The 127,430-nt window shown below is 36.6% G+C and overlaps 9 protein-coding genes across 29 annotated transcripts; 4 read left to right on the top strand and 5 right to left on the bottom strand.

Moving 5' to 3' along the window:
* Positions 1–10,282: 10,282 nt before the first annotated feature.
* Positions 10,283–27,314, bottom strand: arap1a (ArfGAP with RhoGAP domain, ankyrin repeat and PH domain 1a). 2 transcript variants are annotated; one of them, XM_077241144.1, is made up of 29 exons: positions 26,919–27,314; positions 25,717–25,752; positions 25,285–25,370; positions 25,055–25,156; positions 23,296–23,365; positions 21,509–21,629; positions 21,187–21,383; positions 20,995–21,104; positions 20,548–20,747; positions 20,376–20,461; positions 20,061–20,243; positions 19,790–19,964; positions 19,580–19,687; positions 19,133–19,268; positions 18,932–19,034; positions 17,680–17,854; positions 17,335–17,544; positions 16,415–16,630; positions 16,202–16,307; positions 15,791–15,938; positions 15,104–15,166; positions 14,824–14,907; positions 14,593–14,710; positions 14,063–14,176; positions 13,439–13,569; positions 13,189–13,271; positions 13,022–13,057; positions 11,263–11,326; positions 10,283–11,117 (listed from the first exon to the last, which is right to left on the bottom strand). In XM_077241144.1, the coding sequence occupies exons 2-29, from the start codon at positions 25,726–25,728 to the stop codon at positions 11,088–11,090; spliced, it is 3,267 nt and encodes a 1,088-aa protein (XP_077097259.1). In that variant the 5' UTR covers positions 25,729–25,752; positions 26,919–27,314; the 3' UTR covers positions 10,283–11,087. The 2 variants fall into 2 exon arrangements, with proteins under 2 accessions (XP_077097259.1, XP_077097260.1); XM_077241145.1 differs by lacking the exons at positions 10,283–11,117; positions 11,263–11,326; positions 13,022–13,057; positions 13,189–13,271 and having other exon boundaries at positions 13,451–13,569; positions 14,071–14,176.
* A 494-nt stretch (positions 27,315–27,808) lies between these two features.
* On the top strand, positions 27,809–34,960 carry ercc6l (excision repair cross-complementation group 6-like). Its single transcript, XM_077241143.1, has 4 exons — positions 27,809–27,935; positions 28,086–28,127; positions 29,534–31,286; positions 32,220–34,960. Exons 1-4 carry the CDS (start codon positions 27,892–27,894, stop codon positions 34,662–34,664), a joined length of 4,284 nt encoding a protein of 1,427 aa, XP_077097258.1. The 5' UTR covers positions 27,809–27,891; the 3' UTR covers positions 34,665–34,960.
* A 725-nt stretch (positions 34,961–35,685) lies between these two features.
* On the bottom strand, positions 35,686–57,880 carry map7d2a (MAP7 domain containing 2a). Of its 11 annotated transcripts, XM_077241141.1 has the most exons (19): positions 57,572–57,779; positions 53,715–53,825; positions 53,024–53,128; positions 52,817–52,894; positions 50,496–50,659; positions 48,852–48,951; positions 47,576–47,665; positions 45,182–45,294; positions 43,952–44,067; positions 43,464–43,816; positions 42,530–42,680; positions 41,493–41,664; positions 41,209–41,313; positions 40,898–40,948; positions 40,585–40,639; positions 38,995–39,206; positions 38,351–38,751; positions 37,591–37,850; positions 35,686–36,947 (listed from the first exon to the last, which is right to left on the bottom strand). In XM_077241141.1, exons 2-18 carry the CDS (start codon positions 53,812–53,814, stop codon positions 37,592–37,594), a joined length of 2,625 nt encoding a protein of 874 aa, XP_077097256.1. In that variant the 5' UTR covers positions 53,815–53,825; positions 57,572–57,779; the 3' UTR covers positions 35,686–36,947; position 37,591. The 11 variants fall into 11 exon arrangements, 10 of the variants coding, with proteins under 10 accessions (XP_077097256.1, XP_077097251.1, XP_077097250.1 ...); XM_077241136.1 differs by having other exon boundaries at positions 38,351–39,206; positions 53,033–53,128; positions 57,572–57,829; XM_077241135.1 differs by having other exon boundaries at positions 38,351–39,206; positions 57,572–57,825.
* Positions 57,881–59,093: 1,213 nt separating this feature from the next.
* Positions 59,094–66,815, bottom strand: eif1axa (eukaryotic translation initiation factor 1A X-linked a). Its single transcript, XM_077241132.1, has 7 exons — positions 66,657–66,815; positions 65,568–65,651; positions 62,976–63,079; positions 60,761–60,811; positions 60,561–60,642; positions 60,225–60,316; positions 59,094–59,607 (listed from the first exon to the last, which is right to left on the bottom strand). The coding sequence occupies exons 1-7, from the start codon at positions 66,670–66,672 to the stop codon at positions 59,602–59,604; spliced, it is 435 nt and encodes a 144-aa protein (XP_077097247.1). The 5' UTR covers positions 66,673–66,815; the 3' UTR covers positions 59,094–59,601.
* A 146-nt stretch (positions 66,816–66,961) lies between these two features.
* Positions 66,962–90,093, bottom strand: rps6ka3a (ribosomal protein S6 kinase a, polypeptide 3a). Of its 2 annotated transcripts, XM_077241131.1 has the most exons (23): positions 89,700–89,928; positions 80,287–80,322; positions 77,714–77,783; positions 77,353–77,602; positions 77,163–77,244; positions 76,971–77,051; positions 76,646–76,725; positions 75,691–75,797; positions 74,854–74,891; positions 74,552–74,694; positions 74,353–74,423; positions 74,192–74,280; positions 74,020–74,084; positions 73,252–73,354; positions 73,028–73,158; positions 72,815–72,940; positions 72,107–72,196; positions 71,850–72,008; positions 71,060–71,221; positions 69,972–70,048; positions 69,734–69,851; positions 69,500–69,640; positions 66,962–68,442 (listed from the first exon to the last, which is right to left on the bottom strand). In XM_077241131.1, the coding sequence occupies exons 5-23, from the start codon at positions 77,218–77,220 to the stop codon at positions 68,320–68,322; spliced, it is 1,962 nt and encodes a 653-aa protein (XP_077097246.1). In that variant the 5' UTR covers positions 77,221–77,244; positions 77,353–77,602; positions 77,714–77,783; positions 80,287–80,322; positions 89,700–89,928; the 3' UTR covers positions 66,962–68,319. The 2 variants fall into 2 exon arrangements, with proteins under 2 accessions (XP_077097246.1, XP_077097245.1); XM_077241130.1 differs by lacking the exon at positions 77,714–77,783 and having other exon boundaries at positions 77,353–77,469; positions 89,700–90,093.
* A 1,006-nt stretch (positions 90,094–91,099) lies between these two features.
* Positions 91,100–102,602, bottom strand: pdha1a (pyruvate dehydrogenase E1 subunit alpha 1a). 4 transcript variants are annotated; one of them, XM_077241126.1, is made up of 13 exons: positions 102,383–102,530; positions 100,739–100,759; positions 99,115–99,723; positions 98,090–98,158; positions 96,350–96,523; positions 96,049–96,175; positions 95,703–95,794; positions 94,967–95,059; positions 94,739–94,894; positions 94,559–94,630; positions 94,238–94,305; positions 92,593–92,701; positions 91,100–92,393 (listed from the first exon to the last, which is right to left on the bottom strand). In XM_077241126.1, the coding sequence occupies exons 1-13, from the start codon at positions 102,437–102,439 to the stop codon at positions 92,229–92,231; spliced, it is 1,812 nt and encodes a 603-aa protein (XP_077097241.1). In that variant the 5' UTR covers positions 102,440–102,530; the 3' UTR covers positions 91,100–92,228. The 4 variants fall into 4 exon arrangements, with proteins under 4 accessions (XP_077097241.1, XP_077097243.1, XP_077097242.1 ...); XM_077241128.1 differs by lacking the exon at positions 99,115–99,723 and having other exon boundaries at positions 102,383–102,602; XM_077241127.1 differs by lacking the exons at positions 100,739–100,759; positions 102,383–102,530 and adding an exon at positions 99,906–99,982.
* Positions 102,603–103,696: 1,094 nt separating this feature from the next.
* Positions 103,697–110,491, top strand: ctdnep1a (CTD nuclear envelope phosphatase 1a). Its single transcript, XM_077241124.1, has 8 exons — positions 103,697–104,322; positions 106,170–106,236; positions 106,720–106,838; positions 107,694–107,765; positions 107,862–107,978; positions 108,136–108,247; positions 108,442–108,526; positions 109,321–110,491. Exons 1-8 carry the CDS (start codon positions 104,218–104,220, stop codon positions 109,379–109,381), a joined length of 738 nt encoding a protein of 245 aa, XP_077097239.1. The 5' UTR covers positions 103,697–104,217; the 3' UTR covers positions 109,382–110,491.
* A 1,771-nt stretch (positions 110,492–112,262) lies between these two features.
* On the top strand, positions 112,263–114,977 carry gabarapa (GABA(A) receptor-associated protein a). Its single transcript, XM_077241125.1, has 4 exons — positions 112,263–112,551; positions 113,249–113,327; positions 113,427–113,545; positions 113,708–114,977. The coding sequence occupies exons 1-4, from the start codon at positions 112,462–112,464 to the stop codon at positions 113,786–113,788; spliced, it is 369 nt and encodes a 122-aa protein (XP_077097240.1). The 5' UTR covers positions 112,263–112,461; the 3' UTR covers positions 113,789–114,977.
* Positions 114,978–115,197: 220 nt separating this feature from the next.
* On the top strand, positions 115,198–123,783 carry gps2 (G protein pathway suppressor 2). Of its 6 annotated transcripts, XM_077241119.1 has the most exons (13): positions 115,268–115,357; positions 115,711–115,758; positions 116,076–116,193; positions 116,371–116,480; positions 119,482–119,606; positions 120,001–120,080; positions 120,223–120,302; positions 120,463–120,637; positions 121,163–121,246; positions 121,951–122,027; positions 122,117–122,212; positions 122,340–122,423; positions 123,069–123,783. In XM_077241119.1, the coding sequence occupies exons 2-13, from the start codon at positions 115,756–115,758 to the stop codon at positions 123,159–123,161; spliced, it is 1,125 nt and encodes a 374-aa protein (XP_077097234.1). In that variant the 5' UTR covers positions 115,268–115,357; positions 115,711–115,755; the 3' UTR covers positions 123,162–123,783. The 6 variants fall into 6 exon arrangements, with proteins under 6 accessions (XP_077097238.1, XP_077097236.1, XP_077097234.1 ...); XM_077241123.1 differs by lacking the exon at positions 115,711–115,758 and having other exon boundaries at positions 115,198–115,357; positions 119,482–119,594; XM_077241121.1 differs by lacking the exon at positions 115,711–115,758 and having other exon boundaries at positions 115,198–115,357.
* Positions 123,784–127,430: the final 3,647 nt, after the last annotated feature.

Here is a 127,430-nt window from a genome sequence, read left to right as displayed (position 1 = left end):
CATCCATTTACGCTTCTTTCCAAATAGTGATGTGAATCTCCTTCTGTCTGGTGTGAATATTCAACGGCTGCAACCACAGTGCGGTCCCCTCATGACAACCGTCTGGATTGAGCAGAGTAGGGGACATCTCTAGGGTCTTCAGGTGGGCACCTTCCGTCCTCAGTGTTTCGTCGACTAACCCACGACACCTCAAGAGGGCTTGACAGTGACTCTGGCGTCCCAGAGTCACCCCCCTCCGTCCCCCACTCAACTCAGCCCAGCTTACCTTTACCTCCCTCCTGCTGCTGAGGTTGCTCCTTCCTCGTAGTTCACATGTGACCTAACCACAATCTCTCAACCTCTCCACAACCCGACCATACGTGCCAACCCGTTTGACTGCGGATGTTAAAGCGGTCAGTGGCAACGGTTCCGTATGGCATACTACCACAAAACACAAACACCAATCCTCATTCACACAAAATACACAGGAATGTAATAACTGTAATTAATATGCAAACTATACATATAAACCAACAGACTCTTCAAATTTTCAAGAATTTTTCGAAACCGTAGCGTGGCGGCCTGTACAGAGCCAGCCAGACTCTTTCCGTCTCAACCACAGCCAGTTGCTGCTCCTCTCTGCTGCTTCAGATAAGTTCTTTACTGTGCGATGCAACTCTTTGCCACTGAATCCGACGTCTCTAAGGAACCGGGTTGTGGAGTGTGCCACAAATCCTCGACAACCCACTTCCACTGGATAAACCCAGACTCTCCATCCACGCTGTTCTGCTTCAGTGGCCAGCTGAGCATACCACAGTTTCTTCCTCTCATATGCCTCATCTACAGCATCCTCCCATGGCACTGTTAACTCTATCAGTTGAACAATGCTTGCTGATCCAGATCACAAAACAATATCTGGTCGGAGGTTAGTGGTGGCAATCTCAGGTGGAAAAATAAGCCGTTGATCAAGATCAGCCAGCATTTTCCAGTCCCTAGTAGCTTCCAGTTGTCCTGGTAGAGAATTGGTTTTAACACCTTTTCTTGGGCAACTTATTGGTCATGTTACGCTTGTCTTCCAATGCTAAAGCCAAACATCGGGGTACTTGGTCATGGCGCCAAGTAAACCGACCTTGGCTAAGAGCCACCTTACATCCTGTCAAAATGTGCCTTAATGTGGCAGGTGATGAACACAAAGGACAAGAGGGATCCTCTCCTACCCAGAGGTTTAGGTTCTGTGGTGATGGGAGAACATCATATGTTGACCTGATAAGGAAACTGATCCTACTCTCTTCCATTGACCAAAGGTCTTGCCAGCCCATCTTGCATTGTTCCACACTCTCCCATCTCATCAACTCTCCCTGCTTGGCCTGGGAAATGGTCTTTATACACCTCATCCTCTCATCCTGCTTTCGAACCTCGTTGACTACGAGATTCCTCCTTTGAGCTGGGGCTGCCTTGTGCCATTTAGGAGGAGCTAAACTGAGCCCAAAACCCCCTCTTCCATGCTGTACCTGCCCCACGATATCACCAATTTGAAGGGCAGGCTTTGCCTCTTCCACAGATTTCTTTGCTGACCACTTTCTACCAGTTTTTAACACAGGTGCTGCCTCCCTTACACATTTGTCACGTGACTCTACTAAGGTCATTTCCAGTCTGACCTTGGCGCACTTAAACTCCTCGGTTAAAGCAGAGACTGGCAGCTGCAATATTCCTTTACTATAAAGTCCCACTCTGCTGAGGCAGCGTGGAACTCCCAACCATTTCCTGATATATGAACTTATTAACGCTTCCAGCTTATCCACTGTTGTCAAAGAAATCTCGTACACAGTCAGTGGCCACAGCAACCTCGGCAGTAGACCAAACTGAAAGCACCAGAGTTTTAGTTTCCCTGGTAGAGCGCAGCTGTTTATGCTCTTCAACCCTTCCACTGCTTGTCGTCTAACTTCTCCCACTCGAACTGTGTCCTTTAGATCCCCATCGTACCATCTCCCAAGACTCTTCACTGGCTTCTCAGAAACGTTTGGTATTGCCTCACCATTAATGAAGAATGTTTTATCTACCACCTTGCCTTTAATTATCGAGATGCTCCTTGATTTAGAGGGCTTAAATTGCATTCGTCCCCATTCAATGTTATCGGTGAACTTACCCAATAACCGATTAGTGCAGGCTACTGTTGTAGTCATGGTTGTCATGTCATCCATGTATGCTCTGATTGGTGGTAGTTCCATCCCAGAAGCCAAGCGCTCTCCTCCTACTAACCATTTTGATGCCCTAATGAATACTTCCATTGCCATGGTAAAAGCCAGTGGAGAAATTGTGCATCCTGTCATTATTCCAACCTCTAAGCATTGCCATGTAGTGCTGAATTCTGGAGTTGAGAAACTAAATAGCAAATCTCCAAAATAGGCTTTCCCTAAATTTGTTATCGACATTGGTCCCCTGAAAAAATCAAATGCTGCCCAAAGAAGCTCATGTGGCACTGAACCATATGCATTAGCCAAATCCAGGAATGTCACGTGGAGCTCCTTCCTCTCCTTTTTAGCTGATGGAATTCGTTGCCAGATAACATTGATGTGTTCTAAGCATCCTGAGAACCCTGGAATGCCCGCTTTTTGAACTGAAGTGTCAATGAAGCCATTTTTAATAGGTAGGTTGACAATCTCTGAGCAATAATAATGAAGAAAATCTTACCTTCGATGTTTAATAGTGAAATAGGACGAAACTGACTGTAGGGCTGAAACGATTCCTCGAGTTACTCGAGTTACTCGATTACAAAAATTCCTCGAGGCAAAAACTCTGCCTCGAAGCCTCGTTAAATTCCTATGACGCGCACTATACGCGCGGCGCAGGGATTTGATTGTTTCACACGGACCGTTTATTCACACGGACCTGTTCAGGAAGCATATATTTTGAATTTAGTTGGCGCGATGGCGGAGAATAAATATGTAAATAAACGGCAGGGATTGTCTAAAGTGTGGGATCATTACACACTTAATTCACTTAATACACTTAACTCGCTGAAACAAGGTAACGTAGTCTAAGCCTATTGATGTTCGCTGATTTTAATCCCATACTGTATTTGTAGCGATGTCGTGATGCGGTTTGACTAGATATGATTTTTAGCTTTGATGACATTATTAAGTAGTTAACGTAACTATCACGTTCAATTGCAAGAGAGTATAGCCTAAAAAAAGAACCCCTTCACACACACACGCCAGTCAGACCAATTGCAGCAATGCATCACATATGCTTAAACTTTTATGTAGCCTCGCAACAATAATTTCAGCATTCACTGTACACACCGGGACGTGATGGAGGAACAAATATTGTATTGCAGTCTTTGCGAGACCTTGTTTGTATTTCACGTCTGCCAAATAGTTACAGACAACAACAAAAAATTAAAGTCCCCAGCCTGTTGGTTTTTAATAAAGATTCGGAGTACTCATTTTTCAGTTAAAACGCACGGAACAAAAAGTGCGTCAGCTTTTACTGCGTGTTCAACAAGTCACGTTACAGCTCTTCTTCAGCGTTAAACTACCAGAATACACAAATATGCTTAGATGCTTAGAGTGGTGGTTATATTATAACATCTTAAAGGAAAATTCACATATGAGATAGCTTTATAACTTACATACTAGCTTGTATATAACTTATAACAGCTTTAACTGAAATAGACACAAGTTTAATATAACTATTCTGTTAATAAAACACACACACACACACACACACACAAAAATATCTTATTACTCGATTAATCGATCAATTAAGTGCTAGATTAATCGATTACAAAAAGAATCGATAGCTGCAGCCCTAAAGTCATCCTTAAAAACATTAATTAAAGCGTTTCTCAACTAGCCATCTATTCAGTCAGCATATTTGTGTTTGATCTGTGTGCATTACAAAAATATAGACTTGCTAGACCTACTTTTTTTCTATACTTCTTTGCACAAAACCCTCCAGAAAGTGCCATTTAATGGTTATTTTTCAAAAAAAAATCCCGGGGGTGCATCCTCCCGGACCCCCCTAATGGGAGAGTACCCCACACAATCATATATATATATGTCAAATAAAATTCCTTTTTTTAAAAAAGGGTCGCAGCTTAATGTCCATGGGGGGATGTGGGTCCAATGGCCTAACCATTATAGCACAATTCTTTACACAACACCCCGGACCTCACTAATTTTCAAACGCTGGTTAGGGCCTTGTGCGCCTCGACGCTTTGCGCGAATTATGGGTGTAACTTCCTGTAAACAATTAGTGAAAGACTAGCTCTGGACGCAATAATATATTTTTAAACATGTACGATGACATTACATTATTCTACTTACCCTTCAACCATTGAACATTAAAAGGACATTTAAAAGTGTAAAAGCATAAACAAGGTACTTTCAACAGACCATGAATAATCTATGAAAAATTATATTTCCACAGCAAAATCGGTGGTAATCTGTATTATGTAACATACGTTGCCTTAATAATAAAAAAATGTTTTACTTCAGCATTGCGCGATACTATTTTAAAGTAATTTCAGTCATTTTGACAGATAATAAATTGTATTTACCTGTGTAACCAAACCTGGAAAGAGACGTGAGGATTTGGGGAGTATTCCAGTGATAGGCTATACATCGTAAATTAAATCGGGAGAACAGACCACAAATGTGCAGTAGCCTATATGTTGACCTTTATCATACTATTACAGCGAAATTCAAAAGTAAAAAAGAAAATAATCATGAGGAAAAGAATGCAGAGCTCTTACTATAGATATTCTTGAGTGGGGTAAAACGCCCCCAACCTGTTTTTCCCAAAATAACAACTAGAGGTAGTTAAGATACATTTTTACTGTTGCTATGCACTACGTTGATAACGGGGATATACAAATCTCTATGGAGAAGCTGACACCAGCGACATATTTGAAGAGAAGAGGATTACATGGTAAATGCTATAATTTTCAGATATTAGTAAAGTGTTTAAGAGAATATTGTTCTGCAGGATATCTCAGTGATGTATGATAGATGAATAGTGAAGTCTGTATTTTGAGATCATATGTTATTTATAAGGAATATAATTATATTTGATTTTTTTTTTTTTAAATGTAAAAGTCATAGCTTGTGGGGTAAAACGCCCCCTACGCTGCGGGGTAAAACGCCCCCCAGGGGGCATAGTTTATCTCTATCATAATTACTATAATAACATATTTTTGTCTATCAAATCCTTTGTTTTACACTAAATGCAGTATAACTAGGTGGTAAAATCAAAATATTTGAACAAAACATGAAAAAATTACCTCAAGTGAGCATAGCTAGCTAGCTTGCTAGCACAGTTAGTTAACTGATTGAAGGTAGTTAAACCTAAGCTATTTTGGACATTCCTGAAATAAATATTAACATATATACATGTTGATACATTACTTGCCTTTTACTTTTAGAGATTAAAAGATTAAAACTATTTCTTGTTAATTTTGCTGTTGATCTGAAGCAAACTGGTTGGTAAGAAAGGGGGCATTTTACCCCACCTTGGGGGGCGTTTTACCCCACCGCTGGGGCAAAACGCCCCCTTTGTACAAAAATATTTTCAGTCAAAATACTAATTAATTATATAAGGCTGAGCAATTTTAATATTTGGTGAATAACTCCTGCCATAGTCACTCAAAACCGGGATGGCAATTCTAGTCACATCTATGTTTTGTTTCACTGTAATGTCACATTTTCCTTAAGGGGGGCGTTTTCCCCCACTCTACCCTAACCTGTCACGTTAAAATACCAAGTGTTACGTTATTCCGATGTTATTCTTAGATAAAACATGAAAGAAATCTGATGGCTCATTAAGTCAAACTGACGGATCTGCTTTATTTGTAGGGCAACTGTATGATTTGAAATGATTTGTTTAAGTCTTTTTGAATGGGAGTTCCCCAAACCGGAAGTGTGCCACCCATAATTCAAAACGCAGTAAGCTCGTCAGGAATAAGGTGCATACGGACTTTGGCCCTACCCAGAGTCAAAGGCTCTGGCCCTACCCAGGGTACCCGCGGGTCTTAAAATCATTTTTTTTTTAAAGTCTTAAATTTGATCATCTCAAATTAAGGCCGTAATTTGGTATTAAAAGTCTTGGATTTTGTTACAAAGGTCTTAAATATTATTTTGCCTTTCCTGGGATTAAGTTCATACTGTAGCAAAATTAATTGTTACTAATGAAGGATAATTCAAAATTCATGCAGCGCTGAATGCACCTCGCGCACGCGCGTTACTATGGTTACCACCAGTGCCATTCTCTCTATGGCACTGGTTACTACTAGGCAAGTGAGGTACAGAACAAGATAGCAACCTAGCCTAGTTTGTCGTCTGAAATGGGAAAGTGTCGGTTTAAGCCGCTGTGGCCACCAATGACAGAATTCAATAATTTAAACCCCAAATCAGAGGTTTTCTGTTAAAAGAACATATTTTCTACCCGGTCTTTTCAATAGTCTTTGGCAACCATGCACGCGCTGAGCGCTCTCTCTACACTGCTGAAGAAGCGCGGATGATCTGAAAACACAGACAAGCTGGAGTTCATTTGAGATTTTCTACTTAAATTAAAGTGTCATTCAGTCGGTCTGTGTTCTGTCACGAGCCGCTTTGTGCTGTTTGTGCGTATAAATCTGCGATCAAAATGCAGGCTGATGTTCCAGCAGTGTTTTTAATATTGATAGGCCTATTTTACGAGCAATAATGCAATGTTCCTCGAATATCCACACGATTTCAATGTGACATTGATTTTATACAACAGTAAACAAAACAAAAAGGGTAACATTAAGTGATGTACATTTAAAACAGCATTGTCAGGCTTATTGCTCTATTTTGCAACGAAGTAGGCCTATGTGGCTTTGGAGTAATTGTGAGATTAAATGAATGACTCACAGACTCAATCATAAAGATAGCGAGTTACCGCCACCTACTGGCGATTTTAATGTTTTCAACATTGCATATTTAATATACATTGTTTTATTTAAAGCATTATTTCTTTTTTTAAAGGTATTATAAAGGTAAACGTTTAAATGGAAAAAATGATTAAAGGGGGCAAATATTGTACCTTAATGGAAAAAGTGTGACTGCAATCTAAGTAAAAGAAAGGGGGTTCCAGGGGGTACAGCACTCTAAAAAATGGGAGAACCACGGAACTTAGGAAAATGGATATATGTAGAACTGCACAAGTGCTACTGTTAAAGAGTGCAATGTCAATCATTTCTCATATGCTTAATTGAATTGATCTAGAGAGAATAATTATGACATTTTCTGTCTAAAGACTACATATAAAATAACTAACAAAAGTAAAGTAACTCAGCTAAAACTATAAAAAACAGAATGACTCAAATGTGATTAAGACCAATAAGCATTTTCGTATGAAGATGAAGACTAAGACTAAATAAAAAAATGGCTGCCAAAATTAACACTGGCCTACACACACGTGCGCGCTACAACGCTGATGTGTATTAAATATGACTGATAATTTAAGTAAAATGTTTTATTTAATTCAAGTAGCCTACTTGTACATAATTATTTTCTAGGGTTTAAAATGTATACAGATTTGACATTTTCCCCTCATACTTCTGTCTGAATGGGTACAAAGTTGGCATTGAATTTCATTTGAAATGGTATTAAAAAGGTCTTAAAGGGGTGGTAAATCAAATTTTTCCGAAGGCTTGATTGTGTATATAGGGTGCACTGTAACATGTGTTCATGCTTTGTTTTTTAAAAATTGCATTATTTTTCACATATTTTACCTTTATTCTACACTGCTCTGCCCCGCCTTGTAAAAACGGTCTGATGGTTTCCGGGCTCTATGAAGCCCGTCCCTCAAAACTACACAATGGGCTTAGATTGGTTAGCTGGCCCATTGTGTTGTGATTCACTAACCGACTAGTGCACATTTTCCGGAAACCAGGGTACTCCCCAGGATCGTGCACATACAGAATGAGGCCTGGCATTGTCTTGCTTCCAAGGAAAAATGTCATCTTGATGGCAGTTTATGTCTCTGTACAATCCAAATACATGCCTCCATGTCAATGGTACCTTCACAATAATGCAAGTTACCCATACCGTTCGCAATGATGCACCTCAATACCAGCACAGATGTTTACTTTTGCACCTGTCGCTGGTGAAAGTCGGGTTGGTCCCTTTCGTCTTTGGGACTGAGAACTCAGTGTCTATTTTTTCCAAAAACAAGCTGAAACATGGACTCATCTGACCACAGCACACATTTCCACTTTCTTCTAGACCATCTGAGATGAGCTCAGGCCCAGAGAACTCGCCGGCATCTCCACATAGAACTGATGTAAAGCTTTCTCCTTGCGTAACAGAGATTCAAGTGGCATTTCTTGATGCAGCGTCAGACTGTGTTCAGTGAAAATGTTTTTTTCAAATTACTCCTGAGCACATGTGGCTGTATTTAACGGATTAGCATGATGGTATCTTGTGCAATGCCATCTGAGGGCTCAAAGGTCACGCACATTCAACAGAGGTCTACTGCCTTACCCAACACAGACTGAGATTTCTCTGGATTCCCTTAATCTTGTGACAATATTATGTATGGAAGATGATAAAAGACATAAATTATTGGCAATCTTGCATTGAGAAATGTGATTTTTTAATTGTTTGACGATCCTCTCATGATATTTCGCACAAAGTGATGAGCCATGACCCATCTTTGCTTAAAAAGAATGAGAAGCTCTTTTACACCCAAACACGATACCCTCAACTATTACCAATTCACCTGCTCATTGTGGACTGTTTCAAAAGAGTTGGATAATCCAATTTGGATAATCTTTTCAAATTTGGTCTCTGTCCCAACTTTTTTGGGGTGTGTTGCAGCCATTAAAATTTGTTCATATTTAGAAAATTACAATTATGTTGGTCAGTGAAAACATTGGAAAAATTTCTTTGTACTTTTGTCAGTTAAAAAAAAGTTTAAATATAATTAACAAATCACAGATTCTTGATTTTAATGCACTTTACAAAATGTCCCAACTTTTTCTGATTTGGGGTTGTAGTTAAATGGCCTTGGGATAATGGCAGTTTTAATGGGTTTCAATGCGGACATTTTTGTCCAAAGGCGCTGAGTACCTAGTGCAAAATAGATTTTTTTAAAGGAAATGGCGCTGAAATTCCAATAAAAATACACACCTGTGCCAAATTTTATGCAGTTAGCATTAACACAGGCAAAGTGAAAAAAAATGACAAATGTCCATATAAGGATGCACAAGGGTTAAGCTGGACTATGACACTATTTTCTTCCAGATCTGCTGAACAGCAGAAACAAACTTTGTTGCATTATTTTCCTGTATTCACTGTAAAGCTGCTTTGAAACAATCTGTATTGTAAAAAGCGCTATATAGCTAAATAAAGATGACTTGACTACAATAAGCAATATTGCTGTTTTGAATAATTTCGCCTGGTGGAAGCATATACAGTACAAATCAGACAGTATAGCGCAATGATTCAACCTTGTGGAAATCCATTTGTCATGGCAGTTTGTGAGAATTATAATCGCTTATGTTCACAAAGTCACAAAGTAACCCCTGCCTTGTAAATGATCTGAACGCACCATCACAGAGAGTCAATTTTTCCATTCTGTCAAGGAGTATATTGTGGTTGCAGTATCTAAAAATATCATATAAAATACAAGAATCAGTATTTCAGACAAATAGCATTTAATATCTTAATCAGAACTGTGAAGCTGTCCAATTTGTAATTTAAGTTTTAACTTTACATCACCAGTGAAAGAGAAATTTAAAACCACAATAGTTGTTCAAAACGGAGTTATTAAAAATGCTAGAGGCTTAAGAACTCACTGGAAGGAAATTATACAATGTCAGATTCTGCCCGCTAAACAGTTTTAAGGATGAGGTTTGAGCAACAAAACAGCAGGTGCATTTTAAGATGGTGCACTGCATCTATTCTCATATAAACCATTAACTGAGATTAATCCACAATGGCACTGATCCCTTTCTGTCGAGTTTCTTTACAAACCTATTTTGCCTACATGGCTTTGTTTTGGACTGTGTTGCCCAAAGCAAAACTGTGTTTGTACAAGTGAACTTATTTTTAAATTTAAAAAAAAAAAAAACTCTAAATCCAGTTATTAATATTTTAATCCAAGATTTGCCCTTTTAACTTACATCTTTCAAGAAAACAACTTATCATTGGATTCGGTTGAATCAAACCACACTACTGTAGTGTAAACTCATAAAATGTGTACTCGGAGTAAAAAAAAGTGTTTAAAAAATAAAATACTAATATAAATATTTTATCTCACCTCAAAATGACATTACTCCAGATATGCTTTAGTTTATTGCGATCAAAAAAACAAAATCACATTTCAAAAGAGTAATTACATACCTAGTTGGCAAGAATTCAGTCAACACAAGAAGAAATTGAAAAAAAAAACAACTTTTAGTTTCATTAGTCCTGCCATTGGTCTTGTTTCTCTGGGGAGCTGAATTTCAGATACCAGATCAAATATGTATATGCATATCAAAGTAGGAGTGAGTTCCTGTGGTGACAAAAGTAGGATGTTGAGCACACCAACTTCAGCTATACTTACCTAAGGTGTTTCCTGTAGCTCACTTTGAAGGAATGCTAAATATATAGTTTAAATGCAATGTCTTTCAGATAAAAGTTCCTGGCAAATGCATGAATGTAGCCGACACACAATTTTTAACACCAAAATGGTCACAACACTTCCTCTCAGAAACAGCAAAGTTTGGAGGTTTAGTTCCCCCAAAATCCGCATCAAAATGTACTCATCCTCATGTTGTTCCAAACCAAAAGGACTTTTGTTTATATTTCTAATATTTTTTTAATCTACACTGGAAATTTTGTTTAAAACATTATGTATTTAACTCAGCATACATACGATTCAGAAATGAGGTACAGTATTTTTTTGGCAATTGATGCCAAAAATACAGAAATCAAAGATACAGGAATTTTATCATTGTCACATTACATATAATGCAAGAGGTCAGTGTGCGGCTAGTAATAATTTTAGAAACACTTTTATATGTGATGTTTCATTTTTAGTTTCTTCCATCAGAATAAATTGCTGTTATCCAACCCATCAACTGTATTGAAGTTATTTCACCAGGAGGGCCAGATGTCACCATTGTACTATGAATAAGAAATTAAAAACCTTTTAGTTGGTTCTATAAAAATGTGTCACATTTTTAAATGCATATTGTTCTGCACTTTTCTTTTTTTATGTATATTTAACTAGATTTCAAACAAATAAGACTTTGTGTGCCAGATACTATACCTGGATGCTGTAAAATGTGGCTGTCCACTCAGTCAACTCATCTTCATTATCACAGCACAGATACCTTAAAGAAAAAAGATCCAGAGACAAAATAAGGTGAGCAGGGACAAGGGGATGTGGTAGAATTTAAATGTTCAAGGATGTAGCCAACTAATAAAATAAATTGTCTAACTGGTCAACTAGTAACTAGTCATTGTTTATTATAACAAAACAGGTCAGAACAAGGATCTCCCAAAAAAATCCTATCAAAACTATATTTTATAAATTATTATATGATGTTCTTACTGAGAATGAGTACTTTGTTACAAGGCTGTAAGCTTTGGAACATTGGGGAAAACATTTTTGTAGGGTCTTGTCACAAATATACTAGTGATAATAATTGAAAGCAATTACAGAGTTAAAGGGATTTGATGGATTTAATAAGAAAAATAGCAAAACAACTAGAATTTATTAACAAAGTAATGCATTTGAACTATTTGTAAATATATTTTTTACTGAAAGACTTTCCACATTCATTTAGTTCATTCACAATATGAACACATTCACACTTCATTTTCTAATACTACCTAACACTTCATAAAACAGTCAAATATTTAATGTTTAGCTAATTTCATCTTTCATCACACAACTAAAGCGTCACACTGTACATGCTTGGCTTCTGTAGTACAGTAAAGCCCACCTTCTTTGATTTGATTGGTCATTTTAAACATTTTGACATTGACGAGCACTGTTTTATAGAGCGGTGCATAATGGAGTGGAGCAGAGCAGCATTGTGCTTTTAAGAACAAAAAAACATCTAATATTTACGAATCCCCTAAAAGGACATGGTGGTGGAAAAAATATTGGATGGGAGGAAAAAATATTTTTCAAAGCTTTAGCGTTCTCTCGCAAAGATATTTGCATTCTCTCGCAATACCTAATTCATTTTAATTTCATGATAAATAATCATAAATTATGCAAAAAGACATTTTATCAAACTAAGTGTAGTTGACCAGTAAGAGACCATTGATGTTCAAACTGAATTTGGTGACACTACAGTGTGTAACATTGAAGTTAATGACAATTTTTGTAGTAACGCTTTTTGGGTTTTGAACTTTGCAGACGGTCCCTTTGGACAAGCCACCTGCTCAGAGATCAGTTTATATTATAATGCTCGTTTTAAGGAAAATTAGGTTGTAGCTCATTGTCTACATTACTATGATTTTCTTTTTTTTTAAATCACCTTTTTTTAGGAATAAAATGTTATATGAAAATTATATATGTTCAAACCCCTTTGTAAAAACCTTCAGAATATAAATGAGAATAAAACTGTAAAGTTTGGTGCTACTGAAGTGGAGATATCCGTCTCAATGTAGGAGGAAAAACTCATTTTGAGAAAACAGCCTTTAAAGATTCTGTAATTGAAATCTACAGACGCAAATAGATAAAGTTCTCTAAAAGATTCAGTTAAAAGTGTATTTTGGATGTTTTCTTTCCACTAGTCTGAAAAAACACTTTATGAAAAGCCAAAAATCTCAAAATTGACAGATGCGTGAAAAACAAAAGTTTTGCGAGAGAATGCAAAAGCTCTGAAAAGTATTTTTTCCTCCCATCCCATATTTTTTGTCCACCATGTCCCTTTAGGGGCTCCATAAATATTAGATTGTTGCATGTTGCTTCATATGTCAGCTAAATACTTTTGATGGAAATGTTTGAGGTCCATATTCAACTGAATGTTCAATATTGAGGAAGACTAAATAAAAATCTGCTACATACTCACCACTGCTGCTTGTCATGAATCAGCATTAGTCCCCATCTGTAAATAAAATAAAATAAAATAAATTACTACACAACACAAACTGTATCTCAGAACATGAGTTTATGCTTATGAGATAAGTGAGAAAGCTCTGGAGTAGATGTTGTGTTTAGGTGCTCTCAGTTCATTACGGGGTGGGTGGATGCAGTTTGCTTCGGCAACCATGATAGAGCTTGAGCTCTTTGGCAGGATATTCCCTCACGCACTGAGAACCCTGAAAGAGCAGAAGACTTCAGAGATTAAAGATCGATTCATTCTCTTTAGTTTTTCACTCATGCAGTCTGACAGTTTTTATTGCTTCAGATACGTTTATGAATTTCTTATGCTTAATGCAGCTGGTGTGTAACCATACAGTATGAATGTTTACACTTTTACACACACCTGTAGTTCCTTGTGCAGTCTGAAGGTGTTGCCAGACAGCTCACAATGACGAAGGTGGAAGTTTCTGCTACTTTCACTTTTAACCTCACAGACACGCAATGGCCCACTCTTACATAGATTCACCTTATCCTCTGCACGTACACACACACACACACACACACACACACACACACACACACACACACACACACACACACACACACACACACACACACACACACACACACACACACACACACACACACACACACACACACACACACGCATATTAACAAACAACTAATGCACTGCTCCTAAAACAACTTTAAGCAATGTTAAAGCACAAGACTATTACTCACGATGTAGTTTCTTATTCACTTAATTGTTGTGCATTCTATATTGCACCATATTATGTACATTACACTACCAGTAAAAAAGTTAGGATATTAAAAAAGTTAAAACTATTTCTGAATGCAAACAGATAAATTAAGATTGTAAACAAGAATTTAAATGTGTATTTTTCAATATTTTTGGAATATCTTGTGATGTATCACATTGATTTTTTTTCACCCTTCTCATCATCTGTGATGAATTAAATTGATTTTCAAAGACATTATGCATTGGTGTTTGTGTGACAAGACATACCCAGGTACCTCATGATGCTGAAGATGTATTGATTCCTCTTAATCAACAGGTAGCAGTCACTACTATGTGAGAAATAGAGTGGCAAGACTCTTTCCTGGTAATGCAGTGTTCTCTCTATTATAAAATAAAGTAAAATCCCACTCATCAAAATATTAGATTAAAAATTAAACAACAACTATGATGTTAAAATGCACTTTTAATTTAAACCAAGAATGTTAGAAGAATTAAAGCCTTTGTCATTGTTCCCTATTGCACAGGACCAAAAGCAGACAATTGTTTAGTGGCTGTTTCATGGCCAAGTTAGTATGATCTAAAATTATTTAGGTGTCATATTTGAATTTGAAACCAGTATTTTTTGCCTCTTAACCTAGAACTAAAGCAGTAAACTTAAGCAAATGAAGCACATCAACATGACACTAAAATGAATGAATCAATCAGAAAAACAACTAAAATATTAAAAAACAGAAAGGTCATTCTTATTTTCATGTGTCATTGATCAGTGACACTTTCAGAACAGGATCAAATCTTACCCATGTCCTCTTTCTCTAGAATCTCATAGCAGCTCCAGAACTCTTCATTGGCTTGCTGAATTCCTTTAAGCTCCAGAACCACAGAAACCAACTTGAATACGGTCATATCCGCCGCAACCTAACACAGTACACACAAAGAAAACTTCTACAATGATCTGGAACAAACAGAGGTGTAGTAAAAACAGGTAAAGTAGATAATTACATAAATTTAAGTTAGGATTAAATGTCCACCTGAACGAGAACCACTGCATCCTTCTCTTTCTTTTCCAGGTAAACAGCACAAATGGTGCTGGATGGAGTTCGACTCAAGGTCCTCTGAAATATAATCAAGTCAGCAATTAATGTCAAATATATCAGAAATACAATAATACAACAAATACTTTATTCAGTATTGCCATCAAATCAACATGAGGAGTTCTTTACACAGACACACAGATTTTACAACTCATTATTAACAGCATTTAAAAATGCCCTTAACATAATAATGCCCATGTGTCTTGTGAACTCTGACCTGGGACTTTTTCAGGATGACAGACGTCATGTTTAGCTGCCTCTGAAGGTCAGAGTCTGAGACCTGTGAAAGAAGCTTCATCTCAGTCATCATTCTTCAGGTTATCAACACCATATTCAAAATATTCCTAATTAATATTTAATTGATAAGTGCATCAGTTGATCTCTATGTCAGTGTGTATCAAATGTCAATATACATTTAAAGCCACACTGTAGTTTTCGGACCTCTAGCAGTTGAAAAAGTAAAACTGCACGCATTTTGTGATACAGGACATCTTATCAGATTGGTAAATAAGTAAATAATGTCTTTTTTATTTGTTTTATAATGGTTGATTCACTGGAGGTTTGCCATTTTCAATAACCCATAATCTCATTTTCTTGTTTGTTGTGACAAGAAACTTTCAGCTTCATGCTACCCGCAACTGGAGCTTCTTTTCTGTGTACAGATATGATGTGACATGCATGGGTGAAGACGCATGTATGCAATTTCCTGCAAAATCTGTGCCGACAACTCTAACATTTTAATAAGTATTATAAGTTTATCAAAGTATATTAGGGTAAAGACGTAATGTTTGGATTTGAAAAAAGTTACATAATGTAGCTTTAACTTAATACAATAATAAATGATTTATCACATTAGTTAGTTACATTGATGATTGTTAAGTACCAACATTAAAGACAGACTCACATTAAAAATGCTGCAGTAGTTTTGGATCAATTCCTCCACCACCTGAGATGCTGTGACATCTATTCCGTCAATCTTAAAAAGTGTTGGACCGAATACGATACCAAGGTTTCGTACAGTCATATGATTCTCATCAGACAGGTGCTGAACACTGACAAAGCAGAAATTTCAGGTTAAGGTCTTGGATGTACTACTAACAATAACTAGATATCCAACTACATTCCTTATGATCAATTCAAATCAACGTCGTAGTCACAGAAATATTTTTAAAGCATATTATTAATTAACTATCTATCCTATCTAGTCTTAGGGATGCTTAGAAGTTATCAGAAAGTAAACTATTGTTTTATAGTGATTTGGTTAGTACTTTGTAGCTTTTAGACAGCTGAGCAGGTCACATGTCATATAATATACCAAACCAGATGGTGTATGAGGACTCTGAGTGTTTCTCTGTTAACATCTTGGAGGTTTGAGAGGAGAATCTTGTATCTATTAATCTTCTCACTTCTGTTCTCCAGACCTGCAGAGTGTTAAAAAAAAGTTACTTCCTTACAGTAGTGTTGGGCTACTCCCACTTTCTAAGCAGTTTTAAATATCTCATCATACATTACTCCAATTTTTATTCACCTGCAGCTCTAAGCCAGCCGTCGCTGTTCTCTTGTCCGTCAAACACTCCGTCTTTGACCTCCCTGAGAAATCGTTTTAGCGTGTCGGCCACATCTTCCACAGAATACTCAGACTCACACCACGTTACACTCCGTGCATCATTTTGAAATCTCTCCAGCAGTTTGGTCACATGAGAATTAACGCCACTCTTTCGGTAGATTCCTGGTGACAACAGTCCTAAAAAAAAAAAAAAGTGACATTATGTTTGTGTATACCAAATATTGCCATTTATTTTATACAATTCTATTTCCCTACTTTTAGGAGTCTGATTTACTTGGTGGCAGCATGAAGAAAAATAATTTTATCTAGTTGAGTACGGTTTAATTAGAATTTAAAGTCACCATGAATTCAAAATGGACAATTCTTATATTTTATGGAATATTCCAGTATTTTGTATAAATTATTTATCCCCGCACATCATTTTTTATTTATTTTTAAATTCATGTGCCCTTGTAATCTTCCCTTCTTTCTTGCAGCTAGATCTCTTCTCTTCTCTTCCCTCTTACTCATATGAGATTGCAGATACCCCAAACCACAATGGTGGTCCGATGGACAAAATCAAGTCCCACCATTCATTTTTCTTGTTTAAGAAGCCATTCCACTCTAATATACATCACAATAGGGAAGAAAAGACTAGCACAACTTCTGTCTTATGTCGACTTTAATAGACAAAGAACAATAGACAAGTGTATCTCAACCTTTTTGACTTTAAGGCTCACCTACTCACAATTTCTACACAATTAAATACTTTAGAGCTTAGCATAACTAAAAATATGTTTTAGCTTATTTTAATGCTTGTTTTGTCATATTTTAAATACATTTTCATGTCTATAACAGAATGTTTGTTCTTTCTTCTGTAATGTGAATGTGTGTTTGTATACCATAACGTGTTACATGGTCCAGGCAGCGGTCAATAGTCACAGGGACACCCAGCTCAGTGAGTTGCTGCTGGGATAGCGGCTGATCTCCAGCACCGGATTTCTGCTGAATGAAGGTCTGCCAGCCCACAAAATGAGGCCTGCGGTCAGCCAGCAAATGCAGGGGTCCACCCCGCCACACCATCACCAAGGAGCCAGAACTGTCAGAGAGAGCTACATACACACACGCATTCATATATATATATATATATATATATATATATATATATAAGCGTACAGTAAATATACATTTCATATTGTCTCAGATCGGCACATGATTGTGTGCTTTAACTGTGTGGTGTAACTCACTGAATGTGATCAGCTTGCGCAGATCGATTGTTTGTACGTTGTCTTCCAGTAACACATGCAGTTTGAAGCCGCTCAGGCAAAACCAACCAATGCCATGGCTGCCCTCGGTGCAGCGCAGGCGACCCAGACGATCACAGCTTCCACACACATCAAACAGTGCAGGAGGCAGCACAGCCTAAATAAGGAAGTGGGTCCGTTTATTTGTCTCCTTTGCTTAGAATATAAGATATATAGAATATAATATAGAATATAGAATATAATATTAGAATATAAGATAACCATTTTATTTCATAATGATATTTGCATAATATAAAGCAGCTTTACAGAACAATGCATGGAAGGCTGCAAGGAAGTAGAGATGAACATTTAGAAATAATAAACTATTAGATATTATGTTTTTAAAGAAGTCTCTTATGCACACAAAGGCTGCATTTATTTGATAATACAGTAAAACAGCATTAATATTGTGTAATATAATAGCATAATATATAACAGTATAATCTTGTGAAATATTATTGCAATTTGAAATGACTGTTTTCTACTAAACATATTTAAAAATGTAATTTATTTCTGTGATGGAAAAGAAACTTGTCTTATTATTACTTAATGATGAAAACATTTGTTCTGCTTAATATTTTTGTGGAAACTGTAATACTTTTTTCAGGTTTTTTGATAAATGGGAAATATAATTATTTTGTAACAGTATTAATGTCTTTACGGCTTAAAGGGTTAGTTCACCCAAAAATGAAAATGATGTCATCATTTACTCATCCTCAAGTTGTTCCAACCCAGTAGTATGAATTTCTTTTTTCTGCTGAACACAAAAGAAGATATTTTGAAGAATGTTTGGTTACCCATATTCAATGGGCCCCACTGACTTCCATAGTATGAAAAAATATAATTATGGAAGTCAATGGGGCCCATCAATTGGTCGTTTGGTTACAGTCCGACATATCTTCTTTTGTGTTTAGCAGAAGAAAGAAGTTCAATCAGGCTTGGAACAACTTCAGGGTGAGTAAATGATGACAGGTTTTTCGATTTTGGGTGAACCATCCTTTTAAATGTTAATTTATTGTGTCCATGCTTAAGAAAAGTATTAATATCTTTTAAATAAAAAAGCACCCCCTTTTGTTCCAGTTTGAAAACCCCTAGTCTACAGCTTGTTTGTCCTCACAATGTGGTATTTTCAAACGAGTGGTCAAAATTGTGTTTATAGTAAAAAAAAAACTAAATAAATAAATAATTTGCTCACCATGGCAATAGCCCGAATCCAGTTCTTGGCAATGCTGCCATCATCGGTTCCAAACAGGTAGACTTTCCCCTCCTCAGAGTACAACTCAAAGGTGTGCTCATAGCTGCCAGCCAATTAGAGAGGACATGATAAATATAGCGCACAAATGGATTCATGTGGTAAAAGTAAACTTAATTAAGGTTGAAGGTAACGGTTTATTACCTATGTTTCCCTGGGCTGTTGACAGAGAGGCAGATGATTTCACTGGTCTTCATACCACCACACTTGGCGTGGCTCTGTTCATTCTTAAAGTAGTTAAACATTCCATCACCAAGACAACACCAACGCTGAGCGAAATCTACAATAGTCACACAAAAGGTTCATACACACCCACACACACACACACCATGAAACCTTATAGATTACTAAAACCTAAAGTAAGCTATTACATTTGAAAATGTCCTAAAACAATATATAGGTTAATATGATTAAAATGTAATTATAAATGTTTATTCATGACTTTTCATGATATGAAAGTTTAACTTTAGTCTAATTTTGGAAGACAAACACATCCTTACCAGCACACAAGGCTTAGTATCCTTGAGATTCACTGGCCAGTCATCATAGAGCAATTTATTAAACCAATGAAACTATGAGGGGTCCACACACCTGCTTTGGTTTTGTGGTCTGTGATTGGCCGAGTTGATGAGCCAGTCTTAAAAAGGCAGCCAGAATGGGATCGAATGGACACATCTTTAACCACTGGCGTAAAAGACTCTGATGAAGAACAAAACAAGATGAGTTTAGACATAAAAGCTGAACCCATGGAACTTCTAAACACATATACTGTGCATTAGAGTTTTGTATGTATTTGTGCACCTGAGTTCAAATTCTGCATAAGTAGCTCCGCTTGAACCGTTTGGCCACTATGTTTTGCAAGAGACAGTGGAGAAGGGAACTCTGAGATACCAGTGTTGCACTTGATATCCGCCCCACAATTCAGCAGCGAGAGAGTATCCAACAAATCAGAAAACTGCACCGCTGAACACAGAGCCTAAGAAACCCAGAAAAACCAGACATGAGAGAGCAGAACATTCATTCGATGTGCATTTAGTGTAATTTATTTGCCATTTAGATAGAATTGACTTACTCTGTTGAGCGCCTCCTGTTGACCAAAGAGTATGTGGTATTTGCGATATTTTCCATTCTTGTATTTTGCTGTTATGTGTTTGAGACGTTGCTCGCTGTTAGCATTCGCACTGAGACTTTCACTCGGGGGAATATTCGCTCCCCAGAACTGATTAGCTTTGCCGTTACCCAACAGCAGAAAAACCTGGCAACGCAAAATGAGATTATCAGACATCATCCAGAAATAGAACAGCACAACTGTAACTGCAAAGCATCAATATAACTCTTAGATGTAACTGAGGAAGCATATAGACTGGATGCATCATATTCATTGTACCCTGATGAGGTCATCAGTCCACACTCGCTCATCCAATTTCAGACTGCGAACTTTTGACACGTTCTGGCCCAGGCTTCTGTGTACACCTGTTATCACACAAATGTGTACGCATTAATGAGCGGACATATACAGTACATAGCTGCTGCTGTCATTTTTTAATAGTTGTGTGTACCTGCACATTTTTCACACAGCAGAACACACAGGTTGATTGACGCCCACTCTGGCATCGAAGAGCTGCAGTCTGCACACAAACGGTTTGATGGCACACGCCAAATGCTCTCACACACTCCATCACATGACAGAGAGCGACTCACACACTCTTTAAGTAACTCGCACCATTTCTGCTTCTCACTCACTGATTTCACCACAAAACTACAAACGGAGAGAGAAAAGCATACAAATGAAGTTAAAGCAATCCTCGGTTCAAATCATGGTCCGTGGCGCTGGGCCTGATACAAATATATATATATATATATATATATTTTTTTTTTTACTGAAAATATAAAAATTAAAGCAGCTAATTCAAAATATTAATAAATACTATAGTAGTATATAAATAATACAAAAATAACTGAACAAATACTTTTCAGTTTTGTGTGTGAAAAGTTGCAGCGTTTACCTGAATGCTCTGTACGGAGTGGTGAGCGTGAAAGAGTGCTTGTTTTCTCCATCTCTCACATTGGCCATTCGCATGTCTATGTCAGTGATGCCTACACCCTGAAAATATTCCTATATACAAAACATAAACACAACTAATCTATGAAATGAACCCCCCAAAACATTTAGAAATTATTCACATTCAGACTCACACCTCGTGGCTTCTGAAGAGGAACAGTTTGTCCCTGCTGATAAGTGTGTAGACTTTGGTGCGTGGTGACAACATCTCCAGGTTGCCCTCGAAACAAATATTTACACTACCGTTCTTAAAGAACCGATTCCGGGGCTCCAGACTATTTTTGTGATCAATAAGAATCTTTTCAATGCAACCCACCCAGTCATTTCTTTCCTCTGTGAAAATACACACAAAATATAAATGTATGAAAATCATTCACAGCCTGAATTTAAGAACAAAGATGTGTCAGAGACATTCTGCAAGGTGGTCAGAAGAAAACATTGACAGATAGGCTACACACGAGTGCTTTCTGCCCGAAACAGGAAAGTCCGGCTCTGACTGTTTAGCTCAAATCGTAAATCTCCAACACTGACCACCTTATCAACAGATTCCAGAGACACCATCCTTTTAGAGTACACCTCCTGTCACACAAAGAGAAAGAGAAATTCTTTAACACCCTGTATTAAACTTGAGGCAAGTTTATTGAAATTCCATTCAAATGTTGTTTCATAGGGTCTGCAAACAGGACAATAAAGGCACACAATGAACAATGCTATACTGTAAACAATAAACGCTATACTCAATAAATAAATATAAAAACAAAAAGAATCAGGGATACATATAGCATATTTGGGAATTGAATTGTTCCCCTTATTTTATTTTTTACTATTAATTTGCCTTTAGGGCCATCTATTGCTCATTAAGTATAGTATTGTACATTATAATGTGGTGGTGCCTAAATTCAGCTGTAGTATTTAAAATTATATTTTTAGTTTATAGTGTGTTTTTTATATTTAAACAAAACATTATCAGATAATCAGTACCGGCCAAAACTTACAGAGTTATTGAGTAATGATACAATAGTAGTAAAAGTTATAATAATAAATCAAAGTTGGAGTGCAGAGGACTGGCAGTGGAGAAAAATGTCATTCTTGATAATTATTATTTGATTATTACTATCTCAGAGCGAGTGTACAACTTTCAATATATGCCTCTTTTCTTTTTTACAGTCTGACTCTGAACACTGTAAGTGCTGTTAGGCTGCTTAAACTAAATCAGCCAGAACCAGGAACAATTCCTAATTCTTATAACACCCGATGCACTCGTTACATCATAAGAAGTATGGCATCTACGCGAATGCTTGTCTTTCTGTTTATCCGAGGTTTACTGTAGTCAGACGGATATGGGCCGCATCCAGATCAGATGGAGGACCTGCACCTAGACACGTCCACAACATCCCTAAAGTGTCAGCAGAGATTGTGTCAATAGTCTCTCCCCTGTGAAGTCCTCATCGACACGACAGCCATCGGCGCTGATCCTCAACAAACCCCCAATCCAAACTGACTTCTGACCTGTAATGCTGCCTGAATCATAATCATACACTGTTTGTTCGTTTGCCAGAGGAGAACTGGCCCCCGAATGAGCCTGGTTTCTCCCAAGGTTTTTTTCTCTCCATTCTGTCACCTGATGGAGTTTTAGTTCCTTGCTACTTATATGAGAACTGAACTGAGCTGGACGATGACATCACTGTTTTCTCCAGAGCGGCTATATATATTAATAAATTAACAAAATTAATAACTTTTTTACTGCTTTGAAACAATCTGTATTGTAAAAAGCGCTATATAAATAAAGGTGACTTGACTAAGGTTTCTAAAAACATCAGGCAATTGATAAACTTTCGAAATTACCGAAACTTTAAGTCTAGATTTAATCATTATAACCAAAACCAGAAAAAAACATTCCAGCTTTCATATCCTCTCGTTTTTAATGTGTATCATCATTTAGGAATTATCATCATCCCCTCTCTCTTCATTCCGACCATTTTCTAGTTTGTTTGTACAAGAAATACTTAACTTCCTTAAATAAAACAAGACTGGACTTTTAATAGTCATTCTAGAAGGAAAGGAATGGTGAACGAGAAAGACTCTGGTGAAAGAGGAAATCTATATATTAATTCTGATTGGAAGGATCTTATTCAAGATTTTAATTACCAGGAGGATATTGCAAAATATTTACTCACAAGATTACAGAATGGATGTATGGATAGAGAAGAAAAAACTGAATGATTGATTTATTCATCTATTTTACCTTGATGTATTGAAAATATCTCAAATATTCTGAATCCAGCTGCACCCATCGACGCTGATAAATCTTGCCACTGAAATTTACAAACACAAATATTATAAAATAAATATAATAATTATAAATATAAATTAAAGGGGTGGTAAAATGCCCTTTTCACAAGATGTAAAATAAATCTCTGATGTCCCCAGAGTCTGTGTGTGAAGTTTTAGCACAAAATACCCCAAGGTTAGCAAAAACACACCGTTTTGTGCCTGGCCCTTTACCCCTTTCACACGTACGATCACACCGGTGTGATCAGTCTTGGCTGGTCCCTGGAGCGTACGATCACACCGGTGTGATTAGAACGGTCAGTGCATCACGTGATCAACTGCTAAATTCAAACGTGCTTTCGCGCGTTTGCTGGCGCTGAGCCAGAGAAGGACCCAGTCAGTGCTGTCATATATCACAACTATTGTGTGTTTTCAACCACATAATGTTTATTTTAGGTTTCAGACATTTAAATACAAGTACTAGCAAAACAATGATTTTGAGTTTGTAAAATACACACTGATGTCTATGGAAGCGGCAATAATAATCCTTTACATTATAATAAGACGACACGTTTTATTCATATCAGATACACATTGTGTAAGTAGCTTTACATTTGACCCTATTCTTCTCCCAGTTCACCGGCCACTTACTTTCATGCATTTCGTGAGAAGTGGAGGAATTGACGTGTAAATCCAACAGATCCGATTCTCTGAACTGTGAAACAAACTAACATGGCGCTGCCCATCGCGCATACAGCTCAACTAACAAAACACATCCACTTGCACATATTTGACAATCGGAATATCAGTGTTTCATGCTATGGCTAATACATTTGTGAATATTTTTAATAAAAAAGGGGAAATGACATAAAAGCAGATCATCATTCATTCAGCGCTGTGTTGTGGTTGCGCTGTGTCACGTGACAAGCAATGACGCGTCACCATGGAAACATTAAAGTGACAAGTTCTAAATAACGGTCGCCTTGAAAAACTCACGCTGGGGGGTAAATTAGAATATTTTAAACTTACGTGTGAAAGGGTTAAATGCAAATGAGCTGCCTCAGAGGGCGGGGTTTCAAGAGCTCTTGTGTGTTAGCAGCTGCGAGTACCTCACGCAGACACACTAAAATGACAGAAACTGCCTTTAATGTTAAAACAGAGTCAGACAAAGATGGAGAGACTCAAGAAGAAGTGACAACATGTAGAATGCAAAAGGATGTCTCTGAATGGTTAGTTTATGAATTTATGTTGCTGATGTGGAGTTAACTATCTTCAATTAGCATATTTTGTCGTGATAATTATAAATCGCTCTATAGGAACTGTTGTGAGATGCACACAGAGTGACTTTTTATTGCATGTGAAAAGAAGGATGCTAAAGTTTGAGCTGACTCACAAATGTACTCTTATACAACAACTTTCCCTCTTCTCAACATGGACTGCGTGTCCCGGGCGCGGGGTTTTAGGGTTGCTGGTGTCACTAACCTGGGAGGAATGTCGTGATGTCCCTACCAGCCGTTTGTTGTAGTCCTTTTCTTTAAAAACAAATATCTCCCTTTGCTTTGAACTTTGAGCATTGTAACTTTGCAGATGTTGTTTATGCTCAAACAGCAACATTTCACACTAGCTAAAGTTAGTAAAGTGAAATCGTGTTTTACCACCCCTTTAAACCACAGCTTTCAGAAAAGAGGCTTAGTTATAAAGTCGTAAAAAACAGTAAAGTCACAACTCTTTACCCTTTTGGAGGAGTTTTCTCCAGCCAGCCAGCTTTAACAATCTGACGGCACTCCTCTGAGAAATCAGGAAACTCTGTACATCGGATATCAATACTGTCCTCACTAAGATAAACAAACGCTGTATTAATACAACAGAATAATTCTCATTTCTCTTCCACTGCAGGCTCAAGTAAACACACAAAACTAAATAAAATTATCCACACAACAGAATTAAAAAATCATGCACACACCGCTCTCTTTGAGGGACTGTCTCTTTTTTGTCCTCTTCAACTTTCAGGTTGATGAAACACTTCTGCATGTCTCGCAATAGATCCTCCTGTTGGAAGACAAACAACCGTTCATGAAAATGATAAATAAAAACACCATTGTTTAAAATGTTGGGGTCATTAAGAATAGAACAATTCAATAATAGAAAACTATTTTTAGCAAAAGTGACATGAAAGACTTTAATAATTTTACAAATAAATTCTTTATAAAAATGCTGTTCTTTTGACGATTTTTATTATACAAAAACTAAAGATGTACTATGATGAACTTGATAGCACAGTTGTGAGTGTGAATGGTACATTCTCTCTAACATACAGGCCCAATAGAATGGCTATTTAACCAACTGTCACATAGACAGAACAATATACACACTCATTCACAGACACAAAATTTACCTTTGAAGCCATGTTCTGGGATTGTGGTGTGTGTACCTTTGAAGGACGCAGAACACATTAATCAATTAACTATCAAAACAAGTCCATAAACCAACAAAAAAACAATGAAGAACATATGAGTAACATGTGGCTTCTTAAACATATTGGAAATATCTATAGAATACAGGATGATCAGGTTTTTCCTGGCACAGTTTCAAGCCATCTTGAGTCTTGACATAATAAAAAAAAGAAGGATCTCAAAAAAAAAAAAAGTTGTCTGGTTGTCTTCATTATATGATTCAGGATAATACTTTTTATCATTAGTTTTAAGTTGTTATAAGGAATATTTCCAGCCCAATTTACATAAATGCTCCGAAAAAACAACAACAATCTGGACAACGCTTAGCATACTGTATAACCTATAACCCTGATCCCATCAACCCTGATGTAAGGCTATGATATTTATTACAGAAATAGAAAAAAATCTCTTCCGCCTCACCCAAATTTACTGTAACACACACAATGAAGCCACCAAACCTGATGCACAGCCTTTCTAAAAGTTCCCCAGCTCAGACATTAAGAAACATACAACCTTTGACAGATATCAGAAGTAACAATAGTCCTTTCAGTGCACACAATAATGCTATTCTTCACTGTGGTAAAGAATGGGAAGTAAGCTCAGATTGGTGTTCTTCATGAAACCAAGATAATAGCTAAAATTTTCCGCTTGTGTGCAAGAACACACACGATAAAAAGCACACACAATAAAAAGCACTCTCTCTCTCTCTCTCACACACACACACACACACACACACACACACACAAATACACAAATCTGAGGTCATAACAGAAACATTCTACCTACTGTTTACAAACTGTAACTGTTTACAAAAATGCACATGTGCAGAAATAGACACTCATACTTTAATGTGAATTTCAGAGGAATAAAGATTAGTTTAATATCAGATATTGGTCACAACCAGATCACAACCAGAGTAAAAAACTTAATAGATTTAAACTAGTGAATGGTTTACTCAAGAGCTAGTGTTTAAGAAACATTTTATGTAAAACACATCCAATTTCAAAACAACACATTCTTATTGAAAAATCTAGGATTATGATATATAATCATCCTTACTACTATCATTACTTATAGTGATATTTGATAAAATTGTGCTACAGTTTATGGTGTTAGTAACAGATAAAAGAAGAGAATAAGTTACCTGTGAGCAGTCAAATCTGCGCCAAGCCCATCATTACAAGGCATTTATAAATGTAGCCTACACGCGCGCGCCCACAGAGCTCTATTTGGAAAATGAGGAAGTTTATGACTCGGTTACAGAACCATACCTGCAATTCTTCAGATAACTTTATAAAAACTATTATTTTCGCATCAAAAGCACTGCTTTCAATCCTCTGAGTTCAACTAATCTAAACATTTATTGGCCAAACGTATTGCTTTTTGAAACTAGAGGAAGCTTATAAATGTTGAATTTCTAAAATTGAACATTTTTGAAATCTTTGAAACACAGTAAGGGCACAATGTTGGATAAGCTACTTCTGAAGACAGAGGATAGATCCAGACTGTTGCTTTCGGTCTCATGCTCCCTACTGACTGCTACACGTCTCGAACAACTACTGAGAAACTATGCACATTTAGACAATTTGTTGACGTTAACGATCGTGTATGTGTGCATACTGCCCTCTAATGGCTGGAGCAGGGGTTGTTATAAGAGTTCTGATTGAGGTTGTCATATATGATCAGTATCAGTTGCGGTCACCACGAAGTTCAAATTGTACCACAATTCTTCTGTCAACTATTTACGATGGAAGATGTGTTTTTGCAAGAAATGTAGGCTAACTAGATTTTTATATTTGCATTGAAAAAAAAAAGTGGTATTCTAAGTTTTTTATTGCGGTTTTAGACAAAGGAGGAAAGCTAGACTTGTAAGTACGAACGCTACAATTTGAAAATCTAGTGCCACAGTCCCCTGTCTATAGCCACAGTTGCCAACGTAGACAAAATGTGTAAACACTCTGCGCATGCGCCGTAGTGCAGCAAGCGATTGGAGGAGAGCTGCGCGCGAACATCAAAACCTTTGTTCAAACTCAAAGCCACTTCCGCAGTCGAGGTGGTAAGGTGGTGAGACATACATGCCGTTTTTCAATGAACATCCATAAAAAATAAATACAAATATGCAAAGCAATAAAGTTGAAGAACTCACGAACAAGTTAGAAGGGTGAGTCATAAAATATCAATCATATGTACCTCTTGCGTTTTTTATCAATACATTAGAACTTTGATTACGACGTAAAATTGTTGTTGCATGTAAGTTAGCTTGTAAGTTAGAACAAGCTTTGATTGTGTGTTTTTTTCTCTCTTATTGCAGATATCTGTCTTTAGACACGGAAAAGATGGACAAATTCGACAGGTACTCAAACACCATGCTAATGTAATTTTCCATCACTGCTGTTAAAGTTCTAATCTCGGGTGACAGTGTTACCAGCCAGAATATGTATTTTACTGCCCAGCTTGATTTGATGTCATGTGAAATGATACCTTAAAACCACAGAATTTGTTACTTTGTATATTTTTTGTTTTGTTTTATCATACAAAAAATGTCAGATGTAGATATGTATTTAATATACCCTCCCACACAAACTTAATACCTATTGGGAGACCCAGCTAGCTGTCACCTTTTTGGTGAATACACCAAAGAGTACTAAAATATTCTACTCAAGTAAAAGTACTATTACTTCAATGAAATTTTACTTAAGTACAAGTCAAATTAAAGGTCTAAAAATCTACGTAAAAAGTAGCTCATTTAAAATTTACTCAGAGTAAAAGTTATTGAGTTTCTTTTTTAACCGCAGGTGAGGGACTCTCCCGGGTTATAGATTTTCACTTTATGATAACCATCTCAGAAAATATCACGGCTTACAGTATTAATCAATTATTAAAAAATAAATAAATGAACGGTATTATTAAATTATGGTGGTGATTATTATTCTTGTTATTATTATCATCAGATAAAATGACAGTTAAGTTAATGAAAATTTTATATTTAGAAATCAAAACAGATTTACTAAATTAAATCATGGACAAAAAATATTCCCTAAATAATAAATAATATTCAATAAATTGTCTTATTATTATTCTGAGAAGTGCGTTCTATTGTAGGCTTAAGTCATATAAGCTATTTCTTTCATAATTTCTCCTAGTTAAACCGATCTTTTATTTTGACAGGTTGTAGAGAAGACCTGTTCCCAGAGTGTCTTTGACAATGTTATTTTCTCAAATAAAATGATGCTTATCAGCCGTTCTCTCAGAGCAGCTCTGGAAATGTTCATATACTCATGTCCTTGTATTGTTTGTGAGACGCTGAAAACACCATGAGTTTGAGTATGAAGTAGACGAAGCGGCACAGCTCATTCCCGCAGATTATATTTATATAGGAGTCTTAACATACAAACAAATTGTTTTGGCCAATAAATTTTGTATATAGTTAGTAGGGCAAATTTAATTTAAAACTAATCTGACTACTTGCTCTGACCTGATATAAAAAAAAAAATTCAACTGTTAACGGACAACTTCACTTGTACAGTCACCTCTGGCTCTGACTGACTAGGGTATTAACAAATTTGTAAATAATATTTAAAAAGAAATGTTCAGCTTGCAGAAATGTCTATTTTTTTCTCAGTCAGAATAAAAACTGTTGAATTTATGCCACCTACAAACTTTGCGTTTGACAAAAAGCATATTTTAGTGTGCTTGATATTAGTATTTAAGTGTATTTTTTGTTGTTCCTGTGTAACAGTTATTGTATTATTTTTGCAGGTACCGGCAGGAGGGGAAGGAAGCTGCCATGTGTGGTGAGCTGCCTCGTGCCCTGGAACTGTTTCAGCTAGCTTACCAGCTACAGCCGAGTGACAAGCTTAAGAAACGGGTCCAGGCCATACAGGATCTCATTCAGAGAGATGCAGAGGAAGATGAAGAGGAGGAAGAATTTGTGGATGTGAATGATTGTGGATTGAAACTTTATAAAGGGCTCTACGACAAATTGTATGACCATCAGAAAGAGGGTGTGGCGTTCCTGTACAGTCTCCACCGAGATGGAAGAAAAGGGGGAATCTTGGCCGACGACATGGGGCTCGGAAAGACCATTCAGGTCATTTCATTTTTGTCAGGGATGTATGATGCAGAGCTGGCCAATCATACCCTGTTAGTCATGCCAACCTCGCTCATAAAGAACTGGGTGCGTGAGTTTGCCAAGTGGACCCCCGGAATGAGGGTGAAAGAGTTTCACGGCTCAAGCAAAGCTGAGCGGAACAGGAATCTGGAACGAATCCAACGCAAAGGAGGAGTTATCATTACCACCTACCAGATGCTCATCAACAACTATGAGCACCTTGCATCATATGACCAGCGTGAGTTCAAATGGGACTATGTCATCCTGGACGAGGCCCACAAAATCAAAACCTCATCCACTAAAACTGCTAAAAGTGCTCACGCCATACCTGCTAGACACCGTGTGCTACTTACGGGCACTCCTGTACAGAATAACCTACGAGAGATGTGGGCACTGTTTGACTTCGCTTGCCAGGGGTCGCTGCTGGGAACCTCTAAAACATTCAAAACCGAGTATGAGAATCCAATCACGCGTGCAAGGGAGAAAGACGCCACGCCTGGGGAGAAAGCTCTTGGGTTGAAGATTTCTCAGAACTTGATGGACATCATCAAACCTTACTTTCACAGGCGGACCAAGGCAGATGTTCAACACAAAAAGCAAAAACATAAAGAAGGCTATAGAGACGAGGAAGATCAAGAGAACAAATGTCCAAACGCCAGGGAAGGTGTAGAGATGCCATCGCTGACACGAAAAAACGACCTCATTGTGTGGACGTACCTCAGTTCAGTCCAGGAGGACATTTATAACCAGTTCATCTCGCTGGAGCATATTAAGGAGTTGATGATGACTACCAGGTCGCCACTGGCAGAGCTCACAGTTTTGAAGAAGCTCTGTGACCATCCCAGACTCCTCTCGAATCGAGCCGTGACTCAACTAGGCCTGGAACAAGGTTCCTCCTTTGACTCCACCCATCCAGACATTGAAAGCGAGTCAGCTGTGAGTCAGATCGACTACATTTCAGATGAAACTTTGGTTAGAGAGTCAGGAAAGCTGCAGTTTCTTGTGTCTCTAATGGAATGTCTCCGTGAAGAGGGGCATCGGACCCTAATCTTCTCACAGTCAAGGAAGATGTTAGACATCATGGAGCGTGTCCTGCGTAACAAAAACTTTCGCCTGCTGCGCTTGGATGGCACAGTGACACAACTGGCAGAAAGGGAGAAGCGTATCATGCTGTTCCAGACAGACAAACGCTACACAATCTTCCTCCTCACCACTCAGGTGGGTGGAGTCGGGATCACGTTAACAGCAGCAAACCGTGTTGTGATCTTTGACCCCAGCTGGAACCCTGCAACAGATGCTCAAGCTGTGGATCGTGCCTATCGAATTGGCCAAACTGAAAATGTCCTCATCTACCGACTCATCACCTGTGGCACTGTGGAGGAGAAGATCTACCGCAGACAGGTAAATTAAAAATCTTAACTTTAGGACCTTCACTTCACTCTGTAGTTTTCAGGGTTAAAAAAAGATTCAGGGCTACAGTACATGATTTGGCCAAGAAATGCTTTTGTAATTATTTCATCATCATATATTGTGATTGTAATTTGGAATGAGATATGATAATTTTTTCATATTGCTGCTGCTTGGATATCCAGACAAAAGGTAGAAGAACAGTTTGAATCACACTAAAACGGATGCACAAAAACTACAAACTAACAAGCATTGCCTAATGTCTCTAAATAAATGTTTTGCCAATATTCACTTTTTAAAGTTGTTAGGTTGGTAGACATTTTTTTTTTAAAGGAAATATGAACCAAGTAAAAAAAAAAGTACTCTCTGCATTTGTATTGTACCGGTTAGTAAAACAATTGTATTTGTTTCTTTTTAGTCCACTTCAATTGTGTTAGCTTTTTACATTCACTTAATTAGACTTTAAAATTCATGATGCTGTTTTTTTAATTTAATACAATCACTTTCAATTATATTAAGTAATATGTGTATGTTAATTAAAAAAATTAAGGCAGAAATATATTAACATTGTAATTTTACAATTGAATTTTAAAATAAAAAGTGATCATATTAAATAACCCAATTTCAGAAACTTCACTGTAGACCATTTGTATTTCTTAAATCTTATCCTGTTGTGGTTTAATCATTGTACTTAGCTATATCACAATACTTTTTTTAAATTGTACTGTTAAGACTGTTAAGTGTTGATGCAGCTTCCAGGCATAATTTTTAGTTAAGTACAACAATTCAGCTTTTGGCAAGCAATTGATTTTATGTCATGTAGTAATTAGAACTAAAAGCTAGTTTTCTTCTATTCTAATGTATTAAAGAAAACAGTACCTGTACCTGTAACAGTTCCCCCCCTCCCTTGTGTTTCTATATCTGCAGGTGTTTAAAGACTCTCTCATCCGTCAGACAACTGGAGATAAGAAGAACCCGTTCCGATACTTCAGCAAGCAGGAGCTACGCGAACTGTTTAAACTCGAAGACACACGTTCTTCCTCCACTCAGCAGCAGCTTCAGGCGATGCACTCACAAAACCGCCGCTCTGACACCAACCTGGACCAGCACATCGCTCGCCTTCACAGCATGGAGATGTTTGGCATCTCCGACCATGACCTCATGTTCTCTAAAGAGGCGGCAGCCGATGAAGATAATCCTGAGGATGAAGAGTCCCATCTCTACATACAAACGCGTGTCCAGAAAGCTCAAGAGCTCATGCAGGCAGAATCAGAACTTAATGGCCAGTTCATGGGCAGCGTGGCCCAGAACACCGAACCGGCTTGGCTCAGGCAAACAGGGCAACCGAAATCTGCTGGTAGAGACCGGCCGGCCCCTCCTCGTATCAAAAACGAGCCAGTGACGGTGGATCTGACTCATTACAGTTTCGATGAGGCGGAACTAGAGATAGATGAGCAGAACTCTCCGCCAGTTGAGGAAGTGGTGGAAGTTGTAGGTGAAGAAGTGGAATTTGTAGGTGAAGAAGTGCAAGTGGAAAAGGAGTCTCCTCGTTCTGGTGGAGAAAGAAATGTTCATGTTCTAAAGACTGAGGTTAGCTCTGATGCCGACAAGCTAGCTCGCCATGTGATCACGCTGGATGACAGTTCAGATGAGGCTGACAAGTTGTACGGTAATGCAGCATCTGAGCTTCAATACTCACAGCACAGCTTCTCAAGTCCTTCTCACCAGTTTCCAAATTTGGAAGAACTTTCTGTAGCGTCTGATGCTCTTGATAATAGAGAGGATCAGGCAGACAAGCCGCATTTAACGGTTCTCTCTTCACCCCCTTCTCGACATGAGGCCACAGCGGGAGAGTCTTTTAAAGCAGAGGTGGAAATGCTTCAGGGAAACTTTAACCTGCAGCTGGAAGACAGTGCAGAAATGTTCTCTGTTGAAGAAGAAGTTTGTGAAGTGGAGGAGTCGGTAGCAGAGGAAAGTCCTGAGTTTCAACTTCAGATGGATATCAGTGGAGAAAGACTGGAAGAAGCAAGTATCCATGACAGCAGACAAGATGGTAAACAAAACAAAAGTGAAATCAGTACCTATAACAACAGTGAGTTTTGCAACCATAATAATGCTGAAGTCAGTAACTGTAACGGTGAAGTCAGCAAGCATGAATCTCTTTTGAGGATCCGTTCTGCTCCGGACACACCTGCGGACGACTCCTTTTTGCATTCTGTTCGTAGAAAGAAAAGGCAGGTCATCTCTGACACTGAAGAAGAAGAAGAGGAGGATGAATCGGAGAAGCCATGTTTAACTAGTAGTCCATTAGCTGATGGCCTAAGCAGGTTGGGCTCTTCCACACCAAAATCCACTTTGACTGACAGAGCTCGACTCCACCGCAGCTTGAACACTTCTGTTGCATCGAGAAGGTCCTTCGTTGTGTCCATGCTGGAGAATGAATCTGATGAAGAGTCAGCAGAGCCCAGTGAAGATAAATCCAAATCCTATGAGATATCTGAAGCAAATGAAAGTCATGCAGATGAATCAATGGAGGAAGAGGAGGCGCCCAGTGGAGATAAAACCGAATCCTATGAGATATCGAAAGCAAATGAAAGTCATGCAGATGAATCAGTGGAGGAAGAGGAGCCGCCCAGTGGAGATAAAACCGAATCCTATGAGATATCTAAAGCAAATGAAAGTCATGCAGATGAATCAGTAGAGGAAGAGGAGGACCCTAGTAACTGTGAAACCGAATCCTATGAGATCTCTGAAGCAAATGAAAGTCATGCAGATGAATCAGTGGAGGAAGAGGAGCCGCCCAGTGGAGGTAAAACCGAATCCTATGAGATATCTAAAGCAAATGAAAGTTATGCAGATGAATCAGTGGAGGAAGAGGAGCCGCCCAGTGGAGGTAAAACCGAATCCTATCAGATATCTGAAGATAGTGAAACCGATGCAGATGAGTCTGTGGTGGAAGAAGAGGAGCCCAGTGGAGAAACTTTAAACACAGAAGAGTCTAAAAGTGACAAGGAATTTGAGGAGGTGGAAGAGAGTGTGGAGTCAAGAGGAGACCAGGAATGGCACAGCGCCCTGCTTGAAACGACTACTGATGTCGAGCTAGACTCTTGTGAAATGATGGAACAGTGTGCCCCTAAAACATTCCCTATGGAAACACACATTCTTCCTGTTAGCTCCACAAGCAGTGAAGTGACTGCTGCTAAAGCCTCTGAGAACACATATGAGTCGTTGGTACTGTCTGGGAAACAGAGTTTGGCAGAGGGGAGAAAGCAGGTGGCTCTGGATTTCTTTCTGAAGGCAATAGACATTAATACTGGTGACGCTGAAATCCAACTCTTGATTATTCAATTGTACAGGCAACTTAGCCAATAGGGAAATTAAAATGTACACCGCCGTATAAGACTTTTATCATATCTTTATCTTGTTGACAAATTGTTGGACATGCCTTTTTTTCTCTGCCTGTTGTTAAAAAGAAATTGCAGACTGAATGTGACTGAAACATACAGAACTGAGCAGAGGAACTTGTTAAGAAAAATATGGACTTTTCATGGATGTTGTTGTTGTTGTTTTTTTGGTTTATGCACATTTGTATTTAATTTCTTTGGTTTAAAAACTGTTCAATTGATCCTATTCTGAAATATATTAAAAAAAAAAATTCTTAAAAGGTTTAATAGCTTGTTTCCTAATTGATTTTGCTTCATTCCAGATATTAATCTACATTTCATATATATATATATATATATATATATATATATATATATATAAACTTAAAATTAAGAAAACTTAAGAATATTATTTATATATATATATATATATATATGTATGTATGTATGTATATATATATAATATTCTTAAGTTTTCTTAATTTTAAGTTTTTTTTCCCACATTAACTGTTTGTGCCCCCCAGTCTGAAGCTCTGGTCTAAAAAGTCCTCTGTTTTAAAGGAACATTCAGGGTTAAATACAGTTTAATTGACAGCATTTTTTATATGCTGTTTATCACCTTGTTCAGTAGTTATTTTCTGTGGTAATTATGTGTCACAGTCAGATTTAGCATGTACTTGATATACATTAAAGACAAACAGTATGGAAGCGGGCTAGGTTAAGATTACTGGTCTACCTGTATAGGGTGTTTCTAGCTTATTGAGAAGGTTTTACCCTGTGAAACATGATCATATTATTGCATTTATTACATAACAAAATATAATATATTGTCTTGTTCAAAGTGTGCCTAAAAATAGGTCTCCAAAATTACTATTAATTATTACATCTGCAAAAAATCATGAAATGGTCATACACATTTGATTATTCATATTTTATTTAATAAATACTCATTCTTGGGGTTAAAAGATATTAAATACTAGAACAAAAAAAAAACATGTCAGGAGACGTGATCTGGTAAAGACAGTTTATTGGTTTCTAGGCATATAATTATGGCTTGATGCTCATGCCACCATGCACATCATCTACAGTAATCACAACTTGTACTGCACAAGTCACTGCTGTACTGTATTTAGAGATTGAAGAGGAGACACTTGGAGACGTTTAGAAGTTCCCTGCAGGCTAATCATATAATTTTTCAAGTAAGCTTTTTTTCTGTGCATCCACACTATATAGAACAATTAAACAACAAAGCTGTTAACTCTCATACCCACCCACTGCAGACAGGTATACCTGAAATACCCATAGTCTATTGAAGTGTTTAAGCAAGTAAAAGCACAACAATGTTTTTTTTTGGTTTGGACCACAACACTTTGTTTCTTCGATGTCAAGGAATAAAGTCAGGACTCCAATATAACTGGTTTACATTTGTCAAAAGAACTGAAACTACATTGTTAAGCACAGTGATGATGGAGGAAGAATATGACACTATTGAGTTGATTACTGGTAAACTAGGGCTTTAAAATGGGCTCACTGCCTTTACTTTTTTATATACATGCTGTATTTGTCGATGGTCATATTTGTCTAATGTACTAATGTCCTGCGTTACAAGCATTCAGTAGCAAACTGGGGTTCAATACAATGCAGGTTATGCGATGCAATGCAGGAGATGTTAGTTGAGCTTAAAATACACAGCAATTACTCAACAAAACATTTCATAATAATACTGTTACCAATGAGAAAGAGTCGACTGACAAAGAAACATTTTATCATGTATTTCTAACTACAAAGAGTTAATATTACACACTATGTATTACTTCATACATTTATGATTCCTAAAATGTAAGAGTAACCAATCAGTGTTCTGTCTCTATCCAGTGATGACAATGTTATTGGGAAATGTTGAACTCTGGCCTGAGAGACCAAGATACCTTCAAAGTGTTGTCCAAACCATCTTACCAGCAATTGTGGCCGTCCAAAACTGTATATAAACATACACACAACACGCATATCTAGTGAACACTTCACGCTTGAGTTAAATTCTGTCCGTAATATTGAATCAGGGCTTCAATACACTTGGTTTTTGTGCTGTAAAGATTAAAGGCAGAAGGACATAATTTTTAATGAGGACAACATTGAAACAAGACGAATTTCACTCATGCCCAGCAGTTTCTCCCTTCTTTGCATCTTCATTTCCACTATTTCCTTTTCTGTTGAAAGTGATGAGTAATTATTCCTTTGCTGTCAGATGCACCATTGTAGTTTCTCCCGTTACCTGTTAAAGGAGCAGTAATATATATTATATTATAAGGGTGTATCTATGAAAATATTGGAACTGGTCAATCTCTTAAATCGTGAGAGAATTATTTATCTTTGGGGTCAGCAAGATTTTTTTTTGATTTTTTTAAGAAAGAAATTATTCAGCAAGATTGCATTAAACTGATCAAAAGTGACAGTGAATAATTGTATAATGTCAAATAAATGCTGTTCTATTTAACTTTCTATTCTTAAAACAATCCAGAAAAAAATGCATCACAATTTCCACAAAAATATTAAGCAGCACAACTGTTTTCAATATTGATAAGGATTCTGAAGGATCATGTGACACTAAAAACTTTAGTAATGATGATAGAAATGTAGCTGTCCATCACAGGAATAAATAAAAAAATTTAATTTTAAAATATTTTAAATTAGAAAACGGTTCATTTCAATTATAATAATATTTCACAATATTACTGCTTTTATTGTAATTTTTTAAATAAAAAAATGTAGTCTTGGTGAGCATAAGACCCTTGTTAAAAAAATAAACATTAAAAAAAATCATAACAACCCCAAACATTTGAATGGTACCGAATATCTGTTCATACTTACAGTCTTTGTATGCATGAGTACACAAATTATTTTAGCCGATTTTGTACCTTATTGTACATGGTGTTTGTCAGAGACTGAAGGGTTGTTAGGGATGAGTTTAGAGTCAGATCCAGGGCTACAGACCCCTTCTATTAGATTCTTGTTGAAGTCGCCCAGGCTGGCAGCAGGAGACAGTCTGGGATAAGCTAATTGCCCCGTCAGATCCAACAGGTCCTCTAGAGCACGCATATTACTCATTCCATTCTGCTGGGGAGAGTTCAGTGGGGAAAATTCTGGGATGGAGATTAACTCCTCCTTCGAGACGGGGCTGAGAACACACAAAATAAACATTCAAAAAATTTTTAGATGACAATGTTCCCAGTAAATTTGAGGTGCTTCATACCCCCAAATGTTTCAGTCAGAATAATGTCAGCTGTATGTAAAAAAGCAGAAACAAATAAATGGATACCAGAGATAAAAAGTTATCACATATCACAAATGATATTTTCACATTGAAATTTACTTATATATATATATATTATAAATACATATATTATATATATATTAATATGAATAAAGTATTTAACATAAATAACATATTGTGTAATATGCATCTCCTTCATTCTTATGCTTGTCTGTTTTATTTACATGTGTTTGCCGTTTTGTTTTTTTAGGCTGCTTCAGATTCAGTATTATTGTGTGTAAATAAAAATCACAAAGTGGACGTACATTATTCTATTCTTTCTCATTTTGTAGTTCCTACCTGGTCAGTGTATAGGGCAGTCCAGTGTACAGGGTTTGTTGACACAGTAATTGTGTCAAACTCACCTTACCTCCATGTACTGCACTTCATCTGCAGAGTCCTCTGCCGCTCCACTCTTCCCTTCCAAAGTGTGCAGATATATAATAGGCAGGGGCGGTTTTGACTCTGGCAATGGGGTCAAGGGAGAGGGCGGGTGGTCCTTCCCTCCATCCTTTGATTTCACCTGTGTTATCATATGTTCACCAGCCTGAGCAAGAGTCTTTACTTGTGGGACAGTTACTGTTGAGGTCCCCTGTCCATTGGCATGAGGGATGTCTGATTTCTTCACAGGGATATCCTTCTTGGGTCCCTGAGCTGTGGCCTGTCCATTCATTTGCACAGTTACAGGTGTTTTCACCTGGTTACTGGCCTCCTGTTTGGCAAACTGAGTGATATTTTGGCTTTTTCCATTGGTCAGGCTGTTTTCCTGTAAGCAGCGAGTGGACATATTTGCAGGTATTTTCACTTGGGTGGAAACTTTGGGTTTGCTGTCTGTAGTCAACACACTCGTAATATTTGCTACTGTGTTTTCAGGCGAGCTCTTCAGCGGGGTTACCTGCACCTTTGCTGTGGATGTGTCTTCTCGCTTTACCTCTTCTTTCACTAGTAAACTTTGGGTATTCACCGGTTCACTCTTTTGTCTACTAGTCTTGGCATTTTCTTCACTTACCTTTCCTTTCTCTTCTGTTTTCACTGCAGTATGGTTGATGTTTACTTGGCCGTTCAAGGAGGGATTTGAGCATGACTTCATCTGTTTAGTCGTACAGCCATTCTCTGGTCTTTTCCCTTCACTCTCCGGTTTGTAAGTCTGGCCATGCAAAGTTGTCTGCATGATGTTATCCTGAGATTTGACCTCAGCCCCTGAGGTCAAATGGTTACCACCTGAAAAGAAAAGAGGTGTTGGAGACTATTATAATAATTAATCATATTTTTTGCCTGATATTAGTCTGCAATCGAAAGGAAAGCACTCTCGTGTTAGTAAACCAGCAAGATACTAAATGTCATTGTTACATGTGCATGTATTTTTGATTGATTTGTTTTGTGTAATGATTTGTCTGACCTTTAGGGGGCAGAAAAGTGTTCTTGTTGTGAGTGTGCTTGTTTTATTAGGAACTGATGTGAGTGAGGGATATAAGAAGCCTCGTTGCCATGTCTGGGCGGCGGGATTTTGGCGGTGTTTCTTTTGTTATCCCCGATTGTTTTTCCTTACACAATTATGTTTATTTTCTATTTGATAATGAATTCCCCTATTGAAACGAGCTTTGTTATGATGTCCCTCTTCTGTGTTATGGCTGTGGCCGTAAGAGTCATAGGCACATTTTTAAAGGGAGGTGGGGAAAAACATACATAATATACACATATTTGATAGGATTTTTTATGTTTTTGAAAGAGTATTTGATCAAAAATACAGAGAAAATAGAAATATTGTGAAATAATATTACACTTTTATACCTGTTTTCCATTTTAATATATTTTAGGAGTTTATTTATTCCTGCGAACCCATATTTTTCTGAAAAACGAAATTATATTATTAATCTTTTAATTATTTCGACAAAGTTTTATATTCATATGTAAAAAATAACTAAAAAGAAACCGTCATATATTACCTTTTATAATACTGATCTCACAATATACTTGAAACCCTTTCCAACATGAGATCACTAAACAAAAAGCTTATAAAAACAATAAAACATTTTTTTTAACTTATATTTTAGTTGTTGTTGTTCTCTGTTTTACATACTCTGAACTGTACCACAATGCCCAATATTTGTCATGTACATCTTGCATTATACTTATCTGTAATTGAATTAAATTTAAAAAAAAGAAATCATTCTAATTTGCTGATTTGCTGTTCAAGACATTTTTTTTTATTATTACCACAGCTGAAAACAGAAGAGCTGCTTAATATTTTTATGGAAACTGATACACTTTTTCTGAATTCTTTAAGTAATAGAAAGTTCAACTGAACAGCATTTATTTTAAATGAAAGATTTTTGTAACAATTTAAAACCTTTCACCAAAGTCACAGAACCACACAGATGCCTGCAATGTAAAACAGTGCAGACTAAATTTAGTCTGTGCAGTCTTTGAATAGATCACCTTGAACACAACCTATGACAGAGAATATGATCCCCTGCTGCCCTCTCCTGACATTGCTGTAGATACTGCAGTGATGGAAAAATACCAGCAGGACCTGCCTGACACATTAGATACGCTAGAACAGTCTGCATTCACAAAACAAGGAAAGGTTGAGTCCTACCTGGTGGAGAGACAGGGCAGTAGACAGGAGATAGGGGCTCTGGGCTATCCTCTCTCTGTGTGAATATTAGGTCATTCTGTTACTTTAACTTTCAGAGCAATCATATCCGCTCTACTTGAAAAAGGGCTGTTCATATGACATCCATATGGATGGTAACCCATGTAGGTAGCTGTACAATGCTTTACCTAATTGTATTAGAACGAAGTCACACGTTCCTGCTCTACAGTAGAGTGCATATACTGTATTCAGCTTGGATGTCATGCTAAACAGTTGTAAATTTAAAATTGATGCATGGACTGTTTCTCACAGATACCTTCATCTCGCCGTCACTCTTTCTGGTTCTCTTCATTATTTCCTCTATTCTCTGCAAGAGAATTTAAGCAAATACCAAGAAAATGTAAGCACTTTTTATTGTGGACTCATTGCAAAAATACAAGAATGAATGGAGTAAATGTTGTACTTGACTTGAATGAAATGGTCAGTGAGGTTTGGTGTTTACAGTTTATTTCTATGTGGTGTAATCTTTCCTTCTACCGCATGCACAGCTTCTGCTCTTTTGCTGGGTTGTGTATAATACAGGTGATCTTTGCAAAACTGTTTACAGTGGCTTGCTGCTGGTTATACCTTTTTCCGCTGTTGTCTCTCCTGTTCCTCCTGCTGTTTGAAATGTTCTCTCTCCTGCCGCTGACGCTCAGCGTCCTCCTGAGCACGAATCTCTGCCTCCTCTTTCTATTGAACACAGACACAACTGAAAAGATTATGTATGGGTGGATGGATGGATGTTTTTGGTTTTGAAAATGCAATTGCAAACAGAATATTACATTCTTCAGAAGTTTGGAATCTAACTGCAAGCAAATGCTTTTTGGTCCAGTGACTGAAAAGAGTCATTTCACTCTAAACCGTCTGACCTCTTTCTCCATCCGGGCCTGGAGCTCCTTCTCTTTCTGTTTTTTCTCCTCCTGCTCTCTCTTCTTCTGTTGCTGCTCTTGTCTAGATTTCTCCTCTTCTGCTTGACGAGTCTTCTCTTCCTGTCGAGCTCTTACCTCCAGCTGCCTCTTCTTAAGTTGCTCACTCTTTAGCCTGAAAATCAAACACAGACCAACACAGTGTCATGAGGAAACTTCCTTTTGGCACCACCAAAACCTCACTCCTGCACTGTATCCAAGCGACATTCAATCATCACTTTGGCAAGTATTTAACACAAGTATTTAGCTTTTTTTCTTTTAAGTATTTTTAATTCTCTTCTATTTTTAATTCTCTCTTTCATATAAGATATTCAGTTTCCTATAATTGTTTAGCACTTTGGTACTTATAAATTACTCATAAATAAATTTGAATTGAATTGAAAAACATACAAAACCCCCACAAATTTGTAGCGCATTTGATAACATTGTTATGCAATGCATACTCATTATAAGGGCCCTATTTTAACGATCTTATTGCATGGTCTAAAGCAGTGGTTCTCAAACGTGTCCTGGAGGACCCCCAACACTGCACGTTTTCTTTGTCTCCCAAATCAAACACACCTGATTAAACTTCTTCTTCTTCTTCTTTTTTTCCTTTTATTGGCAACCGCACTTAACAGTGCATTACTGCCATCATTAGATGGCTTGAAACAGAGACACTTCCTATTTTTCTTAATATTTCGCTCTTTAAATAACAAAACAAATATTGCGCCATTGACTTCAGACCAGGTTTCAGACATCTCGTCTTCAGACCAGCACGCCCATGGGCACACAATTGGGAGCAAATGCATTTGCTATTTGAAACAACGCAGCGCAGGACGTGAAAATGATAACTGCATCGGGCTGAAACTAACAAAAAACACTTGAATCGCGCCTGGCGCTGCATTGCACCAGGCATATGATAGGGCCCTAAATGTCTGAGTAACGTTCAACAAGCACTGAACACATACAAATATAGCATCAGTCACACAGACGCATACTTTTCCTGCTCCTCCAGTTCCCTGCGTTGTTTCTCCTCCTGTTCCTTCAGCAGTCTGGCCAGACGCCTGCGTTCTGCAAGCAGACGAGACGCCTCCTCAGCATCTGTCGTTCCAGCAACCACCTTGCCAGCAGAGTTCACCGGTGAATGATCTGTCAGAGAGTGAAAGCAAGAGTAAAACCATTTTCACATTTTAAAGATACTGTGGATGAAAAGAGCATGAATACCAATTAGACATATCATCGCAGTTAAAATTAGTTTTAACAAGAGAGACACTAGTCCAAAACTACTCAACTTTAGAAAGCTCATGGACCACAAAACAGGATCCCTTTAGTCCCCTTTTCTAGGGCCAAACTCCTAATTTAGATACTATAGTAATTCTTTAATGCTAATGAGGCCATGTGTGGTATCCAGTATGATCAAAATCTTATATCACAGCAACAGTAGCCAATATATCATGATATAATTATTTTTTTTCTTAAGATTTAACACAAAAATGTATATATTACATAATCATGTAGTAATTAATGGCTATTTTTGATAATCCCGTTAATTAAAAGCTTTACAAATGAATTTTATACTTCTTCCTCTCACTTGGTTATTTTTTTAGCCTCTGTTTTATCTTAATTAGTTTATTTTAATTGAACAGTATTTGGTATTTTTTTTGTATTTTATATTTGTCTTCAATTAATTTAAGCTGAACTGACCGACGCACACCAAAAGACAAGATTATTCATTTAACAAATGAATGGTAATCCAGTCAACGGTGCCAAAACAGCACATAATGCAACTCAAATAAAAACAAAACACAAAAGGTAGCACATTAAAATATGATAAATAAGCTACATATGAAAAGCCACAAATAATGTCTTGAGTGAGTCTGCACTAGTGTACTGAAGCAGCAGGTCATATTGTGTAAAAGGTTTCAGACCCACCTGCACACTTGCTTGCAGTCGCATCATTACAGTTTGACTTGGGATGGTTTTTCTCAGGGGTCTCCATCTTGTCATTAATTTTTTGTTGGTTTTCCAAAACACTTTTCTTCTCCTTTACTCCACTTCTTTCTGGAGGAGGTGTGCCGGAAACAGACGTCTCCATTTTTGGTGCCTTATCCAAACTTTCATTGTTAGGGCCCTCCTTTGGATCCTGACTTTTGACGTCCTCAGCTTTTTTGTCTTGTGTCTTCTTGTTGTTGTCACTGACTGGTGTGGCGGGTCTGTGTTTCATAGGGGAGGGTGGATACTGCCGCACTGTACATGGTGACTGAGTACGATTCTTAGGCACTAACCTTCAACCATACAAACAAACAGCTGATTCAGATACTTATAGTCAGCAGAGTACTGAATAATAATGTAATCAATTGGAGATCACTTTGCTACTATCCTATATAATATATATATATAGATAAGTGTGTGTATGTTACTTGGGTGTGGCAGGTGAGGCGGAGCGCTGGGTAACATCAGCAGGAGATTTCGCTCGCCTCACTGGTGAACCTGTGGCCGGAGAGCCAGTCCTCCTCTCTCTACGCAATCTCTCCTTCTGCAACAAACACAAATAACACATAACACTCTATGGTACATAGCTGCCAAATGGCAACATACCAGTTTCCTTTGCTTTGTCATTTTTCACAAACACTATCAAAAAATTCCATTGCTGAAATCAAATGGGCAGTCTTTAAAGTAACCAATAATGTGCTGTTTTAACCTGACTATCGATTTCTGTTTTTATCAATACGTTTTTCCAGAATATCAACCTTATCTGAAGGTCTTTTAACTTTTTTATAAGGTAATTTGATGATTTTATTCAAAGATCAGTTAAGATTTCTTTTCTTTTTTTGAGAGAAGTCTCTTATGCATGCCAAGGCTGCATTTATTTGATCCAATATTCAGTAAAAACATAAATATTATGAAATATTCTAGTAATTGTTTTCTATTTGAATATATATTTTGAAATGTAATTTATTCCTGTGATGGTAAAGCTGATTTTTCAGCATCATTACTCCAGTCTTCAGTGTCACATGATCCTTCAGAAATAATTCGAATATGAGGATTTGATGCTTAGGTAACATTTTTTTATATATATTATTATTATCAATGCTGAAAACTTATTGTGCTGCTCAATATTTTTGTTAAAAACTGATATATTTTTTCAAGATTCTTTAATGAATGGAGTTCAAAAGAACAGCATTTACAGTATTTGAAATGGAAATCTTTTGTAAACATATAAATGTCTTTACCGTCACTTTTGATCAATTAAATGTGTCTTTAAAAAAACAGTAGATTCGTTTTTACAAAATATTGATAAAATATCACCTTTAAAGAATGAGACATTTAATAATAAATGAATTTAATCAGAGGAGTAATTAATAAAAAATTAAGAAATAGTTGTCTGTTCTATTTTCTATTGTGATACCATAGGGCACATTTTCTTCATTTTTTTTTTCAAATTGTCATTAGAGTGTTAAAAATCAAATTAAAAAAGCTTCTTAATTGAACTGAACATACAAATTAGATAGTGACAATGAAGATAATGTATACAATAGAAGGATAAAAGTGTTTAATTGCCTGTATTTGGATGTCTGAATGGACAGTATGACTAGCTAATAAAAGAGTGAGGTTCTTTTGAGTTTGTAACAGACACTGTATGTCCTGACCTTGGGGGTGTTGGGGGCACTGACAGCTCCAATGGACTCTTCTGCTGGCACAGGATTGTTTCTGCGGCGGCTCGGTGACCCTCGGTAAGGTGACCTGTGAGGACTGGGGGGCACTGAATGGGAGAGACATAAGGGCATTTCTCAGTCAGAATAGATCTATCAATATTTCCATTTTTGTCTACACAGCGTAAACTGATATTAAACACTTAGTAAGCCACATGTACACATATACACACTCTTTGGTTATTTGAAACAAACAAAACAAAAACATTCAGTGGCACAAATGAACAGAGATGTAATTCAGCTCCAAGCTTTCACAACACAATACACCTGTTGTGGAGTGTGTGTGTGTGTGTGTGTGTGTGTGTGTTATCTTTGCAGCGCAGGCAGGACAGATGCATCTCTGCAGCACTGTTACAGCGACCCAGTGAGGAGTGTGTGTGTGTGAGGAGGCGATTCACTTTTTGTTTGTCCATAGAATTCAGATGACCATGACGGGCTGACAGAGAAAGGGATGGAGGAATGCAGAGAAAGAATGGGGAAAAGGTAGGGATGAATTGGATGGATGGGACTGACAACATTAGTATGAATGGAGAGATGGAGGGATGTATTTGGATAGGTGTGTCCAAAGCCTCTTTTTTAACATGCATTACAAAATGATGAAGGGCAATTAGGGGTTCTGAATGGGTTAATATATGCATGGATGTGCGCACGTGTGTGTGTGTGTGTGTGTGTGTGTGTGTGTGTGTGTAGTTAAGTCTATGTAACCATGCCTGCTGAGATCCAAATACAATGAAAATCTACCCATGTACAGACATACATGCACACGCAACACTTCAACACTGAAATAACCATAGCTGTAATTAAAGTACTGGTTCAGATTCAAATAAAGTTGTTAGTAAAAAATGTACAGTCACAATCATAGAAAACTCACAAGAAGACACAGCAGCACACTGACATTCAGATTTGTTTTGACTTTCACCAACCAAGTACTAAGCAGAGCAAGTGCACAATAAATATACAGTGCCGTGCTAAAGAATTCAGACTCACAATTCTCCAATTCTCTGTTTTGTTTTGTTTTTTATTTCAAAGCAACAATTCAGCTTAGCACCATATTGAAATAGTGCCACAGATGGTCAGATAGATGCGATTTCCACGAGGCTCTATTTGCTTAAGGGGTATTTTCACATTGCAAGTGGTTCTGGCCTGTGCAAAACATGCTGTCATGATGCTAGGATTGTCTAGGTGGTTGCCAGGGTGTTACTATGTGGTTGCTAGCATGTTGCAATGCAATTCCTAGATTTTTGGGTTTTGGGTTTTCTATGATTTCTATGTGGTTTTGTATTGACACATCCCCAAGTGTGATACACTTAAATTATAAATTTTTATAAAGATTTATGCATTCGATTTACAATACAATTTCTGACCCTTGCATGCAAACTGAATGCGTTTTAAATACACAAATGACCGAGTTATATATTTATCATCAATAAATCCAATTTATTTCAATCTCATATATTTTAATTATAACTGAATATGTTCGTTCCTTAGCTAGCCATATTTGATCCATATTCATTCTTTTTAACTGAATAAACATGATTATAAACATCATGTTCTAACCTATTTGAATAAATACATTTTGAAATTATGTTTTTTTAATTTTATTAAACCAACTAGATGCCAATAGTTAAAATTAAACTTTGGCATGATTTTTCCAGTGCAAAACCTTAACCGTTTAATTTATGTATGACTGGCAAATATGCATCAGATTGAAATGTTATATGCAATTTTCCTAAATATTTGTGGGAGTCTGGTCCTTAGATATGGCTCATGTCCCTCCTTTATTGTAATAGGATTAGGATTAGCCATAGCATGCACCACCAATTAAACTGATTTTGGCTTTCAGTGGTTAAAAATAAAATAAAAATCACATTAAACTGAATTTAAATAAAGGGTTTGTAATTCAGTGTTTGAGAGAAGGTGCTAAAGACCTGAATATGTTTACAAGGCACTGTACATTCAGATTAGATATAGCAGCATGTGAATTTCTCAGCAAAACAAAAATCTTGGACATTCCCATACTTGAAAGCAGCCTTCTCTTGTCATCCCCTTATCTTGCTGGCTCTTGATCTAAAAACATTTTCAAGGCAGCTAATTTTACATAGCGTTAATGGCCAGTCTCTTGTCTGAGACCTAAGTGCAACTGGGTCACATTTGGATATTATGCAAGCGTTTACCCCATTTAGCCCCGTAAGTGCTCAAGCAGGAACCAGGGAAGGAGAGCAGGCTGGTTTAGAGTTTTGGGATGGAAAACTAAAAACTAGAAGAATGGTGTCAATCTGAGGGGACAGGAGGCAGAAGGTGGTGAGAAAAGGCCAGCTTTAGGGTTCATACCGTTGCCTGATTCGATGGCAGTAGGAGAGGGGGCAGCGAGGTCATGGGGGAGGGCAGCAGAGAGAGGAGGCGGGGCATTCTCCCAGTCACCTGGGCGATGGGGTCACGGCAGAGCACAGCAGAAACAGCACAGCGTTATGGACAGACTGGGCACCCTTAGGTGAAGTGTGTGTTTTTGGGGTGGTGTGTGTGTAGCTTAGCACACACACCTAAAAACTTTCACCACATACTCTGGCACTCTCCAAGCATAACAGCCAGACACAATGAGCAGGGCTGATCTGACTTCAGACACACTCAAACTCAAAACCAGTGTCCTTTATACACACACACACACACACACACACACACACACACACACACAAAACACACACACACACACACGCACACACCAATCATGTGATCACTTTTATGATCAAGTCCTGAAATCATCTCAGTGCTCTCAATAAGCATTCACACTTAATTTCTAGGGATAAACATAAAGCAACAGGAATTAGGATGATTGTGTCTTAAGATGAATCGTTCAGATATCACTGTGGATAAAAGCACACACTAAATTAATAAATGTAACTTTTTAATTTGAGATGTCTTTTCAATTTAAAAATAAATAAATAATTTAATAATGTTGACATTTTATTTTATTTTACAATCTACAATGACCTCAAACATATTACACAAACACACATTTTTCCTTTTGAACTTCCCTAGCTTTTTTAATGATTAAAATTAAGGCTCCAAATCAATAACCAATTTCTTAACCAATTAATGAGCGTGTATCTAAATCAAGCCAAAGGGACGGAGCGCAGCTCACAGAAAGTGCTGATTCACTTATGCCTGCCTGTTTTTCCTCTCTGATGAGATTCATGAATTATGAAACCTGAGCTCAGCTCTAGTAAAGCTGTGTCCTAAAGCCCAGACGAAAATCATGCAAATGCAAAGACGCTGCACTGTAGATGCACAACAGCTCTTAACATACAACTGCTCTGTGGAAAATTTACATAACAAAAAAAAAACATTTAAAGCCAATAATCTTGTATTTAACTACTATGTAACAATAAATAAATAATGTAAAAAATGACATAAAATGAACATTTTAATAATAAATTAAATTGAATTTAGAAAATTGCAAAATAAAAGCATCTTCATGAGCGGTCTCAATCCACCATTCCATGAAAGATTTGAATCGCAGTAGTGCCATTCTCACTCCATCACTACTCATTCCCATCCACCAAGTCTCTCCTTTTCTTCATCCAATGTCATGCGTGTTCATTACACTCACCTTGACCAGTGCCGCCGGGACCCCATACCCAGCGTTTATTCCTGTTCTCCAGCTGCATGCTGCGCTCATGTGATCTCCTCATCAGAGCCTCCAGACGCTCCTGTGTATGCCGTTACAGCACAGGAAACACCAGACACTCACTTCACCAATGGATATTTACACCAACAATATTAGCACAACTACTCTGTGAACAGATATATGCACTGAAAGAAGAATACGCATAATTCCATATGAGTGCTCATATGCACCACCGTTCAAAGGTTTGGGCTAAGATGTTTTATTTTTTGAAAGAAACTTTGAACTGAATACTTTTATTCAGTAAGGATACATTAAATTGATCAGTTGTAACAGTAAAGACATTTATAATGTTATAAAATATTTCTATCTCAAATAAATTCTGCTCTATTGAACTTTCTGTTAATAATATATTTTTGTTTTCAACATTGATAATAATTACAAATATTTCTTGAGCACCAAATCAGAATCAGAATTATCACCAAATTAGAAGGATTTATGTAGGATCATGTGACACTGAAGACTGGAGTAATGATGCTGAGAATTCAGCTTTGCAATCACAGGAATACATTTTAAAATATATTAAAATACAAAATTATTGTTTTTACTGTATTTTGGATCAAATAAATGCAGCCTTGGTTAGCACAAAAAAAATATTTCAAAAACATTTTAAAAATTCTTTAAAGAATGGAACATCACCGACTAAGATACTAACTATAACCGTAACTTTAAATTTCCCTCATTAAGTTCTTTACTAGGATTTCAGGTTGTAATGATTAGCACTAGAACTCATTCCCTTCTATAGAAAGGGCCCTAATAAGCACCACATGATCAGCAAGTCGTATACTCAAATATTCACATGACTATTCAGGTAGCAAGTTTCAGCCATCTTATTTACGCTTTCATTTGAGTTTGCTTTGCATCTATGAAAATGGTTCCAGCAACATTTGTTAAGACCAGCATCACCTCCCCCGCATGCCACCTTGTTCCTCTTTCTTTCTTTGCCCACTCATTTTCAGGATCTGCTTTTCCAAATGAACGTAACTGTGAAAGCTGACTGTGTGGCAGATGAAGGCCGTGTTTGAGAAGAATAATGAATCCACAGCCCAGCGAGAGATAAGGATTAAAATAAAGTCTGATCTGATCTGGCCAAATCCCTCTGATTGGAGAAGTATCACAAGCCACGACACCCAGTAAACACTCGCAGGCTCATAACAGATAAATGAGAGTGTAAGAATAGTGTCTGCCCTGTGGGTGGCTGATATTACATGGCAAGGCATGCATTCATTGCCATAGATACAGTGCATTTGCTGAAAATGTCATGATTCTTTTTTTCTTCTTCTTCCTAAATTCAGATGGTTTTAATCACATTGCAGCCCTAAATGTATTTACAATACATGCTGTACAGTAGCTGTCCCACAGTTATTGGAGTTGAATCACAAGGGATGTTTGAAATTACTGTCCTGACATCTGGCATATCAGTGCCGTATGAGCATAATAGCATCCGAAAGGTCAAGGGAAGAGGAGCACAATTATCTTCTGTCCTTCTCAAATGAAAAGAAAAACAGTATCTATAATTCCAGTGACTCATTAACCTATGACTGGTGGATTTGACTAGAGATCTCTGACCTTCTCCTCTTCTAGCTGCTGTCTTCTCTTCTCCTCCACGGCTGCCCTGCGAAGCTCCTCCTTCTGTCTCTGCTCGTCCAGCCGCTTCCATCGCTCTTCCACCGTCTTCTCGTACTGCAGCTGTGCTCGCTTCTCCTTGTCCTTTATAGCTTGCTCCCGTGCAGCTGAGAAAGAGCGAGAGAAACTATTGACTACATTCAGGCTTGTCATGAAAAAAACACTATCCAACTCAAAGCTCATCATCGTTACTGACAGCTTCTCACAGGGAATGTTCTTGTGTACATTCGCCATTTTTTCAATTGTTGGTCTATGTAGACATGCAATAAACTGGACAAACATCTTTGGCAATTAGCATTGTGTTGTTTAGATATCAGGACAGGTTATTAAGGGTTAAGTTGTACCCTTAGGTAGATTTGGTTTGTAGCGGACAAGTGCATGCATCTTAAAAAACGTCTTACAAACAACTGTACAAAGGACGGGAGTTATCATTAAATATCACAGCATTCATCCGCTGTAACTGTCTAATACACAGACATGCTGGGTAAAGCAGCCTACTAGACCATCAGATGTGAAAAACACATTGTCCTGATTCAGTATGCAGACTGATCTCATGAAATGGCGTATGTATGACACGCCAATTCGTATTTCCATTTTTGGCGTGCTATCAACACGCATAATCGCTTTTCAGCGTGTTTATCAACGCCTTTGACTTAACGTTATATAACTGTATTATGTATATATAGATATATGACCTACCCCAACCCCGTCCCTAAACCTACCCGTCACTGGGGTTAATACCATTTATGAGTGTTCTCCTACCATCCTAGGAAAAAAAAGATCGCTCCACACATGTAGATATAGATTTTGCTTCGTTTCGCTCGGACATTTCACGGCGTACACATACACGCCGAATCACTCGGACATTTAATGGCGTAGACATACACGCAAAAGATTTCGGCGTGGACATACACGCGGATAGCTCAAAATGCGTATAGATAACACGCCACTTGACTTGAAAGTGGCGTGTATGTTTACGCAAAGTCATGATGTCATGTTGCAGTATGAGATGTTGTCAGGCTATATGTCAGTGTCATTATTCTAGAATTATTTTCGTAACTTGTTACAAAATAAAAAGTCTCTTACCTCAAAAAAAAAAAAAAAATTCTGTCCTGTCATATCTTATACTGTGCTCGCGGCACGCACTCTTTAGTTGCACGTGCTGATTTCACATGAAATTTTGTGCATGTGTCTAGTTATGTTGTCAATTAGCAAGTTATGAAATTACCAAAAAGTACCAATAAATTACGTAACTGGTACGTCTTGTGTTTGCTGGGAAGGATTTTTGAATACAGGTTTTATTAACAGTTCATGTTAGTATATATATCAGTGTAACTAGCTTCTATAACCGTAACCCAAAATACCACTTTTTGTTAACTTTATGTTATTTGTTCACTTTTTGTTATTTTCTATATTTTTGATGATCATACTAACTCACTTTCATAGAAACTTACTTTATTGTATTATCAAAAACTAGTTTAGGACTGTTATTTATTAGCCTTACCTTATAATGTCTATTCATCAGTGTTAGTGATATTCTTACAATTTATATTTATGTTAAGTAAAGTGGGAAGGCAGGTTTAATGACCTTGGGAAAATATTGGTCCCATGGCCAAACCATAAGGGAACCACTTTATTAGACTATTACTACTATTACTATTTGACTCAAAGAGTTTCTGTTCTTTAAATATATATTTTCAAACCAAAACACTAGGAAAAAAGAGAGAATCATTTCAATGCAAGCATGATAAAATATTAAGGTCATCAATGTTTTATCACTGTGAAAATTGGAAAGATTCCTTAAATAAAACAAACGCTTGTGCCCCATTTCACACACAGCTTCACAATTGGCTTCAAAGTTTTTTTTAATTGTTTTTTAAGTTGTTTTAAAATCTATCTCAAGATATTTCCATTGCACTGTGTCTAGTGTTAAAGAAAAGAAATACAAATTAATACACCACCACTATATATATACTGACAAACACTTGCAATTTTGATAAATAAAATAAAAAAGATCCGTATAGTCTTTCCTGTAGAGCAAGTAGAGAATGGTGCTAGCAGCACCAAGATCATTGGGTCAATTTCCAAAAATACATGAACTTACTGAATATATACTTTCAATAATACAATGTAAGTTGCTTTGAATAAAAGCATTTGCCAAATGCATTGATTAAAAACTTAAATGATGGCCCATCCAAAGTTGAAATCGCCCTGTGAGTCAATTACTGCCTCACACATACAGAGACATAAACAGACACACTTACCCAAACTCTTCTCCCTCTCCTCACGTCTCTCTTTGGCAAGCCTCATCCTATCATCTGTCTTCAAATAGCCCTCCAAATCTTTGACAGAGTGACAGGGAAACATAAAAACAGGAAAATAGACACTTTATCTCTTTAGACAGGTTTTACAGTGCCTGTGCTTTTAGACAAACAGTCAGAGTTTACACAAACAGAAAAGGTGGGACTTACATTGTTTACCTGCATATGCGTTGGTATTGGCCAAATGGCGTGAAGGCGAAGCGTGCCCATTCTGAGTTTTCTTTTCTGTGACAATGGGTGGGGCCAGTGCATCAGCTTTAGATAGGATGAAGATAAAGGATGAGGAGGATGAAGAAGAAAACCGTGTCAGTGAAAGTTCATTAGTAGCCATTGTTAATTCTGCAATCAACCTCTTTTCAACAATATGATATCTGTCCAAAAATCATACAGTTTATAATATAATATAATATAATATAATATAATATAATAAATGCATTCCTGTAGCTTAAAAAATGCAGAATGGCGCTCCCAACACCAAAGTCGTGGGTTTGATTCCCAGAGAATCCAAGAACTGACTTTAATAGTTTAATAAAGGTGCAGTGTACAACTTCTGCATCACTATCAGCACAGAATTGTAATAATGTTGACTATTTCTGTCTGTGCCAATAGCCTTGTTCCCCTCTCTGCCCCATTCTTTCCTGTCTCATCTGCACTGTCCTATCTTAAATTTGTTTTACTATTTCCAAACTGGTTTTCCAAACACCTCTACCACCCTGTCTGCTATTTTTGGAACAAACTAGTAGTTTGGCTTATCTAAACTTGTCTGCACTCTACTTGATTCATCACAAAAACGAAACATTTCAACATTAATGTTACTGGGCAAAGTGTAGGAGGGTCTTACTCTGTTTCATAGAAGGGCTGCCTGGGTTGGTTTTCTGGTAAGTTGGTGAGTCATGGCCATTGCTTTGAGATTTCTTTTCCGGAGTTAAAGGTGATGTCATGACTTTAGTAACTGCAGAGAAAGAGAGAACACACCAATCGTGGTGAAAATTGATTGAAATGGCAAGCTTCAGTTTTGAGAAGACCTTGACATCTGGCCTTGTTAAACAGAGATATTGTAGTTGAGTTATAAAGACACACATATAAGTATATAAAATGGCAGACTCAGACTCAACAGAATCTCTGTTGAACAAATTGAGGTAGGCTAAACAGAGAGTTTGTTTATGTTCTGAGTCTAGCAGAAAGAAGAGACCACTGATTCTTTCTGGACTAGATTATAAATCTGAAGCTGTGGCCTAGTTACTTCTGCTTCATATATTCACAAACTTTAAATGCAAACACAATCAGTCATTTCACAGTCACATACACTTCATAGAGTCAGACATTATATAATTTATCCACCAAGATTTGCACCCATGGGAACACATAAACAACACTCATTGAAATAAACAATCCACTGACAATCAATATATTAGGCAGTTTAGTACAGAAGAGTACAGTGGGCTCTAAAAATAACTAGATGGTTCTTAAATTGTCTACTTTATTTTCTATTTCCTTGTTGACAGCATTGAAATCTTTTTATGTTCCGTTTCCGATCTTCTTTCCTTCCTCTGCATGACGGTCCTTTTAAATAAATTGCTCACTCATGATGGTGTCCGTTGTTGGCTCTGTCTCCTTCCTTTCTCTCTGTCTCTCTGCTCCCAAATCTATATTCCCAGTACACACACAAGCTCTGCTATAAGAATCAGAGAGTGCACATAAAGCTGACTGAGAATGTGTGAGCTCAATGTCAGACAGAACAATCAATAAAGCAACACAGCACTACAAATACTGTGGGTTTTTATAATAATCTTAAATAATTATAAATAATTTTGTAGGTTCTCTGGTATCTTTACTTAGCACTAAAGAGCATGAATGAATATATATATATATATATATATATATATATATATATATATCCTCTAGCTAGTGTGCCTCTTGAGGCCAGGGGAGTGAGGTTTATCAACAGCTCTTACTAGCTGGCCTGCGTTACACTCACCCCCCTAAACCTCACTCACATCCGGGTCACGGTATCAATGTAACACCTCAAGGTCCTACTCGCCCTTACTCTGTGCAGGCCTCGCACCCAGGTTGCCAGCATGAGAGGTGGGCGAGCTAACAAGGGCGCTAAAGACCGCAGGCTCTAGCTTCAGTTGCTAGTGTGCCTCTTGAGGCCAGAGGAGCAAGGTTTACTTGCACAGCTCCTAATAGCTGGTCTCTGTCACATTTATAACACACTATATCAAAGAACCGAAATGTTTAGACATGGCTGATAAAACTCAAACTGTTGAAAACTCTTAAAAATAAAGGTTCCAAAAGTGGGTTTTCGTAGCGATGCAAAAGAATAACTATTATAGGTTCCCCAAAGAACCTTTCTGTGAACACTGAACAGTTCTTAAAGTCTACATACTTAAAGTCTACATAACTTTATTGTTAACTATATACTTACAGCAGTAAGTCTCCATAATAATCTTAAACTTAAGAGTGATCTGTCAAAATACTTAATGCACACACTAAGTGCACTATTCAGATTTGGTTTAGGACACTAAAGTAACATGCAGTAGGACAGGGACAGTTCTGCAGATGCTGCTTAAATCACACGCATTCACTCAAGCCAGCTCCTGAGCCGGATGTTGCTCTCTTCATCGATTTTCCATTAAATTAATTTGGCAAATGGACGTGGTTTAGACTTAACGGCTCTAATCTCATCAGTTTTGACTTTATAGTGTTGGGCGGTGTTCGCCCCGTCAACTTTCGAGAGCCTCCCATGCCATGAGAATGCAACGCAATACAAAAATAATGTAGGCTACTTGCCCCTGAGGATGACAAACAAACAATAAAGACCTGCAGCGAGTTTTTTTTTTTTTTTTTAAATCTGAACAAGCAAAAGGTAATAGGACTAAATGAAAGAAGAATTCCGAAGTAGAGCAAGGCCAGTTAGGATGTGAAAGCATAATAAATCAATGCTTTAGCGTTTGTTTTTTTATCGGCCAGATCAGACAGAAGCATTTTGTAAAGGAAATAATTCAACTGGGCACCTCAGTCATTGTTCTTCATCGCCACACTGTAAGCTAATATGCATGCTAGATAAGCATTAACATATCTATGAGTGAATCATTGTCCTACTCATCCAATACCACACTAAGAAAACACCGCAGGTACGCTTACTGAAATATTGACAGACAGAATGTTACCTTTCCGCAAGTCGCTCACCTGTCGTTGTACTGACAGCGTTCTCCGCCATTTTCGTGGTCCACTGGCGGCTCTCCCAACCGCAATGTCACGGACAGCGACGCAGCTAAACGCGATCCCCAAAAATTCAGGCCAAGAGAAACAGCATAGCCAGCCCCTTCCTGGACTGCCGCTGCGGTACCGGGAACCGATCCGCTTTCTACAATTTCAGCAGAATGTGCTCTGTGGTTCTATCACAGATTGTTATGCAGTGATGAATCGGATTGAGAGGAAAGTTAGTCTCGCGCGGCAGTCGGGAGTTTTCTGACCAGCTGTCCCGTAAAGAGGATACTAACACCCGAATAGCGTTTGTGGAGAGGGTCTGGTTAGAGAGACTGGACAGCGCAGTAGTGCTGAAACACTGAGTGACGTCATCGACAGCGGTGAAATAGAGCCAACTGATTTCGATCTTCGAGAAACGACTGCCCACGTCCACATATTCACAAACAAAACTTTTCAAATTACACATTTTAAGTGTACTTAGGGCGAATTGAAGAAAGCAATAATAGTACAAATTGAAATTGTTTAATTAAAATCCAGTTTTGTATGAGTCTATACACAGAGAAAAGAGAGAAAACAACGAACAATAGCAGCAAAAATGTTAATTTGATTTATTTTTTTATAGCGTGTAGATTTTATGTGTCGTCGCGAGCTACGCGTCCAAACAATTGACCGTTCGCAAAAGCCACGCCCCCTAGTTACTGTTACTACGCCCGTCAAACAATTGAGAACCAGACACATAGTCATGGCTGGGTTGAATATAAGTGATTGGTTTTGGAGCAATGCGGCAGACATATCCTCCAGGGCACTACAGAAAGGGCTGCAATATGCAGTGGAGGGATATGTCCAAAATGTCAAAATAAGCAAAGACGGGAATATGACAACAATCGAGGCAAAGGTGTACCTGTCTCAGTCCAAGAATCAGAAACCTCACGACCTATTCTTGCAATGCAACCAACACAGCCTTGTGGACCAGTCCTGTTCCTGCACTGCCGGGTAAGTAGCCTAGCCTATGTTTTAAATTTTAAATATTTTCCCAGCCAACATTCTCTGTCATGTGTCAGACCTACACAATCTAGTTTAGGTTACAAAGATTCAGATTCTACCTGTTCTATTAGCGATTGTCAGTTAGCGTAGTATGTTATGACTTTACAGATGGCAACGCGTTGATTTGTTGGTTAAATGTTATGCACTGCTTTCGGTAACAATGCTAGATGGAACCACAACTGTTAAATTCAGTTTTACAGATTTTATAGCCACCAGTGACCGTCAACCTCTTGCTAAATTGTCTGTGTCGATAGCAATATGTGCTTGACAGGCTAACAGCTACCTTACAGGCTGCCTGAATTTCCTACGGAAAAATAAAGTATCCTAATGTTCTAACTTTACTACTTTCGATAATAATGCTACATAGAACCACAATTGATAACTACTTATTACTACTTATTGATCATTTATATGCTAAGTTAGCTCGCTAGATTTACTTACCTTAGAGCAGACATATGTATGCTTGTTAATCTTCGAGGCATTTAGCTGTGGGTGAGGTCTCCCACACTGCTTGATCCATTGTCGGCATCTTTCCTCTTGGGTTTTGGAAATGCGAAAAAAACGACCCCTCCCTCTAAACTTTTGGGGTACCTGGTGTCAGACTTGCAGGTGCCATAGGCGCATCGTTTCACCATCTTGCTGAAATCCCAATGTTTGACGGAGGTCCTTCTCCTTAGCTACAGTTGCTAAGTTATGATTGGACGAGGACCGTTCGAGGGCGGGGTTTTGCGAACGGTCAATTCCATTGACCTAAAAAATATGCAAATTCGAACGTCACGGTCACATGTAACTTAGATACTAGCCTACATATTTGAATAATAGCATAATTTAAAATTAACAGAGAAAGATGATGTTTATGTTAGATCTTATATTACTTGGCAAGTTATACATTCATAAACATTATTTATGTGAATGGTCTGAATGAATACCCAATAACACCCATTTCAAAGCTGACATTATGATTTACCTGAAACCTCACAAGGACTTTCAAGCCGCAAAGCAATCAGAACTATGGATATTTACAAATAATTAAATTACTTTATTTTGATTATACACGTATACTACGTTCTGTCTTTTTCTTCTTCCTTAACATGCGAATATATTTTTTTATCATAATATCTTTCATATGGATGTTACCCTTAACAATAGCAGATGTTAAAAATATTATTAATGATTTTATGATGCTATGGAATTAGACAATTTTATTATATTTTATAGCAGCATTATATATGCAACATTTGTATCTTTTGAAATTTTACATGTATATTTTGTTGGAAATAAACATAAAAAAACCTCCAGGATAATTACTAATCCACTGTGAAGTATGAACAGTTAAACAAGAAATAATTTTCCAGAATTAACAATTTTAAGCGTGAAAAGCTTAATTTACACATTGAAAATTGCCCAAAACTGGTTAAAAGTAACATTTACTCAATGACCAAACGCTGCATTGGAGGTATAATGGAAGTTTGAGGTTATTACTAGGTCTCCTAGGGTAGTGAACAAACGGTTGTTCTGTGGAGACGGTCCATGTGATATGGATTAAACGTGGCAGTCCGAAACAGCCAGAGGGGCAGCAGGACTGCCACTAACAAGTCCAAACGAAATGGGTCAGTATGACTTCTCATACAAAGCGATGTGCACATTGATGGAGCACAACACTTGAAAAGATCGTCTCCAAACATCCAGGAAACCTACAATTACATGACCAAACTCAGGTCTGCAAAAACAACATTTTTACACCGAATTTGAAAACCTCTAATATTTATTGAGACTAATGCAACTAGTAAATGTCTAGGTGTTATCTAAGTTTATGGCTAAAGGGTTTGTATTAAATTCAGTATCATGCAAAAAACAAATTAAATATTGAAAGTTTCCACATTTACGGCCAAATAGTGGTCAAATTAGGTTACTGCTGCTTTTACTGCATACAAAATGATGGTGAAAAACAACAACATAAAAATTAAAATATATATTTTTATTTCAGGCACAGCAGAAATGCATGCAAATGCCATGGGGAAGAGACAGTGTATATGGAGAAAATAAAAATACAGACAAAAAGAAAGCAAATATACAATATAGGAAATAAAGTTTAAGTCCAAACAGATAAACGGCTCGACTTTTTATTGTAGATTCTGGATTTCCTTGGATTTTAAGTTCCACCACATACAGTTGAATACAATATAAATACTTTAAAACCATAACAAAAATATGGAATCTAAGTTTTGTTGTCATTAAATGTGGATGAAAGAGATTTGTGTTACCGTCAGAATACTCGGAGTAGACTTGTATTCAGATTACGTGTTAAAGAGAGAAACAGATAGAGTTTAGCAATAAGCCTCCGAGTGTTTCTCTGAGGGAGGTTGCAGTAGGATATAGGGCATCAATTACGCCCAAGTTGCAATTTTTCCCCAACAAGGAAGTGTTTTCTCTTCTCAGTGTAAACAGTACAGCCTACCAGCAGTCGTGAATCAGATCTGTGTAAGAGGGCAGAAACAAAGACATTAAGGTATAGATCTCCCCAAACACTTCAGTATGATGTTCTAACCTTAAAAGATGTGATTTAGGCTGTTTTATGCAGAAAAACAGCCTAAAGGGATCCACTACAGCACTAAACAGTTTACATTCTGTTTACTTAGTTACAGTTTGTATTTAAAGGATTAGTTCAAAAATGAAAAACACAAAAATGAAAATTCTGTCATTAATTATTCACCCTCATGTCGTTCCAAACCCGTAAGACCTTCGTTCATCTTCGGAACACAAATGAAGATAGAAAATATAAAAAATATCTTCATTTGTGTTCCGAAAATGAACGAACAACATTTTTGGGTGAACTAACCCTTTAAAAGATCAATGACAGAACATAATATGCTGGTAATATGCTTCTACACTACTGTTAAATCATTTTGAATAAAAGTATTGGTTTCTTTAGAAAAAAAAAATGCTGACCCAACTTTTGAACGGTAATGTATCTAAGTTGTATACAGTGGACATGCACTAATACAGGCAACAGAAACTAATTCCAGCACTTTGATATTTATAACAAATAAGACACCGTTGCTCCTGAAATGATCAAAAAGAATCGTATACTTACGTCATCAATTTCCTCATCGTCATTACCAATATCATCAAACAGAATCTCATCATCATCTCCAGGTCCAAATGTGTCCGTTTCATTGATTTTAGCTGCAGGAAAGACAACAAGAGATCAGCCAAAATTCTTTTGAACTTTAGAATACGTTGTCATCTTTGAGGATATAAAACTTGTGCTATGTGAGGTGAGCTTTACTTGTGTATAGTATATAATCTGGCACTTTTAATCATCATGGGTGATTTGTTTTGGTACCATGACACTTCCATTAAAACAGCTAAACAGTAAAACAAAAACAAAAAGACAAAAAAATATGATTAATGCCAGTTTGAGACGTACCATGTTCTGGAAGTTCTCCGTAGGCTTTAAGACTGCGAGCCTCATCTGCATTATACTTTAAAATGACATCTGCTTTGTTGTCCTGTGAAAAACATGCAAAAAAGAAAGAAAAGAAAATGACAAATAATATTATAATAAAATGTCTATTAAATAAAAATTACGGGGGGGGGGGGGGGTTGGTATTAAAGAACAACACCTACCTGGTAATCTCTAAGACCAACAAGGATTATGTCAGATGCATTGATCCAAACCTAAAGGAGATAAGACAATGCATTTAATACTTGGGCTAGAAAAAAAGTCTAATGATCACCATAAAAAAAAGTTGGGTAAGCAGTGTCCTTTTAAGTCGTCTTCTATGCAAACAGAAATAGGAGGTCAAATTAAACTTAATTTATATGAAAGCATCTATAACATACAGCCATAGAAATAGGACAGTCATTTAGATTTATAAGCCTACAGAAGATCACTTCAGATCACAGATCTGATTTTTATATTTGTGTACATTTTTTTATGTGTGAACAGAAGCAATTGAAACATGCTGAACTAGGGATGTGAATTTCTGCCAAAAACGCCATTCGAAAATCGAGGAGCAAAAGTCGATTATCGTTCGAAAAAAAAAAAAAAAAAAAAAAACGCACACTCACAATGACAGAAAGGGAGGCCGATTTCATCTTTAGCGATTTGGCATCAAACAAACTGTTTATTAATTGAACAAGTAACATGTTTTCGTAGTTTTTTTTAACATAGTTAACATAGAAGAAAAAAACAATAAGCACGACAGTCCGTTTTTGCATCGCCAAACCAGATGCTCGTTAGATAAAAAAATAATGTCATAATTTTATGCGAACCTGCCTTGTTACTGCAATAGCCTACTTTTTAAACAAATTAGTCTCAATCAAAACTATTCGTGTGATGCCACTGCGCAATACACACACATTACCGCGGGATAGCGGGTGTTCATTTCATAAACTGTAGACAATGGTAGCTTATTTAATGTAGCCTATAAATTAATGTGTTAAAAAACGGATAATGTCATCATACTTGTAGTAGTGCTATCGTCACGTAATAATCTGCTTGGTTGTAAAATGTATTACCTGAATGAAATGAACTCGAATGTATCGTCCTGTGGAATCATTCATTCACAGACAGCATACGAAGATGTTCAACTAGATCTTCATCGCTGGCAAAAATATGATGCATTTGCAGATATGCTTTCACTAGACTAAACTGTAACTGTTAGGCCCACGGCCACTTCATCCAACGTTCTTGATGTTCTTAAATCTTCCTGTTACGACTCCGAGTGTGAATTGAAAGCGCTTCAGAGGATTCAGTGCGTGCAGGAAACTGAACAGGCCATTCAAACTGATTTGTGAACCGATTTAGACAGATCTGCCAACTTGTTTGATGAAGTCTTTGAACAGAATCGACTCAAAAGAGTGATTCATTTGTGAATTGAGCATTGCTCATGGCCATAAAAAAGATGCAGCGCGCTTGGAATAAACTATGCATTTAACAGCATGTATTGCATAAATAAAGTAACGAGAGGAACGTCGCCCCAACGTAAGGAAGTAAATGTAGCCTACTTTGTAGATGGTTACTACCATAGACAGTAAAGGTTACTACCCACCTCTGTTGGGCGCAGATCACGGTCACGGTGCTCTTCTTCTGTTTTTTTGTTTACACTATGTATAAAACACTGGTATCCTATCGCGCAGTAGGGGGTTTCATTCATGTTAGTGACACCTTGTGTCCCCGACAGGAAAATACCCTGCTGCGCGATCTGTGACAGTTGGTGTGCCGTCAATTATGACACATTGGAATTGCGCGAAAATATAACTATATTCGAAAAAGTAATTTTATGATCGAATTTCGAAGGCAGTTCAACTATTCGACTATTCGAAGATCGCGACTCATCCTTATGCTGAACCAAAATTTCCCCATGAGGACAATAAAAGCCAATACAATCCAATACAAAGAAGAGACTGTCGTCATTAAAGGGATAATTCACCCAAAAATGAAAATTCTGTCAGTAATTACCAACCCCATAAGACCTTCGTTCATCTTTGGAACGACTAGAGGCCCACAGAGAAGGAAATGAATTGTTGAAATAAAGTCGTAATTTTTGTTTGTTTTTGCGCACAAAAAGTATTCTCGTCGCTTGATAAACTTAAGATTGAGTCACTGTAGTCACTTGGACTATTTTAACTATGTCTTTAATGACTTTTCGGGGCTGGCAAGTTTCAATCCCTGAGGAAGCCTATGGAGGAGTGATCAGCTCTCAGATTTCATCAAAAATATCTTAATTCGTGTTCCGAAGATGAACGAAGGTCTTACAGGGTTGGAACAACATGAGGTTGAGTAAATACTGACAGAATTTTAATTTTTTGGTGAAATAACCCTTTGACATTATCATACCTTTTTCCGGAGCTTTCCTCGGATGTGGCAAAGCCGCTTGACCCCATCAAAGCACATGGCCTCTAGCCGCCCATTTCCCAGCATCTTTATCACCTGGGCATATTCTAGCACAAGACATTGGGAGATTTTATATAACTGAAAATCATCTTGGCTTTGGTTTTGGCTTAAGTAAACTACCATTCAAAAGTTTGGGGTCGTTAAGACTTTTTTGAAAGAATTGATCCAAAAAAAGTATACAAAAGCAGTAATATTGTGAAATATTGCAAAACAAATTATATTTTAATATATTTTAAAATGTAATTTTCAGCAGCCATTACTCCAGTCTTCAGTGTCACATGGTCCACCAAAAGTCATTTTAGAAACTTTTCTTATTATTATCAATGTTGAAAACTGTGATAATTTTTTTCCCCAGGATTCGTTGATGGATAGATTTTAAAAGAACAGCATTAATTTAAAATGGTGAAGAATTTTTAACAATTAACAATTTAACATAAAAAAAAACAGGTTTCGTACAGATTCTGTAAAATTAAATTCCAGGACGTAAGAACTATTCAAGCACTACTTTTTTTGGTTTTCAAGGGCTACAATCAGCACTTATCAAACAATATATTTATACATTAAGGATTTTTCTTTTTTATTCAAATTACAGATATAAAGTATCCATAATATAACATACAACTTATTTAATAAAGTATATTAAAAACAAATATATTATAATGGTTATTATCATTCCATAAGTCATGTTTTATATTAGAATGTTGGTACTTGGTATTGAGAAACAGTCCGTATGTTGATAAATAGGGATTTATCATAGTTAAGCCAGAAGGTGGCGGCAAGGGATTGACTTCAAGGGACAAGTTCAGTATTTTACACTTAAAGCCCTGTTTTAAGATCGTTTCAGATGAAATAGAATGGTTAAGATTGAAGTTTGGACACATGCTGCTGTCCTGAGAATTTTCGGTTGCTGTGTTAGCACCCCCCCACCTCCACAATGGTTTCATATGGGCATTGGAACAATATCATTCATAAAACGCATTAAACTTTAGTTTACAAAGACGTGAAACTCACCGAGTGGTCTGGGGTGTTCACTGATATGCTCACACAAAAATCGCTGCAAAAGATGCTTTCCAACAGGTGTTTTACCATTCGTTGTAAAACTGTGGACCTATTTTTCCAAGAATAATAGACACTCCAAGCCCAGTTGGTGGCGATAATGCACCTTTGCCAATGTTTGGATAACTTAGCCTACGATACCGCGACTTCTTAAGACTACAGAAAGGATACAAACAACCCCATTTCCGTTTCCGGCGGCGGAGTAATACCATACCTCGCAGAACATCCAATACAAGTCAGTGGAGTTGGACAAAAACTACGATAAAACCTGTTGGATAGCATCTTTTGCAGCGATTTTTGTGTGACCTTATCAGTGAACACCCCAGACCACTCGGTGAGTTTCACGTCTTTGTAAACTAAAGTTTAATGCGTTTTATGAATGATTGTTCCAGCTGCACCTATGAAACCATTGTGGAGGTGGGGGGGTGCTAACACAGGAACCGAAAATTCTCGGGACAGCAGCATTTGTTCAAATTTCAATCTTAACCGTTCTATTTCATCTGAAACGATCTTAAAACAGGGCTTTAAGTGTAAAATACCGAACTTGTCCTTTAAGAGTGAGTTAGTAGACCTTCATTAAAAAAGCTGATTCATTCTGGAAAGAAACAAGGAAATTGTGTCAATAATTCAAACACTTTTCAACCTCTTCATAAATATGGCTGTTATTAAGGGTTTTTCAGGACTTAAATTTCAAAAAGTCAAATTCAACTACTTCAAGCACCAACTACTCAAGTAAAAAGATTTGCAGTGGTTCTCAATTCTGGTTCTGGCACCCCACTGCTATACAGATGTTGTATGTCTTTTATCTAACACCTGATTCAGACCATCAGCTTGTAAGGAGAGGGATTTATAAACCAAAATTAAACTACATCTACACAAATCCAGTCCTGGAGGGTCACTGATAAACACTAATCCACCAAAACATGAGGGCCATTGCATTTTAGACCATACATGGAAAGGTGATTGAGTGCAACCCTAACACACGTGAATAGTGGGATATCTTGCTAAAAGAATAATCGTGCCATAAGTAGGCCTATAGCATGAGAACTTTATGTCTGGTCCTCTGTTATCATCTCAGTGATCTTTTATTATGTTTTACACATGTGCAGTAAGATGATTAAGGCGTTTTCCGATGTTTTAGAGTGAACAAGAAACTTTTGGAAAATGCCAATGTGAGTGGTAGAGTGTTTGAAATGAAAATGCAGTTTTTCAAATGGATCTGGTTTAATATAGACATAGCCAGAGTGTCACAGGTCTGGAATTGAGAACCACTGATCCTTACTTAAAGTGTTAATTTCTTAAAAAAAAAAAAAAAAAATACATAAAAGTCTTACTGACCCCAACCTCTTGTCAAAAAAAAAAGAAAAGAAAAAAAAGTAAAGGAACACAAAATTATGCAGTGAAAATTGATTTGCATATATACAGAGGGCGTAACTATTAGTGGATTTGAACGCTATCCCCATGTTGATATTTACTTACCCTGGCCATCCTCCTTGAAAACCAGTTCTCTCTTCTCTGACTCGTTCTCGTTCTTACCACGCCGCCGATTCTTACCTCCTTTACCTGAAGAAAAGACGACTCTGATTATATTGTTTGAAAAAACAGATATTAGATCTTCTCTCATCAGTCCCCTCTCTCATCCTGCTTATCACCCTTTCCAAAATCTAAAACATTGGATTAAAATCAAAACCAACAGACACCTGTACAGTCATTTACATTCATGTGTGGCATGTTTTAAATAGTTTTTTTTCTTGCCATTATTATATTAACAGTTACAATGTGTTTTACTCACAGTAACTGTTGTGGTTAATTTTCTCTCTGAATATTCACATTATAAAGCCTACTGTATTTTGCATTTTTGATACATGCCTTCTGCCCTATGACTGATCATTTATTTTAAAAAAAAAAGTAAAAGGCATATTAGTATAAAAATGTTCACCTTCAGGTCGTGGTATATTAATGATTTAACGTAAAGAATAACTTTTAAATTGTTATGAACATTTACTGGACTGAAGCAACTTGTGTTTACTTATAAATCTGGCACACGTCAGGCTTTACGATAAATTCACGTGTTACGCAGGATAAAACGACTTGTTTGGGTCGACTTATTTTTAACAAACCAGTTAAGTGAATGACTCAATTATTCAGTCATTACACAAAGTAATACACACAAAAGTCAGGCGTTGTGCCGAATTTTAACTCCCTGACAAATTATTACACCCTCGTTGGGCCCGATAACTGGTTGCCTAATCCTAAACCTGGGGAATCAGGGGACAATAATCTAGCAGGGCTCAAAAAATCGGCACAACGCCGTCGTAATGACGCAACTGGCAGAAAGGGTAACTGAACAATTTTTTAAAAAGAGACAAACTGCCTGGCTAAACTCATGTGTGTTAGTAGCTTAATAATATAGCGCTCAACCAGCGACTACCATTAGACAAGCTGCAACTAGTTTAGCGCATGTGGTCACGTTGCTCGCAAAGGCCGGGTGGTTAGCTCGAGAGCTAGGTTAAATTCAATTCCATTAACAGCTGTTTGTCACAATCAAGGGTGTTCTGTTTCCCTTACCTTTATTCTTTGGCATGTTCGGATTACAAAGACTGCGGTCTTGGTTCAATGATGTCGCTGAATGAATAAATAAATGTTAAATTTCGAGGAGGACGTCAAATAATCTCCCTCTCTCTTTCTGAAGACTTCCGCTTAAAGCCATCTACGACTGCGCAAAGCATGACTTTCCAACAAAACTTTATTTATAATATCAAAGAGATCATTTTATTGAGATAGGAATACAACGCGTAAAAATAGAGTTAATTGAGGACAATATATTTTCAAAGTTTTAAAGCTGTTGAGTCATTCAAAGAAGAACCAAAAACTGTATTGCAAGATTTATTTAGTTTAAACTTGATCATTTTTTTTTAAATACATGACTTAAAAACTGCTCTCCCAAGCACAAATGTGCTGAAAAAAGTATGGCCTGTGTTATACAATAGAGGCCAGGAGAGATCATAAGGATATATTTCTCACTTGCACCGTAATTATTTAAAATACAGCAGTAACAATAAAAAAAAAGTTTGACTAATTCTTGTAAATTAATTCCAGTACAAGAGGACACTGCCTGTGGCCCGAGTCTCCCCAAACACTTGGCCTCACATACAAACATACATAAACATAGAGAACAGTTCATCAACAGGTATAAAAATAATACATTCTGAAAAGTTTAAATTCTGATTAAAAAAATTGGAGCAATCTTGGTTGATACAGCCTGCATATTTCCCTTTAATTTCATGGAGAGAATAAACAAAGAAATACAAAAAGAGGAGTGTTACAAATCACTTAGAGTAAGACAGCAGTATATTGGTCATTCCCAGTGGAAAAAAAACCCTGCCCTTTTCTAATATAGCCACCTACAGTCACCTTCTACACAATTTTACCATAATTAAGAAAAGATACAGCAAACAATTTGTCTCATATTAGTTCTGATAAACCGCTATTATATGAAGAATGTTGGTCTGCTGGAGAGGAAAAATATTCCAAGAATGAGGTCGCTATATGATTGCCTTTTTTGTAAATCAAATGCCCTTTAAGACACATGTGCATGACAAAGGGTTTTTGGACCAGCTTTGCCCAATTAAAATACTATATTAACACGAAATACTTGGTTTGTGACATTCACTCTACGTTTCTAGGGACATACAATAAGGATTGTAAGTTTACTTGCATAGTTCTCTTTGATTTCACAAATGGTTTCAACACTGTGCCATGTTTAAACCAATGGAAGTTGCATATAGTGGCATCACTAACTGATTGCTCTTTCTCTTAAAAGGAAAAGCTTGAGCAAGCCATTTCAGCATGTGAGGTCTGTCTTGAGGAGGGTGGGCACAGCTATGATTGGTGATGCTAGCAATAGTATGGTTCCATGCAGTCTCTAGACATGACATTACCATAATACAGAAAACAAACTGTATCACAGTCTCTTAACACCATACATGATCATTTCCACACAGACTCAACAGAAATACTTTTATATTCATATATATAATCCCATATGAAGTAAATTTCTAGAGTATTTTGATAAAACAATTGTACATGAATTTAACATTCTCCTAAGAGTTGTATAATATTCTACATGGTGATGCAGCGATGATGGGCTGCCATTACATGACAACGCTAGAATTGCCAGATATCTCACAAACTTATGTGCCATTTGTAGTTTGGGGTTAGATCTGAATGGTCACAGGGCGGTAGAGGTCAGCTTTTTGGCACCACGGCGCTGAGCAAGTGTGGAGCAACCCACCGGCTCCAGTACGGGAGAAACATTTCTGTTTAGGGCTGAATAGGTGGCTGCCATCGCTCCCTGAGATAAAAGGGCAAAATATTAATAAGAATATAAAGTCAAACACAAGCATTAAGTATTATAATGCAAGGGCTGTTGGGTTGACAGGGAAACCATAATTATGTTTCTGATATTAATAATAGACTTTATTTTCTATAGCACCTTTAAAAGTAGCACCTCAAAGCGCTTCACAAGAATAGAAACATGATAAAACATACAATTATACAGACAATGCATTAATGACAAAAAATAAAATGCCAAATAAAAACACATCATGAAATGTTCGATTAATAATAATATGGCAATTACAAACAATTATGTAAAAGCTACCCTAAACAAATAAGTTTTAAGGGATGATTTAAAGACACTAAGGGATTCAGCTTGCCTAATCTCAGCTGGCAGGGAATTCCAAAGTTTCAGAGCATTCGAAGAAAAGCCCTATCACCCATGGATTTCAAATGAGTAAGCGGAACAATTAAAAGGCCAGCTTCCGAGGAGCGGAGATCACGTGCTGGAGTGTAAGGGGTTAAAAGGTCAGAAAGATAATGAGGTGCCAGTCCATGCAAAGCCTTATAGGTAAGCATAAGGATTTTAAAATCAACACGGAATCTGACAGGGAGCCAGTGTAAAGTTTCCAATACAGGATTGATATGATCCCTTTTCCTGCTTCCCGACAGGATTCGAGCGGCAGAATTTTGAACCAGCTGTAGTTTGTTAAGGGTAGCTTTTGAAACCCCGGCCAGCAAAGCATTGCAGTAATCAATGTGAGAAAATACAAAGATGTTAATCAACTTTTCAGCCACTGGGACGGACAACATGGGATGCAATCTGGCTATATTTTTTAGATGAAAAAATTATGTCTTGAGAGTGCTCTGAACATGAAAAACAAATGTTAAATTAGTATCAAATATCACCCCTGAATTTTTTAATTTTGTTTGAAATTGAAGTGTAGAACCATCTACACTTAAGGTTGGAGACCCAGCCTTACGTAGCTGGTGTGGTGAACCAATGAGCATTACCTCGTTAGTTTCAGTTATATTGTTAGTTTCACATTTGAAACTAATATCACAATGCAAACCTTCACTAGATGAGGGGCGTCCTGGCGGTTGAGTTGGTATTTGGGTAGCTGGTCCTTGTTGATTATCCATCGGTGACGAAGAACTTGAGCAGCGGTCAATCTCTTATGAGGGTCAACGTGAAGCATCTTTGATACCAGGTCCTGTCAACAAACAAGTTTAAAGATCATAGCACAAACAGATAGAACATTTACATTTGGCTAAGAAATGTGTTAAACAAAAAGAGAGCCTGCAACCTTTGCCTCAACTGATACAGAATTCCAGTATCCACCAGTCAGGGAAAATTTCCCACTGCCAATCCGAGCCAGAATTTCTTCCGGTGTATCTTCCGGCCCATTAGCAAATGGAGTGAACCTGAAGGATGGACAAGAGTGGTGAGTTTTAAAACTGACATGAACATTGTATTTGAGCTAAATCATGCTAAATCATCCAATTTCTATATTTAATATATATATTTTTATTTAGTTAATGTACCCTGTAAGCATGGTATAAAGGAGAACTCCCAGACTCCATATATCACAAGCTGCATCATAGCCTTGCTTCTTCAGGACCTGAGCGGATAACACACAACAATAATAATAATTTACATATAAATGTACAATAACAATACCATAATATAATTAGTGTTGTCAAAAATATAGATATTTCGATATATATAGATGCTACTCTTTCTTCCAACGGCGACCAGACACACATCCGCCTCCACTCTTTGGTTGAATTGTGCTTGTATTGCGCATCATTTTACTAATTCCCGCATGTACCACTGATCTATACAAGTGGCGCGCACATAAAGCTGCTTCTCAAACAGTTTGCGAGTACCAAATTGAGTTTTTTTTTCATGGCTTATTGCACTTCAAATACACACAAATTTGTCAAAATGCCCATCTTGGCGTGTGGCGTGTATTCAGGTAAAAATAGTCAGTTTTGGAACGTAAATAGTTGACGGAGTAAACATGTATAATGGATCAGTGCATCAACTTTTAAAGTGACAGCAGTCCAATGTTCCTACGTCTGTCCTACACTCCTACACTCACTGTTTTTGACTGAATAACTTTTATAGTTTTAAGTATTAATCTGTATTTATTTTTTACAATGAAGAATATCCAGTTATTTTACATTTGATTACTTTAATTTTTTTTGTATTTCTTACCTAAATACTACTCTTAGACCCACCTGAAAGTTCCTTTGTCTCTTTATTCTATATTTAATTGTGCAATTGACTGTAGTTTGTTTATTTTTTTTTATTTTATTACTGACTGTTTATTTGGTTTTTTTTCTTTTCGTAAATTTAATTTAGAGTTTCAAATAAAAGCTCCCTGTGCTGTGTGAAAGCTATTGCAACAAAAAATACCCAAATTATCAAAAAAATATCTGTATGGCAATATATACTGTATGGCAGTTTCTCCCGTGGCGTCGAAAATCAAAATTTTTCAAGGTATCGTATCGAAGTTGGAAAGTGTGGTATTGTGACAACACTAAATATGATATAATATATTAGAACATACACAAAAATCTAGATGTATCTAGTCTCCCATCTAAAACAAATACAGATCAACAGGTACCTCTGGAGCCACAAAGTTAGCAGTGTAGCATGGTGTCATCAGCAGCCCATTTTCTGCTCTTAGTTGTTTGGCAAAACCAAAATCACAGATCCTGATTGATTCTGGGTTGCCCGATTCATCCACATACAATATATTACTGGGCTTTAGGTCTCTGTGTACTACCTGCAACCAAAGTGCCAATATATTAACCATAATAATATATAAACATAAAATATTTATTTAAATAAATAAATGCATCGATAACCAAAGTGCCAATCTATTAACCCTAATAAAATAAACAAAAAATAACAATACATATATACATAGAAAATATATAGTACCTGTCAAATGTTCGGAAACATTCAAATTAAAAAGGATCAAGTGGCACTTAAGACTGGAGTAATGATCCTGAAAATTCAGCTTAGTCATCACAGGGAATTAAATTTTTAAATATATTCAAATATTAAACAGTTATTTAAAATTTAAATTTAATTTGTAATAATATTTCGTAATATTACTATATTTACTGAATTTTTGATTAAATACATGCAGCATTGGTAAACATGAGAGAATTCTTTCAAAAACACTTGGATTTTTTACAAAATGTTAATGTTTCCAAACTTTTGACAGGTATATTACCTATTAATAAGATATAAATATATTAAGTTTCAATGCACTGCAAAAGCTGAAATGCTGATTTTTTAGGGCACATAAAAAGAATGTTTAAATGGATGTAACTGCGTATTTATTTATTCTGGACACATTAAATATTTGTAATATTTTAATATTTGGTGTATGTAAACGCTTTTACCCCTTGGGCATGCAGATATTCAACAGTCTTTGTAATGGTGTGGAGGACAGCGCTGGCCTCTCTCTCAGAGAAAAACTTTTGTCGGAGGATTTTATCCAGTAGTTCTCCACCTTTCATCAACTCTGTGACCAGGTACACTGATCGCCCATCATCAAATACCTATAACCACACACAGACTCAGAATAACGGCAGACAACACCAGGGATATTGGAGTTATAAGTTTCCAACAGACAGGCACTCAAACAAAAGTCACTCACGTCCTTCAGAGTAATGATGTTAGGATGTTGTCCATATCGCCGCAGAATCTCCACCTCCTCTGCTGGATCCCTCTTCTCCTTATTGATAATCTGTTTTGTCAGTAAGAATTCTTTTAATAAATTCATACTTTCAATTTAGCCAAGATGCATTAAATTAATCAAAAGTCACACTAAAAACCTTTACATCATTGCAAATAAAAATTCTCCAAATAAATGCTGCACTTTTGAGCTTTCTATACATCAAAGAATCCTGAAAAAATGCATCACGATTTCCACAAAAAAATGAAGCAGCACAACTATTTTTAACATTGAAAACAATGTTTCTTGAGCACCAAATCAGCATATTATAATGCTTTCTGAAAGATCTGACTGACACTTTAAAATAGATGACATTTTACTACATATTAAAATAGAAAAAGGTCATTTTAAGTTGTAATAATATTCACAATATCACTGTTTTTACTTTATTTTTGATCAAATAAATTCAGCCTCGGTGAGCATAAGATACTTCTTTTAAAAGTAAAAATAAAATCTTACTGACCCCAAACCTTTGAATGGTAGTGTATACTTATTGAAAAAAAAAGGAAAAAAAACATTTAAAAATGATTAAACCTCTTCTAAAACTGACAAACCAATCAGAAGTGCCAATACAGCTCTCTTTAAAACTGTAAACACATCAATAAAACAGATAAAAAGGTATGTGGTTACCTTAACTGCATAGTCCATGGCTGAGCTCTTGTGCACACAGCGCTTGCAGATCGAATAGGAGCCCACGCCAATGTTTTCTTTAACATCATACACATCCGTGAACTGAAGCGTGCTCCGGTGGGGTTGCTGTGTAACATTCACACATGCACTTTATTCCCATGTGTACAGATGTTGAAGGGGTTTGAGAGGAGCATGCGAGTGATGCGAGTATACCTGCAGTATGCCACTCAAGTTGACGTTGCTCTGAATGGGCGGCTGGCTCTCCTCTTCTACTCCCGTAGCAACAAAGCTAAACCCTCTGAAGAGCTGATGAGCATTGGCACTTGGAGGGATACCAGGAGAGTCTAGGACCAAAGAAAAAGTGAAGAGAGTACCATCCAATTGTTATGCCTAGAAATGCATCTACTGCTAGGAAAGGGAATGTTTGCATCGCTTACCCCGAGGGGTTTTGGCAGTGAACTCTGAGTCAAAGTAGATTGTATCGTCTGGCCTCTGGATGGCTGGTTTAAAGGGAGGAGGCAATTCCTTTCTGAATAATTTCTAGAGGTAAAACATATACTAATTTCTGTAAGCATACAAATTAGGAATGCATTGATATAACAATTTTGGCTGATACTTATAAGCCAATAATTAATTGCATGTTATAGCCAATAACGGTTCAATGGTTGATATGGAAAATGCTACACTATTTTACCTAATTCAATTTAAAAATACAACACTAAACAATAAACATCCCTCATTTTAAATGCTACAAGTGAATTTAGGCATCACAATATTTTAATGTACACTATAAAAAAGATATTCATTCGGAGATTTGCTAACTATTACATTTAACTGTTATTAAATTACTAGTGCTTTTAACTAACTTTAGGTGAGCATTAGATAACAGCAAAGATAGTGCAAATATATATAATAAAAAAGGAAAAGCACTTGTTCAATGAAATGTCTAATATTGGCTGATAATTAACCAATATTGACAGATACTGATAAACGAGAAAAAAAAGAAAAGAAAAAAAATCTCGTAATAACTCCTTTTGTATTCAACGTTAATATATATATATATATATATATATATATATATATATATATATATATATATATATATATATATATATGCATATGGTAAGAGACATGAGGATGAATAAATTATTATTTTTGGACTTATATCTTCAATTTGTAATTTATTCAATTTCTTATTAACTTACATTCCAGTCAATTGTGTTGAAGAATGAATGTCTTTTGATCTCTTCTACTCCATCAGGCCCAGCTCCTGAAATTTCAAGCCCAAGCATTTAATGAACAGACTGAAAAATGCACCACATTTACTCAGCATGAACAACCTGTTCTTTGAAACAAGCTGACAATGATCTTTTTCACCTAAGCGGTTGCCAGGATTCCTCTTGAACAGATTGCGGAGCAGAGACTGGGCCTCAGGGCTGAGAAACTGAGGCATTCCTAGCTTAGCCCTTGAGGCACAAAAAACAATGTCAGTGCAAAGACTCAGGCATGAAAATCAATATTGAGGAAATAAGGCTCACTTTAAGATCATTGTCATGGTTTCCTTGCGGTCTTTTCCTTGGAATGGAAGTGTTCCAGTCAGCATTTCAAACTATAGAGGTAGAATTAAACAATCACAGCACTGATACACAAATATTATGTTTGACAAACTTTATGATAAATTATGTTTGAGTTTATTTGAAACCGAAGTGTAATTTCAACATAGCCCGCCCCTCTCACCATTAGAACGCCATAGGACCACCAATCAGCACTGTGGGTATGACCTCTGCGGTTGACAACCTCCGGAGCCATATACTCCACTGTACCACAAAACGAATAAGCCTTGTTCTCATGGTCAATGGACTCTTTACTTAACCCAAAGTCTAAGTAACACACACACAGACAACAAATCAAATACATACTGATACATTTATTATTGTGAGATTCTCACAAAATGTTCATACCTACTAACCTAGTTAGAACGAAGATTGTTTTATACTAATATAAGCCCTTATCGTTATGGAGTAATAAAACACACATACCTGTAAGCTTGATGTGTCCATCATTATCCAAAAGAATACTGTAAGAGATCCAAATTTGGTTCACTCATGAAAATGTGCAATGCATTGGCTTAGTCAAAGTGTTGTAATTATACACAGTCTAGTATACAGTCATTGTTTGCAAGTAAATAACGTGTTCTTAAACATGTACGGTAGTTGTTACTATGCAGTTACCCAGCATCTGTCCTATTTGTGAAAAAAATCAATTTGCCATCAGTTGTCAGAAGATAAAAGCAATAACTTAGTTTTAGTTTCCGTTCAATGTTGGAGGGGATTTCCCACGACCGGAGTCAGCCCTGTTCAAGGCATTGAATCAATGCCATTGATCTCTATGAAGTGATACATCAGCTTCAGCGTTACCCAGCTGATGAGTTGATTGTCAATTGAGCATTGTGAAGTGGCACGCAAAGTTAAAGTAATTTCAGCACCTTGTTTAATTCATAAATGAATCAGCGTTAAGCGCATTATGAACGTTTTATTGATGACTCACTCATAAAGAGAGTGCCTTGCCACCACCTACTGGCGTAACAATGTAACTGCACAGACTGACAGCCTATCTAGCGCACACAGAGGTGCCAGTGCTGCGGATACTTCTGAAATAGCACTTTTGGAAAGCCTCTTGTCCAGTCAAGATTCGAGAATCAAAACGAACTGTTATAAATATATTAATAGTTAGTAATAGTATAATAATACATATATAACAAAATAATAATAATTATAAAATGGCGATAATATCGAGCCACTCAAAATCACCGCAAGGGAAATTAATTTACCGCGATAGCCCTAACTTCGCATTTGATGTAATATATAAAAACACACTTTTCTGGTTTAAGATCTCGGTAGATGATTCCCAGTCCATGTAAATGGTCCAAAGCCAAAGCCAGTTCTGCAAGGTAGAACTTTACATCCTCCTCTGTAAACATAACCTGACAAAAGGACATAAAAGAGTGGTAGCAGAATTAGCAGAACTTAATCTATTCCAATATTCATGGATTTTTTTTTCCAATTCTTAATCATTTTTAAATGCTTGTTCACAATTTAAATTAGATTCATGTACACTACAAGTTTGAGGTCGGGAAGACTAGTTGTTGAAAGTTTGTTTGTTTGTTTTTAATTTAGCGCCACACAAACTACCACGGCTTTATTCATGGCAACAAAAAAAAAGTGGAAAAAGTTATAAAGTAAATATATAAGCTACTAAACTATGTATAAACAACAAATAAAAGCAAAATGTAAAAAAAAAGTGTTTTAAAAAATTTTTTTTAAGTGTCTTATAAAATCTACAACTAATCTCATTAAAAATTAAATGTTTTAAAGTAAAATAAAGAATCCTAGAGTTTATTTCTTAAAATAAATTAATACTTTTATTCAGCAAAGATGCATTAAACTCCTTAAAAGGCACAGTAAAGACTTTTACATTGTTGCAAAATTGTTAAATTATAAAAAAGCAGCGCAAGTGTTTTCAATATTGATCAAATTTTATATTTCTTTAGCACCAAATCAGAATATTAGAATGATTTCTGAAGGGTCGTTTGATACTGAAGACTGGAGTAATGGCTGCTGACAGAAATAAATTACATTTCAAAAAATTAAAATAGGAAACAGTCCTCAAAAATTATAACAATATTTCATAATATTACTGTTTTTACTGTATTTTTGACCAAATAAATGGTGATTGCAAGAGAATTATTTCAAAAACATTTTTTTAAAAATCATACCAATCCCAAACGATAGTGTACATGTTGGAATTATCTGTACTAGACATGTAATTCACCTCTTTGGACAGGCGAGTGAAGAGATCTCCTCCTCTGAGGAAGTCCAGAATCAGATAGAGTTTACCCTCTGTCTGAAATGCTGAGGAATCAAAATTAAAGTTGCAAGATCTGTAACAAGGGTACTAAAATGTAATTTGGACATTCTAAAAGTTCCCTGGGCTACGCAACGGAACCATAAAAAACAATTTAGTTAACAAACGAGAAATTAATAGTAATCCAGAAAACGAGATACGATGATCTACTGCAAGTTCAATTAGAGTTCAACAGAAATCCACAACCGTGAAGCATAAAAATCTGATTGGTGATGGGATGCCAATAACTCACCATAGTGCAGTTTAACAATAAAAGGATGGTTGACCTCAACCAGGATGTCTCTCTCCATCTTTGTACGCACTCGATCTCGTACTGAAACCACACACACACCCAAATATAAACAAACATTATAAATAACAACTTAATAAACTAGTGTGTACATGTTCAATACCAAAGACATAAAACAACATACAAAACACAAACCTTTCAGTGTAGCTTTCTTTAGCACTTTCATAGCATAGAGCTGTCCTGCATCGGGCATAGTTATCTTCTTGACTAGGAACACCTGCACAAACACGCACCATTATTAACAGAAACCAGCAGAAAATTGCTTCTAAATGTAAACACAAATCATTTTCAGTTATTTTACTCATATATGTGCAGTTCACCTGACCTTGCCAAAAGATCCCTGGCCCAGAACCTTGCAGAGCTCAAACTGTCGTGTGTCCGCTTTCTCCGAACCCTCCTTGACGTGGTGAGTGATGCTGATTTCCTTGACTGAGCCCTCCTCCTATGAAATAGACACATTACATATATGTGCATGCTTGCTTCACCCACAAAACATGCAATGCAACACCAAACACACACACACACCACTTATCTTGTTCTGAACTGTTAGAAACCAAGCGATGACAGCGGTGTAACTTAAAAAAACAACACTTAATCAAATGTCAGGATACACAAACACCACTTCATCACACAAATACAAATTCATGCCCAAAAATGTACTTAAGGTCAGGCAAACAAACACACACACAATATGAGAGGATGTTAAAGAGAAGCCTGGATGGCTGGTGTCTCTGCAGATGAGCAGCGTGCCAAAGCCTGTGGGAGGAGAAAGAGAATAAACACCACAAACAAGTAGTGAGGGGGTTAAACCAGGCCCATCTGACAAAATGAGCAAATAACTGACTGAATGCCCACAAATGAGCAGAAGAAGAGATCAGGAAGGGGAGAACTGATCTTCAGACACAGAGCAAGCGTGCTATGCGTCAGAATCATCTAACTCTGGACACTAAAATGCTAATTAATGGTAAAATTGGTTAGATAGAGCTGAGAGCACTACACTTCATATCATATCTCTTTTTGCCTTCCCTCCTGCTCGTACTTATTCTTAACATAAACTTGAGATGTAAATGAGGGGGGTAGTGACTTAATCTATTCACCCACATATATTTTGAACAATAAATGCCACACACCAGTCTACCAACATGAATGAGACTGAATGGTGGATGATATCTGGTAATCTATTGATGGTGGAAAAAGACCACATACATCAATATCCACCACAGAGGTCAAAAATGACAAAGCAAGCGATGGGACATAAGCGTGCTTGTACATGTGTAAAACAGCACTTGCAACTGATGTGGCATGCAAGTCACTTCGTGTCAGCACAAAGTTTTCATGCTGATTTTTTTTTTTTTGCAGCCTTGTTATTTGATTGCAGTAACCATATTCTTTTTTGGGAGACTGCATACTTTATTAATAATCCACACTTCCCTCCTGACCTGATTTCACTAGCAGTTCTAGATGACCGAATAGTTAAAAGCTCATCAAATAACAGTATCATTTGTTTCATAAACAAGGATAAGGACGTTTTATAGAGTCAAATAAGGATGTTTTATTAAGCAAATTCATTAAGCGTATACTGATATGGTCACTGATATGTAGACAATAACAGTTATATAACAGTTAATAACGGCAATACATCATGCATTTTAGCATGGCTGGAACATTGTAATGACCAAACTAATCAGAAATATCCATATGCAATTTTCTCTTATGCCAAATTTATAGTGGCACAGAAGCGCTTCTGATGTGGCATTTAGGTATATTTACACAGACTGTTTAATACTACTCAAACATAGTGACAAATGCATTTACAACTTTATATACTTTGACAGAGCGCACATCATTTAGTCTGGCTTTTATGCGTCATTGCATCTTTACACTGAGATTGAGCAGGCAGAGAGCAGCCTTAACTTGGATCTGTAAAGAGACGCATTAATAAGGGGGAGATTTAAATGTAGTGTGTCATTGTAAAGGACCCAGAAATTAATCTTTGTTCTTGTTAGCTTTTAAGTAAATTTTTCTGACATCCCATTTTAAATTAATTTCCTATGTTTCTTATAATCATGCCAAAACCACAACAAAGGATTTGCATAAAAGAAATTAACTTACATAATGGTGCATAAGTCTATGCAAATTAATCTAAAACTAAATTTAGGATTGAAATTCTAGAAGCTTCAGAGCAGATGAGATGACTGAGGGGGACTGATATGAGAAAGAGAAGTAACTGTTCAGTAGAGACTTTAACTAAAGTGTGACCAAGCATGATGACTGAGGGACACCTCAAGACAGGAACAGGAAGTGTGCGTGGAGTGGGTGTTTTTACACACAGAAGGTCTCAACAATCCTCCTTCCCACAAACACCCACACATACAATGGGACAGGCCTAAAAATATACAATACTGTTCAAACGTTTGGGGTCAGTACGTTTTTTTTTAAATCCATACTTTTATTCAGCAAGGAAAAATGTAACGGTTCATAAATCTTTACAAATAGAAGCTGTTCTTTTCAACTTTCCATCCATCAAAAAATCCTGCAAAAAAATCTATCACTGTTTCCACAAAAATGTTAAGCAGCACAACTGTTTAACATTATAATAAGAAATATTTCCTGAGCACTAAATCAGCATATTAGAATGATTCCTGAAGTTTCATGTGACTTGTGTGAGCATGTGACTTGTGTGAGCATAAGAGACTTTTTTTTTTTTTTTAAACTTATACAAATCTTACCAACCCCAAACTTTTAAACAGTAGTGTAATGGTTAGAAGTCAAAACACTGCTTTGGGTCACAATCAGCCCCATCAAATTATATCCGTTTTCAGTTTCTGCTGGGTTAGTGGAAAATGAAGCTCTGCTTGAAGAGAATGCTGAACATCCTCTTCTCCTACTGGCTGCTTGCCATGTCACTCATCCAACAGGAAACCAATAAAACCAGGCTGACCTCTGAGACAGGAAATGTGATTTTAAAAGACAACTAGCTTACATAGGAAACACATCTTTGAATTGAAAGACAGTGGGGCATTACAGTACATCAAACTGTTCCTCAAGCTGTGAATGAAGAGCTTGTCTGATAAACTGCGAGTAACCAACGTTGAACTGCTGTAATCTGTCAACATAATTAATTGAGTTTAACAGACATGCTGTCTAATATGCAGATTGCAGACACACACACACACACACAAACAAACTACATACAACTGCACACACTGACAGATTACATGTTCACATAAAACACACATTTAAATAGTGTTGAACTTACTTGAACAGGACCATCATCATCTACCATGGAGTCATCCTACAAAACAGGACAAATATGATGTTATTAACACAAAACAGAGTAAAAAACTTTGTTACATCATGTTACTATTACAAGCAAGGACTAAAATCACAACATGTCAATTACAGAAAAACAAAGCATCTTAAGGAACAGAAAAGACATACAGAAAATTGCAAATGCAGTCTATTAAGGGAAGAGGTTTCATTTAAATGACTGCTGCCAAACTTTTGTTATTGTCATTTGTAAATATTATGGATCCACAAAGGATTATGATAATGAGTACGTGCTAGAGCTGCATGAATCATTGTAAAAAAAAAGAAATCTTAATTAAAACACCCACGCGACCATATTGCAAAATGAATGATTTGGCTATGTCTATTAAACCTAATGTGCGTTGGTGCTGCCGCTGACACAAAAATTGGTTGTAACTTGACACTTTAAATAAAGATTGTATCAACAACATCCTTATACCAGTAGGTGGCGACACGTGAATTATTATTTTTTTATTTGTCCTTCAAGAGATTAATTTAAGTATTCATCCAGTATTTAAACAAGTGAAGTCTTTCGCCCTGTCCCAAACGAGCCTAAACACTCAGGAGCACCCTCCTGAAAACTAAAATGACAAAAAGGAAACCCTACATTCTCGTGGACTTCACAAGCATAAAGCACCCACAAGACCGTAATATGAAGTGTGCCATTTGGGACAGGGCCTTCATAACTGAGTCATTGAATCACTCATCTAAACAGATTTAATAATAATAATAACAACAACAACAATTAAAAAATTTAAACTGCAGCAATTAACATTTTTTCAGAACCTATAGTAAATGAAATGTTATTTTCTTTAGTTGTCTATTCTACATTGCAGGAGAATGGTGATCTCTATTTAAAGAAATATCAAATCACCAGACCATGTGTTGATATAAGAGTAAAATGGCAGTGTGGAAGATTGTTGTTTACATAAAGTCACAGACTAAGTGATTATTTATAGATCCACACACAAACAGGGCACTAAAAACAAGCGCCATAGGAAAGCTATTTTCAGACCACGGGATTAGCCTGGATCAAAGGAAAGTTAACAGGGAAGGAGTACCACCAGAAGATAAAGGGCTAACAGAGTAAGAGAGACAATTCTTGTTACTATTCATTTGTGCATCCTTATGGACATTTTTGTCCTTTTCAGTTTTTGTGTTTTTTATCACTTCGCCTGTGTTAATGCTAACTGCGTAAATTTTGGCACACGTGTGTATTTTTATTGGAATTTTATTATTTTACCGCCATTTTCTTAAAAAAATCTTTTTTGCACTAGCTACACAAAATACTCCCACTCAGCGCCTTTTGGACAAAAATGGCCCCATTGAAACCCATTAAAACTGCAGTTTTTAATCCCAGGTCCTTTTAACTATAAAATGATGCAATCTTTGTTAAGAGGCTTTCATTTTGTTGGCAAGGCTTCAAATTTTTTATTTTTACTATTTTTTACCAGATGGTGCCATTTTTCCAGGTTTGGCCTATAAAACAAATATCGCTTTATTCCTGTTTTCTGCTTTGGTATATTATAGAGCCAATTGGATAAATTGTGCAACGATAATTGTGTGGGTGTGTTGGTATGGATGTCAGAGTGTGGTTTGTATGTGTGTAAAAAAAAAAAATGTGTGTGTATATGTGTGTGTGTGCTTGTAATATTTAAGAGAGAAAAACTCAATTGCAAATCTAAAATCCAATTATTGTGTGCACCATTGGAGTTTTGCTGGCACCCAATGGGGAAAATCTGTTACTGCGCACAAACAAAATCTTACCAAAAGCTCATTTTTTGAGATATCATCCTCAAATTTGGAACACAACTTGTATAGATGTATGGCTTTGAATTTATATCAGTTTTAGAGTTCAACATGTTTCATAAAATATATATTTTATATAAAATAACGATAATAATGTTCATAAATAATTTTCATAAACTTAAACCCATATACAAAATTTTTGGTTTCACTTTTTTCACTTGTTTAACTTCAGCCAATAGTGATTTGTATGCAATACGTTGTGCTTTGTATACTAAATAATATTTGACCTTCGATCGTCTCAGTCTGTAAAGATGAGCTCTCAGGAGAGACACGGAGCATGGATAAAAGTTTTATTCATGTACAGTGTGAAACAGTTCTGGCTTTACTTTGCACTGTGCATTGCAAACTTGTGAATGACAATAATAACCCACAACGAACTGTTGCACACTGTAGGCCTACATGAATAAAACTTTTATCCATGTTATTGGTTAACGTTACTTCAGTAACACGAACTTACTTCATGCTGCCTTGAAGGACATATTATTTAAATATTTAGTAATACAAAGCACGACGTATTGCATACAAATCAGCGTGAGAGCTTTTCATTTATTTATTTATTTATTAAACATTTACTTACAAAAACGAAGATCCATAAGCCAGAAAAGAGAGCCAGAGGTTCAGGGACTGATAGATATTACATCACATTTGAATTCAGCGAAAGAAAGAAAAACAAATAAATACACACAAAAGTAAAAAATAATAATAATAATAATAATTATACAAAAACGTTTTAGTTCAAAGTTTTAGTAGCCTTTTTGTTACAAGGGGTAGATAAGGATTTGATATAGATCTTAACATCATTTTGAAAGTGATAAAAAATTTTGCAAGCAAATAATTAAGTTGCAAAGCAAAAATATTCTCATATTGCTTCTCAAATGAAAAACCCAAACAAAACATCCTTGAAATAAAGCTCAAAGTCTTATATATATATATATATATATATATAGTTAGTTTACAATGAACTGCCAAATGTCTTGCCAAAGTTTATTGTATGATCACAATGCCAAAAAAGAGTCTAAGAGTCTCTGGTTGTGAATCACAAAAACTACAATTTGTATCTATACTTAATTTAAATTTTGATACCATGAACGTTTTAACAGGATAATATCGATGAATAAGCTTTGACCTTATTTACCAATAGGTACTTGTTAGGGAGAGTCCAAACCTTCTTCCATGAAATATTTTCCACAAACGTGTTCCATTTTGTTGCAACAAGAGGAGTGGAAACAATCATTGGGAAAGAGAAAACGAATATCTCTATTATTTTTTAATGTAGATTTAAAACATATACTGCCTAGTGCCTACATACGTGTAAGCCGGGTCTGGGAGAGGCATTTCAGAACTTGTCAAAAAACTATTATGGCCCTTAAATAGCATAATGACACCATTAGGGATAGCACCAAATACAGTGGCAAACTGTTTTGGAGTAACAGGAATATTATAATGAGAGAGAAATTCTTCATAAGTAAATAAGTAACCATCCTGATTAAATAGTTGGCTAACCCGATTGATCCCAATCACCGCGAGAGCTTTCCAATATGCGCGCCACTGAGTGACGTCTGTACTTCAAGGTCAGAGAGCACCTGTCCATCAAAAGCTCACTATCCAATCAGAGTAGATCACTGTTAAGCCCACCCCCACGAGAGGTTGGTCTCAAAACAGCAAACAAAAAACTGTGAATCGTAAGCGAAATCTGTGGCAATGCATTCAGAATCCACGATATGCGAAAACGAATCTTTGAAAAACATTAACAAAGAATGAAGCATATTTGAATAGTCTGTTAAATTTGTGCGACTGAGTTAATTTTTTTCATTTTCATTTCGGTTTTCTTCTTCTGTAATGGCATATTTTTGATAGTTTCTGAAAAAGTTACGTTCAGTTTTATAAACTTACGTTCAATTTTTTAGAAACAAATGTAATTCCATATAACTCCTGTTGTGAATGCGCTCTTCCTGGAGCGACACGCTGTACGGCAACTAAACCCAAATAATTTACAACGTTTTATCACAATATCGTTCTCTTTATAATGTCATGTAATATGACAGTCCCAAATATAGTTATTAGGGCTGGGAGAAAATATTTTTTTTTTTTACAGAATCCATATTAATTCAAATTAAATTGCTTTATTTTTGTCCTTGCTTGTAGATGAGGTTGACAGAAGTTAACGTAATATTCCTTTCAAGTGGACTCGTGGAAGAGACGTGAGACTGAATGCACTGAAAATCCCTAGCAATACTCATATGCTGAGAGAGAGATAAGACAATAGAGCTGCACGATTCATCTTTAAAAGTCTGATCTCGATTCAATCACCCACGCGATATTTCAATTCTGTCTATTAAACCTTGGACAAAATCATATCACAACATTCAAATCTGTGTTGCCACTTTCACTGACCCAGAGAGAGTAGTCATAAAACAGCTTCACAAACAGTCTTTTCAACCTCATAGTATCATTATTTCTGTGATACAATAGTTCAAATTATCATAGAAGTACTGGGATAAAAGTTTAAAGTTCAAATGTAAACTGATGTCTATGATAGCGATCAAAATAGAGTAAATCAGCTTTTGATAGAAACTTGACGCTTAAAATAACGCATTTATCGATTGAGTGACTGTTAAAAAATTTATTTGTTATTGAGTCATTTATTAAAGATAATGTAGTACTGTATGATGCTTCTGAAATAAGTTAAAACGATGTGATGAATTGTTTTTGTAAATATGACTCATCTTATACATCATGTACAGTCTGTATAAGTGTATGATTTAGGTTAACTTTTCCCCATGGTCTAGAGTTAAAAATAAAAATTGCAATATCGAATCGCAATTCTTAAGGCGAGACACTACAGGTGAATAGGTTAAAGATTTTAACCTACAGATATCACCATGAAACTTTACCAGTTGATTACTCGCATGAATAGGAGAAAAAAAATCAGGTTATATCTAATTAAATATGCGCTCATTTGCATATATTTTGAAGTGAGGAATCTGACCATTGAAAAAAACAAGGTTCAAAATGATTTTAGTTGATATATTCAATGAAAAGACATTAACAGAGGGGATTATGAACATCTCTTTTGTTACCCTGTAAATCAGAAAATACTGCCAATAGCCTTAAAAAAATGATTTCCGCCCTATTTTTAGGCATAAAATGTCATATAAATCAGGCCAAGAATGATATATCAACAAATCCCTCTGGACAAACCTTCACAATAATATAGTTAGGAATATGACTGTAAAGTTTGGTGTATGTAGGTGCTACAGAAGTGGAAAATTGTCACTTGGAGTGTAAAAAAAATCTCATTTGAGAAAATGGCCTTTAAAGATTTTTATGGCAAAATTCCACTAATTTCTATTGAAAGCCATGAATTACAGACAAAATATGCTTTAGGTCCAAGTAAAATCCATGTATCACACTGTTTAACATCCAAAACTTATTATTGCTTCATCCATCACTGATCATAACATCCAAAAGAACACATCAAAACATCACAACAACACATCAACAGTCCATCACACAGGTGAATATGTTTCTGCCCGAGGGACTCACAGTCACAACCACTTTAGGATACCACAATTACAGATTTGTTTAGTATTATATAATACAAAAACTGAAATGTGTTGTGTAATGTAATTGTTTTGTATATATAGTGTGTAAAGTATAGTATATATGTGATGTATATAATGTCAGAGCGTGTTACATGACGATTCTGAACGAATCACATTGTCAGAAATCCTTTGCGCTGGCTGATTCCGGAGGAACATACGATGCAAACTTTCGTTCCAAACAAAACATTAGTTCAGAGAAAATGGAGGAGAAGCTAACATTAGTTCAGAGAAAATGGAGGAGAAGCTAATCATCACCGTTGCTGGGTTTCCAATCATTTATGATATGACGTTGTTTGCATATAGATAACGGTCCTGGAGGGTGGCATGAACTCAAAATCTCAGAGACAGATGTCTTCTCCGCAAATACAATACAGCAGCACCAAACACAACAACTTTGCGATGATCCATAATGATCCAGTGATACACATTTGAGGACGAGTGCAACTTTTATTGGAAATATTTATGAACGCTCGTTTTAAGCGGGAATGCAATTCATTTGCTCACGATAACACCGATGTGACCAAGTGCACTAGATGCAAATAATAATAATTATTATTCTTTTTTTTCCCCGACCAAATGTGACCAAAACGGTTATGAAAATGCTGTCATTATAAAAGGTTTGTAGTGTCAATGTATTGCTTGTTTTCTCTGTTTACATTTCATGTTGTGACACCTCTCTTCTCTCGAACATAGAATGCTGCTACGTCAGAACGGCCAAAGAGTCAACAAGCGTCAACAAGCGTCCCCGTACTTTTTGACAAGCGTCCTTGACAGGGCGGCCACAGCTTCTTTGCAGTCAAGTCGGTAGTGGTGTGTAAGTGCAGTAACGGTATATGTGATGACAGGGTGCAGACAGTGATTGCGGGTCAGCGAGATGATTTAGCATTTCTGCGTGAACGCCAACTTTTGATGAATTTAGGTAAAATCTACACACGCAAACAGACAAAGTGTAGTATGATTAGGCATGTGCCGGTATCAAATTTTCATGCTGCGATTAATTGATTGAGCTTTTATCACGGTATACGGTATTATCACGATATTTTAATTGCACAAGAGAAACAGACGGATTGGGGGTATCTAAAAAAAACTTGCATCACAATGTGTAATTGTGATTGTCAAAACATTAATTTTATTTTTTAGTGACAACATGTTATAATGTTTACATGGTACAGTTACTGAGGCTACTGTTTGTATTATTGCTTAACACAATTTTCATGATTTCAATTAAATTCTTGGATTTAATTTCAATCTTGATTCAATATTGACTCATTTGGATAAATATTAGGTAGGCTACAGTAGATAGCCTGCGTTTAATTTTTTCTCAAGAAAAAATATATCTCACATAATGCTGTAAACATACAGAGAGAAATTAAATATAATGCATACAATATAAATATAATAATAATATAAATATAAAAATGTAATATGCCGTAATTTTCATTATAATAACAATTATATAATGACAAGTAAACATATATTAAAATATGTAATATAGTGCACATATTTAGCAAAATACTCCTCTCTATAGCTATTTTCTTATAGTCAACTAACATTAAATGGCTTTCCTGAGGTAAATGTAACGTTCTGTGAAATAATTGTTCTCCTGCAGTGTTATTGACCTCTTTCCGTGGTTGAAAAACACTGATTGATCGAAAGTACGTATACCTTTCGGTGGGTTGTACTGTATCTTTAATAAAAAGTAACAAATGATCTGTTTACTTGAACTGAGGCGCGCGATCTGTCACGTCATTTACAAGCACCAAAACAGTATTTATTGTCTGAATTTCGTTATAAAACCTGAGAGCTGATATTTTTTTCATATCAAAAGTAACCTGCTCTGTCTAGTCTGTCGGTGTCAGTGTCCTCTTTGCTCCGCGATTTTTCTCTGCTTGAGAAAATGGATGTGTGGCGCGAGACCTTGTGAAAGTGTCAATTGCGTGAGTCTCAAGCTGCTGAATGCGTGAGAGTTGGCAGCCATGCGGGGGATAAATAGTCGGCAGCGTTCCTCCTTCCGCCGTGCTTCTTTTCCATGTGAGGATTGTTTACATTAGACTAGAGTGCACACTGCATTCACACAGTGCTTATACATGTGATGTGGGGATTGTTTACATCAAAGTGCGCACGTGTTTTGCGCAGCATATACGCATTGTTTTTTTAAGCGGTTGATGGAAAATAAGCTGATGCGCGTTCTAAAAATCTAAATTCGGATCTATTATTTTTCACGGTATTTCGAAGTCCCCGCGATAACAATATCGTGCATATTCATTACCGCGATTTATCGCATTACCGAATACCGGCACATGTCTAAGTATGATAAAGACCTAAATGTGTATTTTGGACTTTTTTTTTAGCACAAGTCTGAAGGAAGACAAAATCTCAAAATTGACCAGTGAAAAAAAAAAATATATGTTTTTCGCAAAACATATCGTATCGGCACCCAAGTATTGTGATAGTATCGAATCAGGAGATAGGTGCATTTCTCAGTCCTAATAGTTATTAGTTGTGCATTGCTGCGCGTGCTGAAGTTGATCACCGGCATGCTTTATTCCGCGTTACTTCTTAACCAAATGCATCCTATATGAGATACATCAGATTTATATGCCTAATGCCTACACAAAATAAACTTAATATTACAACTTACATTTTGCACAAAACAAAAGGTTGTGAATGCACATGCAAACTTAGTCATGAAGGTGTAACTCTAGACTGGTAACGTAAAATGGTCCCAAACATAACTCCGGTGCACTCACTTCATTTTTCCTTGTGTCTGCTTTGCGTATTTGAGCAGCACGCATGGTCTGCACATGAACTTGAATCGAAGTTTTAATGATTTAATTGTTATCGACCATTGATTAATCGTTAGCATCCCTAGTTGACATACTTGAATGCTGCTGTTAAATGCTCTGGCAAGGAGATAAACATGGTGGACAGCTCACTCAGGGCGGGGTCTATGCTAATAGGACAGTGTCCGTCAGCAGTCATGGGAGGGGCCTAAGCAATGTGATATCACATTGCACAGAAACTGCAGATGGCTTGTTCTGAGACACTGCTTATGATTAATGGGGTTTAAAAAAAGAGGAGGGTGGATTTTTACCATTATAGGCTGGCTGTGTACACACACTGCCGACACACATTTATGTTCAAAGCTTCAAACACCATGTAAAAGAGGATTTTGCATAATAGTCCCCTTTAAAGAAATGCCCCCAGGTCAAGAATACAAAAATGCCATTATGAGGTTGTTGTTTTATAATCCAATTAACACACTGACTATATCTCATAAGCTAATGGGCCATCTACCTTCCGAGACAGCATTTGGGGTATCAAAAACTTTTTGCAAATTTTTTTTTTTTTTGCACACCGAGAAATGCTGTCTAGGTATGTAGGCGGCTCACTGGGTTATGAGAAGTTAGTTCCCCACCCTGAGTTTATTGCCCAATGCATACTCAAGTCAAACTTCAACCACTTACAAAAAGGCAAACAAGTGTCCATTTTAAGTAAGAATGAAGCAAGTAAACTTAACGTTAGATCGAACAAACAGGCAGACACACAAACACTCATACTCTGCTTGTCTGGTCAAGTCTTGTTTCGACGGCTCACACATTCTCTAGAGCTTTACCAAGTAGGCTAACTAAGCACTTTGGTCCAATGAAATTTCTACGTTAAGAGTGAAAGGGCACACGTAATTTCGATTGTAACATTTTGTTGCATTTTCATGTCGGCGTATCTATTAAGCGCGCACGTTTCTGCATTCATTTGTGTGTTTGAAAAGTGTCGACATTCTGAAACGCAAACTTTTTTTTTAATTCAGTCTTTACCAATCTGTACACTACTAGTCCAAATATGCACTTCAAGCTTGAACACTGACATTCCTCTGTGACACGAAGCATCGGATTAAACGTGATTTCATACAATAGCACTCCTCAATGCCGTAAACGTAAAAATAACCTACCTCATTCTCCATATGCCCCACGGGCAGCTTCTGCCAGGGGTCTGCAAACTGCGCCAGTGGCATCTTTAAGTCCCGATCTTTAACTTACGATCACCCCGTGAAGTGATTTGACACTGTCAGTCAGTGTAAAGTTGCACAAAAGAGTCCCACAATAAGAAACACAAAAATGTTCTGGCACGAAAATAAAAGAGGAATTCCGTTCAAATGCCTCCAAGACAGTTTGTTTTACTTCTAAAGTGTCCGGTTCCTCTTCACAAACATTCGAAATATGTTTTAACAGCAGAGTAATACACTTCCGTTATCGCTCAACATGGCGTCGTCGCCCCGTTCACCTGTCTGTCAGAACGAGGCTGGAGGAGGAGGATACGTCATCGTGCGTCATAGAGCGAGGGACACCGTGGTCACCCGCTGGTACCGACCTGCAAATTGGTACTCAGGTAAAGTTTAATTGAGTCGAGGAATGAATGCTTAGTAATATTTTGATTTGAGATATTAAATGCATTTATCATATGCCTGGTCAGGGCCTTTTAAACTCATCTTGACTGCTTTTTGAACAACGCAGTGTGAATCATATTGGAGCATCCTTGGTTGTGATATTTTTTTGATGATCATGTAGAACCTTCTGTCTCTAAATCCTTTGATTATTAAATCTTTCGAAATCTCTTTACCCTACGTAGAATCCACATGTTTTCATTCATTCAGTCCCTCATAAGAAAAACACACGTGACAATAAATTAAGTGCACAATCAAAAACACTGAAGAGAATCACAACACCACAGCTGCTAAAACACTCATCCAGCAGTACCAGAGGGCTTAGAATAAAGCTGATTTGAGGATTGTGTTTTTTCACTCTCTCTCTCTCTCTCTATACTTTTTTTTTCATGAGACCCAGTTTATTTGTGACCCATTTCTCCAATAGTTATTTTTAGTATTTTTAGTCGATCATGCATAGCACGGGATAAAATGCAAAAGAAGCTTCATCCTATAAATTAAAGTGCTCACCTCGTGTTCACATGTAACATTAAATGTGAAAATTTAATTATTTTGTCATGGTCCCTTTTGAGTACTACTGGCAGGTTAGGTCGCGACACACACACACACACACACACATATATGTGTGTGTGTGTGTGTGTGTGTGTGTATACTCATACTCGAGATTGAAAAAAAATCACTTCAAAGTCTAAACTGAACTAAACATACAGTTTGTAAATTGATATGATAATTGATAAAAAAAAATATAAACCATCAATCAGAAAGCATGTAGTTTTGTGCAATTTTTGACCATTCGGATAATTTAGAAATTAATGTATCAAATAATACAGTGGGCTTTGTAGGGTTAAGGCCTGTATCCACAACTGTCTCTGTGGTAGAACAACAAAGGCATCCAATCACACAAAAAATGGTATTTGAAATATTTATTTGTAGTTTCATGGTATAAACAAAGGCATCCAATCACACAAAAAATGGTATTTGAAATATTTATTTGTAGTTTCATGGTATAAAAACCACATTGGATACATTGCCTGAATGTTTTTGACTCCTCATCCTGGTCAACACGTCATTATTGTTTAACCTGTGTTCCTAATGTCCCCTTCAATATCTCAACATCATCCTATCATCTATTGAAACCATTATTACTTCCCCAATTCTGAGTGATTTTAAATTAACATTCTATTAATTCAACCATTAATAAACTGGAATCGCCAAATTTGAAGTTATACCCACTGTAACACTGTTTGTAACAAAAGCAATTTTTTTATAATAAATTTGAGTTAAAGCAAATGTAAGAACTTATAAACCTTTTCCCATTCTACTTTTTTTTATTTAAACACTTTAAAGCCTATAAATGGAAGTGTTTAGATATGACAGAAAAGAAAAAATCCCATTTTGCACCCCATAAATATTACACAAACATTTTTGTAGTATGGCCTTCTAAAATATTTACATTTTATCAATGTTAATACATTTTCCCTTAAAATATTTTGTCAAGTTAGGACTGCAAGACCTCGGCCAAAACATGTTGCTACTGTTGCAATAAAGTGTATGTGTGTGTGTGTGTATGAGCGCATGTCTGTAATGACTGCACAGATCAACGATGGGAGGTGTTTCTGATACATGGACACTAGGTAAATGCTCTGTCATTGCGTGGGCACTGGGTATAGGCAATAGTTGCACTGGAGACATTTGGAAAGTACCAATAATTACAAGCCAAATACCACCATGTTTATTCACACATTACATGCTATTTCTGAGATGCTATGTGAGATGAAAAAATATAGCATTTTTTGTTTAGTACTGAAACCTTTTAAAATTTATAGTGAAGGTCAGTATTGTAACTGATGGAGACAACAAGAAAACAAGGTAATGATAAAATGTAAAATGAGGCAACTTGTCTCAATGTGGCTGAGTTTCCCAACAACTGTCTATGAAACCTATAGCCATATTGGAGGTGACAATTTTTGCTATGCGCTTCAAGAGAGGGTCAACTGGTAGGAAGTGGAGGGGACTTGGGATGATAAGGAAGGCGATTTAGCTGACGGACTTGAGTTTGGTCCAGGGGTTGGTGCCACGCACTTCCAAAGGTGGGTTATTGTAGAAGATGTGGTTGCAAAGATCGTCCAGTGGAGGCTCCGGGTCTGTGGTGGAAAACTGAGCGCCATCCTCAATCTCCTTCCTTACTTCAACATCAATCTCCTGCGAAAGGTGTCAGTGTTTAGTGAAACTGCAGAAATGTCCATGCTTCACATTTTCACATTCTTAAGTATAACTGAGTAATCTCTATCTTATTTCACCAATGAGACTGAATCAGAAATTCATACTCAAGTGCAACAGTGACCATTTCAATGATTGTATCCTACTTCAGTGTGTCTCTGGTAAGCTTGAGCAGTCTCACCTTAAGCTCCTCCACACTGGCCATGTTGTTGCTCAGCATGCGATCCTTCAGCAGTGAGATGGGGTCGCTCTTACTACGCACCTCCTGGATCTCCTCACGTGTTCGGTAACTACGGAGACGGAGGGCAAAGGTTGGCACATAAGAAAAAAAGCATTAAATACTGTTTACGTTCATCCCTAATTCCCATCATGTTTCACATAAAACAAAACTCTTGAGCAGATGCGAATGGCTAGTATTGCAGTGCCGCTTAATAAGGTTGTGTTTACACAGTGTTGCGTGACAACCACATTCTATAACTGAACTGACACCTGCACATTTTCAGGACTCACAACCGCAATCTTGACGAACCCACGGTGAATGAACAGAACAGCATTAGACAACTAGTTGTCTGCCACATGATATAATGTGAGAACCACACTGAACTGTATAATCATGACGGATTTACTTTAGTAATGGAGACAGAGAAATGATGTGTGTTTATCTGCAGATGGGTGCGAGCTGCGAGGCTCAAAAGTAACTCTCTGCACTCGGTTACCGAGCATTTAAAGTCCTTGTTGGTTGTTTAAAATATCTGATGCCTATCTGATAATTGGACTAGTTTATTTAATAACACGCTGTCAATTGCGATAAAACTTCCTGGTGTTATGGACATTGACATTTTTGATACTGTCGCTGAATGCAGTTTTGACTTCAGCTGTTCTTTCATACAGATATGTATTCAAGCAGATACAGATACTACGAAACATTTCATGACTCACACCTTGCTGTCAAACCCAAACAGTGACTATGAATGCAGCCATCATGGACATTATTATTACCGATAGATGCCTTTTGATTCTTGGCACTTTATTTTTATATGTTGGTATTTTCATTTAATTATACTTTATGAGAAAATGTTTGAATAAAATGTTGAAAGATTTATTGGCAGGTTAACTGAAGGATTAATCGACTGATCAGAAAATAATTCGATTAACCTTAAAACAATGCAATGTTGTGAGAACATGAACGTGAACAAATGTGAACGACGCTCGGGACAAGTTGACGGGCCAGTGCTGCACCGTCACAAAAGTTTAAGCCTTGTCCATTTAAATATTCAAGCGCAAGACACAAAAGAAAACTCAAATAATTAAGTATAACCGAATACTAAATTGAGCTCTGTTTCACATCTTCTGCGCATGAATGGACAAATTCATCCAAAATTATGCCAAAAAAATGATCGTCTCGGTGAGTATCCTAGTAAACATAGTCGGTTATGTTTTAAGTGAACGTAAACATTTGAGAATGAAAAGCATGTGTAAAGTATAAGTATATTGGATTCATGCTTTCATTTTTGTACCTGAAAACTACTGTTAGACCTACCTGAAAAACCTGAAAAGTTAATTTTATTTGTGTCTTTGTTCTATTGTATTTATTTGTGCTATTACTTATTTTATTTTTGACTGTTTACTTGTCTTATAATGTTTTAAATGTATATTAGTTGAGCTAGTAGGCATCAAAATTGGAATAGAGAATTGTGAATTTCCACTGGTATCTGAAAGTTTAGTGTCATAACGGTGTGTTGCAAAAACAGTTTCACGGCTGTGTGTGCTTATTGGTGCTCAGAGCAATAATATTGAGCTTTGGTTAAGATGACAGAAGATATTACCTGACTCCTGGGTCACTCATACTGTGTCCATGGTAACGATAGGTCTGCAGCTCCATCAGAATTGGACCCTATAATTATACATTTCAGGCATTTTAATTCGTGTTACATAACTGCTAATATCCCATAAGAATGTTTATGTTTTCTGGTCCTGAAACAAACGTTTCATAACCAGTGGATCATTTATCATAAAGTTGCCACTGTGGAATTATCCATATAATTATTGTGCTTAAAACAAATCATCAAAAATCATACTTCCTAACAGAGCTAATAATCTTTTTTCCCCCATCCCTACAATTGCACATCACTCTAACCAGAGCATACCTTTCCTGATCTGCAGTGTTCAGCAGCAAATTTGGTGGCCTCCCTCACACAAAGGACATCCATTCCATCCACCTACAAAGCCAGAACAGGTAAGGAGATATTCTGACATAGAGAGTCATTTCAGTGCACTATTTGCGTCATGACAAGTAAAAGCATGACGGTGTCCTTCCTGCATCATACCCTCAGACCGGGGATGAAATCGCCTCTCTTGTAGTAGTCGGTGCTAGCAGACGCTCTCTCCACAGAAGTACCCATGCCATATTTGTTATTCTCGCAAATGAAAATACAGGGCAGCTTCCACAGTGATGCCATATTATACGTCTCAAAGATCTGACCCTGCAGAAAAACAAAAAAGTGTAAAAGTGTATGTAAAACCTTCCTGTTAACCTTCAACTGGAAGTGACTTACCTGATTTGCAGCACCATCACCATAGAGACAGACACACAGCTCATTATTGCCCTGGTATTTGCAGGCCAATGCTACACCTGCCCCAAGTGGCACCTGGGATACATATGCGTAAATATAAATCAGGGTTATTATAGTAAACTAAAACTCAAACAAAAACTATTAAAAAAATATTTTCGTTAATTGAAATAAAATAAACTTTAACTGAAAAAATAAAAAAAATATAAAAATCAAGTTGCCAAAGTAACATTTTTCATTTTATTTTTGTTTAAATTGATGTACTAAAATAACTGCATCTTAAAAAAAATATATATATATATAATATATATACATACAAACATACATATATATATATATATATTTATTTTTTTTATTTTTTTTAAAGAAACTTTAAAAAAAATTACAGTGGAAACAGAAAATATAAAAATAAAAACTGATTAAAAAAATTATTAATAACTATAATAGTATCTAAATGAAACTTTTTTTATGGCCATGCCAGCTTCTATGGCTATGTTCATGGCAAGACCCAGGTTTAGTTGAAAAAAACCTTTTCAAAACTATCAACAGAATAACAAGTTCCTCAAAGGGGTAGAAGTGTTACGATCCAGTAAAATATGTTTAATGGCCAGTGGATTCTATCTCAATGATACTAAAATAACACAGATACCAATGCGGATTTAGTAAACTCTTCACAATAGCACTTTTCAAAAAAAGACTCAAATTGATTGATTTCAAATACCTGAGCGCCCACAATTCCATTTCCTCCATAAAAATGTTTAGTGTACATGTGCATAGACCCTCCCTTTCCTTTGGCAATACCTCCTCGACGACCTGATGGAGAAACAGACACATAGAAGAGGGATAGAATAAATAAATAGATATACAAAGTAACAAACAAACAAAGAACTAAAGAAAATGGAAAAAAGAAAAAATATCAGAAAAATAGTAGAGATCAAAAATAAAGAAAACAAAACAAATACAAATAAAAAGACAAATTATGAAAAAAAAGATAGAAAATGCTTCTGGAAATTTTTTTTAGAAGCCTCTGAAAAATTTACTACATTACTCAATTTTTATGTTCTCACCAGTGAGCTCAGCCATGATCTCACGAACGGTGCCGCCTCTAGTGAGCGTGTACCCGTGGGCACGGTAGGCTGTGATAAGATGATCTGATAGATTAATACCTCCCTCAATACCCACTGCACACGCTTCCTGTTAGAGGACACAATGCACTTGTAAGAGTTTCAGTCTTTGTTGTCAACATTTGAACCAATTACAAATTACTTCCAACCATGTAAATAAAAACATAATATTTAACTTGGATCATTTTGAACTATTCTTCTTCTAGCAAAGATGATGTATGTGTGTTTGCAATGTATGCGTCACCTGTCCATCATAAAGGTGACAGAAGCCTCTGATAATCTTCTGCTTGTAGAGCTGATCGGCTTTGAGCTCCATGCGTCTGATTGTCTGCATTGTGCGGTAGTACTGAAGCCCCTCCTCTCTTGTAAGAGTAGCTTGCAGTGGTGGGCCTTCCTCCAGCTTGTGCAAGTCACATTTCTACCAAAACAAGTGTATTTTCATGCTTTCAAATGATTTACGGTACAGTAAAATGCACAGTACAGTAACATACCATTTATAAGTTTAGGGTCATTACTACAGTCTTCAGTGACACATATGCAGATTTTGTGCTCAAGAAACATTTCTTATAATCATCATCAATGTTGAAAACGGTCGTGCGGCTAGATGTTTGAACCATTAATTAACTGAAAAAAGTATAAAGAAAAGATTTCCAGTGTTTTCACTGGCCAACTTTATTGTATTTTGTAAATATAAACAAATTTGGGTTTTGATGGCTGCAACACTCCAAAAAAAGTTGGGATAGAAGCAAACTAATAGTACAAATATTATAGAATACTCAAGTTGAACTTTTTTTAAACAGCTCACAATAAGTATGTGAACTGGTAATTTATGTGGGTATCGTGTTGATTATAAAAGGAGCATCCACCAAAGATTCAGTCTTTGCCACCAGAGATGGGTCATGGCTCACCACTTCAAAAATCACATTTCTCAATGCAAGACTGCAAAAAATGTAGGTCTTTTACTATCTACCATACATAATATTGTGAAAAGATTTAGGGGATCCAGAGAAATCTGAGGTCGTTGTGCATCACCTTCAAGCCCTCCACTGCATGAGAAACCATCATACTACTCTGTTAAATACAGCCACATGGACTCTGGAGTTCTTGGGAAAACCGATTTCACTGAACACAGTGTGCTGCATCAAGAAATGCAACTTGAATCTCTTTTATGCAAGGAGAAATCTTTACATCAGTTCTATGCTGAGATGCTGCCGAGTTCTCTGGAAAAACGGACATCGAGTTCTCAGTCCCAAAGATGAAAGGGACCATCCAGACTTTTATCTACGACAGGTGCAAAAGCAAATATCTGTCATGGTATAGGGGTGCATCAGTGCAAACGGCAGCATGTGTGTGAAGGTATCACTGACGTGGAGACGTATATTGGGATTGTACAGAGACACACACTGCCATCAAGATGACATCTTTCCTGGGAAGCAAGACAATGTCAGGCCTTATTCAACACATGCTACACAGAACGGTTTCTAGACACTCTGCACTGTAGAAGGGATGTGCCTGCAGTCCAGATCTGTCTCTTATTGAAAATGTATGGCCTATCATGAAAAGGAGAACCAGAAAACGACAACCACAGACTGTTGAGCAGATGTCTTATATCAGGTGAGATTTAAACATAATACTTGCGAAACTGCAACAATTAGTATCCTCTATTCCAAATGAATAAGTGTAATTAAAAAGAAAGGTGAAGTGACAGTGGTAAACATGTCTCTGTCCCAACTTATTTGGAGTGTGTTACAGCCATTAAAATCAAAATTTGTTTACAAAACACAATTAAATTGGTCAGTGAAAACATTAGAAATCTCTTCTTTGTGAGTTAAATAAAAGTTAAACAGAATTATCAAATCAGAGATAATTGTTTTTATAGCATTTTATATAATGTCATTCTGGAAATTGGGTTGAAACATGCATTACTGAACCCAACTTTTTAGTGTATATGCACTAAAATATATAAATATCTGATAAAACTCACCTTAATATCAAAGGTGGCCTGAGGGGTAAAGTCAGCATAGGTCCTTGCAGATACCACCACTCTTGCACCCTATGAAACATAAAAAGCATAACAAATAATAGAAAATAAATTAATATAGGACTACTGAGAAAAATAGAAGATGGTAACAAAAAAAGCAGTCCAGTGGAAACACACAAACACACACACGTCTGACAGGAACTGAAATGTTAACAACCCTGCTCAAAAGCCCTCTGTCTGAAGCAGGAAGCAAACCCAGACATAATGAAATACATCCGTAATAATCCAACCTTAATCACCACAGTGTGATTTTACTCAACAAACATATCAACAGACCTGCAATCTAATACCAATAAATCAACATTCAACTTTGCATTGTATCATCTGCACTAACGTTGCACATCCCTTTGATTACAGGTTTGGATGTAATAAACTGACACATCAAGAGGAATTCATCCACAATTAGATGCGAGACCAACATGAGGAACACAAGTGTTATCATAGTACCATTGCGATACTATAACAGTTTTTATTAATAATTTGAATTAGCTCTTATATTTACATTTTCATTTGAATTTTATTAAATTTGAGTTATTTTATTGTTTTTTGTCATTTTTATTAGTTGTTTTTTTACTAATTAAATTTTTTTTCTTAATTTTTTAAGTTTCCTTGGCAATTAGCTGAAATAGAATTAGGTTTAAAACACTTTTTTTCAATTTTAGTTAATGTTATTATTATTATTTCAAGAAAAACTTTTTTCATGGTTTTATTTATTTTTAATTTATTAACCCTGCTGTGTAAAAAACAGTTATTTTGCTTCAGGTAACCAACAGGGACAAGGAGTGAATAAAGAAAAAATCTATTCAGTGATAATGAGACATCGGCCAAAGCATTGGAAGAAACCTCTGAAGTATGTAAGGGCTCTGGGTAAAGGGAAGAGGCATGCAACACTCCATTAGGAGGGTTAAGCTGTGTATATATGAAAGAGAAAGTATATAGATTTTAATATAGGGGCTGCCAGTACTCACAGCAAGCTGTGGCTCTGGTAAGGCAGTCTCTTCAGCCAGGCTGTGGGTGATCTCTGGGAAGGAATTATCAGGGCCCTGGAGGCTCCCGGCTGGTGGGGGACAATTGGACGTGAGGGGGTCTGTGCTGGTTACATCGGAACTGCTGTTAGCTACTGCAGGGGTTAACTGTGCTGGATGGGGGACTGGGGTCATCGGTAACTTAGCTGTAATTAGGGCAGGTGATGGAGGAACATCTATAATTGGAATAATAGGTTTTTCTCTTTCTGATTTTCTTACAGTAACAGAAGGACCCAAACTTAATTCTTCTGAGGTAGATAAACCACTGGTCATCACCGGTTCTACATAAAATTCTCTCTGAGCAACATCAGTCAGAAGTCTATTACATGACCCAGAGTCTCCTGACTGGCCACTGGTGGTGTGTCCTAAAGCTCTGTATTCTACAGAAGTGTTTAGAGGTATCTCTGTTAATGGGGGAGAAACTGAAGGGCTGCTGGGTTGTGGATCTTTTAAGAGTGAACAGGGGTCGGGATCATGGTCATGTGGAGCGGTCAAATTAGCATATTCGCCCTGGACCGCCAGGAGCTGAAGAACGGCCCGGAGAGTGGAGGACTGTAAAAAGAAGGGCACCGGTCACTCCAGAGGGTCAGATTTAGATGGCCATAAAAAAGGAACACTCAAAGACCAAGGAGCAAGAAGAGACTTTCAAGTGTCTAGAAACCACCACAAAATGGATTTTACTTACTAAACCAATAAAACTCTAATCTAAGTTAACCTACACTATACCTACTCACAGGCAATAAACAACTGTTGATGGCTCCTGGTCAGATCACATTCAAATGGTCACAAAGACCAGTGTTGATACCAATATCTAGAAAACAAGGTGTCCAATAATCAATATAATGATGCCTACATATACAATTTTATCTTCAGAAATTAGATGCACACTGACATGAATTGAACATATTTACTCAGACTTAACTAAAACCGTATCCATTGACAAAGCTGTTGTCAACAGTCATATACACTACTTCAATTGTGGATGCTGACAGTCACTTTGGTTAGTTAGTTGGTCACATGGACAAATACCAGAAAGCCACAACGTATCTCAAACAGGTTTCAATTGATGTATCCTCTGTTATATAAAAAATAATCTAAAACCAGCAAAGGGAAAAATGGGTACTTTCGATTCCAAGGGAGTGCTTTTAACGTGTGTGTGTGTGTGTGTGTGTGTGTGTGTGTGTGAGATGTAAAGGTTAGATGTGAGCTGTAAGTAACTAGCTAGGGTAAATGGAGCAGAATTATTCCCCTCAAGCTCACAGCACGGCAAACTAAAACAGCCACAATATATGAGCAATAAAAAGCATGTTGCAAAAACGTGTTTAATACGCCTGAACCAAACAAGTGATTGGAAACTCAATGAGGAAGAGAAGGTGATCTAAAAGTCATAAGTGAGGAAGAAAATATAATCTAAAAAAATAATAAGCCGTTGTAATGGAATAATTTCAGGCAAAAAATAATAATAATAATGATAATGTTTAAAACCACCAAGGAGAGAGAAAAAAATGGACAAAAGAGCAGAAGGACGTTGTCATTAAGCCAATTCCTAAAAACTACTATCTCTTACCTCTGATATCAGTTCGGCTCCCTTTAAAGGCACGGAACAGTAAGGAGGAGATATTGAGAGAAAGAGAAGGAGAGTGTGTGTGAGAGAGAGAGAGAGAGAGAGAGAGAGAGAGAGAGAGAGAGAGAGAGAGAGAGAGAGAGAGAGAGAGAGAGAGAGAGAGAGAGAGAGAGAGAGAGAGAATTAGTATAGAGAAAGATGTTGATAGATAGAGAGAGAAAGAGACAGAAGATGAGAGGTAAATTATTATTTATTTATTTATTTTTTTTTTTTTTTTTATTTTTTAACAAGAGGTAAATTATTATAAGGAAAAGAAAGGTGCCTGACTTGTTCTGAAAAATTCCATTCATTTTATTGTGCCAACAAAACAATGACATTCATTTAATTGTGTCAACAAATATTTTATTATTAGACTTAAGGTCACGGGTAGAGGAATGGACTCTGACTGAGTTTTGAACCATCCAGGGATAGAAATTAATCATATCTCAGGGCAAAAAAGTAGTACCAAAAATTACCCTGCTGTGAATTCCTATGATGTTTTATTACATGTTTAGGACAATGTAGTTACAGTGTATTAATGAAGGTTTATCATCTCGAAGTATGAACGTGTAGCTCATTTGGAGTATTTTTCATGAGTTAAATCAGCTTTGAAAATGCAGGAAGCAAGAAAAATCCCCCCAAAAAACAACAAAAACATGAAACAGCATCTACATATCAAACTCTACTCTGGCAATAGAGCATAGAGGTGTATAATCTAAAAAAAAAAGTAATTGTCCAATTGTATAAAAATTTAAATGTAAGTATTTGAGTTAAATTGGTGACACAGTGTATTTTAATGTTTAGGAAAAAATATGCCCTCATATATACACCAGAATCTTATTCATATATTTTTATGTATAATTAGTTAACACTCTGTCTGGCCAAACCTAAAAGACAAGGACTGAGTGACATTAATGTAGTTTAGGTTAGGCCAGACAGAGTGTCAAAACTTGTATATACATAAAAATATATGACTAAGATTCTGGTGTATATATGAGGGCATATTTTTCTAACCAAACTGAAATATAGAGTGTATATTAGGGCATGTTTTTCCGTTTCTTTCCACTAAATGTTGCACAAAACAGGACATCATCCATCTGGACGTCTGCCACTGGTCAGTGAAAATGATGAAAGACCAACTGTCTGTCTCACTGAGGTCACATTTTACTAATGAAAGAAAATTATAGCATATGACTACGACTTAACAATTTTTATGAACAGCATATTCATATTCACATTTCAAATCTCATTTGTTAGTCTTTTATTAGAATTTATTAGAATGACAGCTTGTTGACTAAACCAGTTTAACGTTAGACGTTACCATTCCTGTCCAGCTAGCCAGCTAGCCAAGCTAGCCAAAATAATTGTGATATCTGACTATATTTACATCTATAATAAAAAGAAATGCTACACTGGTTTACGTTAAATAACCAGCACCAACATACGCATTAAACATCAATGTGTCTTTAGTAGGGTGTCAGCCTGGCCTTGTGTACCCTGCAAGGTCAACATGGTATGACTGCGCTTCGTTAGCCGTCAAAACAGCCGTGAATTTGCCTTAACTAATCATAGCGGAAATATTCTGATTCAAAGGGATAAAATACTTACGTTCCTGCTGGCGCTGCCCCTCAGAACGTTAGAAATAATGGTGAGCATCTTTCGCATAATATTAACTCACAGCTAACCAGAAAATGATCTCCTTCAGTCCTCCTCTCAGCAGAAACCAGCCCGACCAGCGAACGAGGTTTACACCCGCTGCAGATTCGCTGCAAATTTAGTTGAAAATACTGTCCCCTGCTGGCCAGAGCACACACTCCTGGACCATAGACTGTAGGTAGAAAGAAAGAAAGAAAGAAAGAAAGAAAGAAAGAAAGAAAGAAAGAAAGAAAGAAAGAAAGAAAGAAAGAAAGAAAGAAAGAAAGAAAGAAAGAAAGAAAGAAAGAAAGAAATCTTATCACTAGGATATCAAATGTAGTATCTATCCTGCTTTCATATAGCCTACACTAATTCAGGCATTAAAATGTGTTTGTTCAATACGCTTTTTTACTAACCAAGGCACCAAACTTCAGAAAGTAAATGATCCACAAACAAGGCCCACTTAGCCTACTGGTGTGTGTTAACACGAAGAATTAAATCTCAAATTTAACATTTATCATCGCATTGTATTGTTTAGGTAATTATGGAAAGTACATAAGAAGCACAGAAAATGCATCAATATCAATGATATATGATATATAATATAATATCAATATTTCAGCAAAAACAACAATCTAGTCGGCAGTTAATCGGCTGTTTTTAAACCAAGACACAATTTTTTTTTTTTGTGTGTGTGTGTGTGTTTGGTTTAAGTATTCTTTGACCCAAAAGGATGGCATACCAGAAATCTTTGATATAACAGCTTAAAAATCATTCTAAATTATGTTTAAAAAATGTAAAAATGCAGAAAGTTTTCTGTGATGGGTAGGTTTAAATGTTAGAGGATAGAATATACAGTTTGTATAGTATAAAAATCATTATGTTCATGGAAAGTCCCATAAACCGTGGAAACCTAACATGAGTGTTTATATTGAGTATGTGTATTAAAAATATGTGCATCTTCGAAAAGAGAATTGAGATCCATGAATTCCACTTATTTTTAACATACAGCTTTTCAATGTGTTTCTGCCATGTCATCATAACTATTCCATAAATACCAAAACAAGAGGCATCTTATCATTTTTTTAAAATCCTGTTTTTATTATTTATTGTTTCATTATCTAGCCATATTAACCTTATATAATGTCAGATTGAAATTGTATTAACAATATATCTGTGAGTAGGCTACATGGTTCCACAGTTTATGAGTGTCCTCGTGTGTCTGCATCTCCAGGGCTCCTGTCCTCACTCTTCCTCCGTTGACCCAGCTTCACTGAGGACACGTTTGTTGTTTCTCGGAAGTGACGAAACCAAAGCACTGATGGCGGCACACAGTTTGCTCCCGGATATGTACTAAAACGAATTTGATGGCGTCTGATTGGCCTTTTTGCACACTTGGTCATTTATCTGAAATCTTGAGATTAACATTAAAACTGTCAATTACAAGAGTCGTCGATCCGAGGAGGGATAGTTTGCTGTAGAGCTCGCCAGATCCAGAGCTAGCTGCCTTGCCAATGAAATACAAGTCCAGCTAGCCTGTGGTCGCAGAGGTTTGTTTGTGTGCGTGGCAGACGTTTGACATTTTAGCAGTTTTGTGACACTTGCTGGTCCAAGTGCAGCAGAGTCTCTGCTTTCTCTAGTCTGGCACGCGTCGCTTGCGTTGCTTTTAAAGCAAAGAAGCGGCGGGAAGTGGTTAGCAGACCTGATTAGCTGTAGCCGTAGTTCCAGCTCTTCTGAAGTCATTGGTCTCTAGTGGATGTGCCAGTCTCTTCTATGATTCTCCGTCGCGCCGTTCATCGACTGGCAGCATGTTGAAGACACGTCAGTGTTTACTCGGGATTCGCACCTTCCTTGGAGTGACGTCTAGAATATGGAGTTTCATTTTATACATCCTCAGGAAGCACCTACGAACGGTGAGCGTGTCAACATCTTTCTGTCAGTGCGAATGCATGTTTATCTGCTCTCTTTATTTTCCGACCTTTCACCTGTAAATAATCTGTTTTGCTTTTTGTTTTACTTTAAGAGCGCCTGTCTTCAAATAGTATTCAAAAGATCAGCTACTTGTATTGCTGATATGTATGAAACTTTGTAACACTTAGGCAATTTAGTTGACTAATATTGTTGTCGTGCACTAATTCGTAAGGGTAACCACTGTAACACTTTATTGAAGATTCCTGCAATCGAGAATATATTTACTGAGCTGTCAGATTTTATGGCCCTCCCCTCAGTGCAAACAAACATACACAATTCAGCTGGGCCATTGTAGCATCTGTACTAATAAACATAGATGATGAGAAATATGAGTGTTTTAACATTGTTATATTTTAATTTAATTGTTGATTTGTGTTGAAGTAAGTCGTGCTCATTGATCAAAAACGTTTAATGAAACTTTTGTACATTAGGTTTCCGATTGTGCCTGCTTCAGTTGCACCTCTGTAACCCTGGGGGAGTGTGTTTATGACGATGAATGCCCTAATTACATTGGACTACAGTATCCCTCCTATATGTTTATCCAAAACCTTTTTTTTTTTTTTACTTATTTAAAAAATGTTTTGCCCTGTTGGGCAAGATGCCCCATAATAAAATCAATTTTATACATGCATTTTCCCTTAATGTAAAAATAATATATATTCAATGCTTTGTTAAATGTTGCTTTTTTGCTAAATAAATAAATAAAGTTTTTAATTCTTAATAAATGCTGGGAATAATACAGCTATTATGTAACCTCATGACAGCTATAATTTCATACACGCACTGTGGCATACTCTGATATTTTTAGAGTTTGCCGCATCCAAGTCAATTTGGTTCCAAGTCTTTTGAGGGCTCCTCTGAAAAAAAAAACACACAAATGACCTTGAGTTGTTTTCATAACTACATGAACCAACAAAAGTGGTTTGTTGAGTGTTAGCCTAAGCCTGATTACCCAGTCTATTGTGGTTTATGGCTTTTAATGCTACTGCCATTCTTATTATCTTAAAGGGATAGTCCACCCAAAAATTTAAATTCTGTCATCATTTACTCACTCTCAAGTTGTTCCAAACATGTATGAGTTTCTTTCTTCTATAGAAGATATTTTAAAGAATTTTGGTAATCAGACAGTTGATGGCACCCATTGACTTCCATAGTAGGTAAAATAATATTACTATAAAAGTATATACTATAAATGTCAATGGCTACTGTCAACTGTCTGGTTACCAGCATTTTTAAAATAATGTTCAACAAAAGAAAGAAACTCATACAGGTTTGGAACAACATGAGGCTGAGTAAGTGATGACAACATTTTCAATTTTTAGTGAACTATCCTTTTAATGCTGCTCATTTTTTTCCACCAACATTTAAGTGAAATTTAATTTTACACATAAACATGGGTTTTATTATAATCACACAAAAATATTTGTACTTTTTAAATAAAAGTCACATTACTTAAGTAGATACAAGCAATACACAGATTTTCCTACTTGCCTTACACATCCTCGACATCTTTGGACAGCTGTTTAGGGTGTGTATCGCGGCAGTATGGGGCCGTTCTAGGTGAGTGACAATATAGATCTCTGTTACACAATGCCTTTATCGTGCCTGAGTTTTGCACCAGGGCGATGAATGGGAAAAAAGATGAAATGTCAGAAAGAGGAATTGATAATAAAAAGTGACAGACCTCTGTCGGTCCTGTCTGTGTGTTCATATTGGAAGCAAGGAAAAGATTACATTGTTTCACTTGCATCATTGACTCTGTCTTTGTCCACTGTTCTGTCTTCCACAGATAATCCAGTACCAAACAGTGCGTTATGACACATTACCTCTCTCCCCTGTTTCCAGAAACAGACTAAGTAAGTTCTCTCACCTTTTTACCACTGTTTGTTTGCAGTTTTGTCCACTAGGGGAGCTTCTAACCACACAGATGGATGCAATGTTGCAAAATATTTTGAAGATACATTTTTGACCCAGAATCTGTTGTATCAAAATCAGTCAACAGATTATTTTTATTTTTTTATTTTTAAGGTGTACTTTATACTTTGGGTATAATTTATTTTCATGTAAAGCATTCTGTAAAATATTAATAGACTGATAAAATCTTTTTTTTTTTTTTTTTGTAGGTGCATTACAAATAGTGTGGGTGTATTATGAATTGAGCTAAGAATATCAATACTAGAGAGCCTGAGTGGAAGAGGTCTCAGTTCTATCATGGTTGAATTTCTTTTAGACATGAGATCATATTAGCACAGGAGAGTTTGGTAGACGTGATTTGATTTCTGGATGTTGAATCCCACTTTTCACTGTGTGGGGTGCCTGTTAACTGTGTGTGGCTTTAGATGCGGTGAAGAGGAAGATCTTGGTGTTGGATCTGGATGAGACTTTAATTCACTCTCACCATGATGGCGTCCTTAGACCTACAGTGAGGCCTGGTACACCTCCTGACTTTATCCTCAAGGTACACACACACACACACACACACACACACACACACACACACAAACACACCACTCCAACAATAGAATTGGATGGTTAATTACATTTCTTTAGTAGCTGCTTTATGAGAAATGCAGGTTTTATTTCACTCTGTACTTTAACTGGAGGCACTTCAAAAAATTTTACTGTCTATTGAAATTTTATAAATTAATTTTTCTTCAGCAAGGATGCATTAAATTGATTGTAAATAGATTTATAATGTTACAAAAGATTTCTATTTCAAATAAATTCTGTTCTTTTAAACTTTCAATTCACCAAAGAATCCCGAAAAACTGAATCCAGTTTTTCCACAATATTTTCTTTTAACATTGATAATTATAAGAAATGTTCCTAGAGCATCATTCAAATCAGCATATCAGAATGATTTCTGAGGGATCATGTGACTGAAAAAATGCTTCAAAATGTGGAAAATTCAGCTTTGCATGAGGAATGAATTACATTTTATATTATTATATAAAATATATTATATTACAAACATTTAAATAGAAAACATTTTAATGATATTTCGTGTTATTTTCTGTATTCCTGTTTTTATTGTATTTTTGATAAATGCAGACATAAGGGACTTCTTTCAAAAACATTTTTAATAATCTTACAGAGCCCAAACTTTTGGTTGTGCAGATTTACAATAAAGGAACAATGAGAACTTCTTAAAACAGCATTAATGAATGCAATTCAAGTAATTGTTCAATTTTTTTTTAAATTACTCTCTCTCTCTCTCTCTCTCTCTCTCTCTCTCTCTCTCTCTCTCTCTCTCTCTCTCCTCTCTCTTTCTCTCCCTCTCTCTCCTCTCTCCCTCTCTCTTTTTCTTTTCCAGGTGGTAATAGACAAACACCCAGTCAGGTTTTTTGTCCATAAAAGGCCGCACGTCGATTTCTTTTTAGAAGTGGTGAGTGAACTCTCTCAATTGAAAATTATGCATTTTGCCTTTGACAAAAGTTCACCAATATTTGTGTGTGTGTGTCCTCTTGTTTGTATATGTCAGGTTAGTCAGTGGTATGAGTTGGTAGTATTTACAGCTAGTATGGAGATATATGGATCAGCCGTGGCAGATAAGCTGGATAACAACAGGGGTATCCTCAAAAGAAGATACTACAGACAGGTAAAACCCGCTGCTCTTGATAAGGTATTTTATGACCAAATCATACGCCCAGCACAGATTTTGGTTGATTGATTCTGCCAAGTAAATAGCTTTTCATGTCTCTTTTTTTAAATGACTGACCCTCTGTGTCTCATTCTCTCTTTCCCACTTTTTGCAGCACTGCACTTTGGATCTAGGGAGCTACATAAAAGATCTGTCTGTAGTACACAGTGATCTCTCCAGTATAGTTATTCTGGACAACTCGCCTGGAGCTTATCGAAGTCACCCAGGTTAGAGATGGAACATCTATGGAGAGTACTTTCTCATCCACTCTGATTTTCTAAATTTGAACTTGTGTTAATCCTGATCCTGTGTTTATGGACACAAACATCAATCTTGTGCATCTATAAAAAAAAAGTTTTGTGTGTATGTGTGTGTAATAAATTGTAATATGAATGTAATTTTAACTTGTTTTCACCTCCAGATAATGCAATACCTATAAAGTCGTGGTTCAGTGACCCAAGTGACACAGCACTTCTTAACCTGCTCCCAATGTTGGATGCATTGAGGTATGAATATTTATTTCAGTCATGGTCATAGTTACCTCTTAATCTTGATTAGGCCTACACAAAATGCATGCATAAATTGGACATTTTTACAATGTTTTCAGCTACTAATAAGATTGTAGTGCCCTCATTTAATACTTGTACCATATTTAAATTAATTTTAAAAGTGAATTGCAAAATGGACTGATTTGTGCTGATGTTTAATAATAAGGAAAAAAAATAAACAATATACTGACTTTTAAAACTTTAAAATTAATATTCATTTGAGGGCTTTCCTTGATTTAAACTTGTATTATATATAAAATGTATAAATTAAAAAGAAATAACATTATGAATTCTAAGAAATTGTTTTCAAATTTTCCTTTCTATACCATAGGTTTGTTTCTTTATTTCTCAGCAGAACAGAAGAGAAAGTGTTTGGGATTTTTTGCACATGATAACTATGTCATCCTCAAATCTTTCTGTTTCTTACTAATATCAAACTGCTCTTTCATTTGTCACATTTTGGCCTGGTTTCACAAATGGGGCTTAGATTAAGCCAGGATTAGGCCTTAGTTTAATTATGACATTTAAGTAAAATGCCTTAGAAAAAAAACATTACTGCTTTGCATCCTTAGACAAAACAATGAATCTGACATATTTTAAGATATGTCAGTGCAAGTTGCTTTCAGTTAAAACAGCTCAATAATGCATTTTAGTCTGGGACTAGGCTTAAGCCTTGTTTGTGAAACCGGGGAATAATGTTACTGTTACTGTTTCAGTAAGCTGCCCTTAGTGTGTTTTCGTTCCCTTTCTAGGTTTACCTCAGATGTTCGCTCCGTCCTCAGTCGAAATCTCCACCAGCATCGGCTCTGGTGATCGTATCTGTCAGGGCCAGTCTCTCTTGTGGTCGCCGTCGTTTTTTTACGTGGCTCTGCCTGCTAGGTTTTAGCCTCTCCTGCGCTGGAGTTATCAGCCTCTTGTCATCATGTGAGCTCCCATTAGTCTAATGGACTCCTCTGAGGAAATGCTATGAGAAGACATGGGAGAACATAAAGGAGAGCGAGACACATGATGGAGAAGCTATTACACATAAACTCATATTGAGAGGCCAGCATTTTTTTCTTGTATTTTGTTTTCCTAAAAAAATGGAAACTCTTGCCTTATTTGTTAGATTCAGCGTGTGCATGTTGGAGTGTTTCTGAGTGAATTGGGGAGAAAGCTTCTGATTCCAATTTTACCTTTCATTTTTTTGGGGGGTAAATAAAGAATCAGTTAATCAGTTGTAACGACCTGTTACTTTCCACACTTCATTTGCACTCATTCCCCCTTACTAAATATCTTTGTTTGTTGTTTTGTATGACCTGTACCTGATAAATGGTCACATGGTCTTATCCACTCATTCTCTCTCTAAGCTTCTGTCCTTCCTCTCTTTTTTTTTTTTTTTTTTTCTGTTTGCCATCTCAGGTATCTGGTCCTCTTCTCTATGTTAAGAGCTGAGAGCTGTTAATACCGTTGTACTAATAGTATGCTGTGGTAGAGATAACTACCAGGAGAGAAAACTACAGTCCATTATTACTGCTTATGGTATTCATTTTCTGTGTATTTTAAAATGGCTCATATGTGGAACCTCTGGTTAAATCAGAGAGGGTTTACCATATATTTCGAGGACACATTTTTAGATGCTCCTCAATATGGATACATCAGCCACTGAGAGAAAGACACTGAGCAACAAGGACTCTGCTATAACAGAAAAATAAAATAGAGCCTTTTGTCAACATGAAATGACAGTCTCTTCCACTTTTTGGGGTACTCTACATTTTAAATTGGCTGAACTATTTATAGTGAAGTATTCAGACTCTTACCCCGATTTTAATTTGACTGAATCGATCCTGGTTTATATTTCGTTCTGTCTGATATTTTGATTTCAAAGCACAGAAACTCCAAAATGAAGTCTGCATGAAATAAAAATTCACCCTATTTTCAAAATGTATCTTATTGTGAACAATTAATGCATTTTTCTTTTTTTTTGACCTCGTGATTTTTAATTCAAATATAATAACTCGATCTTCCAACGATCGTATGCTGGTCTTATCAAATAATTTAGTCTGTTCATAACCCGCCCCTTTCTTAAAATCAACCAGAAGCTCACACTCAGAACTGCCTTCATCCAATCAACAAATGATGGATAGAACCAAGTCCCCACCTACATGTATTTATGTTCTAATAATCCTTACACTTGGATGTACGACACAATAGAGAAGAAACCATCTGCTGCTACTTTCATAACATTCGTAAATGTCAGAATGTCATATGTTAAGTAAAGAGATTGATCCAATATTTTAAACTTAAGCAGTTAGAGATTTATACCACTTTTCACACAATAAAGAATGGATTTGGCCCATTCTTCCAAATACATTTCTTTCAGGTTTTTCAGATTATACACTTGAGCACTACATTTTTTTATTATTGGACTGAATCGGATAACTTGTATACACAAAATAGCTTCATATATTTTAGCAGACTGAAAAACAGGTTCTGTCCATTATTTTAATGAGATGCTCAGTTCCTGTAGATGAAATAAAATAATGCTTCACTACCACTCATTATGAAGTACAAGCAAAACATATTTCGCTGTAAATCATTCATCAAACCATTCTTATATACAAGTTAATCCAGTGGAGCAATTTACAAAGGAATGGCTTTATGAATCATTTACACAGAAATTTATTCTGCTTGTGTTTCATGAATAAGGCCCAGCATTTAAAGTGTGGGCAATGCTGGATTTACACAACACATTTCTTTGAATTTGGTCAGAAACCTCTTGGTCTCATCTGACCCATGACAACAGGATCAATATTGTGTTTTAACAGGTCATCTTCATCTCCACATGTGCTACTTGTTTTATGTGGCTTCTTTTATGCCACCCTTCAATACAAATAGTGTTATGCAGACCTCATGATGGTTAACTGATGCATCATTGCTAGAGCTGAAATTTGAGACGTCGTCAAAGTAATTGTTGCCTTCACTGTGGCTTGCCTCCAAATAATTTTGAACCATAACTATTTCTAGACAGTGTCTGGGTGGCTTGGTAGTCAATGCCTTTTTTATAATGTAGGCATTGGTTTTACTTTGGAATGAGTTTAGTAAATGGTTTCATGATAGTCTGTCATACTCAGAACCTGCGGTTTTTCCCAGTCGTGTGTAAGCATAAGACAATGTAACAATTAAACCAAATTATTTTAGTGCATAAACTTTTCAGATAACTTAAAGTGTAGGATTTTGAATAGCTTTGTGAGGCACCCGTCCCACTCACAACCTTAAGTTTTATTCAAGTCCTCCCTGCTTGATCATAGCATGGGTTTGATATCTTGTCCATTTTAACCTAAATAACTCTCTCTCTTGTCCCCTTATGAGAGGGAGTTGACTGTTAGCAAGCAGGCTTTCCCTACAAAGATGGGTAATTTGATGAGTATCTATACCAGTAGTTTTGAACTAACTTAAAACTAGTCTGTGATTTCTAATGGATAATTTGTCAAATTTAGCTTGCATTTTTATCCAAAGCACTCATCAGTCTTTTTTGATCAGCCTGAGGACAAGAATGAAGTCTTGAGTGATTTGAACCTTTAACCTTTTTTATTACCAGGCCTGGCCACCTGTGATGTAGACCGCATCACATTCAGTATGCTAATTGTCCTTACAGAACAAAGCATGTTGCGTTGCTTTAACATTTTGTTTTTGTTTTGTTTTAACCGTTTAGATGTCAGGTAATGCTACGTAGGCCTCCTGGCTGTTGAGGACGTCATTACGCAGCTGACGCGGTGTGACGTACATCTCTTGTTCCTTGTTATTGGATATCCCTCCGCCCTCCGACGCAGTTGTCAAAAAACCTAAGCTAGTTTGTAAACACCGTCTACTGCAGATTTTCTTGGATATTTTTAAATCGCCCAGCCTTGACAATGAAGTTTATGTACAAAGAAGAACATCCCTTTGAGAAGCGACGGTCCGAGGGGGAGAAAATCAGAAAGAAGTACCCGGACAGAGTGCCCGTGAGTCAGACAAATGAGTTGTTTTTGGCAGGGCCCTGCTTGTACAGATAATGTAAACCTATCGAGGAATAACATAGTGACAACGCTAATTTGTATGGAGGAACCATGGGGAAATAGTTAAAAACGCGAATTAGTGTATATATACGATTAATTAATAAATTATCATCGTCGTTTTTAAGCTGTCCTTCAAATATGAAAGGACTAGGGATAGCGTCAGTTAGCTTCTGTCTTAATTGGAAATTGTGGCATCGTTTAAAGTACAAGTAATAAAATAATGAATATATTTTTATGATAATATATGACATAAGTTTATATATTTGAAACATGTGATAAACATCAAGGTATTAAACATCATTAATAGAGAGCCGGTAAACAGCTTTGTTTCCCGGACGTTTTCTTTCTTTTTTTTCGCACATATTGAATCATTCAAATGAACCTTGTTGTTTTGACAGAGTCAAGGACAAAATACCTTGAATGTGAAGTTTTCTGACGCATTATCTTGTGGCCTCGCACTGGGTTAATTTTCAGTTACATTATGTAAAATATAATTACTCGGTAAAATATCAGTGGGGAAATTTGTTAGAATGAGCCCTAAACTGGGGAATACCCTTGATATTATACTACTGAAAGATGCAGTTGTTCTCACATGACTGACTGGTTATTTTTTACCATCATCATACTGATTTGTTTTCCACAGGTGATCGTCGAGAAAGCTCCCAAAGCCAGAATAGGAGATCTGGACAAGAAGAAATATCTTGTCCCTTCTGACCTCACAGGTTAATTTTCTTGTAAAATAGAGATTAATTTGCTCAATATTGAATAGTATAAAAATATGTAGGATATGTATGTAATGATACATTTTCTTGTTTTTGAAGTGGGGCAGTTCTACTTCCTCATTCGGAAAAGGATCCACTTGAGGGCCGAAGATGCCCTCTTCTTCTTTGTCAACAACGTCATTCCTCCCACATCAGCCACTATGGGGCTGCTCTACCAGGTACATCTTTCATTCTCTTGTGAATAATTCTGAACATCATTTATTTTGCTTGCTCCATCTTTTGCACCTGTTTGTTTACATCAGTAGAAGTGAGAAAATTGCGTTTTTGCTCAATAAGAATGAAGCATTTCTAAACTCTTTGTCTCTTTTTCTGTATTTTAGGAGCACCATGAAGAAGACTTTTTCCTTTACATTGCCTACAGTGATGAAAGCGTCTATGGGGACGTTTTGAGAGATGTGTAATGAATTTAATTGTCCCACAATACCCCTCTTTAAAATAAAATTATCAATACGTTAGGCCACACAAAGTGTACATGTTGAATGCACTTTAATATTCTCTTCATCTGTTTATGCAATCTTGTTTGTACTCTATGCTGCCTGCATATTGCTCCTTCCTACCTAAGAGTTCCATCCTTATTCTTGCTTTTAGGCCTGATACTTTGTCCTGGTCTGTTTCAGTAAATTAGTGGTACTCAGATCCTTAAAAGCTTTTTCAATGTTCTACACTTCTCCTTTCAACTTTTCTCACTTTCCTTTGGCACCAACATGCATCCTGAAGTCACTTTGCTATTCTACGGTCTTTAATGTTTGGTTTGATTTTGTTTTTAGCTACCATTTTTGCACAGACCAAAATCACTGATAATACTGGACTATCATACCATGTAATGTGTATGAGTGTGAGTGTGTTTGTGTATCATTGCCAATTATTATTTTTAAATGGGTTTGAATTGCTGTTTATTTGAATTTGTTTTGTTCCTTTTCCCCTAAAAGCTCCATCTGAAGCTTGCCACCATTATAAACCTGATGTAAAACTCTGCCCGTTGTAAGTCTTTCATGGATCTTGACTTGTACTTTTCTCACAGATCTGAGAATATCTGTTGCGCATGTTTCTGTATAGATGGTACGTATTACAACAAATTACGGATATTAATTAATATCAAATAATCAAGAGCATTGTGATCCTGCTCAGTAGTGCCCATGATTTTGCAATCTCCTAATTTTTTTATTTCATGAAGTAATGATTATATTTAATACCTGAAGAGAAGCCTTACAAGTTATTAACAACATGAGACAAGACGGCCATGTAACGATTTACTTGTAAGAAAACTTGCCATTTTTTAATTGGTTTTAAAGATTTACAAATACAGCCTGGGGTACATTAGGATAAACAGAAAAAATAAAAAATCACAGAGTTCAATAAAACATTAAATTGTTCACAGATATTAACACATTGTTTTCTTATTTTTTAAGGTAATATTGTTTTAGGTGTTGCTGAACTTCTGTCAAATTTAAAAATATAGTCTTGCTTCACACATATATACATTTATGTATACTAAATTTAGCTAATAGACGTAGCTGATTAATTAAATTATATTCCTTATAATACATGTTGTAAGTGAAAATAACCCACAAATAAAACAATTTTAAAACACTCCTGAAATGTTCGTTTCATTTCCAAGTGGTGCTCACAGCTCAATGCAGAGCCGACTGACGAGTCCCCCTTCTCTGCACGTCATGGGTTGAGGTTGAGCTTTTAACCTCTGACCTAGTCCAGCCAAAGACGTCCACCTCCGTGGATTTAATGGGTGGAGGGACGTTCAGAGAGGAGGAGCTAGATGTCATGCTCTACCCATGGCTTTGCAGTGACACTTGCTGTCATCAAGACACACCCACAGCGGAAGTGCGCCAAACTGGGTTTCCTGTCATTTTTATTTTGGTTCATAACTGATACACTTGTTTATTTTTAATTTTTTTTTAAAGGAAAGCCTTCAGACAAGCTCAGCATACTTTTAATCTCAGAAACGGACAAAAGTGCGTTACATGAAGATTCCACGATTTTCACTGCAAGAGTTTTATTTAGTTCGCTGATTTTGCAAGCTAGCTGCCTAAGCTGTCACTTGTGCCGTTAGCCTGCTAGCCTAATGGTCAGGTGTTAATGCAACTTACTGGAAAAAGAAACATTGAAATCACTTTCGTCTATAAAATCATGCTTATGACAGGTGATTTTCTCGGACAGATTAACGGAATAGCCCATCAAAACATTTAGGTTACTGCAAGCATAGCCAGCTAGCTTGTCAAGTCATTATAGAGCTAACCCGGTGCATTGAGTTTGCTCATTTACTGCATTCTATTGCTTCTCAGATTACCACATCTCTTTCTTCTAGTTTATATTTTGCTCTAACTCGTAGTCTTTGGTTTTTAGAATTGATATGGTAAGTTGGTTTATACAACGTAAGCAAGGTTTGTCAACTTTTTGACTGCTGCTTTAGTTTGTGTTTGTAACTTAATGAGTCATCCTGAACCTCTGTGGCATTTTTAAATTGGGCCGCACAGAAATAATAAGAATGTTAATGGTTCTGTTATTTTTTTTAACATGTTATTTAACAAGGTAAAAAATCTTCAAACTTTCAGTTCTTTAATTGTTTCTCACTCTTCACTATTCTTGCCGTGGAAAGGCCACTAATAAATGAAATTTAATCATAGTGGACTCATCTGTGTAAATTTTTTTTACCTGACATCTCTACTCCAGCTGGCACCGCCAATCCCTACTATCATGCCGGCTCTTCTGGAGAGGCCCAAACTGTCTAATGCCATGGCACGTGCCTTACACAAGCACATTATGAGAGAGAGGGAGCGGAAGAGGCAAGGTAAGCCCTGGAATCTCCTGCATATTATTTTTACTACAAATAAATAAAATAATTCCCATGTTCATGTTGCATTCTGGTGCTTGTATTTTTAGGGTTGTTGGTGATGTGCATGTAGATACTTTTGAAGTCTTTTAAAAAAAAATAACTTTGTGATCAGTTGTCAATTGTTTATCTCAGAGGAGGAAGAGGTTGACAAAATGATGGAGCAGAAACTAAAAGAAGAGGAAGAGAGGAAGAGGAAGAAAGAGATGGAGGAGAGGATGTCCTTAGAGGAGACTAAAGAGCAGGTAAGTCTGTATGATTGCCACATTCTAAAACTTGGATTAAAGCAGAACTAAGTAACTTTTTTACCTTAACCGAACAGCTTTGGAGTCATTGTAATGTTTATATTACTGATTTCGTGTTGAATGGTGGTCGTCTCGCACCCCCCTGGTGCCTGTGAGCCGCAAAACCACCCTTGCAACTTTGGGCCGGCGGGAATCTGACAGCAAGAGGAACCGGACAAGAGTCCCACTCGCTCAAGCTTTCACTGTTAAAGTTGATTCCTGTGATTATCATGAGAACAGTTGTCAATATCTCACATAATTATCAGGACATAAATAAGCCTAAATGTTGTAAATAGTGTAAATGAGCGCAATTTGCTAACTATTATGATAAATTGCAATAAACATGTCCAACAACATCATAACGGACATTGTTACGAAATCAGGGCTCTCAAGTGTCACGCATTGAGCGTGACAGTCACTTTTCGGTCTTGTCACGATCTCCCGCCACACGTTGTATTTCTCACGCTGAAAAACTATTTGTAATATATTTAATATGCCAAAACTCTGGCCGCGCCGCTCTCACTGTGGAACAGGTGTTCTGACGATTTGTTGTGCCTTGTCGAAAAATGCTACCGTAGCGCGAATATATAGCAGAGTCTGCCGATTTGTGCTGCCTTCGCAAAAAAATGCTACCCGAGCGCGAATCGATCACAGAGAATGTTGATTCATTCTCTATTGTTTCCATAATTGTGTAAATTTCACAATATTATGACATCGTTATTTCATTTAAATCAGGGTAGGTGTATGGGGAGCATATTTTGATATTTTAAATGAACTAGCAATTATCACATTTGATATAACAAGTAAAAATGATATTATTATATGAAATAAAATTATAATAAAATTCGAAGTTAAGAGTACAGTATAATGTACTGTTTTTATTTTTAAATCGGGTGTGAAAAGTAAAAATTATCATCAAATATACATCTTTGAACTGTCAAAGTTTCCTACAAGTCTCCATAGCAAGGATGCATAGATTTATGGGCGTGGTAAGCAGAAGAAAAATGACTCTGCACAAGCGCATAACCAGTAAGTAGCACATCTCGATTGGTAGCATGAATCGTCAGAACACCTGCAGGAATCAAGCGCGTCTCCTCTGGTGTTGTTCGTCGAGCTACACAATAGCCAATCAGAAAATAGCACTTTTGTATCTGGGTAAGATTTAACGCAACAACCAATGACAAAAATGCAGGGGCGTAGCCAATCATTTCAAAAGTGAGGGGGACAGAATGTCGAGTGTAATACCAGTTTTATTTTTCTTCAGACTTTTGTTGACAGATTTTTGCTTAATTGGCTTAATATTCTATTTATTTTAAAGCAATAAAGCAGAAAAAAATAAAGAAAGTTGTCCAGTACTTTATATTGCACATGCAGGGTTTTTCCTGGCTTAAAATGAGGTGAAGGTGGTAAAATCCTGATCATGTATTTTAATAAGATAATAAAATGTGTATTTTTCATAGACCATCATATAGTCTACTGTGTTACCACAGTATTTTCGTAGGTGGATCTCTGTACCTCTAGGGGGGTCCGGGGGCATGCGCCCCTGAAAGAAAATGTTGTACATTTTAAAGATAAATTCACCAATCTGGTGCACTTTGAGTGCCCGAATCCACTCTTAAAAATAAATAATCCAACTGCCCAAACATATGATATTCTCTGATTTAGATATCTGATCATCGCATTACAATTATTCAAATTATCAGTGTTAAGCATGATAATATGGTTAAATATCACACTGAAGCTGATTTAAAAATAAAATTTACTCAAAATAAAAGTTCTTTTTTTGGCAAAGTTACATTTTCTTACTAGCCTAAACAAAGTCTGTCTTACTAAACTAAAACTTTCCAATTGAAAACCTTCAAACTTCAAGCTTTTAAAACTACTACAAACTTTCTAGTTAGGCTTTTTCAAGAGAACTTAAAGTTTGTCCACAAACTTTTTTTTATGTAATTGTAAAGTGTTACCAAATTATGATAAACATCATGTACACATGTTACAACGCTGCCTGATTCAAGCAGATCGTGGCTGTTAATGCATGAAAATACAAATTCAGCAATAACATTCACCAAGTTTATTGTCATTTGAAGGCCTTTGATAATATATCTGTGAAAATAAAATGCATTACGAGTAAAAAAAGATTGAAAATATTGTATGTTTGTTCGGGTAGCGAATTTACAACAAAACCTGTTAATTATTCAACAAGAGAAATAGGTTAAAAAATAAATTATTCATCATTGTGCAACACAATTCGGATACTACATGACAACTTGCTTACAGTGCTTGACTTTTTCGTGAAAAAGGAGTGAAGAGTTTTTTGCCATTTTGAACTATGAAACTGATGGATTCTGCGCGGGTGCGGGCGTGTCGCAAGCTAATGGACGAGTGACTGATTACCATGGAAACGTGAAAGTCACGTATAGACTATCCTTGACTCTTTTGATTTTAAATATCGATGTATACACACCCGTGTAAACCTCACCTTGTCGTTGAAACACTTGCCCTATAAAAAAGTGCGGGGGACGAATTTACATTGTATAAAAAGTGGGGGGGACACGTCCCCCCCGTCCCCCGCGTAATCTACGCCCATGCAAAAACGTATCTGTCGGCCGGATGTCACTCTTGCCTGTCTCCAAATCTTGAGAGCCCTGCGAAATAATGCGACGTACATGATACACTTTATTGGTGTCATCTGGCATTTAGGCTCAGGTAAGCCTAACACGGTAGGCTACTTTATTATTATGAAGTGCAGAGGCCGTGAGTGCAGACACGCTCTGCGTGAGTGGTGTTTATGACAGTAACGTTAAATACAAGTACTCTACAGCGACTCTAGGGATCGCTGTTTGACAAAAACAGAAATCCTGTATAGTGCCGCTTTAATTACAAAAAGAATGTAAATAAAGATTGCAGGCGTTATTGCACAGGACTCCTGACCAATCTTTTTACTCAATCTCTCTGTCTTCAGATTATGAAGATGGGAGTGAAGCTACAAGGTCTTCAAGAAGAGAAGCACCAGCTTTTCCTACAGCTGAAGAAAGTCCTACATGAGGAGGAGAAAAGACGACGGAAAGAACAGAGGTACGGGAAAGAGTAAGTTTTTTTTTTTTTAAAGAAAGAAAATAAGACTTTTATTCTGCAAGGTTGCATTTAACAGATCAAACGCGTCAGTAATTTTCTATATCAAATAAATGCTGTTCTTTTGAAATTTAGCAAAGAATCTTCAAGAAAGTATCTTAAGGTGTCCTCAAAAATATTAAGCATTAATAAGAAAAAAATGTAGCTCCCTTCAGAAATTTGTTTAATATGCTGATTTGATCACATGACACCAAAGACTGGAATGGCTACTGAAAAAATGCCGAAATTAAAACAACCTGAAAATTCCCTTCAAAAAGGTGGAAAAAGACATTATTATCCAAAGCTGTCAGATTTAGCAAATGGCACATCTGTAATTCAGTTTACAACTAGAATTCTTTTATGCTTACAGTGACATGACAACTCTGACTTCAGCAACATACCCGCAAAACATGGCCATCCACCCTGGACAGCACCTTCTTAGCATGCAAGGTGACAACTATTTGGCATTTTTAGGCATTTGTTAAAGAAGTATAAAGTTGTGAATGTCATTTAGACTTGTTGATTTTTTGTTGTTGTTAGAATTGCCCTAGAATAATTACTTTATTTTGCTCCACCGCTTGTTTTCTATCAGCGGGTCAGGTGAGTCATGGGCGCTCAGGTGCTCTTCTTGGGGAACGCAGTAAACAGCTCTTCCAGTCTCCAGTCATTCCTGTGAGTGTGACAGTTTAATGTACATCAATCTATATGTGTTTAAAACAAAGCAACACTTTTTAATGGTGAGGGACACATCATTAAGTTACTACTCACAATTGTTTTGGTGTCTGTGCATGTGTTAATTGAAAATGTTATCGTCTGCTTGCCACCGCAACAGTCGCGTCATTTCCAGTCTCAGCCGGGATTTAGTTCCGGTGGGGCAGAGCATGGCCAGTACTCCGGAGCCCAGCCGAGTCACAGCCCGTATGGAGTCACACAGCAACAGCATACATCACCTTTTGCCTCCAGTCAGCCAGTGCCAGCCAACTATGCCAGTGGTTCACAACTTAGAGGTACCTTGTTTTCATGTTCCCTTAGTGCTTATGTTTGAAGATAAGGGTATGTTTGATTATTTGCTTGTAAGACTCAAAGACTCATCCTGACTGTCTGTGACTCTTTCATAAAAAAAATTACCATGACTTCTTGTTAAGAGTAGGGGTGTAATTGTCTCTATCACTGTCCTCTCCACTTATGGCTGGTGTGTGGCGAGTGTACTGTTGCACTGTGGTCGCCTCAACCAGGGGTGTGTTTCCCAAAAGCAACTATGGTCTCCGTCATTACCGACAGAGCTGAATGGAACTTGCGACCATAGTTGGCTAACAATGCTTTTGGGAAACGCACGCCTGGTGAATGTTGCACACTGGGTGTGGTTGAGCAGAGACCCTGATCCCATTGTTAAGCACTTTGACTGTACAGTAGCATCTAAACATTCGGTATATAAAAGTGCTTCATTCATTAATTCAAAGGTTCTTATGTTCTTTTTCTTGTTGTGTAAATTTGTGATGTGTTGTTTTGATGTTATCTTTTTCTGTTTCCAGGTGCATCAGCTTTCCAGTCCATGCAGTACCTGCCCCATCAGCCACAGGGCTATGCTGTCCACAGTCACTTCACCTCTCAGCCAGGTGTGTGTAATGCGTGTGTGAATGACTTAATTTCCCTATAGCATACTTTTATAATGATTTAGTACAGTATTATTTAAATATTTGTACGGCGATTTTTAATCATCAATGTTGCTGCACATAAAAAGTGTTTCAAATCAGTTACTCGGCAGGAACGTACTGTACCTGCACACTACCATTTAAAAGTTAAGGGTTCGGTTGGTTTTAATGTTGTTGAAAGAAATCTCTTATGCTCACCAAGGCTGCATTTTTTTGGTTAAAAATTATAACATTATGAAATACTATTAATGTTTTCTTGCTGTGATGGCAAAACTAAATTTTCTGCAGCCGTTACAGCAGTCTTTAGTGTCACACGGTCCTTCAGAAATGATTCTAATATGCTGATTTGGTGCTTAAGAAACATTAATATTGCATTAAATAAACATGAAACATTCATATTTTTTAGATGATATTCCTGCTTCAGGATGAATATAAAGGTTTATAGAAAGCTTTTGTAACATTATAAATCTCTTTACTGTCTTTTGATCAATTTAATCCATCCTTGCTGAATAAGGAGTATTAATTTCTTTATAAAAATCATTCTGACCCCCAAAGGCTGCTCAGCGAGTTTTGGAACAGGGCCTTTGACGCACAAATGTTAAAATTTCCTCCATCTTCTTCTTGGCAGACACCTTCACACTCTTTCTGTATTCCATCCTTCTCTCCAGGTTACATCCCCAGTGCTGGGATTCCCCTGCAAAAACAGCTGGAACATGCCAACCAGCAGTCCGGCTTCACAGACTCTGTAAGTTGGGTTGAAAGTACACTCACTAAACTAGAAAGGGATGGTCAGCTCAATTTCTGTGTAACTCATGACTCATATTTGTTTTTCAGAATTCACTGAGGCCCATGCATCCACAGGCTCTACATGTCAGTGCTACAGGTTTGCTGCCCACTCCCTCTATTGCTGTCCAGATCCCTTCTGGAAAGGTCAGAGCCAAAACAAATTAATTAAATCTTTGTTAACACAGCCTTGTAACCTGCAGCACTATTGCAGATAATTTTATTTCTCTTGTTTTTCTTTGGGCATAAATGTCTTGCTCGTTTCTTTGGACAGTCTGGAGGATCATACGCACATCCCCCAAGGGCAGCTTCTCCAGGTGCATTCACGCATGGAACGCCCTCACAACAAGCACATGCAGTGAGTTCTGTCCAAACTAAGTATACTGTTTTATTAATAGCATGTATGTACGTTTATACCCTACTGTTAAAAAGTTTGGAGTTTTTTATTCAGCAAGGATGCATTAAATTGATCAAAAGTGACCTTAAAGACTTTTACATTGTTACAAAAGATTTCTGTTTTAAATAAATGCTGTTCTTATGAACTTCTAATTCATCAAAGGATCCTGAAACTGTATATCATGGTTTACGCTCAAAAATATTAAGCAGCGCAACTCCTTTTAAAATGAATGATTTCTGAAGAATCATGTGACACTGAAAACTGGAGTAATGATCCTGAATATTCATCTTTGCCATCACAGGAATAGATTGCATGTATTTAAATAGAATGCAGTTATTTTTAAATTGTAATGATATTTCACAATATTCACAAAACTGTATTTTATTTTGGTAAATGCAGCCTTTGTGTGCATAAGAGACTACTTTCAAAACATTAAAAATCTTACCAACCCCACACTTTTGAACGGTAGTGTGTATACTATATTTTAATTGATAAAAAAAGATCCAAGTGGCTTTCAAGATTCAATAGGCTTTAATCATTTAGTGCCTGATTAAGATCTGTATAAGGAAAGTGACAGTATTATTTTTTTCTCATTCTGTTGTACAGGCTACATTTCAAAGCTCTTCTCAACCAACCCCTCGCCACACCTACCTCTCTCACAGCCAATCAGGGCAGAGGTTTTACCACCATGGCAAATAGCTATCCATTTCAGTCTAAAGCAGAGTGTTTGGGGTAGAAGAACAGATTCACCACTTACAAATTGGAGCCTTTTGGAATTAAAGCTACACAGCACACAACGCTTGGCATCATAGTGTTATCACGTAGAACACATTACTGTATTACTCACATGCAAGTCATTTTCTCTATTCTTCAGCTGTTATACCTCACTTTGCAACAGGGTATGTCATTTATTTCAATATTACAGTGGGATGTGTCTGAATGTTTCTGTTATTCATATGAAGACATTGACAACAGCTGTGCCAACATTAGTAACATTACAATACCACCATTAAATGACACAACTAGAGTTAAATCTGGTTTTAAAAACTAAACAATAACAGATTAGAAGATTATATTTCCATGTCCTGTAACAGACCTCCCACTCAAGGCCATCTATAATTTGTATTAACACTGATGAATGCACCTCTTCCCTAATTCAAAGAATAGGGAAATAATATTTTCATATGATTTTAAATTGTAATGTAATGTTTTTAGCCAAACAAAAGGATTTCACAAAATTGCACTTAAAAATATGAATTTTATTAATAATCTGTTTTTAAAAAAACTTGTTGAAATAGTAATAAAGGGGTGTGAAGAAAAATATTTTTTTTCTGTTTTATTTTTTGAAAAGTCACTTAATTATGTAGTTGGATTAAGTTTAGACAGCACTGACTCAGAACAATTTAGTTGTTAGTTTTTAGATTCAACTTTGAGCTGTTGTTTTTCGTAGGATGTTTCTCTACAGGGGAATTCCACAGTAATTGACCACATATTACTTCATCTTTAAAGCATGCCAGTTTTTTTAGTCAGTCCTACCCAAATATTTGTTGTGTTTAAGCAGGTATGACTATACTATTGTAAGCTAATGAACTGATTCTGATATTTTATTTCAATCATCATAAGGCACATAACTTAACAGCTTCCCCACTAACATAAACATCTCATATTCAGAAGCCATTATGAGTAAATCATTTGTTTTGTACTTTTAAATGGAAAGTTTAAGTTTAAGAAAGATGTCTGTACCCTTAAAATACCCTGCAAGTTTCAGTTTAAAACATCCTCATTATAAACAAAGCATTTATTTAATCAAGCTCCAAAAATGGCTGGTTTTATCGTGGAATTTGAGATGTCACACGGGCAAATACATTTGCGTATAACTTCCTCCAGAGCAAGGACATCAACAAATCGTTAAACATCATTGCACCAAAGGCCCCACCTAAACTTACGTCGTGTAGGTCATGCGTTGACCAAAGCGTTATTTCCCAAGGCTGGTGTATTTTTAGGGGCCAAGCCCTGAAAATGCGTTGGCACCTCTTGAAATCGTTGGCGTTATTATTATTATTATTATTATTCAGTTTCTTTCTTCTTCTGCTCTGGAAGTCTATGGTAGCCCATAGAACCACATGCGGGAAAGTTATGAAATTTGGCACACTGATAGAGGACAGTCTGAACAGTCACCATAGCAAATTTGGAGTCAATCCCTCTAGCGCCACCAACTGTCCAAAATTTCACTCATGTTTATGCTAATAACCTTTGAACCGTAAGGGCCAGTAGCAAAAATCTTTCCGTAAATCTTTTCACCATTTTGAATTTTTTGAAAAACGTACGTTTTCAAACTCGTCCTAGACGGTACCTACGATTTTCACGAAAATTGAACCAGATGTAATTCATATTGATTCGTCAAAACTTTCTCAAATACCGCGCAAACAAATTTTACGTAGCGCTTGCGAAAACAGAAGAAAATGGGTTGTATCTCCGCAACGCTTTATTGTATTCAGACCAAATTCGGTACGTCATCACAAGCAAGATCTGAGGCTACTTGCAGCGTTTCGCGCAGTGCCACCTACTGGTCCGGAGATATGAAAAATTTATATTTTTGCTAATAATGGTTCCCACGGGTCCTTGAAATCCTTGAAAGTTTGTGAATCTAAAAAAAAATTCAATGCCCTGGAAAGTTCTTGGAAATTAACATGCATAGATACATTTGAAAGTGCTTGAATTTATTTTGTGCAATAAGTTTTCAGGAAAAAAATCCATATTATTCTCTCTGGTCTACTAATGTGTTATTTCAATAACACTTCGTGGTCCATGCATACTAGCTTGCTTTATTTATTTAGTATATACATTAGTTACGCGCATTTACGGGTTACATTAAGTGTTTCCCGCGTGAGGTACTTGCCATGACGTTCACGTGCGCACGAAACTACTACGATGTTACTACGTCAACAGACACACTGTGAAACATTGCAAAAATAGGCTGAAACCACTGAAATGTGATGCCTGTAAAATGCAAGTTTCGAGATATTTGGCTCACCAAAGATTTTTTTCTTTTTTTTGTCCCATATTTAAAGGTAAAATAATGCGTTCCGTATCAAGTCAATGAATCAAATATTTACAAAATAATGTAGTCATAATTTAAGTAGTAAATAAATGCTTAAGGCACACCTACATATACTGAAGAGTTATGTATAAATAAATAAAATAATCAAATGTAAAATAATAATGTTCTGTTGCACGTTCACATACTTGATCTCATGTTTTCTCATGGTTTATTGTTGAGCTGTCATGTTGAAATAATCAGTTCCAAGACCTTGACACATTTTTATTTTATTTAATATTTTATTTGATTATTATCATTATTATTTTTTATAGGATGTACCGAATATTCTTCAGTTTTAGGCTAAACATAAATACGAGAAATATAATATCAGATCTCTGTCATATGGCCAAAAATAAATGCAAAAAAAAGCTTTGCATAGTTGTTTAACAGATGAAAACCGTAACAATGTATCTTACGAGGTTACACAATGTAACCCTACCCTCACTTGAAATGTGTCCCCACATTAAGTCATTGAATTTGAGGGTATTGGACCTGGAAAGCCTTTGAAAGGTCCTTGAATTTGAAGTTAACCAAGGTGTGGGAACCCTGTTATAACTTCTGAACGGTTTGTCATAAAATCAAAAAGTGGTCTTGTTAGATTCATGGCATCATGCCGAGTCGTCTGATATCCAATTTTTCTATATCGACCATTTTAGCTGTCGGCCATTTTGTACCAAAATGCTGTATTTTATGAACACATGAACGTATCGTTACGTACCTCGGTATGGGTCATCAGTACGACCTGAAGGAACCTGCGGAGTTCGAACCAGCGCTACCGACTGGTAAAATAAAAATTTCAAATGCTTATAACTCTGGATGTGGTTAACTTATTGTCACGGGTGTCATCTCCTTGGGTTCCAGAATTATTGCTGAGTCCAACGATATCAAACATGCTAGGTTTCGCCTTACGGTTTGTGTAGCATTGTGCTTTAGCACTTAAAAACATTTCACAATATCTTTGAAACTGTTAGACCGTTTCAGAGATCGAGGGTTAAAGATTAATAATTATATTTGTTTTTTGCGTGTGTGCAAAACAATTAACGTTATAAGTGAACCTCAAGGAACATATTAAAATAATAATTAAAATAATAATTAAAAAAATCCATGTCATGACCCCTTTAACTAGAACTGAAAATTCTGTCATTATTCATTCACTCTCATGTTCTCCAAAACTTTTGTCTTTATTTTTTGTTCCATAGAATAGTTTTGGAATGATATGAGGTTGAGTAAATAATGACAGAATGTTTATTTCAGGGTAATCTGTACTTTTGTCAAGTTGTGAGGTCCAATGACACGAGTAATACAAGTAAAATTCAATGGAAGTATGTGGTTAGCCATCAGAGTCTTCCAAATGGTCCTCTAAAAACCGCTAAGACTTGGCAGGAAGTTATGAAGGAAGTCGTGTAGGTTGGGACTCCTCTGCCTCCTTTTCCGTACCACTCCTTTTACAGTAATTACATTTACTAAGGGGTACTTTTTTGTGGTTGCAGCTCACATCAAGTGAAAATATTAAGTAAACTTGTGTTTAATTTATGTAAAATAATTTGCATAAAACATTACGAATTTTAAATTTGGTTCAGTCTTGAGTTTTTGTGCTTATGTATGAGTATATGGATTAATTAAGTGAATATTTGGTAGAAAAATGTTTGATTATATGCATGTAGAAAAAGAGCGGGAATGAGATGTGTGTGTGTCTGTGTCTGTGTGTGTGTCTGTGTGTGAGTGAAAGAGAGCGAATACAAATTTAGCTGTTGATTCACCTCCGGCCCGCCCACTTACTGTTGGCCTCAGCTGTTTTCCTTCTCAAACTGCTCTCTGTCTCAAACCGTCAAGATTGAACCAAAGTGAGAATGAAAATGATTGTGACT

The sequence above is a fragment of the Siphateles boraxobius genome, unplaced genomic scaffold (genome assembly GCF_051911475.1).
Source record: "Siphateles boraxobius isolate OS27281-9 unplaced genomic scaffold, OSU_SipBor_1 24, whole genome shotgun sequence".
Lineage (NCBI taxonomy): Eukaryota > Metazoa > Chordata > Actinopteri > Cypriniformes > Leuciscidae > Siphateles > Siphateles boraxobius.
This window is presented reverse-complemented; position numbering and strand designations above follow the sequence as displayed.

What these genes read in the sequence shown, in the direction of transcription:
- arap1a (XM_077241144.1), bottom strand. An exon ending in GGATTCGGGCTATTGCCATG is followed by an intron (nt 17,855 to 18,931) that starts GTGAGCAAATTA and finishes TTCCTTATTTAG; the next exon opens with GCTGTGCTGCCTCCTGCACT. An exon ending in CCACATTTTACAGCATCCAG is followed by an intron (nt 11,118 to 11,262) that starts GTATAGTATCTG and finishes TCTTATTCATAG; the next exon opens with TACAATGGTGACATCTGGCC.
- ctdnep1a (XM_077241124.1), top strand. Translation starts at nt 104,218, where the DNA reads ATGTTGAAGACACGTCAGTGTTTACTCGGGATTCGCACCTTCCTTGGA. An exon ending in CTCCTGACTTTATCCTCAAG is followed by an intron (nt 106,839 to 107,693) that starts GTACACACACAC and finishes TTTCTTTTCCAG; the next exon opens with GTGGTAATAGACAAACACCC. An exon ending in AGCTTATCGAAGTCACCCAG is followed by an intron (nt 108,248 to 108,441) that starts GTTAGAGATGGA and finishes TTTCACCTCCAG; the next exon opens with ATAATGCAATACCTATAAAG.
- map7d2a (XM_077241133.1), bottom strand. Translation starts at nt 56,096, where the DNA reads ATGGCGGAGAACGCTGTCAGTACAACGACAG. An exon ending in CGCTGTCAGTACAACGACAG is followed by an intron (nt 53,826 to 56,065) that starts GTGAGCGACTTG and finishes CTTTCTCTGCAG; the next exon opens with TTACTAAAGTCATGACATCA. An exon ending in CTGCCCTGTCTCTCCACCAG is followed by an intron (nt 39,207 to 40,584) that starts GTAGGACTCAAC and finishes TTTTCTTTTCAG; the next exon opens with GTGGTAACCATTTGACCTCA.
- rps6ka3a (XM_077241130.1), bottom strand. Translation starts at nt 89,762, where the DNA reads ATGCCACTGGCGCAGTTTGCAGACCCCTGGCAGAAGCTGCCCGTGGGG. An exon ending in TCAACACAATTGACTGGAAT is followed by an intron (nt 73,355 to 74,019) that starts GTAAGTTAATAA and finishes TTTTACCTCTAG; the next exon opens with AAATTATTCAGAAAGGAATT. An exon ending in CTGTATCAGTTGAGGCAAAG is followed by an intron (nt 69,641 to 69,733) that starts GTTGCAGGCTCT and finishes GTTTGTTGACAG; the next exon opens with GACCTGGTATCAAAGATGCT.
- pdha1a (XM_077241126.1), bottom strand. Translation starts at nt 102,439, where the DNA reads ATGCGAAAGATGCTCACCATTATTTCTAACGTTCTGAGGGGCAGCGCC. An exon ending in GTGATGGTGCTGCAAATCAG is followed by an intron (nt 94,895 to 94,966) that starts GTAAGTCACTTC and finishes GTTTTTCTGCAG; the next exon opens with GGTCAGATCTTTGAGACGTA. An exon ending in AACACTGCAGATCAGGAAAG is followed by an intron (nt 94,306 to 94,558) that starts GTATGCTCTGGT and finishes GTATAATTATAG; the next exon opens with GGTCCAATTCTGATGGAGCT.
- eif1axa (XM_077241132.1), bottom strand. An exon ending in TTTCAAGGAGGATGGCCAGG is followed by an intron (nt 63,080 to 65,567) that starts GTAAGTAAATAT and finishes GTCTTGTGCTAG; the next exon opens with AATATGCCCAGGTGATAAAG. An exon ending in CGGAGAACTTCCAGAACATG is followed by an intron (nt 60,317 to 60,560) that starts GTACGTCTCAAA and finishes TCTTTCCTGCAG; the next exon opens with CTAAAATCAATGAAACGGAC.
- ercc6l (XM_077241143.1), top strand. Translation starts at nt 27,892, where the DNA reads ATGCAAAGCAATAAAGTTGAAGAACTCACGAACAAGTTAGAAGG. An exon ending in CTCACGAACAAGTTAGAAGG is followed by an intron (nt 27,936 to 28,085) that starts GTGAGTCATAAA and finishes CTCTTATTGCAG; the next exon opens with ATATCTGTCTTTAGACACGG. An exon ending in AGAAGATCTACCGCAGACAG is followed by an intron (nt 31,287 to 32,219) that starts GTAAATTAAAAA and finishes CTATATCTGCAG; the next exon opens with GTGTTTAAAGACTCTCTCAT.
- gabarapa (XM_077241125.1), top strand. Translation starts at nt 112,462, where the DNA reads ATGAAGTTTATGTACAAAGAAGAACATCCCTTTGAGAAGCGACGGTCC. An exon ending in AGTACCCGGACAGAGTGCCC is followed by an intron (nt 112,552 to 113,248) that starts GTGAGTCAGACA and finishes TGTTTTCCACAG; the next exon opens with GTGATCGTCGAGAAAGCTCC. An exon ending in TGTCCCTTCTGACCTCACAG is followed by an intron (nt 113,328 to 113,426) that starts GTTAATTTTCTT and finishes TTGTTTTTGAAG; the next exon opens with TGGGGCAGTTCTACTTCCTC.
- gps2 (XM_077241119.1), top strand. An exon ending in GAGGGAGCGGAAGAGGCAAG is followed by an intron (nt 116,194 to 116,370) that starts GTAAGCCCTGGA and finishes TGTTTATCTCAG; the next exon opens with AGGAGGAAGAGGTTGACAAA. An exon ending in TAGAGGAGACTAAAGAGCAG is followed by an intron (nt 116,481 to 119,481) that starts GTAAGTCTGTAT and finishes CTCTGTCTTCAG; the next exon opens with ATTATGAAGATGGGAGTGAA.